This window comes from Phascolarctos cinereus, unplaced genomic scaffold, assembly GCF_003287225.1.
Source record: "Phascolarctos cinereus isolate Bilbo 61053 unplaced genomic scaffold, phaCin_HiC Scaffold_3;HRSCAF=262, whole genome shotgun sequence".
In the NCBI taxonomy this organism is placed as follows: domain Eukaryota; kingdom Metazoa; phylum Chordata; class Mammalia; order Diprotodontia; family Phascolarctidae; genus Phascolarctos; species Phascolarctos cinereus.
This window is the reverse complement of record NW_027555736.1, coordinates 79,766,959-79,902,995: the sequence shown is the minus strand read 5'-3', so window position 1 is coordinate 79,902,995 and position 136,037 is coordinate 79,766,959. Positions and strand designations below refer to the sequence as shown.

The 136,037-nt window shown below is 39.2% G+C and overlaps 2 protein-coding genes across 2 annotated transcripts; both read left to right on the top strand.

Moving 5' to 3' along the window:
• The first annotated feature begins 14,615 nt into the window (after positions 1-14,615).
• Positions 14,616-75,502, top strand: KIF11 (kinesin family member 11). Its single transcript, XM_020964149.2, has 23 exons — positions 14,616-14,772; positions 14,963-15,059; positions 28,887-29,019; positions 29,315-29,412; positions 29,499-29,577; positions 32,554-32,739; positions 32,845-32,969; positions 34,552-34,642; positions 34,812-35,054; positions 37,165-37,260; positions 39,731-39,819; positions 43,041-43,128; positions 45,710-45,898; positions 52,717-52,924; positions 54,880-55,052; positions 61,670-61,795; positions 61,872-62,030; positions 64,486-64,592; positions 69,033-69,312; positions 70,123-70,345; positions 72,153-72,298; positions 72,585-72,701; positions 74,863-75,502. Exons 2-23 carry the CDS (start codon positions 14,983-14,985, stop codon positions 74,992-74,994), a joined length of 3,165 nt encoding a protein of 1,054 aa, XP_020819808.1. The 5' UTR covers positions 14,616-14,772; positions 14,963-14,982; the 3' UTR covers positions 74,995-75,502.
• An 18,567-nt stretch (positions 75,503-94,069) lies between these two features.
• On the top strand, positions 94,070-101,618 carry HHEX (hematopoietically expressed homeobox). Its single transcript, XM_020964166.2, has 4 exons — positions 94,070-94,532; positions 97,511-97,689; positions 98,372-98,422; positions 100,470-101,618. The coding sequence occupies exons 1-4, from the start codon at positions 94,154-94,156 to the stop codon at positions 100,692-100,694; spliced, it is 834 nt and encodes a 277-aa protein (XP_020819825.1). The 5' UTR covers positions 94,070-94,153; the 3' UTR covers positions 100,695-101,618.
• The last annotated feature ends 34,419 nt before the right edge of the window (positions 101,619-136,037 follow it).

Genomic DNA, 136,037 nt, shown 5'->3' with positions numbered 1-136,037 from the left:
GTTTGTCCTTCATTCTTGACCCAAATTACTCTGGTCCCAGCCCAAGCCTCACTCTGTCCTTATTTGGGCCCTGATGGCTCAGAATGAGTGTAAATGGTAATTGTTTCTCTTTTGGCCAGAAACCCTGAGGGTCTTCACCTCCCAGAATGATTTTTTTTTTTGGACTAGATAAAACAGGCCATTCTTTGCCTCATTTTTTATCTAACCTTGATCACAGAATCGACGTTGTCTCAGTCACACTGAGACCTAGGAAAGAACTTAGCTTGAAAAGGTCAAGGTCTCGCACTCCATCTGGGCCACCTTCAGTTGTCCTGATCTAGACCTGGCTGTTTCCCTGGGTAAAGAAGGGAGCTCCTTGAAGGGAGAGTCAGATGGTTCCAGAGGAGAGAGTGAGGCTAGTGACTTTGCGCAGCCTTTACTCACTTAAATCCAGTTCACTTACAAGTTATGGCATCAACCTTCTTAATATTATGGTCCTCTTTGAGAAAGAAGGACAGACAACAGCAACAATATTAAATGCCTACTGTGTGTGCATGTGCATATGCCAGGCACAGTGCTGGGAGAGGAGGGAGATTAAAAGTTTAACTAAGACAGTTTTAGCCTTCATGAAATTTACAATTCATTAAGAAGGTAAAAGGGGCAGGTGGTGCAGTAGATAGAGTGCCAGGCCAGGAGTCAGGAAGAGTCCTATTTCCCAATTGAAATCTGGCCTTAGACACTTACTAGCTACATGACTTTGGACAAGTCATTTAACCCTGTTTGCCTCAGTTTCCTCATCTGTAAGGAAATGGCAAACCACTTCACTATCTTTGTCAAGAAAACCCCAAATGGGGTTACCAAGAGTTGGAGACTATTGAACAACAATGAAATAAAATGCACATTCAAGTATAAAACACAAAATAACATAAATGCATCATAGAATTAACCTCCCAAATCCTACAGTATTACATATGTGTACTGTAGAATTAACAAAAACCAGAAAAAGTGAAGTCCAAGGAGAAAGGTCCTTATCAATCAGGAAAGGCTTCATGAAAAAGGTAGCATTTCAGTTAGGTTTACAAGATGGTTAAGAATTCAACAGTCAAGAGAGGGAGGGAGGACATTTCAGAAATGGAACAAGAGGAGTAAAAAGGCAGGTTTTTAACCGCTGAAGCTCCACTGGAAACCAGCCATTATAGCCATTATGTTCTTCACTATAGATCTGATTTCATAGTAAGGTAGAGCCATCCTGGACTCTGTCCAAGGGAATTTCATTACTGAAGTGCCAAAAGGACTTTATTATAATGCAGTTTCACTTATAAGGCAGTCTCATGGCATGGATCCTGAGGCTAGAGTTATAGGCAGGCTCCAGGGCTAGAGCATACACCCTTGCAAATGTAAAAACACTTTCAGCTCAGCACCCCACATTATATAGAATAAGCATTTTAGAGCAAGATTGCATTAGGATACTTTCCTGCAACCTTTCTGAATATTTTAAGTAAGGAAGTGATTTAATATAAATATATTGGAATATATTAGTAAAAAATATCTTCAAACTGATATTCTGCATGATTTCAATTGACTAATTATCCAGATGAAAAAATGATGATAGTAATTTATTAGTTCACTTTCAAGTAAATGCTTGTTTTCAATATCAATAGAAAAATCCTCATAGCTCTTACTAGCCTTGTTGGTTTTCTCACCAATTATGTTGTCTTCCAGTAGTAACTAAAAAGAAGGGAAGTTCTGAGGTTTCTATCTTCTTCCTCGAATCTCATCATCATTCACCAAGATTTTTTTAGCCAAGATTTCTTTCTGCTCAGAAGTTCTGGTCCAGAGGACAGTGATGCTCAGCCCAAAATAACTGGAAGGGTAATATAATCTATCCTCATCATAGTGTAGGGAGGTCAGATAGATAGATAGATAGATAGATAGATAGATAGATAGATAGATAATCTGAGCGTAAATACCAAATGCATCCCAAATACTTTTATGGATCTCTGATTTAATTCACATGAGTTTACTCCCTCCTTTCATGTCAATTGCAATTATTCCCTGCCTGTATGATTATCTATAGCTCTACATAAATACTCCTCACACAATCCACCTAATTCCCTGAGGAATCCCCTCATTCCCTCATATTTCAGAGTAACTAATATCATTTGAGCTGTCTATCTGTTTCTCACTCATAACATGACCAAACTACAATATTATAAATTAAAAGAATACTAAAATGAAGGTGTTTACAGTGTAATTGTAATGACTTACTTTAGCTCTAGAAAAAATATGAAAAATACATCTCCCTCTCTTCCTTGGGAAGGTAGGAGATTGAGTGTAGAATGTTGCATATGCTATTGGAAGTGGTTGCAGTGTTATTTGGTTTTGTTTAACTGTTTTTCTTTGTTACCAGGGAAGACTCGCTGATTTGGAAGAGGTGGGGTTTGTATATAGGGAATTTACTGTGGTCATAAAAAAGAAATGGCATCAATAAAACTAATTGTAAAGACAGTTGTTGAGTTCGGTTCTTTTGAAAAACATTCTGTAATTCTGACTTTCAATCTTAATGAATGAAATTTCACTTTCATTCAATTCATATGATCAAAGCATTTCCTAAATGGTTGCTATGTGAAAATTTTACTATAACTGGGATATTATTAGCTCTATTAATAAAATTGAACTACATAGTAAATGAATACGTGAATAGATGGGAAAATTCAATCACCTAAACAAGCAAGTACAATGCAGGAAGGGGCTGTGAGGGGCTACCCCTCATATACTATAAATAGAGCTGTGAATTTTTCTACCATTCTGAAAAGCAATCTGTAACTATACTCCAAAAGTGATTAAATTGTGAATATTGACCCGGATTAACCACTACTGTTTATACCTTAAAAAAGGTCAGAGGAGAAAGGAACCATATACACAAAAATATTTGTGGCAACCCTTCTGTGATAACAAACTACTGGAAACAAAATGTTTCATCAGTTGTAGGATGACTGAATAAATGATATGCAAATGTAATGGAATATTATTGAGTTATAAGAAGTGGTGAATATGATGGATTCAGAGAACTTGAGAAGACATGCATGAAATGATGTAAAGTGAGCAGAATCAGAAGAACAATGTCTATAATGTAAAGGAAAACAACTTTGAAAGACTTCAGACCTCCGATTAAAGCAATGATCAAATATGCCTTCAAAAAAATGATAATGAGGCATGCTTCCCACCTGTTGGAAGAGGTAGACTAGAGTTGCAAATTGAGACATTTTCAGACAGGATCCTATGTGGATTTGTTTTGCTTGACTATACTTATTTATTATAAGAGAGGACTTTTTCTTGGGTGGTTTTGGGGGGGGGTTGGTAGGTAGTGATGGTAATGAAAAAAAGAAAAGAAAGTAAAGCATAACAAAAATGTTTTTAGAAATACACAAAAGAAAACAAAGTTTAGGAGGGGACACAGACAAGCAAGGCAACTTTGTTTCTAAATTAAATTTAATATATGCTCTTTTAAAAAAAACCAATATAACAAATTCATAATTTCACATACTATTCTGGTCTTTATATATTAAAAATGCATGTTAAGTTCGTAATATAAAAGGAAATTTTTTTTTTAAAAAGGAGAGGCAGGTGAAAAATTGAGAAAGTAAAGCAACTTATTCTAGGAGTTCATGAAAGATATGACATTAGCTTGAAGGAATGAATAGCAGGTTCAAGTTAAAAGTTATTTAAGTATGAAAGAGGTCTAGGCATATTTGTAGACAGTAGAGAAAGTGCCAGTAGATAGGAAGAAATTGCTGATCAGAGAAATCTGGGATGACCAAAGAGGCAAGCTTCCAGGAAAGATAGGAGGGACTGAATCAATTGCATAACTGCAGGTGTTAGTCTTGGCAAAGAGAAAGACCAGCAAAAGAGAGATGTAAGGAGAGGAGTTTTGAGGTGTAGAAAAAAGGAAAAGAAAGCTCATGATTGATGGCCTTCATTTATCTCAAGAGGGAGGAAGGAAGGAGTAAATTAAAAGCCTATAAGGGAGAAGAGTTTTCAGCAGCCACTTTGAGGTATGCAATAGGGAGCTAATTAAGGAAGAATTAAAAGGATGATTTTGCAGCAATGAGGGCCCAGTTGGGGTTGGATGAAATAAATTCATAGGCAAGCCAACAAATATGATTGATTATATAACTCCAATTGTGTTGGGGGTAGGGAGGGAGAAGGAGAAGTAGTGCAGATATAGTGATGGTAACCTAATGCTGCTGAACAAGACATAAGCAATGAAAGGAAAAGGGGACAAGGAATTCAATGGTGAGGAACTCCAGTGAACATTGTGGGAAAAAAAAGGAAAGAAAGTGAAGCCAGAACCTGGGTGATGGACTTGGAAAAAGGTAGGAGATGATGGATAGGTCACACACACAATGAAGAATATATTTAGAACTAAGGCATTGGGAAAGATGAAAGTACAGGATGTTATATTAAGAATTTCAGAGTTCTGGATCATGGTTATAGAACAATTATGGGTAGTAGTGATATCCAAAATATGCACATTCCTGTATGTTGATGAGGTAGAGTAAAAGGTCACAGCAGGTGTTGAAGCTGATGAACTAAAAGGCCAAGGTTTTTGAGAGATCAACTATATCACTTCCTATGTATAAGGGCAGGGGTCAATGGAAGAGGAAGACAGTGAATCAAGTACTGAACTCACTGAGACAGAAAGGAGAATAACCTAGAGACTGAAAGATGACTGCAGCCAGGATCTGGACAGGGGGATACTGGCAGATGGAGTGAACTTCACATGAGGCATGGTTACTGACTGATAACTACAGGAGAGTGTCTGGAAGCGGCAGAATAAGGACTATTCCTTATGACGAATAAGCTTACTTATCCTCCTGACTCAAGGTGGTGGGAGCTATTTAAAAAAAAAAGTGCATCCAGTACTGGAGAAGGTGGACAAAAATAGTGGTTGTGGTGGGGGTGAGGGGAAAAGAAAGGGAAGAGCTGGGTTTTCCCGAAGATGGGAGTGTGAAAGAGGTGTGAAAAAAGGAGAGAAGCTTGATAACTAGGAGAATAATCGTTTCAAAGGACACAACAGAAAAGTAGTTTAAAGTTCACATTCTTTAAAAAAAATCATATAAGCAGCTTGTCTCTGTTTAGTTTATACACATGTGCTGATGCTGTATGCACTGACACAAGGTGACAGATCCTAACATGACACTAGCAGTAAAGGAAAAAGATATTTGGAAGAACTTGCTCCTCTGTCATTAACTAAAGAAGTGAACAGTTGAAGAAGGAAACCTAAAAAGGCTAAAAATATTGTGTAATCATTTATATGGTAAGCTTGCAAGCTCTTAAAGTCTGTGAAAAACACACAGTCCACAATGAAGTAATCCTATAATCGCAATGAAAAAGGTAGATTTACTCTTATGAAAGTAATATCAGCACCAAGAGTTGAGACAGAGGGGCAGCTAGATGGTGCAGTGGATGGAGCACCAGCTCTGGATTCAGGAAGATCTGAGTTCAAATCTTGCCTCTGACTCTTCACACTTACTAGTAGCTGTGTGACCCTGGGCAAGTCACTTCACCCCATTGCCTCATCCCCCCTCCCAGCAAAAAAAAGAGTTGAGACAGTACCTCAAGCTAGAATTGTAGGTAAAACTGAATAAATTGAACGTTGAATATGCAACATTAAAGACAGTCAACTAGCCTGTTCAAGAAATGAAGGCTGTCGTCTTGCATATTCTTCACTAAAGTTCCACTCTTAATGCTATACAAGCTCTATCAAGTCCAACTAGGCTGGAAAGGTTTCAGAGACAAGGTAAGGGTAGATCCAGCAATGAATGACATAGCCATCATCCAAGGATCAGCCTTGCTGATTTGGAGAGGTTTATCATCACAATGTTGGCCATTGGGTGATAAATTACTTTTGGTCACAGTACTCAGGAAGACCATCCATTTAGATATTGAGAAATTATGATCTATAACCCCAATTCACTTCACTGAATATTAGTTGAGTGCCTACTACATTCCAGCCAGGTACTGTGCTAGGGGGAGGGGATACAAAGGCAAAAAAAAAATAGTCCTTGACATTCAGGGGGTCTACAATGGGAAAACAACATCTACATAGACAAGTCAACACAAAATGCATACAAGATAATTGGGAGGGATGTGAGGGAAGCACTAAACTGGGCGAAAGAGAATTAGGAAATGCCTTTTGTAGAAAATACAGATATGAGACAATAGCTTGAGGGTTAAAGGAAATGTTTTTTAAATTTAAAAAATTTTTTCTTTTCAAATAAAGACCCAACTCTCCTTCCTACTCCCATACCATTGAGAAATTAAGGGGAAAAAACCATTACAAGCATGTATAGTAAATTAAAACAAATTCTAAGTCAAAAACCCCAAAACAAAACAAGTATCAATCTGCTGAGTCCATCACCTCTGTATCAGGAGGTGGGTTGCACATTTCATCATGAATATGGTGGAAATGGGGGCACCTAGGTGGAGCAGTGAATAGAGCCCCGGCCTCGGAGTCAGGAGGACCTGCGTTCAAATCCGACCTCAGACACTTGACACTTATTAGCTGTGTGACCCTGAGCAAGTCACCTAACTCCAATTGCCTTACCAAAAAGCAAAACAAAAAGAGAGAGAGAACGTTGTGGAAATGTAGTTGGTCAGTGAATTGATTAGAGTTCTCATGTCTTTCAGAATTTTTTTGTCTTTATAATATCATTGTTATTGTATAAATTACCTTCCTGGTTCTGCACACATTATTCTGTATTGGTTCATACAAGTTTTTCCATGCTTCTCTGAAACCATCCCCTTCATCATTTCTTACAGAAAAATACTATTCTGTCCCTTTCATATAAAATAACTTGTTCAGCCATTCTCCAATTGATGGGCACTCAATCAGTTTCCAATTCTTTGCCACCACAGAAAGAGCTGCCATAAATATTTTTGTACATGTGAGTCCTTTTTCCTCTTTCTTTTATCTCTTTAGAGATCTGGTAGGGATATTGCTTAGTTTATGTGTACACACAACTTAATAACATTTTGGAAATAGTTCCAGATTGCTTACCACTTGGCAGCTGTACCAACAGTGAGGGAATGTACCTGTTTTCCTATAACCCCTCCATCTTCTGTCATTCTCTCTTTTTGGTCAATCTGATGGGTGAAAGGTAGAATTTCTCTAAATAGTAGTGTTTTTTTCATGTTGTTGATAACCTGGTTTTCTTCTTCTAAAAACTGCTTATTCATATCCCTTGACCATTTATAAATTGGGGAATGACTCACATATTTGAAATGGTTCACTATCCATCTTGAAAATGAGACCTTTGTCAGAGAAACTTGCAACAAAGATTTTTCCCATTTACCTGCTTCCAAGGGAAGGTTTTTTTTTTAATGGGTGAGATCTAGTTGGTCGTTCAGTACGTCAATAAACATTTCTTAAGCAAGTATCTGCTAGGAACTGTGTTAAGCACAGGAGATACAAAAAGAGTCAAAAGACAGTTCCTATCCTCAAGGAGCTCCCAATTTAAGGCATGTTTGCAAATATTAGGGAGGAACCAGTGGCTTAGGGAGAGACTGAAAATTAGGGAGGTAGAAAGAAGATATTTTAAATAGACAACAGAGAATAGGATCAAGAGCACAAAGAATAGATTACCCTATCCTTGGATCCCCAGAAGGAGTTCTGAGCCTTCAGAGAGTATTCTATGCTGGTGGAATGGGTAGGAAATGATCACAGTGATAAAAACATAGATCCTTAAAGTACCAAAGTTTTTTTTTTACAAATGCCCATATCTCACATCACCTTATATTCTCATATTCTATTTTGCATTATAGTTATAATATTTTTTGTTTGGAATTGTGATTTCATCAGTGTAGGGAGCTCCCAGTAAGGTAATTACCTCCTACTAATGCAGATTGGCATTGGTTCTGAAAGTTAGAGTCTTAGAGAGTTGCCTATGGTAGATTAAGAGGTTAAATTGACTTGTCTCAGGTCCCTCAGACATATGGGTCACAGGCAGGAATTGAATGTCTTTTTGATCATGCTGTCTCTCCCGTTATTGTTGTACTATTATATATTTCAGGGCAGGGATTATGATGTCAATTATTATTTTCTATTTCTCTCTCTGGCAGCATATAGCAGGTGAACTCATTTATATAGCTCTGTACTTTCATCATAATTCCCCTAAGGGCAGTAATACAAATATTATTTCTATTTTACAGATAATGAGTCAAGTAGAGGCAGATCAAAAAGCATTACTTTGTGCTAGGCACTGTCCTAAGTGCTGGAGATATGAGGGGAAGGAGAAGGGAACAAACATTTATTAAATGCTTACTATGTGCCAGGCATTATGCTAAGTGCTTTACAATTATTAGCTCATTTGATCCTTTCAATACCCTTGAGAGGTAGGTGCTATTGTTATCCCCATTTTATAGTTGAGGAAGCTAAGGTAGGCAAAAGTTTAGTGACTTGCCCACAGTCACACAGCTAGTAAATGTCTGAGGCCAGGTCTGAACTAAAATCTTCCTGTTTCTAGGTTCAGTGCTCTATCCACTGTATCACAAAGACAGGTAAAAATAGTCCCTGCCCTCAAGGACTGCACATTCTAATGGGGGAAACAGCATGCAAACAACTATATACACACAAGCTATATACAGGACAAAGTGAAGGTATTCTCACAGGAAAGGCATTAAAATTAAGTGGAATCAGGAAAGGCATCTTGCAGAAGACAAGATTTTAGTGGGACCTGAAGGAATCTAGGAGGTGGAGATGAGGAGGGAGAGAATTCCAGGCATGAGCAATAGCCAATGAAATTGCCAGGAGTTTGGAGATTGAGTGTCTTGTGTCTTGGATCAAAGAGTAGATGGAAGGGAACAAGGTATTTTTAAAAAATCTGGAAAGATAGGAAGGGGCCAGGTTCTAAAGGGCTTTAAATGCTAAAGGAAGAATTTCATATTTGACTTATTGAATAGGAGGATGACACAATCAGACTTGCGCTTAAGGAAGATCAATTTGGCAGCATAATAGAGGGTGGAATTGCAAAAGGAAATGACAAACCAGTATCTTTGCCAAGATAGCCCCATGGACATTATGATCCCTAAGTAGGACATGAAGAGTTGGACACAACTGAATGGCTGAACAACAACATCAGAGGATAGACCAGAGCAGGGTGAAACCTGAGGCAGGGAGACCAACCAGCAGGCTATTGTAATAGTCCAGGAGTGAAGTGATAAAGGCCTACACCAGAAAGAAGGAGCCTATATGAGAAATTCTACAAAGTGGAATCAATAGGACTTGGCAAATAATCAGATATGGGGAAGGGGGAGAAGTGAGAGAAAGAAGTACAGAATGACACCTAGGTTGCAAGCCTGGGTGACTGGGCAGATGAGGGTGCCTTCCATATTAATAGGGAAGTTAGGAAAAGGGGAGCAATTAGGGAGAGAAATGAGTTCCATTTTGGACATGTTGTGTTTAAGATGTCTATTGGACATCTAGTTTAAGATGTAGAAAAGAAAGTTGGAGATCTGAGACTAAAGATCAGAAGAGAGCTTAGGGCTGGATAAGTAGATCTGAGAGTTGTCAGCACAGAGATGATAATTGAAACCATGGGAGCTGATGACATCACCAAGTGAAATACATCAAGGGAGAAGAGAAGAGGACCCAGGACAGAGCTCTGGGGGACACCAATTTTTAATGAGTTTGACCTGGAGGTAGATCCAGAAAAGAAAACTGAAAAGGTATGGTCAGATAGGAGGGGAACCAGGAGAAAACCTTGGCTAAAAATACCTAGAGAGGAGAGAGTATGGGAAGAGGATAATCAGCTGTGTCAAAGGCTGCATAGAAGTTAAGAACAATGAGGATTTTTAAAAAGCAATTTGATTTGGCAATTAAGAGATCACTGATAACAATGAGGAAGCTAAGGCTCAAGTCACTTGCCCATGGACACACAACTTTTGTCATTGTTCAGTCATGTCTGACTCTTCATGACCCTATTTGGAGTTTTCTTGGCAAAGATTCTGAAATGGTTTGTGGTTTCCTTCTCCAATTCATTTTACAGATGAGAAAACTGAGGCAAACAGGATTGAGTGATTTGCCAAGACTCAGACAGTAAGTGTCTGAGGAGGGATTTGTATTCAGTTCTTCCTGAGTCCAGGCCAGGCACCGTTTCCACTTTGCCACCTAGCTGCCCAGGGACACACAGCTATTAAGGATTAAAGAAGGATTTTGAAACTATATCAATGTATGGTAGGCATTGTGCTAAGTGCTAGGGATAGAGAGACCAAAAAACAAAACAAAACAGTCCTTGCCCTCAAGGAGCTGACATTTTATTGGGGAAAAACAACATGTACACAGAAAATTAAATATCAGATGTATGTGGAGTGGATACAAAGTAATTTGGGGAACAGGAAGGAACACTAACAACTGGGAGAATCAGGAAAGGAGGAGATGAATTTTGAAAGCAGCTAGGTATTACAAGAGACAAGAGAGTGAGGAGGAGAGAATTCTAGACATAAGGCCTAGGATGGATAAAGGCGTACGAGAGAGGCTATGGAATGTCATGTAAGGGGAACTACAAATAAGCCAGTTTGGTTAGAACACAGTTTGTGAATACAAGTGTGATAGTAATCTGAAATAAGGCAAAGTAAACTGGAGCTAGGTTAATTATAGATTTCATAAAACCAAAAAGGACTTTGTATTTTATCCTAGAGAGAAGGAACCCCTGGAGCTTTTGGAGCAGGGCAGTGACATGGTTAGATCTGTGCTTTAAGAATATTGACTTAAGGGGCAGCTAGGTGGCACAGTGGATAGCGCTCTGACCTGGGAGTCAGGAGGACCTGAGTTCAAACCCGCCTCAGACCAAACACTTGACACTTACTAGCTGTGTGACCCTGGGCAAGTCACTAACCCCAATTGCCAAAAAAAAAAAAAGAATATTGATTTAAGACCATCAACTATGTAGAGTATGAATTAGAAAGCCAAGAAGCTGGTTGCAGGAAGACTAAGTAGAAGGCTATTGCAGTAGTCTAGTCAAGAAGTAATGAGGAACTGAACTAGGGTGTTATCTATGTGAATGGGGAGAAGGAAAGATATCCTAGAGTTATGGAAAGAGAAATGGCACTATCCGGTAACTTATTGGTTTTATGAGATGAATGAGAGTATGAAGTCAAGGATGACACTGAGATTATGATTCTGGGTAATTTTTCAGATGGTGGAGCCCTCAACAGAAACAGGAAAGTTTTAAAAATAGATGGTTTGGGGAGGAAAAATAATAATTTAAGTTTGGGGCTTGTTGAATTTGACATGTTTCTCAAATAGCCAGTTCAAAATATCCAATAGGCAAATGGTGAAGTAGGACTGGAGCTCAGGGAAGAGACTGTGGCTGCACATAAATATGTGAGTCATTTGCATAGATTTTAATTGAACCCACAGGAACTGGTAAGTCACCAAGTGAGAGAGTATAAAGAGAAATGAAAAGGTCCAGCACAGAGTCTTGAAGATCTAACATGAACAAAGACCCAGCCAAGGAAATGGAGAAGGAATGGTCAGACTAATAGGAGGGGAACCAAGAGAAGTCAGTCAGTCAATAAGCATTTGTTAAGCACCTACTATGTGCCTGGGATACAAAGAAAGGTAAAAGAAATTCCCTGCTCTCAAAGAGTTCATAGTCTAATCGAGGTGACAACATGTAATTATGTATTATATACATATATTATAGTTGAGTGATGAAGTTGGCTACCATATTGCAGTTTAGAAGAGATGAGAAAAGGGGCAGCTAGGTGGTGCAGTGGATAGAGCACCACCCTGAAGTCAGGAGGACCTGAGTTCAAATCCAGCCTTAGACCAAACACTTGACATTAGCTGTGTGACCTTAGGCAAATCACTTAACCCCAATCCCCTTAAAAAAAAAGATGAGAAAAGAAGGTAATGAATGTAGATAGATTTTTCAAATATTTTGGCTAAAAAAGAAAGAAGAGATAGGATCATAGCTAGGAGGGATGGTAGAATATAGTGAGGGTTTTCTTTTTTAAGGTTTAGGAAGATGCTGCCTGTGGGCAGCAAGGAAGAAGCTAATTTTTGTTGTTGTTCAGTTGTGTCTGAGTCTTTGTGACCCCATTTGGGGTTTTCTTGGCAAAAATACTGGAGGGGTTTGCCAATTTCTTCTTTACCTCATTTTACAGATTTTGAGGAAAATTAGGCAGTTAAGTGACTTGCTCAAGTTCACACAGCTAGTAAGTGTCTGAGGTCACATTTGAAATCAGGTCTTCCTGACTCTGGGCTGGCTGCTCGATTTACTGTACCACCTAGCTGTCCCAAGAAACTAATAGACAGAATTTTATCTCTTTTTAAAAAATTTTTAGGCAATTGAGATTAAATGACTTGCCCAGGGTCACACAGCTAGTAAGTGTCAGGTCTGAGGCCGTATTTGAACTCAGGTCCTCCTGACTCCCAGGTCAGAGCTCTATCCATTGCGCCACCTAGCTGCCCCTAATAGACAGAATTTTAAAAAATGTTTTTCTCACTTAGTAGTATTTTATTTTATAAATATTTGTAAAGATAGTTTTCAACATTCATTTCTGTAAGATTTTGAGTTCCAATTTTTTCCCCTCCCTCCCTTCCCTACCCCCTCCCCAAGACAGCAATCTGATATAGATTATACATGTACAATCATGTTAAACATATTTCCACATCAGTTATGTTGTGAAAGAAGAATCAAAACAAAAAGGAAAAACCACTAGAAAGAAAAAACAAAACAAAAAAAGAGAAACTAATAGGGAGATACTGAAAATTAAAGACATAATAGTGGGGGCAATCTGCTGTAGAAGATGGGGAGGTGATGGGATCAAGGGACACGTTTTAGCCAAAGATTAGCCTTGGCAAGGACCACTTCTCCAATAGAGCCTAGAGTGAAGGCAGAAAGAATGGGGGATGTCAGGGGTTATAAGATAAAGAGGATGGAAGATAGAGTCAAATTGTATGGCCTCGATTTTTTTTTCTTTGTAACTGTATGGGTAAGGTCCTCAGCTGAGGAGGTGGGAGAAAGCGAATTCTGCAGTAGTCTTGAGGAGAGATCTGGAATATCTGCTACAGAGTGGGTAGAGAATAAAAGAGTAAAAGGATTGCCTTGCTGCAGTGAGAGTCTATTGAGGATTAGTTAACATAAATGTTATTTTATTTTCATCTACTGCAAAATTGGGGTTTGGCAGGAATATCTCTAGGACAGGGAATTTCAGCGTAGAGAATAAAGTAGAGCTGAATGGGTAAAGTAGGGGTAAATATGGGGGAGGGAGGAGAGTATATCTTGGGTTAGAGAGTTGCCATGAGTTGGGATAGGTCTAGGAGGAAAAAGGTTACTCTCAGAAAGATTTCAGAATTCTTGATCATGGAATTGAAACGTGTGGGTGATAAGCAAGATCTTTCCTGTGACCACTCCTTTGTTTACTTGAGACAGAATGGAGGAGTAGGTCATGGAAAGTTGAGAAGACTGAAATACTGGGAGGTTAGTGTGTACGAGGTAACATTACAACCTACAGTTCCCTGGAATAAAGGCAGAAGTTGGGGTGGAAAGGTAGACTATGAGATAGGTACTGGACTCGCCAAGAAACGAGCAGATAGGTAACAGCTACCAGAATTTCAATCAGATGAAAAACTTGAATAAAGTGAACCTCAAATGGAGAGACATTGCTGAGGGATGGTTAAAGAGAGAGGGTCTACAAGTGGCATTGAGGGGCAAGGAGTATTCTGACTGTTAACTCACTGGGGAAGAAGGCTGAAGAGAGGAATCGTCAAGAAGGACCCTGAAGTTGCAAACCTAGGAGACGGGAAGATGGTCCCAATCAGAAACAAGAAGTCGGAGCGGTGGGGGAAATGCTGAGTTGGAGACGCCTATTGGGCATTCAGTTGGAAATAGCCACTAGATAGTGGGCGATGCAGGACTGAGCTCGAAGAAACTGAGGCTGAATACAGATCACAGATCTACAGATCACCAGAGTGCTTTTCCCGCAATTACAGCCAAGTGAAGGAAGGCACTTGCCGGACAGGCAGGAATTTTAGATTAATGAGGCTGAGAAAAAGGGCGCGGGATAAGGAGATTCTCCAGGAAGCCCGAACGTCTTTTGGGACCTTCTTCGGAGAATTTGCAAAGGGACAGACACTAGATCCGCGGCGCAAACGAAAGCACTCTGATTAGGAATGTGGTTTCCAGAAACCAAGCGCTGCCCCGCAGCTTCAAGAGAAGCCACCTCAGCATTTGCTTCGAGGCTGCCCACACCACAATTCCAAAACGCAGCCCCAGGACCCGGAAGACGAGACAAAGAAAGAGGAAATCCGGGGGCGCGCAGTGCAGGCCGGTATCTGTAGGTAGAGGGAGAAAGCTCCAGTATTGCTCAACTTCCCGCTAGTTGCCGCACTGATCTCTGGGGCTTGTAGTAAAAAGAGAAAAATGTTTGGCGCCTGGGCGGGAGGTCTGGCTCCTTTGGATTTCTCTTCGCTTCCAGGAGTCTCTCACAGTAAGCGTCGCAAAGCACAACGATGCAGTTGGCTTACATTGCCTTAAAAAAAAAATTCCTCTCCCACTACCGTTTGTCTTCACGGCTACCGTCTGTAACCTGTGTCGGTCCCTTTAATTTAAATCAGTTTCCCATGGCGCATTGAGCGCGGGGCCATCGTGATTGGTCCGGAGAAATCCCACATCCAAGATTCAAATCGTGGCGCGTGAACGTTTATTTTGCTCCGGGGAGGAGGAAGCTGGTCAGGAGCGGCGTTAACGAGCGGCTGTGCCGAGCCCGAGGACCCTGAGCGAGGTGAGAGCCCCGCTGGGGTCTTGGGTGGGTGGCGGTGTCCTCGGCCTCGCCGGTCGCGGGATGGTTGTGGTGGGTGTTGGGCGCTGCCGGCCTCTCCCCTCCCCGGACTGGCCCGGGCCGAGCGGAAGAGCCGGACACGCCTCGAGGTTCGTCCGTGACCTGCCCTTGCCTTTTCTCGGCCTGGTTTTAGGTTTCTCAGCGAGGCACGTCATGGCTTTCCAGCCGAGTTCCGTTGGCAAGAAGAAGGATGAGAAAGGAAAGAACATCCAGGTGGTGGTGAGATGCAGGTAGGACGCACGAGATTCCACCCCCCCCCCCCCGCCGCGGGTTCGTGTCCGTAGGTGGGGCTGGAGGGGAAGGTGACTGGAGGGCCCCCCTTCTGTGCTGGAGCCTGTCAGGGTCGGGGGGGACAGACGAGTGTTGACATGTGCGTTTGATCTCATGCATCTTGTTATTGGACCCCGGAAAACCCCCGTGGTGTTCAACCGTCTACACTTGCTCGGGTGCCTCTGCTGCGTCTGTCATCCGAAACTGATCTGGCTTTCAAGTGAGCAGCGGTGGACGCGCAAAACTAATAGTGTTTGTTGTGGTAATCGGATTGCCTTCCTGCCTGTCACTCTTGTTACATATGGGGCTTTGGCTGAGGGGGCAAAATCCCCTTCCCAATCCAGATCTGCGCTGCTGGATTTATCCGTGAATCTGGTCATAATGTGCTATTGAAAAGTGGTGTTATTGGATGTTTTTTGTTAGTTTTGTTGTTGTTGTCTGTTTTAAAGAACAGTTTGTCTTGAGCTGAAGCTGGAGTTTTTGTCCCAACGCTTAGCCTGGGACATAGTAGTCACTTAATAAATGTTTATTGATTGATTGTCTAATCTTTGAATTTCTATTAGTATTTGTGTGTGTGTGTGTGTGTGTGTGTCTGTGTGTTTAATTATTATTTTAAGGGCAGCTAGGTAGTGAAGTGCATAAAGTGCCCTGCCTGGAGTCTGGTGCACTCATTTTCCTGAGCTCAAATCTGGCCTCAGACACTTACATAGCTGTGTGACTTGGGCAAGTTACTTAACCCTGTTTGCCTCAGTTCCTCATCTGAAAATGGGCTGGAGAAGGAAAGTGCAAACCACTCTTTGCCAAATGGAGTCAGGAAGAGCCAGACAAAACTGAACTATGACAAAAGACTTGTGTCCATAGGCAAGTCGCTTGAACCTCAATTTCCTCCTTATCATCAGTGTTCTCTTAATTGACTGAAAAACAACTAGTTTTACAGTTAAGGAAGCTGCAGCTCTGGCAGGTTACATGACCCCAGAGTCACACATGGGAGTGAACCTCAGGTGCCTGACTCCCAAGTCAGTGCTCCTTCTACTATGCCAGGATGACATAGTAGGACCAGTTTATTTTGTATGAAGGGAATGGAGAGGCGTTGATTGTACCTATTTTGATTTAAAATACGAGGTGAGTAGGTGGCCCATAGTAGCTAGAGTGCCAGAATGAAGAAGACTTGTCGTTCAAATCCAGCGTCAGACACTTAGTAGTTGTGTGATCCTGGACAAATCACTTACCTTCTGTTTGCCTTGGTTTCCTTTACTGTGAAATGGAAATAATAATAGCCCCTGCCTCCCAGTGTTGTCACTGAGGATCAGAGACAATTTTTGTAAAGCACCTGGAGCTGTATAAATGTTAGCTATTATTCCTTTTGAAGTATGTAATAAGTTGCACACATTACTCATGAAACTAATCACCCTTTTTCAGTTACCGTCTTGTTATACCACGTAAGACCAAAAGCCAAGGACAAAAGATAGTGATTGGAGAGAATGTTAGAGTCTCGTGAGTGTTTATAGATATAAGGGATAGAATCTCAAAAAAATAGATTGAAGATTGGATAGAGAAGGGATGCTACTAAGAGCTGTCTGTTTAAGAATAAAAGAAGGAATGATATCAGGAGGATATCTGATATCAGATACTGGAGTAGAGAAACAATAACACATGGTTTCAAGGTATAGTGATGTAGAAAAGCTGAAAAGAGGAAGCTCATAGTGCATGATTTCTGTTTTCTCAGTAAAGTATGATGCAAGATTCTCAGCTATAACAGTTGAGAAAGGGATGATGGGGGAGGCTTGAATAAAAAGTAGGTTTGGGAAATCCTCACTGATAGAGAATTGATTAGACAGAAGTAAAAGGACTGACTTATTATGGTGGTTTTGCACTATGGTTCATGCACATTGAACTGCTCTGTCCCCACAATGCACCCAGTACCTCCCACGTTTGTACCTTTGTTTAGGTTGTTTCCTAGGTTAGAAACTGTTTCCTTTTCTTTCTTTACTTGTTAAATTCCAACTCATCCTTTATTTAATATTTTTTCCCAATTATATGTAAAAACAATTTTAACTTTTCTTTTCAAAGTTTGAGTTCCAAATTCTCTCCTTCCCTCCCCCCATTGAAAAGGCAAGCAATTTGACATGTTATGCATGTGTAGTCATGCAAAGCACATTTCTATGTAACTCATTTTGTGAAAGAAAACACAGACCAAAAAAACCTGAGAGAAATAAAGAAAATAAAGAAAAAATATCTTTGATCCACATTCAGGCTCTACCAGTTCTTTCTCTGGAGATGGACAGCATCTTTCATCATAAGTACTACAGAATTGTCTTGGATCATTGTATTACTGAGTAATAGTAGATCATCATATGATATTGCTGTTACTGTGTCAGTGTTCTATTTCTGTTCATTTCGCTTTGCATTGATTCATGTAAGGCTTTCATATTTTTCTGAGAGTATCCTGCTCATCATTTCTTAAAGCGCAATAATATTCCATCGCAGTCATGTACAACAACTTGTTCAACCGTTCCCCAGTTGATGAACATTCCCTAAATCTTCAATTTTTTGCCATCACTAAAAGAGCTGCTATAAATATTTTTGTACATGTGGGGCTTTTTTTTGTTTTTTATCTCTTTGGGATACAGACCTAGTAGTGCTATTGCTTGGTCAAACAGTATGTATGCATGGTTTTATAGCCTTTTGGGCATAGTTCCAATTGCTCTCCATAATGGTTGAATCAGTATACAACTTTACCAATAGTAAATTAGTGTTTTAATTTTCCCACATCCCCTCCAACATTTGTCATTTTCCTTTTTTGTCATATTAGCTTATCTGACAGGTGTGAGTTAGTACCTCAGAGTTGCTTTAATTTGCATTTCTCTCATTAATAGTGATTTAGAGCATTTTTTTATATGACTATAGATAGCTTTGATTACTTTGTCTGAAAACTGCCTGTTCATATCCTTTGACCATTTATCGATTGAGGAATGGCTCTTATTTCTATAAATTTGATTCAGTTTTTATATGTTCAAGAAATGAAGTCTTTATCAGAGAAACTCACTATAAAAATATTTTTTTCACAGTAATAATTACCAACCATTTGTTTCCCTCCATTTCCCCCCTTTTTATCCTAGGCTATCTCTCCTTTTACCCTGTCCATTCTCAAAAATGTTTTCCTTCTGACATTTACCTCCCCAAAACTGCCCTCCCTCTTGTGAGCTCTCCCTCCCCTCCTCTTATCCTCTTCCCTTCCTACTTTCCTGTATGGTAAGATAGATTTCTACACCCAACTGAGTTTGTATATTATTCCCTCTTTGAGCTAATTATAATGAGAATAAGGTTCATGTGCTCCCCTTCCCAATTCCCCCATTTTCCCCTCTACTGTAAAATCTTTTTCAACCTTCTTTTATGTCAGATAATTTATCCCATTCTACCTTTCCACTTCACCTTCTCCCAGTGCATTCTTCTTTCTCATCCCTTCATTTTATTTTTTTAGATAATCATACCATCACATTCAACTAAGACCTCTGTTTTCTGTCTATGTATACTCCTTCTGATTGCCCTATTAGTGAGAAAATTTTTAGGAGTTATACATACCATTTTCCCGTGTAGGAATATACAGTTTAAACTTATCGAATCTCTTATGATTTCTCTTTGCTGTTTACTTTTTTATGCTTCTTTTGCATCTTGTATTTGAAATTCAAATTTTCTATTCAGCTCTTGTCTTTTCATCAGGAATGTCCATTTTCCCCTTGAAGAGTTATACTCAGTTTTGCTGGGTAGGTGATTCTTGGTTGTAATCCTAGCGCTTTTGGCCTCTGGAATATCATATTTCAAGCCCTCTGATCCTTTAATGTAGAAGCTGCTAAATCTTGTGTTATCCTGACTGTGATATTTAAATTGTTTATTTTTAGCTGATTGCAGTATTTTCTCCTTGATCTAGGAAGTCTGGAATTTGTCATAATATTCCTGGAAGTTTTCATTTTGCATTGAGATCTCTTTCAGGAGGTGATCAGTGGATTCTTTCAATTTCACTTTTACCCTCTGATTCTAGAATATCAGGACAGTTTTCCTTGATAATTTCTTTAAAGATGATGTCCAGGCTCTGTTTTTGATCATGACTTTTTGGTAGTCCGGTAGTTCTTAAATTATCTTTTCTGAGTCTATTGTCCAGGTCAGTTGTTTTTTTTTTCTAATAAGATATTTCATGTTTTCTTCACTTTTTTCATTCTTTTGATTTTAATTTGGTTGTTTCTTGATTTCTTATAAAGTCATTAGCTTCCACTTGCCCAATTCTTGCTTTTAAGGAATTATTTTCTTCAGGGAGCTTTTGTGCCTCCTTTTCCATTTGGCCAGTTCTGCTTTTCAAGGCATTCTTCTCTTCACCAGATTTTTGTGTTTGTGACTTTGCATAGTCCTCCCTCACTTAAATTGAATTCACTTCCAAGTCATGGCATCACCTTCCTTATGTCATGGTCTTCTTTGAGAATGAAGAACAAACAAGCTATGAGTAGTAGTAGCTGCCCCACCTCGGACCCAACTGTCCAGTGCCATTTGAGCAGTGTAGCTCTTTCCTTCCTTCCCTACCCCCCTCCTTTCTCTCCATCCTTTCCCACTGTCCACATAGGGAATCCTATCCTTACTTGTGGGTGCTCTGCCCAAAGGAATATAAATTTTGATTGCTGAAACCTAGCAAGATATCTGGGGGCTTATGGGCTAGATTTCTTTCTTAAGAACCATGCCTTAAGCCCAAATCTCTCTAGTTGTCATTGAATGGCCAATAATAGGTCCCAGCACAAGCCTCACTTGCTCGTTGTTTGGGCCCTGATGGCTCAGAATGAGCGTAAATAACAGTTGTTTCTCTTTTGGCCAGAAACCCTGAGAGTCTTCCCCTCCCAGACTGATTTTTTTTTCTGGACTAGGTAAAAAGTACCTGATGCTTGGGACAGTGTCAACTCCTAGGTAACCCCTAGGTGAAAGAGGCCATTTTTGCCTCATTTTTTTTTAGTTAATTTATTTTGATTTATCAACAATCATTTCCATATGCTTTTGAGTTAAAAATTTTTCTCCCCCTCCCTCCCCATGACAGCACACAATCTGATATAGGCTATGCATATACATTCCTATTAAACATATTTTCACATTAGTGATGTTGTAAGTAAGAATTAGAACCAATAGGAGGAACCACCAGAAAGAGGAAACAAAACTCAACAGAAAAAAAAAATAGCAAATAATATGCTTCGATCTGCATTCAAATTTGCCTCATTTCTTACCTATCCTTAATTACTGGATGGGTGTTGCCTCAGTCAAACTGAGACTTGGGAAAGACCTTATCTTAAAAAGACCACCATCTCCCACCGCATCTGGGGCCATCTCCAGTGTCTTGATCTATATCTTGCCACTGGACCCAAATGGCTGTGAAGGAGAGAGTGAGGCTGGTGACTTTGCACAACCCTCCCTCACTTGAATCCAATTCATTTGCATGGCATGGAATCACCTTCCTGATGGCATGGTCCTCTTTGAGAACGAAGGACAAAACCAACAAGGATTTTTGTGCCTCTTTTACCATTTGAACTATTTTGTTTTTTAGGTGGTAATTTCTTCATTTTTTTGTGCCTCCTTTATCAAACTGTTGACTCTTTTTTTCATGATTTTCTTGCATTACTCTCATTTCTCTTTCCAGTTTTTCCTCTACCTCTCTTACTTGATTTTAAATCCTTTTTAACCTCTTCACCATTGCAACTTTTTATGGTCATTTTTTTTTCTGTTTGCTCATATTACAGCCTATTTCTTGACTTTTAACTCTATGCTAAGGTGGGACGCAGCTTCCCAAGTGGAGGGGTCACTGTCCCAGGCATCGGGTTTTTTGTGCATCTGTTTTCAGAGGTAATTCTGGGGATCTGTAAGTTTTTGGCTCCTCCAAGGTGCTATGATCTAGGGAGAGGTGTGTTTACTACTCTTCTGTACTATGCACTGGTTTATGAGTGACCACAAGCACTCTTCAGTGCTGGTGTTGTGACCAGGATCCCTGCTCTGTTGAGGCACCAAGCTTTACTTGGCTAGCGCTAGTGTTCCTCCTCCCGCGGGGACTGAGACCCAGGATTGGGACCCAGATCCAGGCGTAAGCAGTGCAACAGAGTCCTGCCCCTGGTGCCAACGAGGGGACCCCTGTAAATCTTCTGACCCTTATCATCCGTGGGTTGAAAGGTCTACTGATTCAGTTGCCCTGAGGCCTGCTTCTTGTTTGCTGGGGCCCGACTGTGCTCCTCTCTCACGGTGGTACAACAGACCTTTCCTGGCAACCTTGTAAGTTGTCATGTGCTGGAAAATTGTTTCACTTTGTCTTTTTGTGAGTTCTGCTGTTATGGAATTTGTTTGGAGTCTTTTTTTTAAGTCATTATTTAAAAGTGTTTGGAGAGGTTTAAGGTGAGAGCTCAGGAGAGTCCCTGCCTTTACTCAGCCATCTTGGCTGTCTCGATCCAACTCTTCCTTTTAAAAACATGGTATACTACCTCTTAATTAAAGCCTTCCCTTAACCTCCAGTGTCCTTGACCAGAGTCAGTGGATTCAAGAGTACATCTGGGGAATAAGGTGCAAGAAGACTGGAAAGGTAGGACGGAGATAGATTATGGTTGAACTTGTGCTTTAGGAAAATCATTTAGTGGCTGATGCCAAGGCTTATCAATTTCACCTTTGTAAAATCTCTCCTATACACATAACTACAAATTTATTGTCTATAATGGTTAGAACAGTTCAAAGCTCTATTAGTGTATCTGTCTTCCCTCAGTGCTGATTGTCTTTATCACTTTTGTGAACCATCTCTTATCTTCACCAATTTAGGTGTAAAATGAAATCTGAAAAGTAATTTTCTCTTATTAATGCTTTGGGGAATTTTTTCAACGATTGACAGTTTGCATTATTCTTTTGAAAATACTTTGCTCATCTCGTTTGACTACTCACCTTTTAAGGCTTGGCTTTTAGTCTTCTATTTTTGCCTATTTCCTTTCCACTACCTTGACTTTTTAGCTTTTATTGGAGATATTCCATGCAAAGATGTTCTTGTCAATCTAGTTTCTCTAGTCATCTTGGCTGGCTTTGTATAAATACCTTTTAATTTTATGTAATCAGAATTGTCTTTTATGGCCTCTTCTAACAACCCCTCACCCCTACCCTCAACATGGACCTGAAAGATTTCTCTTTCCATTTTCCTCTAGTTTTTTAATGATGCAATCTTTTACATTCGAGTTCTTATCCATTTGATGATTATTCTGGTAAACCTAAATTCTGTCAAATTGCTCTTTAGCTTTTCCACCAAGAGTTGAATAGGAATTTTTCCCCAAGTAGTTTTGTTTTGTAAATTTTATCAAACACTGAATTAATATGTTGCTTATCCAATCTATTCCTACCATCTACTTTTCTATTGTTTGACTTGTACCGAGTTTTTATAATTGCTACTATGATATTTTAGTTTGATATCTGATATTGCTGTACCCCCTTCATTTTAGGTTTTTTCCAGATCATTCCTCATTTTTTGTTCCACTAAACACATTTTATTATGTTATTTAGTTCTATAAAGCACCCCATTAATAGTTTAGTTGAAATAGCGCTGTCTCCAAATTCGTTTAGCTATCATTCAGCTAACGCTAAAAGTATAGCTGTATAAAAATTTAACTATCATTGTTGGCCTAGCCCAACTATGAACAGTCTTTGTTTATTTCCATAAGTAACGTTTTGTAGTAGTATTTATGTAATGCCCTAGTGTCTTGGGATGGTTAACTTCAAGACTTTTTAATGTGTTTCATAGCTATTGTGGGAGGAATTTCTTCCATTTCCTTCCTTTCTTTGTTATTGCTGTATAAAAATGTTGATCTGTGGATTTATTTTAAATCATGCTACTTTATTGAAACTTAATCACCTTGAATAGTTTCTTTGATTCAGTGGGTTTGTAATTTAATTTTAAAGTTTCCCCGCTATCTTCTTATTTACCAATGAATTTATAAATATTGTATAGCTGTCAGAGTAGTTTTCTACCACTTTTCCCTATCACCAGGAGAAGAAAATAGTTCTTGTATAACTATTTATTTATCAACATTTTTTCTTTAAAACTTTCTTTTTTCTACTACCGCAAACACTTTAAGATTGAGCAGTGGACATCTGGTATTTTGAAGTCATTAAATTCCTGATTTCTGCCATAGCTGTAGAAAATTTCCCATAGAGAATGTATCTATTTATGAATTGAACAACAAACAAAAAAAACCCCATACAAAACAAAATTGGGGGTGGGGTGGGGTGGGAGAATCTTGGTTAGAATTAGCCCATCAAATAGGTTAATAAGTTGCAATTTTATAATAAAGTCTTAAACTCTATAAAGACTCCTAATTGGCCCAGAGACCCAGGGTGTAGACTCCTAAGGAAACCAAAGATTGAAAGAAAGGCCTGATGTAGGCTAGAACATTCATAGCAATACTTGTAATGGTAGCAAAGAACTAGAAACAAAGTGGGTGCCTGTCTTGTAAAATGGCTGAATAAACTGTGATACACGAGTATAATTGAATATTTTTGTGGTGTAAGAAAAGCATGGTAAGAGCTGTATGAAGTGAAGACAAGATAAATGAAACTATGACTAAAAGGACACAACCAAGCAACCAATAATGGTTCTGGAGAACAAATAAAGATTCCTTCTTCCCTTCCACTTCTGGTAGAGGTAAAATACGATTGGAATATAATTTGTGTATACATCATCAAAAAACATTACTAAGTGATTTTCCTTAATTCTTTTCTTTGGTACAAAGGAGGATTCAGTTTTGGTGGTTGTAGGAAAAAAAGGTGTGTGCACTAGAAATGACTGGTACAAAAACAAAAGCATCAGTTTTTAAAGACTGCTAAATAGAAAAGTAGTGCTTATAACATGGTATAATGATTAGAGTCAGGGAAGGTAGGAGCCAAGTAATATCCACACATTTTACTCTCTTCCCTTTGCTTCATTTCTTGTTGGGAATTTTTATTTTTTGCTTCACTGGTTTAAATATGACTTTGTGTTTTGTTAGTACTTTGAAAACATATTTGTTCATTTTGTGTACAATGTACATATGCGTATATATTGGCAAACTAGGCAAACAGTTCTTGTTGGATTAGTTTCCCTGAGTGGCTATCTTAGGCCCTTTGACCAGTTCTCTGTCCTCCCCCACCCTCCAGAAAGATCACAACCTATCTATGCGTGCCCTGTCTAGACAGTTCTTGTCCGTGTCCTTCCCCAAATCTACTTGAGGACTACCTACCTCAGCCCTCCTTGAGTTCTCTTGACATTAGTAGGGTACTGATGAGGTGCAAAAGGCAGACCTTGATGTAGCCTTAAAGGTATGTGCTGTCTATCTTTATTTTTTCTAGTCATATATTTCTATGATGTATTTTAGGATATTCATCATCATTCTTCATGTGTTGCCACCATTTCACACCCAACTTGTACCTCCTCATCCAATCAACCAACTAGAATTTATTAAGTGCCTACTGTGTGCCAGGGTCTATACTAGGTCTTAGGGATACAAAAACAAGGAAGGAAGTAATCATGGTTCTGTCAGGGGAGATGAAATGCAAATACATACATACATACATATACACATACATACATACGTACACACCCATATATATGTAGAATAAATACAAAATAAACACAAGTCAATCAGTAAGCATTTATTATGTGCCAGGAACATGCTAAGCCTTAGGGATAAAAAGAATAGCAAAAGCCTCCTTGAAGAGTTCACTCTAAAGGGGGAGATGCCATGAGAAAAGGACTATGTACAAACAAATTATAGAGGGGATAAATTGGAGATAGTAGAGGGAAGGCACTAACATAAGAGGAATCAGGAAAGGCTTCTTGTAGAAGATGGGATTTTAGTTGAGACTTGACGAGATGTCAGGAGGTAGAAATATGGTTCCAGGAATGTGGAACAGTCAGTCAAAATGCCTGGAGTTACAAGATGGAATTGTTTTTGTGGGAGCAAGGAGGCTCCTGTGTCACTAGATCAAAGATTACGTGGAAAGGAGTAAAATCTGGAAAGGTAAGAGGGTTATAGTTTGTTAAGGGCTCTGAATGCCAAAAAAAATTTTTAAAGGATTTTATATTTGATTCTGTAGGTAATAGGGAACCACTAGAGTTTACTGAATAGGGTGATGAAAATAATTTTGACGGTTGAATAGAGGATGTACTGAAGTGGGGAGATTTGAGGCAAAGAAACCATCAGGTTAATACTGTAGTCCAATAGTGAGGTGATAAGGGGTGGTGGGAGGGTTAGAGGAGAGAAGAGATATCATGGAGGTAACATCATCAGGACCTGGCCACTGATTGGATATAGATATGTTGAGGGGTGAGAGAGTATAGAGTCCAGGATGACACCTAGTTCAGTAAACTTGGGTGACTGAGAGGATTGTCATTGTCAGTAATTGGAAAGTTTGGAAGGACAAAAGGTTTGGGAGTAAAGATAATGAGTTCAGTTTGGGGTATATTGAGTTTATAATTTCTAAAGGACATCTAGTTTGAAATGTCTAATAGACAGTTGGAGATGTGAGTCTAGAGGTTCAGCAGAGGTTAGGGCTGTGAATAAGTCGATCTGAGAGACATCAGCGTAGAGATGATAAGGAAATCATGATGATGTCATGAAATAAATAGAAGAGGAGAAAAGAGGACCCGGAATAGAGCCCCTGAGGGATACCTGCCTTTACTGAGTGTGACCTGGAATAAAATCTAACGAAGAAGACTGAGAAGGAGCAGGGAGGCAGGTGGTAGGAGAATCAAGATAAACTAGTATCATGGAAACCTAGAGAAAAGAGGGTGATTAGTGAGTAGTAGTGTCAGATATTACAGAAAGGCCAAGAAGGATGAGGTTTGAGAAAAGGGCTTTGGGCAAATTAAAACAAGCCTGAGGTACCAACTCATGCCCGTCATGTTGGCTAAGATAACAAAAATGGAATATGACATATTGAAGGGAATGTGTGAAAATATATATACTGATGCACTGTTGGATAAATTGTTCTGGTTCTGCTCACTTTAGTTCATATTAATTCACAGAAGTATCCTCAAGTTTTTCTGAAACCATCCTGCTCATCCTCTTACTGCACAATGGTATTTCATCACATTCATATACCATAAGTTGTTCAGCCATTCCCCAACTGATGCTCATCCCTCTCAGTTTCCAATTCTTTGCTGGAACTGGGAACTAGTAGAACCATTCTGGAAAGTAATTTGAAACTACACCCCAAAAAGTTACTAAACTTGACCTAGTAATACCATTACTAGGTCTGTACTCCTAAAGAGATCAGATAAGAAGCAGCTCTTTTTGTGGTAGCAAAGAATTGGAAACTGAGAGGGATGAGCATCAGTTGGGGAATGGCTGAACAACTTATGGTATATGAATGTGATGAAATACCATTGTGCAGTAAGAGGATGAGCAGGATGGTTTCAGAAAAACTTGAGGATACTTCTGTGAATTAATATGAACTAAAGTGAGCAGAACCAGAGCAATTTATCCAATAACAGCAATATTGTGAAAATAATCAACTCTAAAATACTTAGTAACTCTGACCCAAACACAGTGTTCCAAAGGATTCACGATGAAACATGCTTTCCACCTCCAGATAGAAAGTGGAAGGACTCAGTGCAAACTGAAGCATATTTTCTTACCTCCCTTCCTTCTTTCCCTTCTTTCTTTGACAAGGCTAATGTGAGAATTTGTTTTGCATGATTATGAATATTTGTAGTGGGTTTTATTTTTCTTGCCTTTGCAGTGGATGAGGGCATGGAAATAATTTGGAATTGAAAATAAAATAGTTTAATTTTTTAAAATAGGCATTAGATTTGGTAGTTATGATATCATTATTAACTTTAGAAAGAGCAGTTTCATAAAATTGGAAGTTAAACTATAAAGTTAGAAGAGTGAGAGGAAAGGAAGTGGAGGTGCCTATTGTAGATGGCCTTCTCAAGGAGTTTAGCAATCTCTATTACAAGGGATGGCTCATGGAAAGGACATATTTAGAAATGAAAGTGATTTAAAAACAAAAGATCAAAATAGAATATCTGAAGTGGTAAAGTTTAGCAATCCAAGGCTGGTGAGAAAGAAAGGAAAGCTAAGAATAATAAAGCAGAGGTGTTTTGTTTGGGGGTTTTAAAAATAGCAATACTTTGGAAAAGAGAAACTCAAAGAAAGCACAGAACCATTGCTTGGAGGCTAGATGGAATAATGATAATGAATGATTGGGGGGCAGGGGGGTCAGAGTTATCTTATTTTGTTTTTTCTCCTCTGACAAGGAGAATGATCTTTGAACTGGAAAGTACAGAACTAATATAGCTAATAGGGAATTGATAACCAAGGCAATGAAGGAGATTTTAAGTGAGCACCTTATTGCCTTTTTAGGTGAATTTAGATAGGGTGTCCCAAAAGTCTTAATGCTGTCTTAAGCTACCAGACTTTAAAAGCATTTTTAAAGTACTTACTATGTTCTGGGGCATAAAGAAAAGACAAAACAGTTTTGGGTACTTAGGTTTTAAACGTGAAGAAAACATGTATCTTATAGATGTAGGTGAGATACATGTAAAGTAAATAGAAGGTAACCTTAGAGGAGAAGGCTGTAGTAATTGGGGGCGCCTAGAGAGGCCTGTAAGTGGTATTTAAATTGAGACTTGAAAGAAGCCTGAGATTCTAAGAAGTGGAGGAAGAATGAAAGAATATTCCAGGCATGGGGGACAGCCAATGCAAAGACACTGGAATGAATGGAGTAGAGTAATGTATAAGAAGACTGGAGAAATAGATAGGGGTCAGATTGTAAAGGCATTAAACACCAAGCAATTGATACTTGATAATAGGAAACCACGAGAGTTTGGGCAGGGAGAATGATGTGATCAGACCTGTGTTAGAAAATCAACTTGATAATTGTATGGATTATCTTCAGTTCTGGGCGTCAAATTTTCAGAAAGAAAATGATCATTGAGAGAGTGTTCAGAGGAGGGTAGCCAAAATGGCGAAGGCCTTCCTACCAAATGAGAACCAGTTAGCTGAACATGACAAGAAATGATAAAGGCTAATGTAGGTTTGACATAAGGAAAAAATGGTCTAACATTTGGAGCTGCCCAAAAGTGTTTCAAGAGGGAAGGATTGGCTTCCCCTTGTGGCAAATTTTTAAGCAAAGATTAGATGTCTGCTTAGCTGGTTTGTTGTGAAATGTCCCAACTCTGAAATATTATGTGATTCTCAATAAGCACACCAATGCTTGGGTCTTTCAAACCCAAACCAGGTCAAACATGGAATTTAGGAGATCAGTGAAACTGGGGCTTTAAAAGGTGAAGGTTGCAGGGCAGCTAGGTGGTACAGTGGATAGAGCACCGGCCCTGGATTCAGGAGGACCTGAGTTCAAATCCGCCCTCAGACATGTAACACTTACTAGCTGTGTGACCCTGGGCAAGTCACTTAACCCCATTGCCTAGTCAAAAATTAAAAAAAAAAGTGAAGGTTATTAAGAATGTGATGAGATAATAATCATATCTGCTGCCAGTGGGTATTTTGAAAGGTGAAGAGATTTGTCTGCAGATAGTAAAAGGTGGTTTTCGACAAACTTCCTGAAGCATTTGTGAGATTGGGGATGGGTGGGGGGAGGGAGCTTTGATGAGCTTGTCTTACTCCCCATCTGACCTTGAACCACAAGATAATAATTGAAATAATTTACACGTTGACATTTACTTACAAAGAAGTAATGGGTTTATCTGACACCTATGACTTATCAACTTCTGAATTAATTTTGTTGTTCCTCTTTAGGCCATTTAATTTGTCAGAGCGAAAAGCAAATGCCCATTCTGTGGTGGATTGTGATTCTTTTAGAAAAGAAATCAGCGTACGTACTGGAGGAATGACTGACAAGTCTACAAGAAAAACCTATACTTTTGATATGGTATTTATTTTTATATAATGCTTTTTCTTAGATATAGTAATCAAAATTTTCACTAGTGCACAAGTCTCACTCTTGGTAATATAGTCAATTGATTAGCTCATTAAACTTTTGGGGAATTAATTGATCCCTTATTATCTAGAAGAATTTATGTAACTCCCCAAATTCCAAGCTATAGGAGTGATTTGCCACTGGAATAATTAAATTGATATTGTGTTGTTATTATTTGAGGTTGCTACTAATAATATGAAGTACAGTTAAGTAGGTTTTTGTCTCTTCTGGATATTTTTGTTCCTAGGTTTTTGGAGCATCCACAAAACAAATTGATGTTTACCGAAGTGTTGTGTGTCCAATTTTAGATGAAGTTATCATGGGATACAATTGCACTGTTTTTGCGTAAGTAGAGTATTTATTTGGATCTCACAAAATAATTAAAATGCGTATTTAAATAATTTAAGTATACTTAATGTTTATATTGACAGATATGGCCAAACTGGCACTGGAAAGACTTTTACAATGGAAGGCGAAAGGTCACCCAATGAAGAATATACCTGGGAAGAGGTACTGATTATTTGTATATCAGCAGTTTAGAAATGTTTACCTCTGATGTTCATCTGAGCTGTGACTAAGCTACTAAGGGCTTTAATACAGAGATAAGCTCTTGTCATAGGTGCTTTAATATTAACTCCTATAATAGTGAACTGGATTCCTGAACATTCCACAAAAAAAACCATAGAAGTTATATGTGCTCGTAGTTTCCAGCTTGTTAGAGACTTTCCCAGTGTCTTTGACAGGGGCATCCATGACTGCAGTAGCCACTCTTTTCTGGTAGTGCTTGGGGAGCATGTCCTTTGTTTCTGAGTTTCTGCTTTTAGTTGCCTTTCCCCCCTGCCTGCCACTCTCTTTCAGCAACTACTGTGTCATCTCTTAATTCCTAAAGTTACCTATCCCTGTTTTCATCCCTGGTTGTGGAAATTTGCACCTGTGCTCTTTGTTTCTCAACCCAGCACCTGCACTGTCTAGACCCCAGTCCTCTGGATGGATGGAGTGGCTTTTGGGAGTAAGGAATAGAAGCCTGAATCCTGTCCTTGGACTGAGCTTTTTATTCTTCTTAGTACCTCTCCCAATTTTAGGATCAGGATCTGGATTTCCCATTTGTTCCTCCCACTAGATCCTGGGTCCCAGTGACATAGGCTGTACTGAAACCCAGATCTTCCTGACTCCAAAGCCAATCTACACCATTCATTGGAGCATTCTATATCTATTTTAAATGTTTTTATGAGTTAAAATATTAAATACATAAGATTTCAGCTATGATAAGTCAGCTTTTGTGCACTTGCTTGAGGATCTAATCACCATTTAAAACATTATTTCTATTGGCAAATGCATCCTACTTTCTAAATACACAAAATTTAGGACAAAAGGAAACTTAACAACTACTGTTGGACTTCTGGTGCCATCAACCATCAACCTTCTGCTGCACAGCTGTATATCTCCAAGTGAACAGAGCAGAAAATGGCGATCAAAATCCTTAAATTCTACTTTTTAGGAGCAGTTTCTAGAGCTACAGTTAATTTAGCATTGTCTGACATTAAGCTGACCGATTTAATAGATTTGGTTATCTCTTTTCTGGCGACCTTTAATTTATCACAGCTGCTAGAGAGGGGAAGGATCTAGATATTGACAATTGGCAAGTACAAATGAAAGAGTCAGCAAAATCAACACACTAGAAGTCCCGGGGCTGCCCTGCTTTTCCTGTACATTTAGGATGCGTAAGTTCAAGGACTGTGATGAAATGAAGAGCGATCATTGTATTTCTGCTGACTATGATGTGTCGTTAATAGGTTTCACTACTTTTCAATATGTTTTCTTTGGTAAAGTTGCAGTGTATATTTTTGAAAGATTTGCATTAAAAATTATCTAAATAAAAAGATAGGTTTGGGCACTTAAAAGCCTCAGTTATTTTAAAAGTTCACTTGGTTGACTGACCATCTTTTTACCTCAATACTGTCAGTTATATAAAGGTTACTGGATGATTTCACATGCAGACAACTTGTCAGAAGGAGGTGTGGGCCAAAAATATAGCATCAAAATTGTAGATAAATTCATATGTGATGAATGATCTAAAGGAAACTAGGACTTTGGGAGTGCACATGTAGCTTTTGTCCTAAGCTTTTGAGGCAAAACATCCCTTGGAATCACTGGGAAACAAAAAACTAGGCTGTATAGGGAGTTGGTCAGATTAACTTCAGTAAAAGTGAGCTTGATTTCTCAGATTTGGGCTTGTAATTGCTTAATGAGTGTGAATGGAAAGAATAGCCTACTGAGTTTGTCTTGGGGATAACTACAGTGTGGTCTCATAAGTTATAATATTCCTAAGTTATCTAAGAGCTAGAAACCCAGGAATTCTGAATTTAGTATCTCTTGAAAGATTGTAGAAGAAAAGAGATTTTGACAACTACTAAATCAAAGCACTTCCACTTCTCAAAAAATGAGAGCTTGTTGTAGCAGATAGATAGGTGGTTAAAGGTACTATCTTTAAGTCCTGCCTTTGACATATACTGACTTTGTGACTCCCTGGCACATCTCAGTGCACCCAACAAAATCTCTAAGACAATAAGTTGCAAAGAAGGTTTGAAGTCTGCATAGTAGAGGGAATTCCTCCTCAGAGTCCTCTGCTAATAAAATCCCAGGTCCAGCCTCATCTTACCCATTGCCTCAAATATAATTAGACCAGAATTAGAGTATAAGGAGGGTATTATATATAAATGTGCTGCTTTTGAGGCTTAGAAAAGCTTTAACAATATTTTAAAATTAGTGTTTTATTTTGGGAGGCACTTCAGTTCATCTTAAATTAATGTCATTCTCCATTTCCTAGGAATCTACCCTTTTTAATTAGCCATGGCTTCTTAGCTTTTTCTAGGCTTAAGGAGAGTATATGTCAGAAAAGTATCCCTTCAATTAAAGGGAGAAGCAGGAGATTGGGTTGTTTTTCATTTAAGAAAAGGTGTAAGGAGTTAGCCTCTTTGAGGGCAGGGACTGCTGGGTTTTGGCTTGATCTCCCAAGCACCCAGGACAGTGAATTGTACATTATGGATGCATGTTGTTTGTTCTGTTGACTAGATTACCTCTCTAGAACTTGTTTAGTGACCCAATATTAGCCTTACCTGAGGAAATGGGAAGTACTAATTGTAAATACCTTAGTTTCTCTCTAAGTGAGGCAGTAAGTGACATTGTGATATTCTTTACTTGAGAAGTAGCTTAGTATACAAGAAAAAGCATTGAACTTGGGGCCACAAAGATGAGTCTAAATATAGCCTTTGATGCTAGTTATGTCCTTTAACCTTTCTGGACTTTAGTTTCCTCACATGTAAAATAGACATAAAAGGACTTGTCCATATTTCATAGAATTGTTAGAAGTGTGTGAAAATTTTAAGTGCTTTGTAAACTTGAAAACACTACTTGAATGTTGACTATTATTATACTTTGACTTTACCATTGACCATTAGGCTAATTCACCCAATATTATAATTTCAGGATCCTTTAGCTGGCATAATTCCACGTACACTCCATCAGATATTTGAGAAACTTACTGACAATGGGACAGAATTCTCAGTAAAAGTGTCATTGCTGGAAATCTATAATGAAGAACTCTTTGATCTACTTAATCCGTCTACCGATGCTTCTGAGAGACTACAAATGTTTGATGATCCTCGTAACAAGGTAACTTTTTGTTTTCAGACAGAGACTTCTCTAAAACTTCCTGTGATTGTTCGATTAATTTGTCATATTTACTTTTTTTGATCTTTGCTTTTTGTATTTGGTCAGAGAGGAGTAATCATCAAGGGTCTGGAAGAAGTTACAGTACACAACAAGGATGAAGTCTATCAAATTTTGGAGAGGGGGGCAGCAAAAAGGACAACAGCAGCAACTTTAATGAATGCGTATTCTAGGTAAGAATTCTCTTGTTAAGGACAGTTAGAAACATAGCATAGGTAGGGGACAAGCATTTATTAAGCACTTACTGTGTACTAGGCACTGTGCTGAGTGCTATACAAGAAAAAGCAAAAATAGATTCCCTGCCTTAAGAAGCTCATTCTAACGAGGGAGATGACATACAAACCACTGTGTATATAGATGTATATGGGGTAAATGGAGGATAATCTCAGAGGAAAGGCATCAGCTGAGAGGAGGGGGGGGTTGCCAAGAAGAGCTTTGTGCAGCAGGCAGAATTTGAGCTGAACCTGGAAAGAAGCCAGGGAAGCCATGGAGCGGAGATGAAGAGTGAGTTATTTATTGCCCTGGCGTTAGCCATACGTCTCTGGGGTGCGTGCCAAGACTCCAGGTTTGTGATTCACCTACTTATAAAAAAAAATCATTGATCATCATCCACAAATACAAATGCTCCAGAGTGCAAACACTTCAATATGAAAAATAGGATTGCGTATAAAACTGGACTTCTGTCACATAGTTTATTTTGGAAAATGTCAGTGTTTAACAAAGTAGTAACAAAAATGCTCAGTTTGTGTCCCCTTTCTGAACTTGTTTCTTCTGTGTGTATTTTCAATATTTTATTGACTTTTTCCCTTTTTTTCACTGTCTTCTTTTCCTCCACCCCAATAGAAGCCTTCTCTTGTATTATAACAAATATAGCCAAGCAAAAATATGAACACATTGCCCATGTCTAAAAATGTACATCCTCAGTTTTCTCCTCACTCCCCTGGTACTGCCCCCCACCCCCCTCATTTTGCCAGTTCCCCAAGCTCCCTGGTATTGGGAGGTTATTGAGTCCCAAGCTGTCCTTCAAAGGCTAGTTGTGTCCACTATCCTAGCTGCGCTGCCATATTGTGGTCTTCCTTTGAATTGCAACTGTCATTAGGGAAAGGTTTCAGCCGTTTTTCAGTCTGGCCTACTCTGTGTGTGACTCAGTTAGAAACAAGTCTTGAACTCCTTTGTGCTTCAGTCTCCTGATCTATGTACTCGATAGGCTAATTTGGATTGTCTGGGTAAAATAGCTCAAGGGAGGAAGGAAGAGGCAGAGTTGAGCTAATTAATGTTGGTTCTGCCTTCTTGCTAGCATGAACATCATTACTTCTCTCAGAATGAAATTTGATGAACTTAGTGGACGTATTGCTCTGGGGGAAATAAGGTTAAATCTAGACATCCTTTCTATTTCTGATGTCTAAGCTAGAGACTAAAGTCTCAAATAGTTCCCAAGCATCTTACCTTTCAGATACAATTCTGCTAAATTTAAATAGTTATCAGTGCCAGTTGAAATTCTGATTAGTCAGAGTTCTGAAAGAATTACTAGTCAAGTTGGGGGCTGAAGTGCAAGATTAAAAATATGCTTTAGCAATTAAGATCAGCTAGAAAATTGTCACTGAATAATCCTTTCCTATTTCTTTGACACAACTTTCAGATTAAGATTAATGTAGTTCATACAGTCTAGGTTTATGTTTTCATAATTCAAATCATAATTACCTTCCCATCTTGTAAACATTTTAATCAACAGTGTCGTAATGCTTAACTTTTTAGCCGATCCCATTCTGTATTTGCTGTAACAATACATATGAAAGAAACTACAGTTGATGGAGAAGAACTTGTTAAAATTGGAAAGCTGAATTTGGTAAGTATCTCCTTTTGAACCAGGATGCTTTGCCTCATGTTGGTAATGAGCTATTAACTGTTAAGTATTAAACACCTAGCTAACAATTTTAATATGAAGTCTGAAAGCTTTGAGTTAAAACCTCATAGATTATCTGGTTGAAATCATTATGATTTTTTATCCTTTTCAGGTGGATCTTGCAGGAAGTGAGAATATTGGTCGTTCTGGGGCCGTTGACAGAAGAGCTCGCGAAGCTGGAAATATCAATCAATCTCTTTTAACCCTGGGAAGGGTTATTACTGCCCTTGTTGAAAGAGCACCACATATTCCTTATCGAGAATCCAAACTAACCAGGATCCTACAAGATTCTCTTGGGGGACGTACAAAAACATCTATAATTGCCACAGTTTCCCCTGCATCAGTCAATCTAGAGGTAAAAACAAACAACACTTTGAACGACTTGAGAAAATATTGTATCTATAATTTTTTTCAGATTATGGAAAAATATTGCTCCCCGAATAACTAACCCATTTATTTTCACCTACCTATAAGAAAATTGGGTAAAGTAGCAGCCCACTACTTCTTGGATGGTTTGTATTGGCATATATATGTGCAAAAGGAGAATGTGAAGATTTTATAAATGATCCTATAAAATGTAACCTCTTTGAGAATAAAAACTGTTTCACTTTCTGTATTTTTTTTTCTCCAGCACCTGGTACCTAGTGGTGCTTAATTACTGATCTAATTGTTGATTGATCTTAATCTAGTATCTGTATGTAACCCATGAGAAAACTGAGGTTCAGAGAGGTTTTAATGACTCACTCAAGGACACATAGTGGCAGTGTCAGGTCTTCAGACTTCCAGCCACTGTTTTGTTTTTTTTTTAACAAGCCTATATTGTTTTTAATCGGTGACTGGGATAAAGGTATAGCCTGTATCCTTATCAAAGTCACACAGGACACAAAGCTAGTTTGTCTACAGAATTCATCAGGTGGCCGAGCTGGGATTAAGAAATCCATTCCATAGTGCTAAGATGAGGGAGGCACAATTGACACCACTATGTCGATAACAGATCTGGGGGGTTGAGGCCACGGTTTGGGAAAGCGGGCTAAGCAGCCAATGTGGTCTTGAGCTTCATTAGGACAGACAGTTTTCAAGAAACATATGGTTGCTGGAATCTTGTACTCCTTTGCTCAACAGCATCATGTGTAAGATCAAGAGACTGGAATAGATGGATCTAAGTCTCAGTGTTCTAACTCTAAGTAATTTAGTGTTCAGTAGTTTATTCCTGTCTGGATGAAAACATTCCCACATTCATTCCATCCAAAGTGTTCCTGTATAGGTAAATAAAGGACATCTTGTGCCTGACGTATGTTTCATTATGAGAATTTCTCTCCAGTTTTAATTCTTTTAAATACAGAAGTATTCCCTCTTTCTCAAGGCTTTTCCACATTCATGTCATTTATAGGATTTCTCTCCAGGATGAATTTTCTGGTGTATATTAAGGTCTCCTTTCTCAGCCACTGCTCTTTACAACATGCCTTGATATCTCAAACGTAGGAGAATTTTCTTAGCCTCAAACTACCAACTACTTTTCTGCTGTTTCCACTTAATGTATGTGGTGGGGGGGGAGGGATTGTTTTGGTCATAATTAACAATGAGTTAAATGGGAGTGAGGGTTAAGAATGTGCAAGTGCATTACCATATGGCTTTGGATATTGCTGAGCCCAAAAGAAAAACATCTGGTTATAGAAAAAAGAGAAGCAAAATGGGGTTTACACCTTTGTTGTCACCATTTTTTTTAAGAGAACAAAACAAGGCTTATAGAATATTTCCAAATCATCTCTTCTTAGAAAACAAAAAATAAGTTCATTCTCTAGGTTCTGTTGTTCAGTCATTTTTCAGTTGTGTCCGACTCTTTGTGTGACCGCATTTGGTGTTTTCTTGGCAAAGATACTGGAGTGGTTTGCCATTTCCTTCTCCAGCTCTTTTTACAGATAAGGAAATTGAGACAAACAGGATTAAGTGACTTGCCCAGGGTCACACAGTAAGTGTCTGAGGCCAGATTTGAACTTTGGAAGATGAGTCTTCCTCACTTCAGGCCCAGGATGGAATCTGCTCATGTTGGGTATGATACAATTTTTTTTAATGGATTTCCCTGTATTATTTGAGCCTTTTTATGCTCATCATCAAAAGATTTTTGGGCACCCTATAAAAGTACCAAATAGGTAGAATCTGTTGTTTTCTAAGACTATTTGAATTAAAGGTTATATCAATGTCAGTTGAATTAGAACATCCAGGACTCTGAGAATTGAAAGCAAGGGAGAGTAAACAAATATTCAAATGCTACAGTGCAGTGCTCTGTGTCTCTTTTGTCCCCTTTCTGCTTTGGGATAGTGCCTCAGGTAATTGAGTTTATATTAAAAGTCTCCTTGTGAGTTATGGATGAGTATAAGCTATAATATGTATCATGTAATGGTTGGTAGTAAAGCATGCTACTGTATAAATAATAATAGTAAATTCATTTGTTTTTTGCACAACAGGAAACATTGAGTACTTTGGAATACGCTCATAGAGCAAAAAATATAATGAATAAGCCTGAGGTCAACCAGAAGCTCACCAAAAGAGCTCTCATTAAGGTAATTGTGATTTCTCAGCTAAATAGGGGTCTTTAGGTGACAGTTGTCAGAAGAAGGTATTTGAAAATAAATACATTATTGTTCCTTAAGTTTTTTGGCTATAATATGGTAATGTCTTTAACCCCAAGTTGACATCATTAAACAACTTGTATGAGTTTATTTTCTAAATAAGCATCTTTCATTTCTACAGCTCATGACTTTCTTTTTAAAAATCTTTCTCAATAAACAAATATGTGATTTTTTCTTTTCTATCGTCATAATACCATTGAACAAGAAAAAAGAAAATTCTTGTAACAGATATGCATAGTCAAGCAAAACAAACTTCTATATTAGTCATCTTCAATATGTCTCATTTCACACCCTGAGTTCATTATCTCCCAGGAGATGGACGTGATGCTTTATCATCAAGTCCTCTAGAAATCATGGTTTACTTTACATTGACCAGAGTTCCTAAGTCTTTGAAAATAGTTTGTCTTTACACTGTTGTTATTGTATACATTGTTTTCCTCATTCTGTTCACTTCATCTACATTAGTTCATACAAGTCTTGCCATGTTTCTCTGTAACTGTAGCATACATTATTTCTTATGGTGCAGTATTCAATTACATTCACATACCACAATTTGTCCAACCATTCACCAGTTGGTAGGTACTCTGTAAGTTTCTAGTTCGATGCTATCACAAAAAGAGCTTCAGCATTATTTCTGAAGACCTAATAATAACTAATTTGCTAGTCTTAATGTAAACTATGTAAAACAAACATATAAAAAATCCTTTTACTGAATGCCATTACAGGATAATCAACTTATTTCCCTAAGTTTATACTTAGACTATTTTGTTGATTTGACAAATTGTTTCAACAGTCCATGATGCTCTGTTATAATAATACCTTATACTTATATGGCATTTTAGAGTTAGTGAAGTACTTTTACATTTATCATCTTATTTGTTCTCATGTACACTTTACACTTGCTCACTTTGACAGAATCATAGAACTTTGAGTTTGGAAGAAGCTTTTACAGATATATCTAACCCCAGCTCATAGTTGAAGATTCCTATAGCACTCCTTTGAAAATGTATCTGATTTTAATTGATAGTTTTTGTTTTTATATCACATTCATCTTCAGTTATATCCCTCCCTCTTTTTTATTCAGCAAGCCATTCCTTTTAATGAAGATTTTTAAAAGAAAGGGGGGAGGGGTAGAAGGAAGAAGCTGTTGAACAAAATGCACCAGCAGACCTACATCCAACATGTCTGACAGTACGCATCATCATCTATCTCCAAGGTTCTCCACCTCTGCCATGAAGACAGGGAGATTCTTCTTCTCAATTCTCCTCTCATCCCTAAATTAAGGACCTGTTCCCAAATTACCCCTGATTTTAGACTGAGATCATTTGAAGTAGAAGTAATGATTCTTTAGCTGGTCATGCTATACAGTTATGGGGCTATTATTCTGGCTGAGGTACAAGTCTTTTTTTCTGTGCATCTGGCATGGGCATTTCACCCAAAGATAGCAAGTAGGCTTAGGAGAAAGCAGCTTCCAGCTTTGTGGCTCCTTAACCCTCCTTTATTTCTTTCTAATACAAATAGGAGGCAGTGTTAAATGGACCCATTATCTCTATCAGCATCTTCCTCCATAGCTCATAATGTTCCTGTTCCAAATGTATGTATATACTCAGTACATACAGATTCCTTATCTTATTGGAATAAATCTATAAAGGGTTTTTTTTTCTCAACTCATCTAGGATTTATTGAGTCCTCATTTGAATCACGTAGACCAGAATTTATAAATTAATTAGGGTCTTTATAGCAGCTCTAAAATTGAACATTTGTATTCCAGTAGAGTGGTTTGTTGGGGACTTTTTTGAATACCAAAGCTCCCATAATGAGGTTTTTTAAGCGAAGGACTTTTGTTTTCCAATCTGCCATCCAGAGATCTGGATTTGGATCTCTTACTGCACATGATGTTTCAGGTGTATGAGTTTTTAAGATTTGATAATAACTACACATTTGCTTTCACTTAGACTATAAAATAAATTAATAGATTATCTAATATTTAAGTCATCAACAAATACAATATCTGAAGGAAAACAGTTTGCAGATTTACAAGTAAAGAGATTTCAGATGATGTAATAATGAAGGAGTCTCACTTTGTATTATGCTGTATACCGATAAGAGCATGATAAATATTTCAAGAAGGTGAAAAACACTCATACATTTAATTTGCTAGAGTTCTATGGAAGGTAATTTTGAAAGCTGTTGTAGGTCTGTATTTTTTTTTCTTGAATTCTACTTTTTTGAGATTGTTTGCTTTACTGGTTGAATAATGTGATAACAATGAACAACAGAGTTGTAGATAATGATTTTTCTTTATCTGATCTTTGTAGTAACTCATGCTGTGCATTTTGAAAGGTGAACATAAAATTAAAATAGATAATAAATTGATTCCTATAAAACATTTTTATTGCAGGAGTACACAGAAGAGATAGAGCGATTGAAACGAGATCTAGCTGCAGCCCGAGAGAAAAACGGAGTCTACATTTCTGATGAAAACTATAAGTGAGTCCTCATCTTCAAAACTGATGAAGCCCGAACTATGATGCACTTAGATGTGACATTTTCTTGTATTTTCAATACAAGACAGCTTAAATTAAGCATTTTTTTAATATAGTACAGGGATTATTAGATTTGTTTTGCTTGAGCCCAGGTTACATAACTAGTAACAAAGGGTGGACATTTCCAGAAAAACTGATTTCTGTTTGATAAATGATAACAGAGCCTTCCAAAAATAAAATGGGCTGCTTTCAGGTGATGAGTTCCCCAACCCTTAGAGGGTTTCATTTAGGGGCCAGCTGACTATTTCCTAGAGATGGCTAAAGGGTAATGTTAGTCAGGTATGGATTGGACTCTCCCCAGAAGCTCTTCCAAAAATGAAATGATTTATGTACAATTTAAAATAGTAAATAAATGTGCTGCTGCCAAAAGGGAAATTTTTTTAATCGGATAATAGAGATGAAAAGTATTTCAAGTCATCATATAGGACATTCCTGTGCCTCTAGCCAGATATCAGCCTGTCATGAAAACTAGTAATGGTCTAAGATGAGAATTACATGGTTAAGTTGTCAAATGTTAGTAACACTTCAAAATAATGCTCTATAGCAAGGTCATGCGTCAACCCTTATGCACTTTATGCCCATTTCTGTTAGCTATATTATTACAATTCTACAAATTGACAGGTGTTATATAAATCTTCTGGCCTTGCTCACTTAATTCTTGCATTACTTTATACTAGTCTTCCCCTCTTTCTTTCAAACTATCTCTTGCATCATTTCTTTTAGCACAGTAATGTTACATTCATAGATCATAATTTAACCATTCCACAATTGCTGGACACCCCCCTTAGTTTCTAGTTCTTAGCTACCATATAAAGAAAGAACTGTTGATAAGCATACATGAGTATACATGAGTCTTTCCTCTTTTGTATCTTTAGTGCACAGGAAAAGCTCATTTTTTAAAGGTTAACTTTCCACCAATATTGCTATATGGTATTGAGATGTAAAATATAGTTGTCTCTGGAGAATAAAAAGGAATAGCCCACAGAGGGCAATGGAGGGGTGCCTACTGGGTGTGAGCACGCTGCAACACATGACTAGTGAGAAACTATGAAAAATAACAGTAGTAAGGGGGCAGCTAGGTGGTGCAGTGGATAAAGCTCTGGCCTTGGAGTCAAGTGGACCTGAGTTCAAATCTGGCCTCAGACACTTGACACTTACTAGCTGTGTAACCCTTGGCAAGTCACTTAACCCCAATTACTTTACCCCCTTCCCCCCAAAAAAAGAATAAATTATAAATAAATATAATAACAGGAGTAAAAGATATCAAGAAATAGTATGATAAGAGAAGGTAGGCTGGACAAATAGTGAGAGCAGGAGACAGGAGGTTGATATCCACTTTTCTTAACAATTTTTGTAGTGAAAATTAGCCCTTTTAATTCTTGTGATCATCTCTGTCTCTTTTGGTCATGAATTCTTCTGCTGTTCATAAATCTGACAAGTAGTTTCATTGCATGCTCCACATTAATTTGCTTATGATACCACCTTTTATGTCTATATCATATATTCATTTTGACTTTATCTTGGTATACATTGTGAGATGTTGGTCTATGCCTGGTTTCTGCCAGACTTCTTTCCAGTTTTCCCAATAGTTTTTGTAATCGAAATTATCTACTTTACTTCCTGTGATCTTTATAACATGCTTGTTTATGAACTAGATTGATAGCCAGAGTATTCCCTGATAACATTTCAGTGACAGCAGAGAGGCCTGCCCAGCATGTTGCACGTACCCTCTGTGGCAAACTTATGTTGGGAGTGTTTCACAGGATTGGCGAGCACAAATGAGTTTCAGTATGCTTGGGTTGGAAGGAATTACGGAAACAATGAAAATCTAAGATCTGTTTGAGAGCTTTTTAAGTCTATGATAGAAGCCTATAAAATACTATTTCATATCCCAAAGTCAGAATTGAAGGACCACTCTCAAGTAAACTCAACCAATTTTATATTTATTGAAAATGTTTTATAAAAGTGTAATTTAAATGAGTGTGAGCTCTTAGTAGACAATTTTCTTTTTGCTAAGGTTAATGTTTTGTTTTTTAAGATGTTTAAAATGGAAACTGTTGTTTAAATCAACTAGTATAGATTTCTGCATTGACAAAAATTACTAGTTATGGAAAGGATTCTGATATCTGATTCTTACCATAAATAATTCACAAGTGATATAAAGAACTCACCAACAGAATTAGTCTCCTTATCTGTAAAATAAAGGATTGTATCAGATGATCTTTAAGATTCCCTTCTAGTTCCAAATTTGTCTAATTACTAGTAGGTAGTTCTTTTTAATAAACAAGAGATGTCACCTTAAAAGTAGCTCTTACACTAGAGCTTGTAAATTTGGAATACAAAATGTCAAAACTAAACTAAGTTTAAAGTGCCAGACAACACATACAGTATCTTCTTTGGTATGTCTCTTATGTAAATCTTATACCTGGGGAATTCACTACCTGGCATATAGTTTTAAGCTTTGTTATGGTATTTTACTTGTTTTGGTATTGATTTTTTTGTATAATTGAGTGATAATTTTCCGTAGTAAGTATGGCTTTTATTATGTCTGTGAATTAAACTTTTTAAGTAGGTGGGCATGTTCAGTTTCATAATAGAGCTTAATGATTTGGTTTTCAGAAATTAGCTTCATAGCTAGTGCAAAGAACACTTATTTCATAAAGAGAGGTATAACTGTACAACTATTTAGTGCTAGTAATTGCATTTTTATGACCATATAGGTTCTAATATTGCCATCATATATATTGGTGCTGTTATATAATTGGAGCTAATGATAAGTTGCTAGCTGAGTTAAAAAAAAAATTATGGGTACATTCTCTTCTAAACATGTATGTCATATAGGATCTCATTTACTTATTTTTATTTTTAGGCAATTGGGGTTAAGTGACTTGCCCATGGTCACCCAGCTAGTAAGTGTCAAGTGTTTGGTCTGAGGTCAGATTTGAACTCAGGTCCTCCCAACTTCAAGGCCAGTGCTCTATTCACTGTGCCACCTAGCAGCTCCCCCCCCCTTTTTTTAACATATACGATCTTAATTAAAATTGAGCCTTGATTCTGTATCCCTTTGTAATGCCAATAACAGGCTAATAGAGTAAATTTACTTGTATCTTTCCAAGCTTCCATAAACACTACTTTTAAATTATGTTTATTTTTAACTTTATTTAGGGCTATGAATGGCAAAATAATTTTCCAAGAGGAGCAGATTGCAGAATATATTGAAAAAATTAGTATTTTGGAAGAGGAGCTTAATAGGGTAAGTATAAATACATGGAAAACAATGTGCATTTTTCCAGGAAGAAGTTGCCAATATTTTAAAGGAAAAAATTCTAAATCCAAGTGGTGACTGTTTGCACAATCAGTATTTTTTGAGAAAATAAATTGAAAAAAGGAAAATAAGAGACAAAAAAATCTTTTGATCAAGTATAGAGGCATTAAACTTTAAAAAAAACCCTTAAACTGCCATATTATGTTGTTGTTATTACTTGTTATCATATCCTGTTTTTCAGTGCAGATATTTGGGCCAATCTTGCGTATTCTACTGTTTTCTACTTTGTGACAAGGAAGACTTTTTGATTGCTTCAGTGTCCTCCATGTTGTTCCCAGGGATGCCTCTTCATTACATTCTATACTTAGAAAGCATTTATAAAATGGTCTTTGAAGACCATGTTAATCTTGTCTTCACTAGAACAATATATTTTAAAATTTTTTAAATAAAAATCAACATTTTTGTCCTTGAAATATTTTGTGGAGTGTTCAAAGATAATTATGAGACTTCAGTGATTTTTCTTTAGGAAAAATCGAGTTTCATGTATTTGTTGGTGTGCTGAGCTTGAAATCTGGAACCAAGTCTCATGGAAAAAGAGTATGTTAACCAATGTGCAGTAGAAATAGAGCTCAGGATGGATTTCAAAGACATTGTAGTGGAAAATTGAAATGGATGTGGGGAAAAGGGAAAGAGTTAAATGAGTATTTCTAAGATTTTAATGCTGTAAAAACTATGGTACCATTGTCTTAGAAAAAGGGAAGCCTAGAAGAGCTCTGGTTTGAGGAAGAGTTTGACTTTATACATTTTTAATTTAGAGTAACATCAGGACATCAAAGTGGAGATGTCTTCGGAGATGTGGAGTTAGAACGGGAGGAAAACAGCGTTGGAAATGTAAACATTCTTAATAGCAGTGATAATTGCAGCCAAGAAAGTACAATCTTCTAGATGAATTTATAGAGAGAAGAGCAGAGGGCCAGGGACTTAACCTTTATTTATGATCATATTAGTGAGGCAGGAAGAAGAAATGGTACCAGTGAATGCAACAAAAGGAGGAGTCAAAGCAGGAGGAATAGATCCAGTGCAGTATTTAAGTAAGCCCCATAGTTACCCTGTCGTGATTTTGAACCATGTTTACTGTCATCTGGTTGGAATAACTTTTCCAGATACTTAAATCTATAAAAGTCAGACTTTATTCTTTTGTTTTACAGTCCTTTCAGGTATATCTTAAAATATGTAACTACTGCTTATTTTTCACTAATTTTCACAAATCAAGTTTCTTTAAAAGAGTGTGTATTCTACTAGCAGTTCAAGAATTATTTTATTGGTCTCCCTTTCTGGGGACAGGGGGACCTTTCTTACTTTCAGGGTAGCTGATAGAATTATAACTCTTAAAATTCATGATTTTGAAGAATAGGACCATGTAACTCTTTGTGAGAGGAAAAATGATGAAATCACTAATACTGTCATTGATCAATCAACAAATATTTATTAAATGTTTGTGCTGGGCATTGGGGGTACAAGCACAAAAGAAATAATCTACCTGCAAGGAGATTGTTAGCATTGCCTGCTAATGGGGGAATCAACAAATAAAGGAAAATATGTGCAGCATAAACACAAAGTTAATAAATTCAAACATGTGCATAAGGTAGTTTGGGAGGGAGGACACCAGCAGTCAGGGTGATCAGGAAAAGCTCCATGTAGAAGAGGGGGCCTAAGCTATGTCAAGGGGAAAGAGGCATTCTCTGAGGCAGTTAGTTTTAGTTGGGGAGGACAGTCAATGCTAAGGCACAGACTACTGCGGTCAGAATGTGGGGCAGAAAGAAGGCTGATATAGCTGAATTGCTGAGTGCAGAGGTGGGGGGTATGTCCAGTGAAACTGGAAAGATTTGAGTTAGGGCCAGGTTGTAAAGGTCTTTAAACTCCAAACAGACGCCTAGAGACAACAGGCGGCTACTGCGGTTGATTGAATTAGAGTAGTGATATGTTCAGTTCTGCACTTTATGAAATTTATTTTGGCATTTTTCTGGAAGATGGATAGAAGTGGGGAAAGACTTGAGAAAGGGGACCAATATGTCTGACTAACCAATTAGCTTTGATATTAGCTGCTCCAACTTTTTAGAAGTACAACTATTAAAATTTTAGTATGAGAAGCATCATGGTATAGTGGATGGATAACTGGCCTCAGGGAACCTGGGTTGAACTTAAATTACTTGCCATGTAATCTCAGTCCAGTTAGATAGCATTGCAATGTTCCAGGCAACCAAGGTATAAATCTGCATTGGTAGAGGAAATTTCTTCACTTGGGAGTTCACTATAACAACTAAATCATGGATGCCTTAAAAAAAGTTAGTCTGTCAAATAAGTTTATAGTTTAATATTTCTAATATTTAATTACAATGTGAACTGATAAATAATTTGTTTTTAAATGCTAGAGAATCTAGGTGATTCCCATTTTCTGTCTTGATTTAATGTGTAGTTGATAAAAAAATATATCCTTGTTAATTAGCTGTCCAAAATTTTTATGTAAATGAAAAAATATGTTACTTGATGGTCTGGTTGGCACTTTCAGGTCACAGATTTGTTTGTGGATAACAAAAATGAACTTGAGCAATGTAAATCTGACCTCCAATGTAAGGAGAAAGAACTTGAAGATTCTCAAAAAAATTTACAAGAAACCAAATTACAGCTTGTTGAAGAAGAGTATGTCACATCGGTTTTGGAAATCACTGAAGAGAAACTTCATGATGCTGCCAGCCAGGTTTGTCATTTTCTTTTACAAAGTTGTAGAGTTTCGATTAATCAGCTTCATTGTCTATTCAAAAAAATCCACGTAAAAAAAGTATGTAACTTCTGTTTATGCACAAAAAAACTGAGATACCATTTACTCTGTCCATCAAAGAAACCATTTAAGAAAGCTGCCTTGCAGATTTGTCTGTATTCTGATTTTACCATTGATTGCAGATTTCTAAAATTGTTTTGAATTTAATACCAAAAAAGAGCAAGCCTATATAAAAGTAGAATGAAAGAAGAGCATTGCATATGATACCATGAATCTCTATTCCATATATCTTGCTTTTTCAAGCATATGACAAAGTAACCATGTTTTTTTGTTCTGAATTTAATACCAAAAAAGAGCAAGTCTGTATCAAAGTAGAATGAAAGAAAGCATTGTATATGATGCCATGAATCTCTTTTCCATATATCTTGCTTTTTCAAGCATATGACAAATTAACCATGTTGCTTTCTTTTTTAAAACATTTTATAAATTTGTTTTTACCTCACCTAGATTTCCCCTTTATCTCTCTTCTTACCTCCTCCAAGAGAGCCGCTACCTTTGTTACAAGACAAAGAATTTTTTTAAAAAGGAAAAAGAAAAAAATCAGTAAAACCAATCAAAACAATCTAACTACCAAAGTGGGGGGAAACTTTCTTGTCCTGATAGATTCACAAGAGAATTCTATCAAAATTTTAAAGAACAGTTAATACCTATACTATACAAATTATTCTCAAAAATCAAGAAAGAAAAGCACTCTACCAAACTCTCTTTGTGAAACGAATATTGACATAATGCCTAAAATTTTAAGTGAAAGACTATGAAAGAGACTATGTGTGACCAAGTTGGATTTGCATTGGGGTGCAAACATAGTTTATCATTAGGAAAACAATACAATCGTTAAAAACCATCTCAAACCAAATAATTATCTTTAGATGTGGAAAAAATTGATACATTATAACATTCATTTATGCTAAAATTCCTACAAAGTATGAACATGGAAGAATTATTTTTTAGTATCATGAAAATGTAGACCAAAAGTAAACATTATATGCAATGGGAACATAATGTACTAGTAACTTTCCTAATAAATAGGAGTAAAGCAAGGTTACCACTTTCCCTACCATTATTTGATATAGTTCTAGAAATATTAATAACAAATAAGGCAAGAGAAAGCGATTTAAATATGGGCAAAGTAGAGATAAAACTATCCCTATTTGGTAACGACATGATGCTTTTATTAGAAAATCCTGAAGAATGAAAAAAGAAAAACTGAGATAGTAGTTTCAACAAAATTGTAGGCTACAAAATCCACAAAAATCAAATCTTATATAAAAGCAAAATCCAAGAAGCAATCATGGGAGTTATTCTAAATTATTCTAAATCAACACATTACTTCCAAAAAGGTCCTGTTTGTTTCTTTTTGTACTTCCTTCTGTTCCTTTCTGTGTGTTTTTAAGTTTGAATGGCCCTATTTTAAAATTTTTTATTTATTGCATCACTGTTGCTACCCCCTCTTCCATTTTAACTCCTCCTTCATCTAAGTCAAAACAAAACCTTGTAAGAAGCATGAATTAAGCAAAATAAATTCACACAGTGTCCATGTGCTGGTGTGAATGTCTCTTTTTCTACCTTGAGTCTAATAATTACTCTTTTGTTGGGACATGTGGGTAACATTTTTCATCATAGGTTCTTTGGAGTCAGGGTTGGTCATTGGACTGATCAAAGTTCAAAGTTGTTTAACTTTACAATGCTATTGTTACTGAGTAAATTCTTCCCATTGTTCTGCTCACTTCACTTTGCATTAAGTCATACAGGTCTTTTCAGGAATCTCTGTAATTCTCTTTCATTATTTCTTATAGCAAAATGATGTTCCATTTATATTCCATTATTTGTCAGCCATTTCCAATTGATGAGTACCCCCTTAGTTTTGTGTTTGTTTGTTTGCTATGACAAAAAGTGTTTCGTAAATAATTTTTAAAGTAGTGGTCCTTTTCTTATTTCTTTGATCTCTTATACATGATTCTAATGATATGCCTATTCTAGTGACTTTTTAGGTATACATCCAAATGGCTTTTCAGAATAGTTGGAACAAGGGCAGCTAGGTGGCTGAAGTCAGGAGGACCAGAGTTCAAATCTGTCCTCAGACCAAACACCTGACACTTACTAGCTGTGTGACGCTGGGCAAGTCACTTAACCCCAATTGCCTTTAAAAAAAAAAAAGAATAGTTGAAACAGTTCACAGCTCCACTAACAGTACATTAGGTTGCCTGTTGTCCCACTTCACCTGCAACAATTGTTATGTTCTTTTTGTGGTTGTTGTCATCTTTGACAATCAGATTATGAAGTGAAACTTCAGAATTCCTTTGAATTATATTTATCTAATAGTGATTTTGGAGCTTTTTTTTGATATAAAAAATTTCATATGCTAATAACTTAGATGTCATCCTTTGACCATTTACCTGTTGGAGAATGCTTTTGGTTTTATATATTTGAATCAATTCTTTACATCTCTTGAATGTCACACTTTTATCAAAGAAACATGTTGCAAGGATTTTATCCCAGTTATTTTTCCTCTTTTGGCTCTCCAACTTCCCTTTTACAAAGAAGAAGATGGTGAAAGAGAATATATGTAATCAACACCAGTGGTTTGTAATTGAGTTTATTTCCATTCCACTACTCCTTTTCTGTTCCCCTTGCCCAGACCACTATCACTGGTTTACTTTTTTTCTCTCTTAATCCCCACTTCGGGATCTCTTCTCTGAGTTAAGGCTGTTTTACTTATGACTCTTCCTTTCCTGGTATTAATTATGTTTCCCTCCATATTCCTGGCAGAGTGTGTGTGTGTGTGTGTGTGTGTGTGTGTGTGAGAAATTCTACGTCGTCCATTTGAAATGAGTGTGGTTCATCTGATGCCTGTTCCCCCTTTCCCTTTCTTCCATATTTATATGCTCTTCTTCTAATGTACCCAAATTATGAGAAATAGTAAGTTCATCTCTTTTTTTCCTCTTTTCTATGCTAAAATATTTCTCTTACCTTTCCCACCCCTCTTAAACCATCAGAACAGAGAGCCCATCCTAGGTTCTCTGTTAATCTTATGTAACTCCTTTAAACACCCTTTGAAACCATTAAATTTCTGAAAGGGAACTTCTTCTTTCCTTACTAGAATGTTAGTGTAAATTGTATGTATAGCCCTTTCCAGTTGTTGAAATAAATGTATCCTTCTAGGTTTCCCTTGATTTTTGTGTTTGTATTTCAAAGTTTCTACTCTTTCTATTTTATTAGGAATGGTTGAAAATCCTCATTTTTATTTTAATATGTTACACACAGTCACACACTCTCTTTTCTTCCCCCCCCAAACACACACACACACACACACACACACACACACACACATATACATACCTAGAACCTCTAGATTTTGGCCATGACATTCCTGAGATTTTTACTTTGGGATGATTTTTGGGTTTTTTTGGTGGTGGTGGGTTTTTTTTTTTCCTGTTTTTCACTTTGCCCTCTAGTTCTAATAGATCTAAATAGTTCTCTCTCTCTCTCTCTCTCTCTCTCTCTCTCTCAGATTTTTAAAATTATGGTTTTTAGGGAGCTTGATTCCTTTTTTGTTTGGTTTTGTTATGTTTTTTGGCTAGGCAGTGGGGTTAAGGGACTTGCCCAGGGTTACACAGCTAGTAAGTGTTATGTGTCTGAGGCTGAATTTGAACCCAGGTCCTCTTGAATGCAGGGCCAATGCTCTATCCACTGTGCCACCTAGCGACCCCTGAGCTTTGTTCTTTTTAAAAATCCTCTTCTGCGTTTATCTTATTTTTGAACTTTAATTTTTAAAAATTAGTCATCTGTTTTCTCTCCTTGATTCTCCTACCTCCATTGCGGGGGAAAAACACCCCTCTATCAAATATGCAATCTAGAAAAACATATTCAATGGCCGTGTCCAAAAATGTAAGACTCATTCTGCATATTTAGTCTGTCACTCTCTGTCAGGGTGTTGTGTAACATGCTTCATCATTGATCCTCTGGAATCATGGTTGGTTATTTTGTTAATCAGTTCTTAAGTCTTTGTTGTTATTATTATTCTCTTGGTTCTGTGCACTTCACTCTTCATCAGTTCACACAAGTCTTCCCAGATTACTTTGAAACCATCCCTTCCTCTTTTTTTCTTATAGAGCAATAGTATTCCATTACATTCATATACCATAATTTGTTCAGCCATTCCTCAATAGTTGTGCAGCCTCTTAGTTTCCAGCTCTTTGCTATTATAAAAAGAGCTGCTGCAAATATTTTCATACATGTGGATCCTTTTCTTTTTAAGAAATATCTCTTTGGGATATAGTCTTTGTAGGGATATCACCAGTTCAAAGTATCTTCTTGAGCATAGCTCCAAATTGCTTCCCAAAATGGCCAAAATGATTCACTGCTCCACTAACAGTACAGTAACCTGTCTGTTTTCCTATGCTCCTTTCTAAATTGATCATTTTCCTTTTCTGTCAGCTTCATGAAGTGGAACTTCAGGTTGCTCTAATTTGCGTTTCTCTAATAAGTGATTTGTATGATTTTCCCCCCCAAAGGTAAGCACCTCCTTTAGTTTCCAGTTTTTTTGTAACTATGAAAAGAGCTGCTATAAATACTCTTGTATATAGGTCTCAAAAGTCTTAATTTCAGAAATATAAATGCTATAAACTTACAAAAGACATAATTTGAAAGTTTAATTAATTTTATACTCATTTAGATTTGTGAATTTTGAATAATGTTTCATTTTATTAATTCTTTGTTTCAGTTCCTCTTAAGGCTAGGGTTACAAACAAATGCAATCCTTTCAGTCACTGAGCAGTAGCCAGTGAAAGTTTTTACAAAGTTCAAAAATCAATTAGAGCAATGTAGCATAAGATGATGAATATGTTGAATTTTAAGAACCATCAATATTTTAACATTTTAAGTAATTAACCTTTCATTGCTTATTGTAAATTTGTAGCATTTAAATATACTTCTGAAGTTATAAAAGCTTAAAACTGCACTAAGACTTTTTGAAAATATATTAAATAGTATTTTATTTTTTTTCCAGTTACAGGTCAAGAAAATTTCTAGCATTCATTTTAACAAGATTCTGAGTTCCAAATTTTTCTCCCTCCCCTCCCCTCTTCTGCTCATTTCACTTTGCATCAGTTCATATAGATCTTTCCAGGTTTTTCTGAAATCTGCCTGTTCATCATTTCTTATTTGCAGTAGTATTCCATTACATTCATATACTACAGCTTGTTCAGCCATTTCCCAGTTGATGGACATTCCCTCCATTTCCAATATTTTGCCACCACAAAAAGGGCTGCTATAAATATTTTTGCAAATGTAGGTCCTTTTCCCTTTTTTGTGATCTCTTTGGGATACAGACCTAGAAGTGCTATTCCTAGGTCAAAGGCTATGCACAGTTTGGTTACCCTTAGGGCATAAAACTGCACTAAGACTTTTTTGGGCTGTATATGAGTTTTTTTTTTTTAATTTAGATTTTTTTTTTATTCTTTGGTTTCTTCAGGATATAGGCTTTGTAAGTGATATTGATGAGTCTGAAGGTATACATAGCTTAATAACTTTCTAGGGTTTGGGCACAGTTTTGAATTGCTTTTCAAAATGGTTGTACCTTTCATGTTGTAGAGTTTGATTCTTAGATTATCTGTCCTTGGCCTGTTTTCCAGGACATTTGTTTTTGAAAGCAGTATTTATTATATCAGAATTTCTTTTCTGCTTTTTGATTTTTGTTCTAAGACTTATTTCATGAAGTCATTGATTTCTCTTTGGTCTATTCTAATTTTCAGGGTATTTGGGTAAATTGGTAAATTTTACCACCTTTCTATTCTAAACTATTTCTCCTTCCAGTTCTTTCTGAAACTGACTTCATTTTTTTAATCTCTTCATTTCTTCCAGGCATTGAGATAGTTATTGTGGAAAATGAATTTTTTTTTCTTTTGAGATTCTGCTTTTGGTTGTTATAGATTTTTGAATTATCTAGATGTACAATAGTTCTTAAAAGTGGTTGATATCGTCACTATCTCTCCAGCCTTAGTTCCTGAATTGGGGCTTTGCCCCCTGCTGTGTTTTGGGTAATGTGGTTAGCCTTGCTTGGTCTTGATCTGGGTTATTTGGATTCCTTCCCTGACCTCCACCTTCTGGGAGTTTCTGTATTAAGCATGCTGGTAGATTCTAGGCTCCTGAATCTTTGAGATTCTGGGCACTGGCTTTGTGTGTTTGATCTATACAAGAATAATTGCGTCTTGGACAGCTAGGTGGTACAGTGGATAGAGAGCACCGGCCCTGGAGTCAGGAGAACCTGAGTTCAAGTCTGGCTTCAGACACATAACACTCACTAGCTGTGTGATTCTGGACAAGTCACTTAACCCCAATTGCCTTGCCAAAAAAAAAGGAAGAAGAGGAAGAAGAATTGTGTCAACTTTAATTATCATTTTAGAATAATTACAAAATCCTGGAGTATGCAGACTCACTTCAGTAAATGATTAATTTGAGAGCAAATTGTATAAAGACATTGGTACTAATAGCATCTTTTTAATATTTAACTGGAAGTGGTAATAGGTATGAAATCTAATCTATAGGGTGAAAAGAATATTTCTCTGTGGAGAGACAGGGAGTATAACTTCACATTTGCTTAGCATCAGTATCTTTCACCATCATTTTTCACTTAAGTCCCTCCTTCATACTCTAAATTCTGACTATCTTAACTATATAATACTTATGTCACATCCATCTTACCAATGCTACTGTTTTTCTTTTTGCTTTTAAAATAGTTACTTACTACTGTTGAAGAGACAACAAAAGATGTGTTTGGTCTACATTCAAAACTGGATCGTAAACAAGCAGTTGATAAGCATAATGCCGAAGCCCAAGAGATGTTTGGCAAAGACCTGAACAGCTTATTTAATAAAATGGAATTTTTGATAAAAGATGGCACCAAAAAACAAAAAGCCATGTTAGACTCGTACAGTACTTTATTTGGTAAGCTCAAGTTCAGTGTTCAAATATATTTTTAATGTCTTAATTTATTTTAGCTTTTAATTTATATGTTGGTCTCAAACTTAGTAAAATGTCATCTATGTGTCAATTTGTTTTAGCGTAGACCAGGGTTCAAATTCTTCTGCCCCTTGATTCAGTGTTTAATCAGTCTTGTAGGGCAGAGCTTCTAATAGAGATGATACTGTCTTCATTATGGTCATAGGCATAGATAGTATCATTCTCTGCCATTATTATGTCATATTATGGCCATCACTGGCCAGATTCTCTTCTACCAATTGATTGAGAGAGAGAGAACCAACTTGGTTGAGTCCTTTCTCTGACATAAACTAGCTCTGTGACTATGAGTAAATCACATAACTTCTCAGTGCCCCGGGGAAGCCAGCTCTAACAATATAAGTTGTAGATGAGAATGGAGTCTCCATACTGTGTGTTCCTTACACTCACGAAATCACATATGCACAAAGGATCTAGGGTTTATATATTGCCCTGAGGCTTTTAAAGCACATTTATTTAGGTTTTCCCATTTGATTCTTACAACTCTTTGGGGTAGGTACTTGTCTTTATTACGTGTAAGTAATTTTTTGCAGATGAGAAAACTGAGTCTCAGAGAGGCTACGTGACTCTCCCTTGTCCCACAGCCAATGTGACATTCAAACCCAGTGATTTCCTGACCTCAAGCCCAACACACTTTCCGAATATCCCAGTACCTCATGAAGTTGTTGAATGAGCACTGGATTAGAGGTGTAGAAACCCAGATTTTACTCTTGATTTTCACTAGTTTTGTGACCTTAAGTCACACTTTTTCTGGGTGTCAGTGTCTTCTTTTCTAAGTGGGATGGACTAGATTTACTAGATCCAGTCCAATTGCAAAATTACAGTTAAGTAGCTAATTTTATAATACTATAACATTTCAGTGTAAGTTTCAGTGTAATAGATTTCTCAGTTCCATTCAGTGGTGCCTGTGCTTGGTGTGGGTGTGTATTTGATACTGCAGATTCTAATAAATTATTGGCCAACTCCACAGGTTCAGCAAACTCTTAATTACTGTGTATCAAGAGCGAGCCAGTTTGGCCAGAGCATAGAATACATACAGATGACTAGTATAATGAAAGCCTAAACAGATAGAGAGGCCTTGAATGCCAGACCAAAGAGTTTGAACTGTTTTTTTCCTGTTTTTTGATAAGCTAAGGGATACCCCTGATGGATTTTGAGCAAAAGGAATAATAAGGCCAGATAACTACATAAAGAAAGATTGATATTAATAATAGTGAGAATAATAGGTTTGAGGGTTAGATAATGTAAGTAAAAAAGTCATTAGGAAGCTATTATAATCCAGGTGGTTGTGAATGGAAGTCTATACTAGAGTGATAATCTTGGTTTTGAACCTGTTAAGTTTGAAGTACTTCTGAGTCATTCAAGTAGACATGTCCAAAAAGCAGTCGGAGTCACAAGTCTAGATTTAAAGAAAGATGGAAAAAAGCACTGGAAATTTAAATTTGAAAGTCATCTGTGTAGAACTCATAGTTAAAACAATTGGCATTAATGATATTGCCAAGTAAGCAAATGAAAAAAGAAGAAAAGAAAACCTTTAGAAATACTTAACCTTCAGGAAACAGAACAGTAGCCATGAAAGGAGGCAGAGAAGGAGTAGTTAAGAGAGATAAGAAGAAAACAAGCAAAGTACGATGTCTAAGAAACCAAGGGTGGACAAAGTATTGAGTCTAGAAGGAGGCTTGGTCGATAGTAAACATGTGAACAGTATGTAGGTCAAGGAGGGTGAGGATTGAGACAAGGGCACTGGATTTGGCAATAGGGAGGGCATTAGATGTTGGAGAAGCATTTTCGGTAGAGTGATATTGAGGGAATGGGGGACTGGATGCTCAAACTTGTCAACTTTGAGGATGGTACCGATTTTAAATAACAGTTTCTTTTCCTAGGTCATCTATTATCTACTAGTTCCTCTGCACTAGACAGTATTACAACAACTGCACTTGGATCTCTTACCTCAGTTTTAGAAAAAGTATCTACCAATGTTTCTCAGATTTCAGATGAGATATTAAAAGAAGAATCTATAACAACTGAAAGTAAAACTATTCTTCAGAAATTGATGGTAAGTAAATAATGTATCCTATTATGAAACAGTGTTAATGATCAGCATTCCAATTTAAGCTGTATAGTCACAGTAGAGACTATATCATGATAGCAGTCACATAGAAAAATGTGAGGCAAGGACTTGCAAATTTTGAAGCACTTTATAAATGTGAACTGCAATAATAAATATTGTTATAATACAATAATGATAATGAGATATTACTAACATGATATTTCAGATATACGTGTTTTTTTTTCTTTTAAAAAACTTGACATCAAATGGATAAACCTGCTATGGAAACAGCCTCCTCTTACTCCATGTCCCCCATCCTTGACCTCCTACATACACATTCACACATTTTCTTTTGATTTATAAAATTGAAGGTACAGAGATAATAATAATTTAATACTCTAGAAATGAGGGCCAGATGTCTTCTGGGAATTAGCATCCATTTGCAGGGTTCACATATTGGTTAAATAACCATATCTTTGATTCCTATTCAGATGGGTACAACCTAAAAGAACTCCTTTGGAGCCAGCGGACATTAGGATTGCAGATCTCCCTTCTCTGGCAGAAGCCAGTATTAGTTATTGACTTTCTCTAGCCTGTGATTCTGTGGTGGTTTTTTTATTTTCTTTCCATTGTTTTTCCAAGTATAGCTACCTTGCAAACCTATGATTTCCAGGGTTGCCTTTTTTGTTTCTTACCAGAATATTAGGTCCCTTTCCAGCCTTTATGTAACTCCTTCCCCCATTTTTGTACATGTGATTCTGAAAAAAAACAGATGAATGCACACTAATGACTTTCATATTTGCTATGTTTCCTTGAGTAAGTCACTAAACTTTCCTGGGTCACATTTTCCTTACCTATAAAATGAAGAAATTGAACTAAATCTCAACATCTCTTTCAGCTGTAACGTTTGGTGATTTTTTTAGTACTCTGGGATATGTAGGGTACTGTTGCTGTTCAGTTGTGTCTGATTCTTTGTGAACCCATGAACCGTAGCATGCCATGCCCTTCCATCCTCCATTATCCCCCAAAGTCTGTCCAACCTCATGTTCATTGCTTCCATGACACTATCTGTCCACTTCATCCTCTGCCATCCCCTTCTCCTTTTGCCTTCAGTTTTTCCCAGCATCAAAATCTTGTCCTGTCTTCTCATCATGTGGCCAAAATACTTAAGCTTCAGTGTCAGTATTTGTCCTTCCAGTGAATTGTCAAAGTTAATTTCTTTCAGTATTGACTAATTTGATCTTGATTTTCAAGGAACTCTCAAGTCTTCACAGCATCACAATTCAAAAGCATTGATTCTGTAGTGCTCAGCTTTCCTTATAGTCCAACTCTCACAGCCATACATTGCTACTGGAAAAAAACATAGCTTTGACTATACAGACCTTTGTCAGCAAGGTGATGTCTCTGCTTTTTAGTATCCTGTTCAGATTTGCCATAGTTTTCCTTCCAAGGAGCAAGTGTCTTTTAATTTCATGCTGGCAGTCACCATGTGCAGTGATAGTGATCTTTGAGCCCAAGAATAGAAAATATGGCACTGCTTCTATTTCTTCTTCCTCTTTTTGCCAGGAAATGATCACACCAATTGCCAAGATCTAAGTTTTTTTATGTTAAACTTCAAGCCAGCATTTACACTCTCGTCTTTCACCCTCAATCAAGAGGCTTCTTCATTTTTCTTCACTTTCTGACATCAAAGTGATATTGTTGTGGTTTCATGTTGTGTTGTGACGGAACCCTCTCAAAAAATTCAGAGTCAGACCATCTCTAATCCAGTACAGACGTTTATTGAGGATTGACATGCCTCAGAAGCGGGTTGGGTTCCAAGAGCAACCAGCAGCTTAGTAAGGCAACACAGGCAAACTTATAGTCTATTGATGCTGATTACACAATGGAAATTATGAATATTAAAAAGGCAGGACAGATTTGTTAAGGGATTAGATAATGGGGAGGGGTCCCTTCTATGGTTCGGTGGTCAAACACCCTAGTCGTGCTTCCTTCTGACTGGCTAGCTATTGTGGTCCTGTCTGGTCAAGATGGATAGTTAGGTATTGTGGTCCTGTCTTGAGCTAAATGGAAGGTGTGATTGTGGTTGAGTACAAGGACATACCTGTTCAAATATGTGAATTGGATCTGCAGGCAGTGGCTTACTGAGGGGCAATGGCTGTCTCAAGACTGGGGGCCATCAGGACATTTGTGCTATTCAGTGGGGCCCATGAGGAAGTTAGAATATTGGGGCTAGGGGCAGCTTTGTTAGGATTACATCAGTATCATCTGTGTATCTGAGATCGTTGAGATTTCTCCTGACAACCTTAATTCTAGCTTTTGATTCATCCAGACTAGCGTTTTGCATGATGCATTCTGCATGTAAGTTAAATAACATGATAATATACAACCTAGTCATGCTCCTTTTCCAATCTTAAAGCAGCCATTTACTCCATGTTCAGTTCTAACTATTGTGTCTTGGCCTGCATACAGATTCCACAATCCAGCAGAAGTGGGCACTTTGGGTAAAGGGCCTCTTTGAAAACAAGTGCACTCTTATGCTAATTCTTAGTCCACATATTGCTGAAGCCTAGCTTGCAGAATCTTACACATAACCTTGCTGGCATGTGAAATGAGCACAGTTGTTCAGGAATTTGAACATTCTTTGGCCTTGACCTTCTCTGGGATTAGGATGTAAAGTGGTCTTTTCTAATCCAGTGCCCACTGTTGAGTTTTCTAAATTTGCTGGCATATTGAGTGCAGCACTTTAACAGCATCATCAGTAGATAGAGTTCCAGCCTTGGAGTCAGGAGGACCTGAGTTCAAATCTGGCCTCAGACACTTGACACTTACTAGCTGTGTGGCTCTGGGCAAGTCACAACCCCGATCGCCTCACCAAAAATCAAACAACAACAGCAACGACAAAACAGCATCATCTTTTTTTTGAGTTTTAAATAGCTCAGTTGGAATTCCATCACCTCCACTAGCCTTATTGTTAGTCATGCTTCCTAAGGTCCACTTGACTTCATTCTCCAGGATGTCTGGCTCTGGCTCAGTAACCACGTTATTGTGGTTCTTGGTGATGTTAGGATCTTTCTTGTATAGTTCTTCTGTATATTCTTCTTAATCTCTTCTGTTTCTGTTAAGTCCTTACCATTTTTATCTCTTACCATGCCGCTCATTCTTTTGCATAAAATGTTCCCTTGATAACTCTTGTTTTCCTTGAGATCTCTTGTCTTTCCCATTCTGTTGTTTTCTTCTGTTTCTTTACATGGCTCACTTAAGAAAACCTTATCTGTCCTTGCTGTTCTCTGGAATTGTACATTCAGTTGGGTACATCTTTGCCTTTCTCCCTTACCTTTTGCTTTCCTTCTTTCCTCGGCTATCTGTAAAAGCCTCATCAAACAGCCATTTTGCTTTCTTGCTCTTTTTCTTTGGAATTTTTTTGTTGCTCCCTCTGGTACAACATTGTAAACTTAATCTAACTCTGTCTAACATTCTATCAGATCTAATCCCTTAAATCATCACTTCTGCTTCATAAAGAATGTTATTTAGGTCATACCTCTATAGTCTGATGATTTTCCCTACTTTCTTCAAGTTATGTCTGAATTTTGCAATGAGAAGCTTATTATCGGAGCCACAGCGAGCTCCAGGTCTTGTTTTAACTGACTGTGTAGAGCTTCTCCCCCTTTGGCTGCAAAGTATATAATTGATCTGATTTTTATGTTGACCATCTGGTGACATGTGTGTGTAGAGTCACCTTTTGGGTTGTTGAAAAGAGTGTTTGCTATGACCAGGGAGTTATCTTGACAAAGCTCTAATAGTCTCTGCCCTGCTTCATTTTGTACTCCAAGGCCAATCATGTCTGTTACTCCAATTACCTTTTGATTTCCTACCTTAGCTTTCTAATCCCCATGATGAATGTGACATCATTTTTGGTGTTATTTCTAGAAGATGTTGCAGGTCTTCACAGAACTGATTAACTTTGGCCTCTTCATCATCAGTGTTTGGAGCATAGTCTTATTACCATGTGGTTGAATGTTTTGCCTTAGATTTGAACAGATATCATTCAGTCATTTTTTGAGATCATACTCTGGTACTGCTTTTCTCACTCTTTTATTGATTGTAAGGGCTACTCCATTTCTTCTAAGGAATTCTTGCCTACAGCAGTATATGTAATGATCACCTGAATTAAATTCACCTATTCCTATCCATTTGAGTACACTGCTACCCAAGATGTCGATGTTTAATCTTTCCATCTCCCATTTGGCCATCCAGCTTACTTGGTTCACATATCTTACGTTCTGGGTTCCTATACAATACTAATCTTTACAGCGTCAGATTTTCCTTTTTTTACCAGACGTATCCATAGCTGAGCTTCCTTTCAGCTTTCGCCCATCTGCTTCATTAGTACTTCATTAGTACCAGAGCTACTTTTAGTTACCCTGTGCTCTTCCCCAGTAACATGTTGGACACATTCTTACCCGAGGGGCTCATTTTCCAGTGTCCTATCTTTTATCATTTTAATATCACCCATGGAGTTTTCTTGGCAAAGATACTGGAGTAGTTTGCCGTTTCCTTCTCCAGCAGATCACCTTTTATCAGAACTCTTTACTATGACCTACATGTCTGTGTTGGGTAACCCTGCACATCAGAGCTCATGGTTTCACTGAATTACTTAAGTCCTTTTGCCACAAAAAGGCAGTGATCTAGGAGGGGATATAGGGTACTAGGACATACAGATTTAAATACATCTATCCCTAGTCCTATTCTCAGATGCTGCGTCCCAGTTTTCAACTAATAACTTATACCTACTTGAGTCTAATACTTAAAATTAATGTTTATTATTTTACTGGTCTTTTCCTTTATTATGAATAGCTCAACTCTTACAGTTTAGTCATCACTTTGCTTAAAGTCATCTCCCATCATGTCCAGCCCTAATTTTTCTCAAAACCAGTGTCATATTAACAAATTTTCCCCTGGATGACTAATGCTAAGACATCCTTTGGATAGCCTATAGAATGTATAAAATGTAATGTCACCCCAAACTTATCCCTCTTCCAAACTTCCCCTTGTCGTTGAGGCGTCATCGTTCTAGTCATGAGGTTTGCATCTTTGACTCTTCTCTCTCAGCTCTTATGTATAAGGAGTTACCACATCTTTCCTATCCTACTTCCACAACATCTCTCATTTTCCCCCTCTCCTTTATTCTCATTCCAGCCCTCTTCACCTTTCACCTAGACTTTTGTAATGTCTCTAAATTGTTCTCCCTGCTTCTAGTCCTTTCCTGTTCCAAAGCATTTTCCACCCAGCTGCCAAAGTGATATTTTAAAAATGTAAATCTGGGGGGCAGCTAGGTGGCGCAGAGGATAGAGCACCGGCCCTGAAGTCAGGAGGACCTGAGTTCAAATCTGGCCTCAGACCAAACACTTGACACTTACTAGCTGTGTGACCCTGGCAAGTCACTTAACCCCAATTGCCTTAAAAAAAAAGTAAATCTGACCTTTGGGATAAACTCCTGTATTTAAAGCCCTTCTCAAGCTGGCTCTCACCACCTTTCTAATATTAGATAGCACAGTGGATAGAGCACTGGTCCTGGAATTAGGAAGACCTGAGTTCAAATGTGACCTCAGAAACTTAGCTGTGTGACCCTGGACAAGTCACTTTACTTTTATCTGCCTCAGTTTCCTCCACTGTAAAACAGGGACAATATTAGCACCTACCTCCTAAGGTGATTGTGTGGATCAAATGAGATATTATTTGTAAAGCGCTTAGCACAGTGCCATAGTAGGTGCTTAAATAAATACTTATTCCTTTCCTTTCATATGCTTTTTGTCCCAGTCAAATTAGCCTGTTTATTTTTGCCCATATGTGACATTCCATTTCCCTTGTCTTTGTACAAGTGATTTCCCATGTCTGGGATATACTTCTTCCTTACATCTGCCTACTTGAAGCTTCTTTCGTAGAGCAGTTGAGATATGTAGCAAGGCCTTTTGTGACTACCACCATCGTTGTCTCCTCCCCCCCCCCAGTTATTAACTTTCCCTCTTGAAATTTTGTAGTTATATAATTTGTATTTATTTATATTCCTCCCCCACTTCCACACAACCCCACCTCCCCATAGAACACAAGCTCCTCAAAGGCAGGGACCATGTAGTTTTGTCTTTGTGTCCTTTGCATCCAGCCCCAGAACCATGTGTCTAATCCACATTTAAATGGCTGTTGAATTGAATTTATTCCCCAGGTACACACAGGTAGTTGAATACCAGCCCAAGTTAATTCCACTACTTTTTACCCCCAGAAAACTGCCTTTAAAGTCCAGTAACTTCTCAGAGTTAAATTCAGGATAAGTTGCACAGACAAAACTGGTCTGTCTTAGAGAGCTTTACTAAGTGTCAGCTCCCACACTGACTGCTTCTCCTTTGGGATCATTGAGAGAATGATGGTCACGTTTTATGCAGTTAATAAGAATTTAGCCCAATTATTTCTAGAATTTCTTAGCTAGTTTAATTTAATGGTCCTAGTTTTAAGCATTAAGAAGATTAATGCGTGCGTGTGTGTGTGTGTGTGTGTGTGTGTGTGTGTGTGCGTGCGTGTGTGTGTGTGTGTGTGTGTGCTTTGTTTTGTTTTTTAAATTACCCTAGGAAGAGCATAAAACTCAGCTTGATAAATCACTGGAAATGACTCTTTCCCCTCTGGTGGTATCTCTATTGGAACTCAATTTTCAAATGAATTGTAAATTCAAGAGTCTTCTGTCAGTAACCAATAAGGTAACAAATGTTTCATTTTTAATATTTGAAAGTGAACCTCAATTTAAGAAGGAAACTAAATCCTTTTTCTTCAAAGATAGAAGATCAAAAAAAGGAAATGGATGATTTTCTCAGAATACTGTGTAAAAGTCTGCATGAACTACAGGAAAATACTGATGCGTCCTTGGCTGAATCTCAGAAGCACTGTGAAACCTTAATGAATGAACTGAAGACAGTGAAGCAAACCCAGTCCCAGGTATCAAATGAACAGCTGGTTTTATGAGGGCGAGGGTAATTTGATCGCTTTTGCTGGAAGAAATGTAAGCATTCTAAAACTAGCATTTTAACACGTTTGGAAGTTAATAACGCCCTTCAAACTCTTTAATGTAGCTGGATATGATGGCACATGGTAGTTATCCCTGCCACCAGGGAAGGTGAAGTTGCCATGTCTCTTGAGCTCCAGAGTTCTGCGCTGTAACATCCCATGCTGATCTGGTGTCCTCACCGAGTCCCACATCAATGTCATAAGCCCCCAAAAGTGGAGGGTCATCAAATTGCCTAAGGAAGAATAAACCAGGCAAAAAAATAAATAAATAAACCAGCTCAGGTTGAAAATTGAACAAGTCAAAGTGCTGGATAAGGCTTATGAATTAGCCACTGTATTTTCAGCCTTGGTGAAATAGAGAGATCTAGTCTTTAAAAAAATTAAAAAGGGAAAAAAATTCTTTAATCTCTAGCGATTGGAAATAGCCTACTCAAAGTCAGCGTGTTTACTGTATGCAGAACACTAACCCCAGTATTATTGATAAAAGAAAGTATTGTTTATATCTGACTAAACGATGAGGTCAAAAGGGAAAGATCAGCAGTATGATAATAAAAAGGAAGAATATAACAGCTCTTGAAAATGGAAAGTATAACCAAAATAGAATTTTGGAAACTATCTTTTTTTAAATTACCTTATTTTTATCAATACTTTTCATTTAACTTCATATTGATTTTTTAAATGGCCTTCCTACCCTCCCTTATCCAACAAGGTTTCCCTTGTAACAAAGATTTTAAAGAAGGGAAGCAGTTTAGCAAAATTAACCAACACTTCAACCATGTATGTGAGTATGTGAAATATTCCACACCCTTAATTCCCCAGCTCTGTAATGAAGGGAGAGAGACTTATTTTCTACTTTGTCTTTCTTCTCAGAATTATAACTAAGGTGGGGTGACTGAGTCTTTGCCTTAGGGCTCCAGAAATGTAGAGGGCACTGACAGTACTTGTACTTCCTCAGCAGATAGAAGACAGCTGAGCTTAGCAAGAATAGTTAGTTAATAAGAAGCCTTCTCCTAGAGCCAGACCTACTTCTTTCCCTGGCAGTGACCTTCTCAGTGGGGGGTAGGCCCTTGTGGTATCTTGAAATCTTTCTGGCTGGACCATCTGTCCAGTCTCTCCTGATACCTCCCCTAGTCACCTAAATCTGTCTTTAAAAGTTAATTAGAGGGTAACTTTCCTACAACTTGTCCTGGCTACATTTTAATAATTACTGATTACTAGTGATTGTTCGATCTTCCTGGGGTGATCTGAATAGTCTCTTATAAAGTGAACTTGATGTTTCTTAGTCCCTTCTTGCTTCACATAACTGGTGAATTATTTAAACCATACGGTCAAATAAATATTGCTTTTGAGTTCTTATTATATTTAGACCAAGTTGATGATAAAAAATTTCTGGGTAGACACAATTTTCTAGCTCTTTGGCTTATTCCATGAGTTCTCCAACCCCCAATATATGACTTTATCATAGCACTTTATGGCCTCTTTCAAATCAGAGAAATTTTGAACCATAAATGTAGAGAAAGAACCACTTAATCAAAACCCATTTATCCAAGTAGATGTGTATGTTATATATCCCATTAGGCTTTTAGCAACAAATGCCTAAAAATCCCAGCAGGTGGGGATGTTGCTCTATGAACAAAATCTGACAGAGGAGCCTTGTGACAACTTTTTTCTCCAGTGCAAGTTACCTTGGGTGGAAAATGAGGCCCAGAGGACAGCAGGAGCTCCCTAGCCCCAGAACTTCTGCCTCTGTTCTTCTGAGGGCAGGCTTTAAAGCACTTTAAAGAAATTGTAGGGGCAGCTAGGTGGCGCAGTGGATAGAGTACCGCCCTGGATTCAGGAGAACCTGAGTTCAAATCTGGCCTCAGACCAAACACTTGACACTTAACTAGCTTTGTGGCTATGGGCAAGTCACTTAACCCTGATTGCCTTTCAAAAAAGAAAAAGAAATTGTGCCAAATCTTAGTTTTGTCCTAATCTTGAGAAGAAACTATGGCAAGGGAGCTACAGTCATGCTGTTAACCCAGCCTGATTCCGTTTGGTCCCAGCCTTTGGTATGAAAATTTTAGAGAGTCATTTTATCATTGGCATTTGTAGAATTCCTGACACATTCATTCCAGATTGATAGCTCTTCGTGTGGTTGGAAGGGCACTTGACTTTGGGAGTCAGGAGAGCCAAGTTCAGGTTCTATCTCTACCACTTACTGATTGCATGAGGACCTTAGATGAGTCACTTCACTCCTTGGGCCTCAGATTTCCCACATGGTCTTTGGATTACTTGTCCTCTTTTGATATCAGCATCATTGCTTTACTCTGTTATTCTAATTAGTTGCTGAGAAGTATAATTGTGGGGTTTAATTGTATAATTTGTGGGGGGTTTTCACCTACAGGAACTTTGCCAGTTAATGAATCTTTGGGAACAAAGATTTTGTGCCTTGGAGGAAACATGTGGAAATATCAAGAATCCACTCAGAAATATTCAAGAAAATACGCAACAGTAAGATGTTTTTCATTCCTGCTTATAGCTATTTTTTAGTAACATCTATAAGCTAATATATTTGATTCAACATAAATTTCATGTAGGCCCCTGAAAAGAATTTCTTTAGAAATTTAGAAGATAAGGTTAATGTAAAAGGACAACATGGATCATTAAACTTTCATTTAATGAAAAAGTATTTATTAAGAGTTTACTAGTGCCAGGTGCTATGCTAAGTATTAGGAATATAAGTAAAAGCAAGTCACATAGTCTTTGCTATCACACACTTTCTGGCCAGAGCCCAGGTTTAAATGCTAAACAGAGGAGTTTGTGTTTGATCCTAGGTACAAAGAAGGAATTTAGAATAGATGCATAGGTTCTGTAGATTGTTGGGAGACATGGTGCTGGTCACACAACCTTGTTATTCATTGAGGTGATGGGCATCAGACATTTATCATTGCTCTTTAAAAGGCTAGTGATTATTTTCTTTAGCATCTCTACCTATCTAAACTGATAAAATAGCTTTTAAAAATGTATTTTATTTTTAAGTTCTCAGTGCATTTTTTATAATGTGTTTGTTTTCCCATGGAATTGAGTGCTTTGTACACATGAAACAATAAGACAGGTGAAAGTCAATTGATTAGTCATCCTTGCAGATCTTTGGTATTCAAAAGCTTCTTACTTTATTGACACTACTTCATCCAGCAATTCCTGAGAACACCATTGAGCCTCTTTACCCCAGAGTTCCCCATTTGCAGGCAGTCTCATCCTTCTGTTAGTAATATATCCTGGAAACAAAGAAATAAGATCCTGTAATAAATGGGTTAATTTATAATGGGGTATGTGTGCTTATTTCAAGAACCACTTTTTTCATGGTGAATGTATTCAATCATGAAAACCACATCATATAGCAAAAGATTCTTGGTCATTGTTAAAAACTCAATCAGAGCCAAGGGAGTTAGTTGTTGTTAAGTATTTCTGTTATCTCTGCTAATGCTGTGAGTTACTCTTCTCTACTCTTAAAGATATTTCTTTCTAAGAAAATGGGCATGGCTTTCTAGATCCCAAGCCCCCCCTTCCATCCTACATCATTTTGGAGATGATGATCAATGATCATCTTTCAGCTCTCCCTTTTCTAGATTATGTGATGACCATTGCCCTTCTGTTTTCACTTGTTAGAGCATACCTTTGTAACATTTTACACTGCTAAATGTTTATACTATATTATTATAATATACTGATGACATTTTTAGTTGGCTTTTTCCAGGAGATTTCTAGGAAGAGGTACCTTACTCTCACTATTATACACTGAATTGCTTCTAAGAAGATTTCTAATACTTAATTCCCTTCACAATTGGACTATAGAGTAGTGTTTGAATTTATTGTGCTGCCTCAACATTTTGACAGACATGGATAATGCTTTTTTAAAATAGTTTTATATATACATTTTTGATACTTAAAATGGAACTTTTCAGTATTTTCCTTATGATCCTTTGATTTGAAATTATTTGAGCATGGGTATATATAGTACAAGGTAAAGGGCTCACTAGTAGTAGCTGACATATAGCACTTTAAAATTTACAAAGCTCTTTCCATGCATTTTCTGTTGTGAGATTCAACAATATCCCTAAGAGGTCATTTTACAGATGAGGAAATTAAGGTTCACAGAGAGCTGATTTGTCCTTGATACCATGGCTCATAAGTACCAGAGTCAAGATTTGAACCCAAGCCTTCATGACTCCAGGTGTGACCTCTACTAAAAGATAAATAATATATAATCCCTGCCCTGAAAAAACCTATAATCTTATAGAGGTGAGAAGAGAGGGAAGCAAATAAAGCACAAATTTAGAATAAGTATAAAGTGCTACAAGATCAGGTGAGGGATAGCCAATGTGTTGATTTATTTGATTTGGTGGTAAGGGAGGGTTTGAGGGACTTCATTGGGAAGTGACAGTGGTGACTTTTTAAGTACATCAATAAAACATCTTTGAAAGGGGGAAAAAAAACCATAACAGAGAAACTTCCAGCTTGGGAAATTAGAAAAGGCTTTATAGAGGTTCTGAATTTGAGCTGGGTCTTGAAAGATGGGATAGAATTCTATCAATGGGCAGATATTGGGATAGAGGGAATATTGCAAGTATAAGGAGCAACACTGGCGAAAGTGTAGTTGTAAGAAAATGTGGGATGTTAAGGGACAGTAAATATTCAAGAATATGTGGGATGTTAAGAAACTCGGTGTATGAGAGGAAGTCATTTGAGAGAAGGCTGGGTTTGTTTAGGCCAGATTGTGGAGGTACTTGGATGGCAGGTCAAAGAGTTAAGATTTTGTTTAGTAGTCTATGGTAAGCCATTAAAAGTATGTCAACAGCAGCAATTTGATCAGATCTGTGCATTAAAATGATTAGTCTGGCACTAGTGTGTTAAACAGATCAGAGGGTAAGAGAATAGTGTAGGGTAAGATCTTACACCACAGTAGTTCAAGTGAAAGATAATGATGATCTGAAGTAGAATGATGATAGCATAGAAAAATTGTGGAAGTAAAAAATTAGCAGAACTTGTCAATTGCTGGAAGAGGAATAAGGAATAGTCAAAGATGGCTAATGTCCTCAGCCTGGGTGACTAGGAGAATGGTGCTGCCATTGGCAGAGAAAAGGAACTGAGAAAGAAAAAACGCATTAGCAGTAAAAGAGGATCTCAGTTTGACTTGTTGCACTTGAGGTGCAAGTGAAAATTCAAGTTGTAAATGTGCAGCTGGCAGCTGGCAATGTAAACCTGAGGCTTAGGAGAGAAGTCAGGGCATGGGATAAAGATTTGAAAACCTGTATAGAAGTGAAGATTACCTATGGGATGATGGGGGAGACAGGGAATAGAAGAACACCGAGAAATAAGGTTAACATTAACGGGATATGAGGAAGGAAAGACCTATGGAAGGAGAAAATCAATATGGAACAGATGGAGGCTGGAGGAGAATCATGGTGGAGATGCGGTCTTGTAGAATCCAGTGGAAGAGAATGTTAAGAAGATGAGGAAGGTTGTTATTTGTTGTTCAGTTGTTTCAGTCTTGTCTGGCTCTTAGTGGCCTCATTTGGGGTTCTCTTGGCCAAGATACTGGAGTGGTTTGTCATTACCCTCTCCAGCTCATTTTACAGATGAAGAAACTGAGGCAAATGGGGTTAAGTGATCTGCCCAGGGTCACTCAGCAAGTAAGTGTCTGAGGCCAGATTTGAACTCAGGAAGATGAGTCTTGGCGCTCCATCTATTGTGCCACCCATCTGCCCAGAGGAAGGTTAGCAGTGCCAAATTCTGCAGATGTCAAGGAAGATGAGGGCTGAGAAAAGCCCATTGGATTTGACATTCTGGTATTTCATAAAATGGGCATGTTAATACTGTAGTACCTCCTTCACCAGATTGATGCAAGGCTTAACAATATACCTTCTGTAAAGCACTTTGAAAATTTGAATGCATTCTTTGAAAGTTAGTTATTATAATTATGGTTTGGCAGAATTTGGGGGCTATTTCAATAAGACGGTCAAAGTGGAAGCCATATTACAAAGAATTGAGCGGATGGTGAAAAAGTAGAAGCAACAAATACAGGCTGCTTGTTCAAGAAGTGTGGCAGGGGAAAACACAAGAGGGACATGGTGACAGCAAAGGCAGAGTTTTGTTTTGTTTTGAAAAGCACAGGAGGCCTGAGTGTAGATGTGAAAGAGCATCCTAAAAGAGGGGTCTGTGGGCTCTTTAGGGCATAGCTAGGTAAAAGGAGTGATTGAAGGGGTCGGAGATGTAGAAAAATTATGTTTATAACAGAGCAGTGAATTCCAGAGAACACAGTAGAGGGGGCAAGTAAGTATGATTTTGATTTGATTTAGAGGTAAGACTGAGAGTTTTAGAGACTGTCTGAAGGTAGCAAGGGCTCAAGATAAGAAAGATTGGGAAAATGGACTGGAGGAGCGTTTTTAGCCATGGGGGACGGGAAGTGATCAGATGTCAAAGTTTCAATAAGAATTTGATGAAGTGGAGTGTTGTTGAAGCATTCTGTACCTTGAAAGGAAAATCTAATCTGCTCTGGTTATCATGAAGCTCTGTTTATGGTGTATGCAACTTCACTCAGAGGAGTTGTACAGCCAGGGGTCTCCATAGGTGACCTACAGGTTAGGCAAGCCTTGAAGTGGGGAAAGAGAATTGTGGCCGTGGGAGAAGGAACAGGAAACAGAAATGGTAATCTGCTTATAGAGGAAACCTCAAGACAGGTGCATATCAAAAAGTGGGCAAAGATTCCCTGATTCATAAAGAAATAGTCATAACCTCTTAGATTCATCTCCCTACTCAAGTCATGAATCTCATCTCCAGCCAGTAAAAAAGTTGTAAATAAAATGTGCTCATTTATGAACCATGCAAAAATCACATTTCATACTTTATCAGGGATCCATAATTGTAGCTGTGCCCTTTTTTTTCTCACAGGCATTCCAAGGACATCATAAGCAGTACAGCTTCTCACAACAAAAAATTCCTTGCTGTTTCCAATGATTTGTCACAAGAGCTCAGACATCTTAACCATCAAAGTACTGAGTTGGTTGAAGAGTCTATAAGACATTGTGAGAAGCTCAGTTGCAGCATTAAAACAGTGTCACAAGAGAGCCAACAATGGTATAATGATATGAACACAAGTACTGTCCACTTTTCAAATCAATGGATATCTGGCTTACACAAAAGGAAAGCAGAACTTGATAACTTACTGAAGGTAACATTTTTAACTAGAATCTACTTTGAGGAAAAAATTATTGGTCAGAAAATTGAATATTTTTATATAAGACTTTACATTAAAAGTACATTTCTTTCTGAAGTGGTTTAACCATATCCTTTTAAGCTCACCTTTAATGCATAACCGTGACAGTAAGTGAGCCTGATTTCATGCTTTGATTAATTACCCTTTTGTCTGAAGTCTAGTGATTAAGAAGCTTAGACAGTCATCTAGGTTCTACACCTACCTACCTACCTTTGGATTATTTTTTTTTTTGCTTATTAGCATCTTAAGAGAGAATGATCCCACCCACTGATGTCTAATACCTTGGTTGTATGTGCTTTTTACTTTTCCAATATACTTTCAAGTTTTTTGCCTCAATATTGTGCCAGGTGTCCAGTGTCAGGGGTAGGGAACCTGGAGCCTCAAGGTCACATGTGGCTCTCTAAGTTCCCAAATGAGGCCCTTTGACTGAATCCAAACTTTACTGAACAAATCCCATCCCTGGTAGTCTGCTACCATGTACTTCGTGGCCACTCAAAAGACAATTGGTAACCGGCTTGTGGCCTGACTTACCTGCTTGAACATAACACTTGCTTAAGTCCTTTGTGCCTTCTTTTCTCCTTTTGCAGTATTCCCATAAAGGAGAATCAAAAAAAGTTCACATCATTTCAGCTTGTCAGAAAAAAAATGCCATTTTAAAGAACTGGCGACTTACTAGCTGTGTGACCCTGGGCAAGTCACTTCACCTCATTGCCTTGCCAAAAAAAACCTAATTGTTTTGCAAATTTTCACTTATATCTTCTTCAGGTTGTAAAGCAAGGTTGTATTGCATCCAATTCAGAGATCACGGAAAAAGTTAATGCACAAAAGGCAGTGCAAGACAGCCAGCTGACTGCCTTTCATGATGAGATAACTAATGACAAGGAAAAGCTGGTGGAACAGAGCCAAGAACTTAATGATATCATGAAAAGTGGCTGGAATAAACTTAATTGCTTCTTGCATCAGGACCTGAAACTGGATATTCCAACAGGTAGTTTAGGAGGGAAACCAAGTTATGTTGTTACAGTACTGTATGAGGTTGAATTAAATTTCTTATTAAATTGCTGTCTTGGTTGTCTTTGGAATAACTAACGTTATGCCACGTGTGACGAGAACATAAAGTATAAAATATCACTAGCCTTGAGCAGCTTAGCCCAGTTGAGGAGACAAGACTGGCAAATGTATAGGGAAAATAGGGAACGATAGGACTGTATTTATTGTAGTATTAGATTGGGGGTGGGGTAGGGGGAGGTGCACATAACAGCTGTGGGACATCTGAGAAGCAAAACATCATTATGGATTGGAGTAATTAGTAAAAGCTTCATAGGGCCACTGAATGTCAGAAATGTAAGGGAGTTTGGAAAGCATCCGGGGCCATCCTCTCGTTTTATAGAAGTAGAAGCAGCCTTAGAGAGGTTCAATGTCATCATGAAGGCCACACAGACCCCAAGTGCAGCACAGCTAGTGTCCTTCGGCTCGCAGTCCAGAGTTCCTGCCACTTTACATAATATATTCTAGGAAGTATAACTTGAAGTGGATAGGACAAAACCAGATAGGAATCATATGTGCAAAACTGATCAGAGACAAGCCTGAGAAGGGGCCATTTGGAGGACATTGAAGAGCAGGCGTGACTGAGATAGAGAAAGGGCTTGTGGTAGTGTGACATAAGGTTGACAGATAGCCAGAAGAGGAGACATCACTGATTTAGGGGAAGGGACCACTGAGCTCATCTGGTCCAGCCCCTGAAACTGAGACCCGAAGAGAGGAAGTAACTGGCCCACGGTGAGAGAGGTAGTGTATGACCCAGCTCCTCTGACTCCACATCCAGCATCTCTAGGACTGTCATATAAGAATTTGAGTTTGCACAGTGAGGGCCACTGAAGGTTTTCAGATTCTGTTGGAATGTGCTTTTTATTTTATTTTTCTAAAGAGCTGATAGAATTTACTGTTGACTTTCTAAACAAGTGAAAAATAGGTGGTGAAGGGCAGAAAAGCTTTTGAAAATAAAAGAAAAGATTGGATGAAATTTAAGGTGAAAAAAAAATTTTTTTAAACCAAAAATACGAGAACTTATAAACATTTCAAGTGGTTCCCTTTAAAAGGATAAAAGCTTATTCCATCAGTTTCGTCATTTGCTCAAAATGTTTTTTGAAACTCCTTTGGGAATTGCCTTCAGAATTGATGGTATGTTCTTTTGAATATCTTCAGCGATGACAAATCTTTGTGCATTGAAGATATCTGCAGTTCTTGTAAATAATTTAAAGTAATTCAGAGCCAAAGATGATGAAAAGGTTAGTGGTCAAGTTGCAGTGTGTCAGAATGAATAAAAAACCTTTTGTGTATGAATTGTAAATTAGTTCTGACCCCAGTGTTAAAAGTGTTCTAAACTGTTTCAAGCAATGGCAACATTATTAGAATAAATACCTGGTTTCCAGACCTGACTTCCTTGAAGAACAACATTCGTTTGGGTCTATAAATTCTGGTGTGTTTGTTTAAAAATCATTCTCATTACCACATCACAGGGTTGGAAGACTCAAATGGGGTAGTGTATGTAAAGCTCTCAGTGTCAGCTGTTGAGATGATGGTCACACTGCCACTCTGTAATAAGAGCCAGGAGGGACCTTAGAAAGCATCTCACCCAGTCTGTTACTTTAAATGTGAGGAAATTAGGGCCTTGCATGAGGAACAGCGACTAGCAGAGATAGGACTAGAAGCAAGGTCTCTAGACTTACAGCTCAGTTCTTTGTACTACACAATGGTGCTTGAATTCATTTATTTGTTGGCAATGTCCATTAAAGGTTCAACCCCACAGAGGAAAACATATTCCTACCCATCCACATTGCTGAGAACTGAACCTCGGGAGCAGCTCCTCAATCAGCTAAGAGAGAAACAACCTGAACTACTGACAACAGCCATTATTAAAGCCGGAGAAGACCCTGCTCAGGTAACATGAAGTGTCAGAATCTCCGTTTCCTGTTCCTCCTTCACCATGATCCTTTTATGGCTGTGTGAGTCTTCGCTTCCTTTCTTCATCCTCGGCTCCTTAGCCTCCTCTCCTACAATGTATTTTGTGTACCTGGCTCTTCGGTTTTCCTATGCATCTTTACACATCAGAGTCCCTTGTGTCCACACTGCACGTAAAGCTTACGTGTATTTATGGCGTGTGTCTGCAAGTGTAGAATGGCTGCTGCGTGGATGCTTGTTGGATTGAGTCCATCTTTCTCTTTTAGGACTTAGATGAAGAGAAGCCTGTTCTGGAGCTCACTAATGAAAACATCATAAGTGAAGAGCCAACAGTGGACACAAGCGTGTGTGATCCTATAAATGGGGGTGTTCCTTTTTTCCAGGTAACTAATGGTGACACTTCTGAGAGAATGTTGCTATGTCTGATGTACCTAATATAATTGCTATTCAATTTAAAGAATTTTGGGAGGGACCTTAGATATTGAGTCCAATACCTTAATTTTACAGAAAGGGAAACTGAGATCTAGAGATATGACCTAAGGTCATACAAGTAGGATTGTGGATTAAGAACTGTCAGTGACCATTAGTGGTCATCTAAGCCCTGATTTGCGTAAGGTCACCCTAGTGGTAGATGGCAGAGCGAGGCTTTGAACCCAAGTCTGCTGACTCCTAACCCTGCTATTCTTCTATTCCATTGCTGGGCAGTAGCAAATGGAGGGCTGGCCTTTGGAGTAAGGCAGAGCTCAGGGCAAGTCATTTAACCTCAGGCCCTGGCAGCTCTGTAGGTTAGGACTGTAAGTTACCTATGAGATGCACTTCTGCATTGGTGGAGGGAGATTCCCCTGGTGAAACCACAAGTACTAAATAATTAAGTAACCTAGATTTTAAAATCCTATCTTGTTTACAAGAATAAAACTTCTTAATAGGTTTCCATTAAAAATTGTTAACTTTTTAAAAAAGTATATTTTGGGGACATGGGATGGAGAAAGGACGACTACCTTAGCTGTACATACTGTGCCATGCCTCCTACTTCTCAGTTCTGACCTGCTATCTACCTAATGGTGTATCCCTTCTTCCACCTCCACTAATCAGAATCTCCATTGGACAGCTCGGTGTGGAGAACTAGTATCCCTAAAAATCTCTGAGTTCCTCACCTGCCCTCACCTACAGTGGCTTGAATCTAAACGTCAGTCACTGCTGTTAGTTCCCTTTTGCGATTCCATTGACCTGTGTGTTCACGGAGCCCAGCCTCATCTCCTAGCTCTGAGGGCATTGGATCGTGGTAAAATTTTGAAGGCGAAGATGTACAGGGCATTGGAGCCTGCATTTTACTCTCTTCCATGTATGTGGAGCTATATTTATTGATCTTATTATTAGAAAGAAGCAGAAACCTTTTAGAAAACTCATGGGTTTGATGAAATTAAGCTGAAAGCCTGATCTAATACAGAGGCTAGAAGTTTTCCATCTTTGTTTCTGTCTCAGGTAGGTAGTCTTAATCTCCATTTTCTATGCAGAGAGAAGCAAGTCTAGAAATAGGAGGTAGAAACCTGAGCAGGAGACCTCTAGCCTAATTTAGAAAGGGAACAGAGCATAATGGAGAGTGATGGTGATAGTTGGGGATGCCTCTACTAGTGGGAGTTAAGAGTCCCACCTTTGAGACTTGTACTCAATTCAATAAATATTTACTTACTAGTTTGATGACTAGTTTAATGTCTCTGAGGCTCAGTTTTCTCATATAAAGTGGACATGATATCTACTTCAGGGTTGTTGAAGCCCAAAGGAGATATTGTATGTAAAGTATTTGTACTTTACATACATGGGGGTGGGGCAGAGCAGAGGTTGGGAGAGAGATAAGAAATGCCTGCATAAATAAATAATAAAGAGAATGAAGGCTCCCAAAAATTTTTTGAAAAGCCTGGGCTTCATGCTTGGGTGTGGGTTGGAAGGAAATAGGAGAGTGACAAAAACAAAAACTTTGGGGCATTCATGTGGCTGAACATCCTGGCAAAGTAACCGACTCAAACCCAAAGGAGAACTAAGTGAGCAGAGGGGTTCACTGGACACTGCTCTCCACCCCCACCCCCTCCCCTCCTGTTCCTGCAGTGGTTTATTTAGGCTGCCGTGAGATGTCTGTTGGAGCGTTGACCAAAGGCCTACGTTTGTCTCCTCCGCTTCACTCAGTGAGCGTATGTGGGCACAGGACAGGGCTGTGCCTTGGTCACTGCCTCACTTGGAAGCCTCAGCTTACCTCCAAGATGGTAGTCTACAACTTGCTTCAGTAGACATGTTTGAATACCACAATAAAGATTTTTTAGCAGCCTCTTAGAGACATCTGTGGAAGGATGAGGATCCTGACAAAATAAAATTCATTGATGAGAAATTTTTTATAAAAAATGTAAATGCTCATTGTTTTTAAAAATAAGAGAGGGGGGAAAGATCAGCACAATTGATGGATACATTGAGAGAGTCTCTAAAGTGACATTTTATATGTTACTATATTTGTTACATTTGTGTTTAATTTTTTTCTTTCCTTGCTATCTACAGCGTAAAAAGTCCTCCAGAAAGGATAAAGAAAACAGAATTGTAAACATTGTGGAGAAGTCAAAAGTGGAAGAAAATCTGGAACATTCTGCTGTTAAGTCTAAACTACCGTTAAAAGCTCAGATAAATAATTAGCTTTTTTTTTTAATCTCTCTTTTGTAACTTCTGAACTTGGTTGTTATTTAGGAATTTGACAAGTATAGACTGTCTTGAGTTTTTTTGTTGTTTTGTTGATTTAGTCAGTAGGTTTGATCACTTATAATATTGTCAAGGATTTCATTTGGTGCTTACTAATTTGAGCTTCAAATTAGTGATTTGGGGTTTGCATTAAATAAAATTGTATTTCCACCTTTTGTTTGAGACAGCCCAACAAATGAAAAAGTTAAGGTAGTTATTTTCTTAGAGTCTTTATTATATTTTGTACTTCCTAAACAAATAAGAAACTGCATTGTTCTTCTAGGCTTGAACTTATATTGGAAAATATCACCAGCAAATTGTTCCTAGAATTAGGATGCCCCCTGTGGGGGCGCTCTCCTTATATTTTATTACATGTAAATATTGGCTATCTTACTCTCTGCTTTTTCCCCTCCTTCTTCGCATTGCAAACTCACTTGGTAGGATAATAAAAAGCATATATACCTCCTATTGTCTATTTAGATTAATAGATAATACTCCATTTCTAGGTATGAGATACTTGGACACATATAACACTTTATATTGAGTGTGTCCGAGGGAATTATGTATAGGGAAAAAAAGGGAGAAAATTATTCAGTCAGAGGAAATATGGATATCAAAGTACCCATTGCAGGAGGTCTGCAGGAGGTGACTGTATTATGAAGCATTTCTTTTATAATTATACATATATTCTATGTACTTCCTGGGAAAAAAATAGAGGCATTGTAGTGTAGTGGATAGAGAGCTGGTTTCTGAGCCAGCAAGACCTGTGTATAAGTCTTGTCTCTGCCATTTGCTAACTGTATTACCTGGAAAAGTCACTTAATCTCTCAGTGAAACTCTCTAAGGCTGTTAGTTTTAGAGAAGGTGATGGATGTCCCACATTGGTAAAGGGAGTATCCTGTAACAGTGAGCTCATAGTCCTCACACCTTCTGAAAACAGGAACCGAATTATTGCCCCACTACCAGAGCCCTTGCTTTATCTCCCTCTGGGAGATAGAGCACAAGGTAGGAGGGTGGGAAGGAGAATGGACAGGACTAAGCAGGAGATGTTGGGACCAGGGAAAAGAAAGATACATTTCTCTTTTCCTGTTTTCCAAAACTGTTCCCTTGTTTCTCCCACAGTTTGGAAGGGTGTAGGATTGCATAGTATGTGACCAATGAAATTTTAACACTTGTGTATATATTTTTTGTGTGCGTGTATATCTGTATAGATAGACAGTAATCTTACACACACATAAATTTGAAGATTCCTGTGGGGAAACTTCCATAGGGAATGAATCTAGTTTATAAATCACAGTTATCTTTGCCCTCCCATATTTTGCTAACCAGTTTATCAACTGAGTATTAAATGCCACATATTTAAAAAATGGAAGGCCTCTGCTGTAGTAAAATGTTTGGTCAAGTTAAGACGTAATAAAAAGCATCTGAGAGCTGGCATTTATGCACAGGAAAACTGTGGCCAAATATTTGTCCCACAAAAAGAGAAGACTGGCCTGGAATGGAAGCATCTCATCAGAAAATGTGCTTGTTCTCATCCTGATACTAAAACAGTGTCACAAAGACATGTTTTGTTTTCTCCCATCTTTGTGTTGTTGGAGGGTCCCCATTGTTCGTGGTGGGTCTGTGCGATCTGTTCACATCCAAGTTCCTTTGAATTGTAGCCTTTTGGGAGTCAGAAGTGCTAGCTAAAGCTATAATTTTTCTATATTCAGTTCAAAAATTTATTAAGTGCCTGCTCTTTGCAGAGAATTATGCTAAATACTGGCCAGAATGCACTGTTTTTCAGACATGCCTCTACCCTCATAAGTCTATAATTTTGTGGTGATGATGGTAATGAACCACAAAATAACCATAACATTTATTAAAAGTATCAGAAAGTGGTTTAAAGGAAGGATAGGAATTGAGCAGGCAATTGGGTGAGGCATGCATTGAAAAATGAAGTGAGGCCAGATTATGAAAGACCTTGAATAACAAATAGGCTTAGGAGTTTGACCTTTATTCAGCACAGTATTGAGCAAAGGACTATGAGATGCTAACCTATTTGGAGACCAAATTTTCTTCACAAAGTACCACATTCCAACCCAACCATGGATCCAATCCAACATAGATCGAAAGAACCTCAGATTGGAAGGTGTTTTTTTTTTCTGCTGCCTTTGTATGCTGGCAGATGGTACACTGATAGAAGGAAACAGCATTTTGACAAAGTGATTTATACAACCTGTTCATGTGGCTTTGACATTCATATTTACCTCGGGTGCCTTGTCCTTCTTAGCTAGTTTTATCAGCATTGTCTATGTTCCACATAGAAGATTCGAAATCTGTAAAGGATCACCAGGGCCAAGGATGTAGTCAGATACCTAACATTTAAGGTCGTCTTGTGCCAGTGTAATTCTGCAGGTGTGAAGACATGGATAATAGCTGACCAGTGGGTTCCCAGGGGGTGGCTATACACAGAAAATTAATTGTCAAACCAAATCCTGGCTTACACCCTGCCCAGTGCTTTGTGGGCTCTGAAGAGGTACACTAGGTGGAGTAGGTTAGTGGTATAGGTATAAAGCTCACTGAGCAGGTCCCCTCTTTTAATCTTGTTCATAACCTTACCACTCCAGACAAGGTGCTTGGTATGTGTGTCAAGGATTCATAATTTCACTCTTGTGGATAACCCCTCCACTGACACAGGCTTCAACCTTTCTCCACCTTTGTGGACAGCCTTGTGACCAACCTTCCCGGGACAAGCCTCTGTACTTCTTCATCCAGGCCCGTGGTCTGTCCAGCTTGATAGGGCCTGCCAGAATTTGTTTTCCACTGGCATAGTGTGCAAGAACCCATAGTCACCTGCATGCCACAGCAAGAAGCTGGAGGAGTTTATTGAGAGGCATCAATAAGTGCTTGTCAAATGAATAAGCTTAAAACGTGAATGCTGCCCTCGAAGAGCTTATAATCTAGTCACAGGGATAAGATATTTCTACATAGAAACATAGCTTATAAAATCAAGCTTTTATGTAAGTGCCAATGAGTGACAAGGCCAATAAATGTTATAGGAATAGAAAAACTAGTTTGAGAGGTTAAGCGAAGACTTCTTGAATGAGGTGGGATTTGAGCATGGGCACCTAGTGATTGGAAATAGCTCTGGCACATCAACATGATGGACAGAAGTCAGAAATGATTTTTTTTTCCTAGCAAAGACAAGGCAGTAATATAGAAATAGAATGTCAAATAGCAGCACTTCCTTTTTTTTAAACCAGCTGGTTTGCAGGTCAGCAGGAGAGCAGAATGTGGAAGGAATTGCAGGGCATTGCCTACAATGAAAAGGAAAACATTTGGCATCAGAAATAAAGGACGAACAACTTCAAATTTTTGGTTTTCTCACATAGACGCTTGATGAATATCTTTTGTTTTACTTCATTTTGAGAACTAGATTAGGACTTTACAACACCAGCAGGCCATATGGTACCTGCAAACCAGACTTTGAAAAACCTCCTTAATATACTTACTGCATATGCCTAAGTCTTCCAACTTAGAACATTGAGTAATAGCTGCTGGGTGAATGAACCTTGGAAGTTTAAGTGGGACAATCAAGCTACAGTATAAATGTTATGCACCCCTTTATTCTAGGGACTCTTTCTTGAGCAGGGGACGAGGCACAATGATCCACAATGACAATCTTTTCCCCCTCAAAATCTTACAATTATGACTAATGACCAATTTATCCTTTATATTCTTTTTCTCAAATTTATAAAATAATTTCTTCTTGTACATTAAAATCTTTTTTTACTGAAATCTTCCCTTTTATCTTGTTCTCTTCTATTTTGGCCATACTATAATTCAATTTCCTAAGGCCTAGTACCTGAAAATTGAGGTGGCTCAGCAGCTGAGCAAGACCAGAAGGAGTAGGTAGTTCAGAATAGGTTCATAGTTCAAAGGCTTAGAAACAGTTGACCATGGTGGCAAAAAACCCCAAGTCTATTATTTGTAAATATGCACTATTCACATACCTTACAAAGTATGTGCAATGGTAAAGTCGATTTAATTAATCTCATAAGCTCATAGGGAGTCATCTTTATCTTATTTATTTAGATTGCTAATAATAAAGTTTGTTGCTCTGAAATGAAAATCGATTGTCAATATAAGCTACAGATAAACTCAGTAGAACTGCCTTTAGCAAGTCTATGATTAATAAGATTAGTTTCAACATTATCTTATATTCCTTATGGTATTTCCTTTGCAGACTGAATCTGTGTTTTCAGGGTTAAGCAAGCAATTGAATTTTCTAAAATAAACTTCTATGGCAAATGGAAAAGATTTGGCACCTTGTAATATCACATAGTTATTAGGACACTCCACTCCAAAAAAATTCAATGCATATTTTCTTTCAATTAAGGCACTAATGTGAAATATGATCTTTTATTTTCTCTATTTGATGCAGAGCATAGTAGTGATTGTTCACTTTTCACAAAACCTGGTTAATAGGATATATGTGAAAGAACAAATATTCTTGAAGGGAATATTTAGCTAAGATGCTCATTATAATAATAATAATTCTCTGAGTGTATCAGTTGCAGACTTTTATGACTGAGCAAAGTTTTTCATAGTCAAACTAAAAGTGAACTTCTGTTAAAAATTCTAAATATAAAAATGGGGAATTGAATTCTCTATAAGACAGTGGACAGATGATTTGTACAAATTTTCCTTAACTTCTGAAATGGTTTCTTCTGTTAAGTTCAAGGTCTCCTCTCAAATACTTAGTAACTTAGTAGACAAAGCATAAAAATATTTCCAAGAGCAATTTCCTGCCCCAGTTCTCATTCTGTTGCTCTTTTAATGTCCTAACCCCAAATTCTTTTCAAAGAAACCAGATACTCTACCTTATGCTAGCCAACAGTATCTTTTCCTCCAACCAATAAGCCCGTCTCAAAAAGACACCTCCACATATCCAGGAAAAGTCGACCAGATTCTAACTTACTGAAGCTATTTCAAACTAAATGTTGCAGCACAGTTTATGTATAAACTGTTTCAGCTGTATTAGTAGGTGATCTATCTCACTTGAGACTTCCCAGTCTTAGAAGAAGCTGATTTAACTTGAAATATGTATTATTATGCATGTTGGTTCAGCAGTTCAAAGTAAATGTTTTATGCAGCAAAATCAACCTACTTCTTAGCTTACTTGTCAATCGGAAGGAGTAAAATTATAAACCCAATTACTTAATATGTTGAATAACTCAAACACTTTAAATTCAAAGGGTTTGGGGAGGGGGAAGGGAACACCTGGAGTTCTTTACCAGTTATGCTGTATTTTATCTTCAGCAAAAAAATTGATAAAAATTGAATTTAAGTTTGCAAGATACTAACCAGTTAGTCATTTCACATATATCTGTTTATATTATGCCTGTATATGTTATCATAAATTTAGATTGAATAAAATAAGTTCACTGTGATTAAAATTGTCACTTTGCTTTTTTCCTTTAGCATAAAGCACACACAATCCAACTAGTTGGCTTTTATGAAAAAAAAACCCTTTTTTTGAATTTACATAAATTTTTATATAATTAATATATAATATAAATGTATATATATAATTTTTAGAAATCTCTAGTCACCACCCTTTTTTCTAATTAGCTTAAATTATCATATATTATCCATTTAGATATAAACACCTAGGGTGTAACCTAAGTAACTTTTTCTCTTTAATTTTACTGATCTATCAGTGGTTATAATTCCAATTCTCATAGACTCTCTTAGTGATTCCTACAAGATAAGTAATGTCAATACCAGAAAGTACAATTAACATTATCTGGTAATGGCCAACAGATAACATAGATTTTGTCAGAGGAAAAAGAGCTACACCTAAAATGTTTCTCCCCCTAAAACCTTGGCTTCTATTACAGTGGTTAATTTTAGGAAATTTTTATACAGCTGTATGTTTGTACACAATCTACACTGCCACTAACAAATAGAAGGTCTGAAGGTTGCTTGACACCCAAGTAAGGGTACTTGTTATCTTAGTCATTTTGACTTCTGCACATGTAATCTGACAGACTGATACACTGATGGGGCTGTGTTCTCACAGATCGCCTAGCCTCTCCAGCAATGTAATCCACAGCCTAGGCCCTGTCCACAACTCCCCATCCTGTGGGCCTCGTGGCCCTGTCTACCCACCAGGAGGGAGATCTTCCTCTAGATTTCTAGAACAGTGGAGTGCACAGTTTGGCCGTTAGCGCTTTCTTGCTCTCTCCCTGTAACTGGCTCACCTTTTCCAGTCACACATCTCTGAGGAGAGCCTTTATGCGACTCACACACCCTTCTTTGTTGGTAATGTATTACAATTCACATCTCTCATGCATGTCTCCATTGCTCATCAGACAACCCTTAACTTTAATTGTTCTCGATTCTGTAACTTGTGTCTACATTGTGTCACTAGAAAAATAGCATTCCCTATGAAATGCCATCCCAAATAACAAAAGAGAAATACAAATTAAAACAACTCTGAAGTTTCACTTCACACCCAGATTGGCAAAGACAAGAAATAGAAATGAACAATATTGGAAATATTGCTGGAAGATGCTGACACTTAATACACCATTGATGGACCTGTGAATCAGTCTAACTATTCTGGAAAGCAATTTAGGTGAAAACTGGAAAAGTGACTAAAAATTCATGCCCTTTGACCCAATGGAATATCTGCTAGGATTCAGGGGTGAGGAACCTGTGGCCTTCTAGGTCCTCGGGTATGGCCTTTTCCTATTATTAAGGGGATGCTCCCCTCAGACTCTGTCCTAAATTCTTCTCTATCTACATTTTCTGGTCATCTCATCAGCTCCCATGGGTTCAATTCTCACCTCTATGAAAGTGGCTCCAAAATCTGGATAATCATCTTTCATCTCTTTCCTGAACACCCACAGCACCAACTGCTTGACATCACCTGGAGAGATATCTCAAATTCACTGTGTCCAAAACTGGGACTCTGGATCTTGCTGCCTAAGCTACTTCTCCACTGTGTTCCCTGTTTTTATTGAAGGCATTATCTTTCCAGTCACTCAAATACATACCTTAAGTGTTATCCTTGATGCCATTTCTAATTATTTGCCAAGTCTTGTCAATTATACCTTCACAATCTCCTTCACATCAGAACCTTATCACCTCTATCCTGAAATGAAATATTGCAATAATAACCTTCAAATTGATCTCCCTGTTTCCAGTCTGTCTTGTCTGCAATCCCTTCTCTGAATTGCTGCCAAAATTGTTTTGTTTTGTTTTGTTTTTTAAAGCACAAACCTGCTCATGCTACTTTCTAGTTCAAATGCTTCAGTGGGAACTGCAAATTGGCACAGCCATTCTGGAAAGCAATTTGGAACTCTGCCCACACTCACTACCAAGGGTGGGAAACCTGCAGCCTCGAGGCCATATGTGGCCCTCTAGGTCCTCAAGTGCAGCTCTTTGACTGAATTCAGGTTCCCCACCCAACTAAACTGTAAGAGATACCATTTATGAGATTTATAATCCCCAAAGACATTTTTTAAAGGAAAAGGACCAATACATACAAAAATATTAATGGAATCTTTTTTTGTTATGGCAGAGAACTGGAAATGAGGGGAATGCCTATCAATTATTGGTAAAAGGCTGAACAAGCTGGGTAGGTGAATATAATGGACAATACTGGGCTGTAAGAAATTACAAAAGGAATAGTTTCAGAGAAACCTGGGAAGATTTCTATGAACTGATGCAGTGCAAAGTGATCAGAAACTAGAGAGTAATTTATACAATAACATTGTAAAGAAAAATAACTAAGAATAAAGTAAAAGCTCTGATCAATGCAATGACCAACCACAATTCCAGGAATACACTGATAAAAAACATGTTGCCCCACCGCCTCACACAGATGATCATTTCAAGGTGCAGAATGAGACACATTTTTTAACACAGCCAAACATTTGTTTCAAGAAAAGGATTTTGTTCTTTTTTTTTCTTTTTTCAAAAGTAGAGTAGGGTTGGCCATGGAGCACTAGTCTATTGATAAGGTTACCACAATGAAAAAAAGAAACGTAAGAAGAGAGTCATTGAAGTATCTTTTAAAAGTTACAGCAGAGAATAGGAAGAAAGTAAGAATAGACGAGGATAATGTTAATGGTAAAAGTGTTACTGAAGAAAATGTGTTATAGCAATATGTCCTTTTTAAAATTACTGTTATCTAGTCCTTTCATTATAGAGTGCAAACAGGGTAGTGGATTTTTTTAATCAAGTTTTTTCCCCCTGTGATTCCTTGTTTTAAAAAAATTAATTTTGGGGCAGCTAGGTGGTGCAGTGGATAGAGCACGGGCCCTGGATTCAGGAAGACCTGAGTTCAAATGCAACCTCAGACACATAACACTTACTAGCTGTGTGACCCTGGGCAAGTCACTTAACCCCATTGCCTAACCAAAAACAAAACAGACCAAACAAAATTAATTTTTAAAATTCTGAACTTGAAAAATATCTGAAAATATGGCATTTCCATACATAAAGCTGGTCAGAAAAAAGAGGACTGCTCATGCAGTCATGAGTCCTGTACCACATGCAGTTTGCTTCTCCCTCTAAGAATACTGTACAATGAATTAAAAATGTTATTTTCAAAAAGACCCACTAGACTGCAAGGCCCATGAGGACAGGGACCTTGTCCTAGACAAAACTTTGTACCTACCCTAATGTCGAGCATGGTAGGTGCACATAAATGATGTGTTTATTCATTTGTAAAATTAGGAAACAGGGTGGCTAGGCGGCACAGTGGATACAGCACTGGCCCTGGATTCAGGAGAACCTGAGTTCAAATCCAGCCTCAGACACATAACACTTAACTAGCTGTGTGACCCTGGGCAAGTCACTTAACCCCCATTGCCCAACCAAAAAAACAAAAATAAAATAAAATTAGGAGGCAGAAGAGGGGTACAAGTCCTGGCTGCTCCATTTCTTAGTTTTTGACCTTAAATGAATACTTTAATCTTTCTGAGATTCAGCATCCTCATTTACTAATGGGGATAATAATACTGGATCTAAAAATCTCAGACAGTATGGAAATCCTTAACAGAACATAAGCTTATTGACGGCAGGAAGCCCTTAATGATTCTGTCTTATTTGGACTCTGTATTATCAGTGTCTTGTAAAGTGCCTTGAATATAGCAGACATTTAATAATGTTTGTTGAATAATAAAGCATTTTGCAAACAACAAAGCTCTGTATAAAGTCTACTGTTCACTTGTGTCCAACTCTACATGAGCCCATTTGGGGTTTTCTTGGCAAAGATACTGGAGTGGTTTGCCATTTCCTTCTTAAGTTCATTTTACAGATGAGGAAACTGAGACAAAAGGGATTAAGTGACTTCCCTGGGGTCACACAACTAGTAAGTGTCTGAAGCTGGATTTGAACTGAAGTCTTCTTGACTCCAGACCTGGCACTCCATCTACTTTGCCACCTAGCTGCCTAACCTATTACATGTTAACATAAATAACATATTTTTGTGAAAAATAATATTTTCAAAAAACTTTAGTGAAAAGTGACAGTTTTAATATTTTTGCATATCTTCTTAAATACCTGATCTAAATGAAGACATCTATAATATTCCCATATTTACTTCTGCAATTGATATGTTGGGATGTTTTTTTGGTTGAAGCACATGAAGAAAATCTGACCTTACTCAAATATTTCATAGGAGTATTTCAGTAGAACAATAATGTCTTAGTATTATTAGTATTATTTTGAAAACAGTTTTGATCTCCCTTGAAAGGATAGGGAGGCCCCCAAGAAGTTCTAGAATACACTTTGAGAACTGTTAGGTTAGAACAAGGTTGTGAAGGCCAAACTGAGGAGTCTGTATTTGGTTCTAGTTGCACTAGGGAGCCACTGGTTTGGGTTTGGGGAAGTCACATGATCACACTCGTGTTTAGGAATATCACTGTGGTGGCTTATGTGGAGGAGAGACTTGAGGCACAGAAACCACATATATGTACAATATTGCAGGATCATAGGTTTTAGGTCCAAAAGGGCCCTTTTTAAAATTCATCTGGTCTCATCCCTTCCTTTTATAGAAGAGGAAATGAAATCCCAAGGGTTTAAGAGACTTGCTCAACTTCCTACAGCTGGTGACAGACACCATTGGAAATGCTTTGAAGTAAGGGACAGCAAATAGAGGGCAGAGCTGAGCTGTTCTCAGATGAAAACGTTTTCTGCAGTCACAGGAAGAAATCTCTCTTAACCCTCAGCTTCCCTCATCCCTCCCTGCCTCAAATATCCACAAACCTTCACAAAGCACCCAATAAAAGAGGCCATGGTAAAGAAGAAAGAAAGGGAGGGGATGGATTAGAAAGCACTTTTGTTTTTTGACTGGACCCAAAGCTCTTCCTTACACTTGCTAATTCACTAGCTGGATATTAGCTTTAGTTCACCTCCAACTCTTACAGACTGGGAGTGAGATTCCTGGGAATGTCCTAATAATTGAGCTCTATTATAAAACATCAACCATCCTGTAGAGTTTGTTTTAATAGGCTCACCATTCTCCAGGCTTATAACTGAAGAGTCATCCTCAACTCCTCACTATATCCAATCAATGCCAAGTCCTGTTGATTCCCCCTGTACAGACCTAGGTAGTACAATGGTTGGAGCACTGGGCCTAGAGTCAGGGAGACCCAAGTTCAAATCCATTCTCAGACATTAACTAGCAGTGTGACCCTAGGTGAGTCACATAACCTCTGTTTGGTTCCATTCCCTCAGCTGTAAAATGCAGATAACATAGCACTTACCTCCTAGGGTTGTTGTAAGGATCAAATAAGATAATAATTGTAAATTGTTTATCACAGTGCCTGGCACGTGTTGTTCAGTCATTTTCAGTCATACTTTGTGACCCCATTTGGGGTTTTCTTGGCAAAAATACTAGAATGGTTTGTCTTTTTCTTCTTCAGCTCATTTTACAGATGAGGAAACTGAGGCAAACAGGGTGAAGTGACTTGCCTAGGGTTACACAGCTAGTAAGTATCTGAAGCTAAATTTGAACTCAGAAAGAGGAGTCTTCCTGATTCCAAACCACTACCTAGCTGCCCTGGCACATAGCAGGTACTATTTAAATAATAGTTATTACTATTCTCTAGTATGTACCACCTTCTCTCCTCTGACCCTATCTAACACTCTGGTGTGGGTCCTTATCACCTCGACCCTGAACTATTGAAGTAGCCTCCTGGTTGGTCTCCTTGCCTCAAATCTCTCCCCACTCCAGTCCATCCTTCCCTCACCTGTCAAATCAATCTTCCTAAAGCATACTTCAGACCATGTCAAACCCTGCTCCCCACTCAGCTTAAATCCCACCTTCTGCTAGAATCCTTTCCTAATCCCCCATCATGATAAGAGATCATCTCCAATTTGTTCTATCTATATCTTGTTTGTACAAGTCATTGGCATGTTATCTCCACCATTAGATTGTGGGCTCCTTGAGGGCTGGGGACTATTTTCCTTTGTATCCCTGATGCTTAGCACAGTATCCAGAACCCTGTGGGTGCTTAATAAATGCTTTTTGATTTAATTTAGAATCTATTTTAATAGGATCTTACCTGTACAACAACAAACCCAAACCTTTGGAGCAAACAATTTTTCAAACTGGTGGCCCACTGAACTCAAGCAATAGTGTAGACCATAGTGGTTTTCTGGCCAATAAAAGAATAAGGTGGGGCAGCTAGGTGGTGCAATGGATAGAGCACTGGCTCTGGATTCAGGAGGAGCTGAGTTCAAATCCAGCTTCAGACCAAACACTTGACACTTACTAGCTGTGTGACCCTGGGCAAATCACTTAACCCCAATTGCCTAAAAAGGAAAAAAAAGAATAAGGATATTTTCTTGGATTCAGTCCTAATTTCAGGCAGTCTTTTTCTTCTCAAGTCAGTAGTATTGCAGGATTAACACTGTTCTCTCTCCTGCAAAATGGCCCAGACTTCACAGATTGGTCCTGTCCTAAGAAACCCTTCCTGTATCTTTGCCAAGAAAATGCCAAATGAAGAATTGGACATGACTAAACAACAAAAGAATTCAGGATATTTAGTATTCTCATTTTACAGGTGAGCAAAAAGATGTCGCATAGGCTAGGCTATTTTTAAAAAGTTGTTTAAAAGTTAGTTTAAAAAATATTTTTAGAAAGTTATTTTAAGCAAAGCAGTTAACAAGCTAAAAAGGATGCCTAGAAGAATGATCAGGCTCTTAGCAGCTTTCTGAGTTTCCCTGATGGGTGATTGAATAAGCTTTCCTTCCACGTTAGTTGGAAATGGTTCAACCTATGTCTTGTCCAGAGCCTAGAACCTCTACGTTTTTGTGGTGGTTGTTGTTTGTTTGTTTTTTGAAGGACAGCTCTCTTTATCACACAAACAGCCCTGACTGAATGCTAGCTGGTTTTGTATTCTCTCCTTTATATTCTGATATCTCTGCATTTCTGCTTCTTCTCTAGGGCAAGTCCCTTATTTGATCAACTGGACTTGAAAAGGTAGAGGCTCTGGCTCCGTCTACAAAATGCCAGACATCAGGATGAAGATGAATAGATTTAATCCCTTAGAGGCAGCAAGGGGTGCAATAGAGCCATGGGCCTAAAGTCAAGAAGTTCTTGTTGTTCAGTCGTGTCTGACTTTTTGTGACCCCATGGACCACCAGACCCTTCTATCCTCCACTATCTCTTGAAGTCTGTCCAGGTTCATGTTCATTATTTCCATGACATTATCTATTCATCTCAACCTCTGCCATCCCCTTTTCTTTTTGTCTTCAACCTTTCACAAAATCAGGGTGTTGTCCAGTCAGGAAGTCAGAAAGACCTGAGCCTTAGATTCTTACTAGCTGGGTGACTCTAAACAAGTCACTTAATTTCTGTCTGCTTCAGTTTCCTCAACTGTAAAGTGGGGATAATAAATAACACCTACCTCCCATGATTGTCATGAGGATCAAGTGAGATAAAATTTGTCAAGTGCTTTACATAGCACCTAGAACAGAGTAGGTATTTAATAAATGCTTGTGTCCTTCCTTCCATCCTTTCAAAAGTCTGGTTAATGAAATGATTTTTTTTTCATTCAGATGTTTGGCATCCTTGTGATAAATTTTCTTTGAAAACATAATAGAAGGCTGCATCAGAAAATGATAGATGCTCAGACCAAAAGTGTTAAATGCCACCAAAACCAGATCAAAATGTAATTGAGATATAATTAACAAAATTAAGATACATTAGAACACAGACAATGTTAATACATGGCTTTCTAAGGCTATACTCAACTAGTAGGGATCCTTCTGTACGGCTCAGTGACCCTCATTGCTGTTTGAGTTTGATACCACTGGTCTAAGGGATAGACCCTATTAAGGAAGAAAGATCTCATGGGTACCCAGATCTTTATAGCTGCCCTTTTTGTAAAAGGAAAGAGCTGGAAACAAAGTAGATGCCTATGGATTAGGGAATGCCTAAAAAAATTTTGGTAAATGAATATAATGGAATATTACTGTACTATGAAAAATGATGAGCAAGATGAATTCAGAAACTCAAAATCTAAAAAAGAATGTTAAAATTGTTTTTACTTGTAATTGGGGGGGAATAAAATATTGTTTTCTTAAAAAGGATGAATTCAGAGAAGCATGAGAAAATGTATATGAATGAATGGAATTGAATTAAGCAAAACCAGAAAAACAGTGCTGCAACCATGTAAATGGGAAGAAGAAAACCAACACAACAATTAAACTAAATGCTCTGAGGTTATAACGACTAAGTCTGGCCCCAAAGAAGAGGTGTGAGGAGGTACCTCCTTCTCTTCTTTGAGGAGGTGGGAGGACAATGGCTTTGGAACACTGCAGATAATGTCAAACCCTTTTGGTGTGGTGAGTTTTGTTGAATTTTTTCCTTTCTTTTCTTCTTTATTATAAAGAATGGCTTTCTGGGAGTGGGGGGGGGAACTGGGTGTTGCACTGGAAAGCATAACATAAGAATTTAATTAAGGGGGAAAAAAACCTCGTGGAAAGAAGGTTGGATTTGAAGTCAGAGGACCTGAATTCATATCTTGAATCATCCACTAATAACCCATGTGACCTTGGGCAAGTCACTTAAGTTCTCAGAATTCCTTCATCTGTTGGTCTAGAACCCTAGATAACATCTTAGATCCCTTCCAGCTGCAAATCCATGACCTTATGAATCCAAGGATCTAGGGAAAAGAAATGAGACTGAAAGAACCAAACATTAAGAACTACTATTGGCTAGATTTGGACCACATCCCAAAGAGAAAGCTCTATTTTAGTGCTTTTTGGTTCTCCTATTGAAGTTTACTGGTAGCTAGTTGTTATATGATAATGATGTCAGTGGGTAGGAAGTGGATATGTGATTTCATTGGTATAGGGAATCGAATGGAATAAGCATTTATTAAACATCTCCTATGCGCTAGGCACTTTACAAATATAATCTCATTTGATCCTCACAACAACCCTGGGAAGTAGGTGCTATGATTATCCCCATTTTACAGCTATTATTATTTTCAGGCAGCTGCTAATGCTGAATCTCACGTGCACACATTTTTCGTCATCAGAAATAAACCAAATTCCCAAATTTATCTTAGTCCCCAATGGAAGAAATCGTAGGTAAGAACCACCTTACTATACAGCTTAGCCTTCTGCACAACAGGAGTGATAAAAATAAATGCTGCCAAAATTTTGGAAAAGAGTCTTGTTTAATTCAGAATATAATTAAAATCTCATGTAGTTTTTATTGGTTTTAGTATCCAGCAGAGAAGAAATATTGAAACTGCAAGACCTTTTGTATTAAATAGCCACAACAGTTCTGTTTTTATTAGTTCTGACTGTGTGAAAAAAATCATAAGGACTCTGTTGAAAAAACCCGGTTTTTTTTTTAAAGCCCCGAATGACTTTTAAAACAATAAAATAAACTATAAAACCTACACTAGTGATATTAAAAAATTATGTTGTTCAATAAATGTGACATTCACGAATGTGAGTGTAATAGTGTTCTAGCTTTAGCAAAGTGGACCCAGGTCTAACAATTGAATTTGAAAGAAGTGGTGTTATATAACTTAGGAGAATTAAGTGTTTCAATGTCCCTGTCAAGATTATGCAGTTCGGCTGGAATGTCAAAGCTGGCTACTAAGCTTCTCATTTCAACTAGAATCAATTACTTAACTAAAAGGCAAGAAAAGCCTTTCTCTCCTCAGTGTTGGTCTCTATTTTCCCAATGTTTCAATACATATATTTTCTGAACATTTACTTCACTTCAGATAATTCCCAACAACGGGTTGTGTCACCTTAGAGAATAAAGAGTGTGTGCACATGTTTGGGTGGGGGGGAAAGTAGGGTGAGTTCACGTCATAAACTCTATTCATTGGACAATTTATTGAATGGCTACAGTGTTTACCCAGTTCTTAGGGAAGAGAGCAAAGAAGATGGTCATGAAGTTACTGTAAACAGGCTAATAAGAGATGATATGTAAGTACATACTGTGTGCATATGTTGTGTGTAAGTGTGTATGCATGTATATGTATGTGTGCATAATTTTCATACTCAAGTACTTTGCAAAGTACTTTATCTTCTTTGGTTTTCAGGAGAATGCCCATAATTCAATTTAGCATATTTCCTCCCATGTATACAACATTGTAGTAGTCAAGAGAGATACCAGTATGGAAGGAGATGGCTGTTCCCTGCCCTAAATGATACATAGGTAGAATGGAGGGGGTGGGGGGAGGGAGAGAGGGGAGAAAGAAGAGGGAGGGGGAGGAAGAGAGAAAGGGAGAGAGATTTAGACAAAGGCTTTCTAGGAAAATTTGAGAAGACAGCACTTTCAAGAGGGGGATCAGCAGAGTATGGAAAAAGATGTCATCTATAGTGAGCCTTTAGGGGGAAAAAAAGACCTTTGAATAGCCACTTTGTCCAATTTCACACATGGTCGTATAGATAGCAAGAACCAGAGGCAGAATTTGAGCCTAAGTTCTTTTCTAACTCCAACCAGTATTCCAGTCATCCAATGTGTCTACCAGTGCTTCACAATTTACAAAACACTTTCCCTCCAAATCCCCTGGGGGTGGGAGGGTGGGTAATAAAAATATCGCCCCCGTTTTACAGATAAGGCCACTGCTATTAAGTATATGGCAAAATGAAGAACGTAGGCTTGAGATCTGGCAGCGATCTTAGAGATCGTCTGGTCCAACCACTTTATTTTACAGCTGAGGAAACTGAGGTGAAGTGACTTACCTGAAATTGTGTGCCTCATCTGTAAAAAGGTGTGATATTTGTGGTAGTTATCTCACAAATCAGCTGAGGAACAAACGACAAATGTATGTAAATCGACTTGCCAATCTTAAAGTCCTACATAAATAACAGCCACTACTCCGCCTCTCGCAGGCGCTACTACTGAGTAGCACAGGTGAGATTAGAATCTAGGTTCAGCCCACCCTCTTTCCACGACGTTAAAAACAAAATAAATAAAAAAAACTTTCTTCAAATCTAGAGGAAGGGATTTTCTCAAGGGCTGGAATTAAATTCTAGTACTATCTGAGGAACAAGCTGGTGGCGTTTTTTGTTTAATTCATTAATTGATTTCCAAAACACCTTCACCCATCGTTTGAAGGTGTGTTTCTGCTTTAGGTTCATAATTTGAAAAACATCTTGGCTACACACACACACACACACACACACACACACACACACGTGCGTGTGTATACATCTACATCTATTTATCCTGTCTCCAATTCTCGCCTCTGTCTCAGGAGTGAGGGTTTCAGGATGGGCAGAAGGATACCCACTTTTCTTCTTCCTTGCCACAGGTGAGGGAACCTCAGTGAGTCAGTTTCGTAGATAGGGAGTTTTGAATCCAGACAGCCCCGGATGAAATAGCGGGACAGCGTTATTTCAAGGCCGATGAATAGCCACCAGGGCCCTCCCGGGAATGTGGCCAAGGACCATCAAATCCCTGCAGAAGGGCGTTGGTCAGGAAAGCGCCTCCTTGTTCTAAAGGCGAGGGGGACCCTGAGTATTTTTTCCAAACTGCCTCCCTTCCAAGCATTTCCGTGGAAGAGATTTCAATAAAAAACATCTGGAAAGAGAGAGGACCGAGTTCCGGAGAGCTGTGAGGGATTAAAAAAAAAAATGGAAAATGGGATCCTGCAAAGAAGGCTGAACGAAATGTAAAGAACCCTGGATTTGAAGTCCAAAAACTTAGCTCTGCTAATTGGTAGTTGTGTGATCTTGGATTAGTCATGAACTTCCTTTCCAAAGTTTCCAACTTTGTAAAGTGAGATAGTTGGACTAGATGTTTTAAAATACGTGAAGCTCATGATTTCTACTATTCTAGTGAAATGTCTTCCTCTCACATTTATTTGCAGATATGAAAAATGAAGACCTAGGGTCCAGGATCGATGGATAGATTTCAGGGAGTCAATGAACTTGGTTGGCTGGAGGGGAAAATCACACCTTTGTTTTCACTAACTTCTAACTGAAATTTAGCATTTCTTTCAATTAAGAATTCTGAGGAGTCCTGAAGTTTTACCAGACACCAAAGGGTTAAGTACTGTTGGACTAGATGGTCTTTATGCCCTCTTCCAGCTCTAAATCTTATGATCCTTTCGGCCTCGTTTAAAGCTAAGGATTTGGTAAGACATTCTCTCTCTCTCTCTCTCTCTCTCTCTCTCTCTCTCTCTCTCTCTCTCTCTCTCTCTCTCTCGTTATTATTATTAATAACAATAACAACTAACAACTATGGAGCGCTTTCAGCTTGTAAAATCCTTTGCCTGTATTGCCATCTAATTAGGTCACAACAACGAGTTGTTGTTATTGCAACAGGTGCTATTATTATCCCCATTTTATGGATGAGGAAATTGGGATTGAAAGAGTTTGGTAACTTGCCCAGGGTCCCATGGCTAGTTCAGAGTAAGAGACTGGAGCTGAATGAAGGTCTCCCAGTTTCTCAGCCTAGCTCTCTATCCATATATTTTATTCCACTTCGCCTCGTCCGGACGGTTGACTTTATAATCGCTTATAATTTAAAAAACAACCACCACCACTTTTTAAAGGTAATTTTAGAATCTTAAATCTCCTTTGCAAGAGCTGAGCACTTTCAGTCCCCTAGTTAAGAAGTCCAGATTTCCCCCCGAAGACTCAATGAAATGATTGAGGACCAGGAATCTAGCCCGTTAATGGCATTAGGTAGTAGTAGCAAAGCGGTTGGACCCTAAAGGTGTTCTAGGCGTTTGTGACTCTGTTTTAGTGTTTCTCATTTAAACTGTTCCCCCTTCACCCTCCCTTCCACCCCACTCCTCCAGCCAAGTCTTGATTGGGAAAAGTCGAGGCAAGGCGCTACCTGAGCCCCGCCTGCCCAGGACCGTTGCCCGCACCCCTGCCCCGACCAAGAGCCCAACGGAGCCCCTTCCCCTTCCAGGAGCTCTGGGCTGCGGAAACTTCAGCTGAGGAGGGTGGCTTGTGCCCCTCCAGGCAGAGGTCCCATAGAGTGGGCCCAAGACATTTGGAGGTTTTGGAAGCATCTTCTCCCACTCCCGCTCCTGCTCCACAATCAAAACTTCAACAGCCGACTGCTCAGGTCCCGGCCCTGAAAGGGTCGGGGTAAAAATGGTTCACCCCAGGCCCCGAGGTAAATGGCTCCGCCCGGGCCGCAGGGCTCGGAGCTAAGCTGGGCGCTTCCCCACCCAGCCCTTCCCTTTTACCGCTCGCGCTCCTGGGCTCTCCCTTCAGGGCACGACACGGGCTCGGGATGAGGACTGGGAGAGCCTGGGGCCGCCTCTTCTCGGGCGCCCGGGGAGGACAGTACGTAGCCCCGTACCTAGCCCGGAGGCCCCGAGCTGCCAGGAGCTAGGGACGAAGCACTCGGGCACCCCTCGGCTCCCAGGGGGCGGAGAGCCGCGGGAGGTAGCGGGGGTGGGGGGGGGCGGTCCAGGGTTAGGGGCGGGAGGCGGCTCTCCGGGCCCAGCCCCATTGGCCATCGGGCCCTGCAGCAGGAAGGGGACAGGGACTAGGCGGCCCCACCCCGAAGCCAGACGAGCCTATCGCCTGGAGCGCGAAGCCCGGATAAATGTAGCGCCGGGAGGCGGGAGGGCTGCTCACAGAGGGGCTGCCAGCCAGCCAAGCGGCAGCCATGCAGTACCCGCACCCCGGACCCGGGGCTGCCGTGGGGGTCCCCCTGTACGCGCCTACCCCGCTGCTACAGCCCGTGCACCCGACGCCCTTCTACATCGAGGACATCCTGGGTAGGGGGGCCGGGGCCCCGATACCGCCCGCCGCTCCCACCCCAACCCCCACTCCCACCCTACCTTCCCCCAACTCCTCCTTCACCAGCCTCGTGTCCTCCTACCGGACCCCCATCTACGAGCCCACGCCGATCCACCCCGCCTTCTCACATCACCCGGCCGCGCTGGCCGCCACCTACGCGGCGGGCACCTTCGCGAGCCCTCTCTACCCCTTCCCCCGGACCGTGAACGACTACACGCACGCACTGCTCCGGCACGACCCCCTGGGTAAGGTGGCCGAGGGCAGCGTGGGGGGAGTGTGAAACTCCGCTGGCGGCAGCGCTGGGGCGTTGGCGCTGGTCCCTGGCGAGGGCGTGGGCGGGCAGGAGCAAGCAATTGAAAGTTATAGAAAAAGCCATAGAAAACGCCGGCCTCGGCCTCTTTCAGTGCGCGCGCGGCCCAGGGAAGGGAGCAGGGGCTGGCCCGGCTCGGACCACCCTCCCTCTTGTCTTGCTAGCTCTCAGTCGGGATGCTGACCACATTGTTGACTCAGATTGGTTTTCCTGCACCTCGCCCACTGACCCTACGATAAATAACTTTGTGGCAATGTGTGGTCAGAACCAGGCTGGGCCCACAGGGGACCCCCTTGGGATAGCCGCTGGACTCGGGCATAGCTGCGCGCTTTCGGTGCCGAAAGCTTAACATTTTCTCCCATTCGCTGTAGAGTCAGTTCTCCATGGGGGAAGGGATATAGGGAGGCGGCGGGGCCGGTTTGTGAGGAGGGCTCAGGGAGAGCGGAAGGGGCGCATGAAATTAAGTGGGTTCAGGGGAGCCCCGATCCCCTTGTGGCACTGATAGCCTCAGGCAGTCCTGATGCTTACAAGGCTGGACTTGGTTCAACAAGTTTGTGCAGCGAAAAGAGCCTGACCCTTTCCGTTCATACAGGAAATCTTGAGTTCTCGATAGGAGTAAATCTGGTTTCAGAAGCTGTTAAGTGTTTTCCTGGCTGCATGGAGCAGCCCCTTCCCCGGGAGTCGTGCACACTGCTGATTATTTTATCGACATCCTCAATACAGACAAATTCAGGAAACACTCGACTTCTGATAGCCGGGATCCGTTTTTCTGATATTGTTCATTTCCTCTGTGTGGGATGTGACTTTATGGCAGCTAAAATAACCAGTTGCTTCCTATTTTTTTTTTTTGAGGCTGTTTTGCACCAGTCTGTAGGCTGACGCAAGCAAAATCTCGAAAAACAATACTAGATTTTCAAAGGTTTCAGACGCAGACCGACGGGACGGACAGACTTTCAAAGAGCGCAGGAATCCCTGGACTTGAGAGGGGCCGGAGCCCAGTACCCAGCGCGCTACATTTGATTTGGCCTGGTTATTGGGGCCGTGCCCTTTGCTGGCCAGTTGGGCAGTGATTGCAACTGAGTCCTACCTCAGGCCATAGTCTCAGGAAATTTGCTTTAGTTTTGCCCGTCTGTGTAAATTTTCGAGGATACGTTGTTAAAACGCAGAATCAGGCCGCAGGCAAAGACAGACTAACATTTCACAAATGAAGTGAGAGGTGGTGAAGCCCTTCCCAGTAAAAGGAAGATTAAAGGAGTGGATCCATAAATAGCTGCCTCAAGTGACCCGCACCCCTTCCTATTTCAGCAGCTGCAGCGAAAGCTTCTGGGTTACAGCAGGTTGGGTTAGTTAGGTTACGTGGTGTCTCCAGCCTCTCTGGAGCTGACTCCCTAGAATCTCTGAGGCTGGCACTCGGAGAGGACGTTTGCACAGAGAATGCAGTGAGTTTCCTTGGGTTACGACTGTGAAAGAGCAGAAGGAAGCATGGGGTTTTTCGAGATAGACCAACAGGAAACACATTGACGGAAATGTTGCCATAGCCCTAGGGGTGGCTTTAACTGGCCTCCTCAGAGAGCCTGGTGTGAAATCAGAGGAGCCAGAAGAATCACACTTAAAGAAGATTGAAAATTCTTGGTGCACCCTGGAACGTAGGCGAGCCAAATCTGAATCGCCGAGGGACCTTAACGGGAGAAGCTTTTTTCCTTCCCCACGAAAGCTTTCGTTAGCCCCACGTAAAGAAATAGTATAAGTGGCCATTTCTGTGGTTTTTGGTGTGAGATTCAATGCTGCCAGAGTATTTGAACTCTCCCCAGTCTAGGGGTCTTTGACAGCTGAATGGTGGTGTGGGCCTGGGGAGGAGTAAGAATAACATCTCGTACTTAACCGCGTTCCTTAAAATATCTTTGAAAGTAGGTACTGCAAATACAAACTCATTCCCTCTTTACAGATGTGGAAACTGAGGCTTGGAGAGAAGTTCGATGCTTTTGTAATTGAGTTCTAGTAATATTGCCAAACAAGGATTATCCAGTCAGTCAATAAACATTTACTAAGCACCTACAAGTGTTAGTTAGGCCCTGTGCTAATCACTGAGGATACCAAAAAAAAAAAAAAAGCAAAAGCAAAAGGTAGTCCCGGCCCTCGTACCTCACAGTTTAATGGAGGAGACGGCGTGCAAACAAATAAAATATATACAAGCAAGATACAGACATGATAGATAGGAAATAATTAAAAGACAGAAGGCACTAAAATTAAGAGTGATAGAGAAAGATTTCCTGCAGAAGATGAGATCTTATTTGGAACACAAAAAGAAATCAGGTTTGTTACTGACATTAGTTAGTAAGTGACATTGTCAGGACCCCAACCCAACTTTTTTGACTCCAAGACTCAAATTAGATAACAGATATAGAATTTCTATATAATCCATATGATTAATCATCCTCTGTGTATAGTCAAGAATGGTACTAAATTGCAACTTAGGGTCTGAATAACTTGTCAATCAAAATCCGCAAAATTTGCTTGAATAAGGAGAAAAATGTGTGTGTGCACCCTGCTTGTCAACTGAAAGAGCCCTGATTTGGAGCCGGTAGACCCTTAAGCTGAAAGTTCTAGCCACACTTAACTGTGTGACAATAGGCAAGTTACTGTAGTTTTCTGAAACTCAGATTTCTCCTTAATATGATGGTAATATTGCTCAAATGAATTACCTACTTCATGAGATTGTTGTGAGGAAATAATTCAGTACAAATTAAAGTACTGTGTAGATGTATTGTAGTTATAATTTTTCCTTATGACTACCGAAGAAATGGGCCAGTGAGGAGTCCACCATCCCAGTTTAAAGATAGGAAGAACTGGAGTCTTGATGATTTGGGTAGTCAAGGTCTCTCTGACCCTATCTTTTCCCCTCCTCACCAACAGGCAAACCCCTTCTCTGGGGCCCCTTCATGCAGAGGCCACTACACAAAAGAAAGGGAGGACAAGTAAGGTTCTCCAATGACCAAACCATCGAATTGGAAAAGAAGTTTGAGACCCAGAAATACCTTTCCCCACCTGAGAGGAAGCGCCTTGCCAAGATGCTACAACTCAGTGAGAGGCAGGTGAGCTGGGAAACATAATTCCTTGGAACTTCTGGGGAAACAGTGGTTCTGAGTGGGGTAGATGAGGGAGCAGGAAAGGATGGGCCAGGCTGGGAGCACGTGATCTAAGATTCTTGGGCCCCATTTAGGTGAACGTTGGAGAATCTTTAGATTATTTTGACACTTTCAAGATAACTTTCATGACTAGGGAGCCATTATGGTATGGTGGAAGATCTTAGGGACCACCTGTGGCTTTGTCCCTTGCTATCTTAAATGGCAAGTCACTTAAGCCTCATTTTATTTGTTAAACAATTGTTTCCTTAGATGACATATAAATCAATTAGCTTGACTTCCTACATATAAACCATGAAATACATTAGTCGGCAGATGTGAAGGACAAAGAGGAAACCACCTGGGTACAGCTTGTACCCTGTCATTAATTGAACTTATCTGAAGCTCTGTAGAAACTTCTTAAGCCTCATTTTTCATCTGTTAAATGGAGATAATAATGCTGGCACTAGCTGTTGTAAGTACGGTGCCTTAAACACTTGTTCCCCGCCGCCCCCCATCTTGCAGCCCCCAGTTGTGTCCTCGGATCCAAATGTCCTACAGCTCCCCCTTCCAGATGCCCCTTTAAAGGGCCTTCTTGAAGGTCTGCATCCCGAACACGTGACAACGGGTCACTTTCTTTCGCTCTCTTTAGGTCAAAACCTGGTTTCAGAATCGGCGAGCCAAATGGAGAAGGCTGAAGCAGGTACGAAGCGCGATCTTGTTACTATAGCAATAACTCTTTTAATGATCTTATCTTCTAACGGGATACCTATTCTAGGTTGTATGCAAAAGTCATCCCCGAGGCTATTTAGCCTCTTCACCTTGATTAAAAAGGCAAATAGTCTTTTTGGAATCCAGTAAGACTCGGCCAGGCGGCACTAACGCTAAAAGCACCTAATGCAGTCAGTTCCGATGGCCATTACCGTGGGGGTTTCACACACTGGCTATTAAAGGACCACGCTAATTGTTTTATAAACCCATATGTTGTTTATCTAATTAACGCAGGAAAGATAAAGTAATTGCCAGTAAATGACTTAAGCAGTTATCTTTGGGGAGAATATTGTTTCTTCTATTGACACAATTATAATAAAACCAGGCTGGACTGGTAAGTAAATAGAAGGAAACAAACACCTCAGAGTCTATTTGATCGGCTGCATACACAATGAAAATATCAACTATTTTTAACTCCTGTCCCCTAGCCCGGCTTAAATCCAGGCTATAAATGAAGAGGAGGTTCTGAAATAGGAGAAAATATCCTATCCGGTTTGCAAATGTAATCGAAGCTTTTCCTCAGGAGAATAAAGCTCGGTTCTGCACGAAGTGGGGGAGCGGAGGAAAGGGGTTGGTCTCTTTGTCTCCAGCCCGTGCCAAGCTTGACATATAATTGTTGCTTAATTAACGTTTGTTGAATTGGAATGGAGTTGTTGTACTGAGCTAAAAGGCAATTATTCCTCTAATTCGGTTACAAAGTTTGTTAAAGCTTTCCTGGAGTTAAGAATCGGGAATTCGATTTGTGGCAATCTGCACTGATCAAAGTTACCCGATTAATTGCTGAGCTCTCCAGTCTACTTTATTGTGTGTATGTGGCCTCCCTCTTAGCAGAAAATGGAAAATTTCAAAACTAAAATATTAAAAGCTATGTTTCATGTATACATGATTACAAAATTAATTCACTTATCATTTAGTTCCAAGTTGGGAGGGGGAAACCTTGATCCCCCGGTTTTTACTCTGGGTTTGTTTTTATTTTTGCCTTAGTAGTACCTAAGTAATTTGGACTTATTATTATTATTATTATTATTATTATTACTTCTCTGGATTTTAAATAAACAGAGACTACTTCTTCTCAGTTAGGTGCAAGTTACCAGATCTGTATTTACTTTAATAATTGATTGGCTCTCGTTGGTGTGGGCGGGCACTGCCTCTCCTCCTCAGAGAATCTTCCTATAATGCTGAAGGCCTTCTTCTGAGACTGCTAGCACTACAGCTGGGCTGTCTTTCCCACCCCACCCCCACCTTCCCTGTGTCCATAACTTCTCAGCTCAAACCTCCAGCTTGCTTAAACTTCACTCCATAGAAGAGATCATAAATTGGAACCTCTCTAATCATTTTGAAAGTATTCTTCAATTAATTTTACAGTGCTGATATAGTTTTTAAGTCTAGAAAATTTTATTAGTATATAAATCATGTTACTGCATCTAGTGAATGCAAAAGGGGGAAACCCCACAGTGATCTGTATTGTTAAAAAATAATTTCTTCAGACAATCTTGAAACCACTGGATTGGGCTGGAGGTAAATATTGAATTAGTATAATTCCATCATGGAGGTGTATTCCTAGTGGCTTCTTTAGCTTTTGGGGGATTTTTAATCTCAGTTTGGTGTTGGCAGAATTATTTCTTCCTCTAAAATTCATTCATTCATTCATTCAAAAAGCACTAATTAAGCAACTATATGTGGTGATGGGGTGGAGGGTGGAGAATGGTCCCAATCCACAAGGGGAACAAAAAATGTAAATAGATGAGGAGAGCAGGAGCTACCAGGGAGAGATGAATGTGTTGAATACAACCTTTTCACCCCAAAATTGAGACTTTAAGCTTTTGGCAATCTGCCTCAGTAAGCTATCAATAACTGAACACTTCTTAATAAGACCTGGTAGTATTAAAGACCAGACATGAGTTATAAAGCCAAAATTATAGACAGCTCATTTTTCATTACTCCATATCCTACCCCCATTTTTATTCCTTTTTATGTAGGAGAACCCTCAAAACAAAAAAGAAGAATTGGAAAATCCAGACCGACACTGTGATCAAAGACAAGATAACTGTTTGCCCATCAACCAGACAAAAGACCTTTCTCTGGATAGCTCACAGTGTTCTCCCTCCCCTGCCTCCCAGGAAGACCTGGACTCAGAGATTTCAGAGGATTCTGATCAGGAAGTGGACATTGAGGGGGATAAAGGCTATTACCAGGCAGGATGATGATGAGTGGACACTTGGAACCTGAGCAATACTGGACATGGGAATAATAACCTTTATTTTCTTTTAATTGGAAGATTTCAATGGAAGAGCTGAGGGAAAAAATGAACCAAAGGGAATTCACTTTCTCTCCTATCAAAAAAACTAAACAATTTGGTGCTTTGGCTAGTTAACAAATATACATGTTAACCATGATTTTTTAATTAAAGAAATAAGTTTTGATTTTAAGTTGTTATGCTAAAATTGATTTTGAAATGATTAAGCATACTTCCCCAAGTAAATTGCCACAGCCAGCTTACCAAATTCTTGATTTAATTTAAAAAAAAACCCCAATATGTAGCTTTAAAGTTTTGATTAGACCCTGTATTTTTCCTAATCCAGATCTATGATCTATTTAATACCTTGAGAGATTCCTTTTTCATGAAGTCTCCCAGGGTGGACCAGGTCCCGAATCCAGGTTACCTGGATGTCACTTTTTAAAAAGTGAACTTTTTTTAACTTTTATTTAAAAGTCTCACAGCACTCATCTTAAACCTGGTTAAACTTGGAATCATTTCAGAGATTTGCCTGTAAATCCTGTTCTTTTGTCGGTAAAATACTCTGAGTAAGATGCTGCCTTCTTCGCTGTTGTTTATCTTCCAGTAACTATTTGACAAGAAACTGTGATAAAAGGTGACAGGCCATTGAGGAGAAACTGACATGTCAGTTACCAAAACTAATCTCAAATATACTCAAAGTAGCAGGTTGGATTATATATGTATGTATGTAGATTGTAGATAATTCTTTGTGGTTTTGTATTGTTCATTGTTTATATCATGTACATATTTGTTGACTGTCAAAAAAACAAACAAACCCGTGACAACCTGACAAGCCAGTGTCTTTTTTTTTTAAAGAGAAACGTATCTATAAAACAAATTTATTGATGAATCCATCAGCTGGAAGCTTCCAGGGCGTTCTGTTTCATTCTGTCATAATTTGCAAAATCTGTAGAATTCTCTGACTCTATTTGACCAGGCTGAACTGAGCTCTGACTAAAAATTGAATTTTTACCAGTATTGGGGTGTTGGTTGCAATGGGAAATTTGTATTTGCTCAATCCTAGTCCTTCCTGTCACTTTATGCAAATGTGTCAGAATAAGTTTAGACTAGCACCTTTCCAGGATAATGTTAATTGGTATTGGGGGAGTTTTTACCTGGGCAAGGTTAACAGTTATGATTGAGAAAGTGAGCCTTGGGGAAAATGAGAGCTACATTTCTGGGAACCATCTGATAAGTAAATGGTCAGTCTGTTTAGAAAGAGAAAGTCGAAGAACAGAACTGAAAGTAAGTGGGCCTGCCCTTAGGCGTCCCCCACCCCCACCCCTTTCCCCAGCAGCTACCCAGGGTGTATTGATTGATTTGCAGTAGGAGCCTTTGGCTGGTCTCTGGTTGCCCTTGACCTGCCTGAGTCAACAGTGCCCCCTTTCTACCCCCCCATCACAATTTTCAGTTAGAGGCTTCTGGAAACAGGCTTCTATAAGACAGAAAGAAAGACTAATGAGGAAGAAAGGTTAGCCATAAACTGGCTCTATAATCCTGAGCAAGTCACTGAACCTCCCTAGGTCCCAGTTTCTTCCTCAGTAAAATAAAGGGGCTGGGCTAGTGATGATCCTTAAATGCTAAATCCTAGTACCTCTCTGATAGTTGATCCCTAAGTTCCATATGTCTAAGATGAGTTACCTGGGATTTGGCTGGAGAAAAATGGGCTAGACCCAGGTACAGACAGGCCAGATCACCTGATCCTGAGTGAGTGGCTGAACAAGCAGGGATCTTTAGGAGGGCCAGTGGCCTCAGTTCACAGAATCACAGAATTTGAGAGTTGGAAGGAACCTTAGCAGCCGTATAGCACTACCTGAAAGGAAGACCATCTTAAAGAGGTCCTCCAGCCTCTGCTCCAGTTAAGGGGGAGCCCAGCCCATTCCATTTTGGGGCACTTGTTATTAGGAAGTTTTTTCCTGAAGTCAAGAATAAATTTGCCTCTTTGCAACTTCCATTGCCCCAAACAGAACAAGTCGATCCTTCTTCCCCATGAAGATGCTTTAGATACTTGAAGATAACCATCATGTCTCCTCTCCCTGTCTTCTCCAAGCTAAATATCCCTGGTTTCTTCAGCTAGTCATCACAGGACAAGATCTAAAGGCCCTTCACCATTCTGGTTGGCCTGCCTAGATGGACACTACAGCTTATCGATGCCTCGCAGTGCCCAGATCTAAACATAATACTCCAACTGTGGTGTGACCAGGTCAGAGTACACAGGGAACTGCCTCATTCCTGGAAGCTGTGCTTCTGTGAATATAGTCCAAGATCATAACAGCTTCTCTGACCATTACATAGTTTCCCCTCTGCCCCTCTCCTAAGCTGGGCACTGGACAGAGAAACTCAGTAGCAGGGGTATTGGTCTGTATCTAGAGGCACCTAGTTGATGCACTGGGTAAGGTGATGCAGCCTGGAGTCAGGAAGACCTAAGTTCAAATCTAGTCTCAGCTGTGTGACCTTGGGCAAGTCACTTAACCTCTTCCTCAGTTTCCTCAACTGTAAAATTAGGTAATAATAGCACCTACCTCCCAGAGTTGTTGTGAGGATTAAATGAGATATTTGTAAAGTGCTTGGCCCTTGTAAATGTGACAGGCATATAGTAGGCGCTGTTCCTTCCCTCTCTCCTCTGAGTCTGTGGGTGGGAGACAGGATACTAGCCCAGGGAGTAGAAATGAGGATCTTGGCATTGGAAGCTTTCAGTTAAAATGAACAGCTTTGCTTTTTAGTTGAATGATCGGTCATAGAGGCTAAGAAAATGAATGGGTAAAAGTACATATAGATTAAAGGGAGGAATGAATATGTGGGTGAGATAGCTGAGCATGAATGAGCTGAATTCTGCATGCTGATGAGGGCTGAAGCGATTTTAGAGGAGGAAGCAGGTACTGATGAGCAGTAAGTGAGAAAGCTCTGGAATCAGTGCCGTGACTGAGAGTAGTAGCCTTGGGAGAACTGACTGGCTCTGGGTCAAGAAGAATTTTTAAAAGGTCCAATTTATTCCCTTCAATCTAATCCACTTAGTCTTAGACAAGAGGCAGCCAAATTTCCATTTGATTGACTGTAATTGTTCAGGCACTGACTGGGAGGGTGCACTTCAAGAGAGGGGAAGGGAGAAATTCCCTCTTTCTCCCACCTCATGGTGCATCTCAACATTGGGAACCAAGGAGAGGGAACGTTAAGATCCCTCTGGCTTTACTGAGACTCCTATAGGGAATAGGTGGGCAACTTGGATTATGGTAATAGGTCTGCTCAGAATTGTTAGGTCTTATCTCCTTAGGTTTCCTCATGGGAGTCAGACTTTGAAATCTAAAGCAGCATTCTAGTTTAGCACAGAGTGTTTTTAGGGCTAGAAATTACTTTAAGGCTCAGTCGCATTTGACAGATGAGGAAACCAGGGGTCAGAGAGATGTAATGATTTGTCTAGTGCCATCCAATTCTTAATGGCAGAGCTAATACTAGATCCCAAGCCTCCCAACCCCTTCAAATGCACTTCCAAATTTCTTTCCTGTTTGCCCAGCCCCAGCCTCCCAGATGCACTGGCTAACCCTTTGAGTGGAGTTGTATCACCGATTTCAAAGGTCATAATTGGTTTGGGGCTGAAAATAAAATCTGTATATGATTTTAGGGAACAAGAAGCTTGTGGGCTGATTACTGAATTAAAGCAATTCCGAAATCTGTATGTGCGTGTTGCTCCTGGAGATAACCCCTGGTTAATGTTTATGGTTCGCAAATAGCTTCAGCATGAGAATTGGAGGTGGAGGGGGAGAGAGAGGAGAGAAAGGCTGTGGGACTCTCAATTGTCAACAGAAACTCAGCCGAGTGAATCTGGGTTTTAATGAAGGCTATTCTGTCACACAAGGACATTTCCCTATTTCAGCATATCCAAAACCAGGCAAGACCCACAGGGTAGTGGAGTGTAAGCTCACTGAGGGCAGGGACTATTTTTCATTTTGTGTGTGTATTCCCGGTGTTCTGCACAATTCTTTGCATATGGTAGACAATAAATGTTTGCTACTTTGGGTTGGATGGGATCTTAAAGATTTCCTAGACCTAGTCTAATGCTGGGGAAGGAGGGGGGGGAGTGGGTGTGATATGGCATAAGAGTAGTCCTGCTGTTATTACAGGTCACAGGTTTGAATCCCTTCTCTGGCACTTATTACCTCTCTGCTACTAGGTGACCTTATTCATTTATAATCTTTATGACTTAATTTTTAGAAGTAAGGAAATTGAAGCCAATTGAGAGGTAGCCACTAGCTCAAGGTTACCACAGAGCTGGAGTCTGGAACACACATTTTGTGGAACTTCAGGCGAGGTATGAGGAAGATTCCAGCATCCCACTTAGTTCTCCATCAGGTCCATAAGCATTTGTGTTGAAAGCAAATGAAGGACCCAGACCTGATTTTGGTTTTTCCAACTTGGGTGGGGAAGATACTGACCATCATCCATTTTCATGCCCACATTTCAGCTGCGTTATTAATAACGTATGAATCCTGACTGCAATTCAAGCATTTTTTGTTTGTTTGCCTCCTGGCTATTTAATGTTGAATCAGCATGTATGACCTTTACAACACAGCTCCGGTCTTGTTTTTAACTCTTTTATCAGGAGATCCAACTTGAAAACGGTTATCATTTAGCAGAAAGACAAACAGCAGAGCACATTTCTGTAAGCAGCACGTTAATGATTGGGAGAATTGCCCCAATTTCTACATGACAGTGTGTGATTAATCCTCTGGGTCATGTTCTTATAGCCCAAACGATCCAGTCCATCGTTCTTTGATATTCAAAGCCCTCGCTCACTTAATAGGATATTGATTTCAGTGCACCATGTACTTTGACTCTATAAACAGCCTCACTTTCAGGGACTGCGAGCTCTGTGGGGAGGATTTTTGATGAAGAATAATTGCCTAAGACCTCTTTTGGTTAGTTTTTATGGTCTGTTCAACTTAGGGAAGGTGATAAGGTACCATTTCTGGTGGGAAAAGAGGAAATAATTTCTGAAAGACTAGGTTATTGATAGAATGAGTCCAAAAGGATCTATTCACTTTCAGACCCATCACCCTGTGCTTTCCAGGCTTCACAGCTGTGAATATTCATTTCAATTAATGGAGGGGAGGGACTTGTATTCAAGGAAATGGATTTAGATTGGAGGAAATCAACTCAGATTCTGAAGCAAACTTCAGAGCTTGAAGGGCCCCTAAAGATGGGAGAGACCATTGGGTCTCTCTTCATTTTATAGATGGGAAAACTGAAACTCAGGAAGGAGAGTTAACTTGCTTAAGTTTGCAAAGCCAGAAATAGAAGGAATTCTTCTGCCTCCAAGGTCAATGCTTTTCTTTTTCTTTCTAAGCTGCTTCTCTCTCTCTCTCTCAGGGACAAGAACCTTCGGTCAGGCGCAGGTTTCAACTGGGCTGTCACATGTCAACATGCCAAGAGTGTAACTTTCCTATAAAATTGAATAGTGATAGGCAGCTAGGTGGCACAGTAGATAGAGCACTGGCCCTGAAGTCAGGAGGACCTGAGTTCAAATCTGGCCTCAGACCAAACACTTGACACTTGCTAGCTGTGTGACCCTGGGCAAGTCACTTAACGCCAATTGCCTAAAATAAACAAATTTTTTAAAAATTGGATAGTGAGACTTCTAATATAATGCACAGACACCATGGATCTGGGCCTGGATGGGGATGACATTGGATGGGGAAATGGGGAAAACAGTCATCCAGATGCTTGGAATCTTACAATTAAAATATACAGATGTTTGATCAGGTTTTCTTACAAGTTTGTTGTTGTGGAGTCATAACTTCTGCTCCCTTCTATTCAAAGATTTTTCTTTTGGCTTTCCCTCTCCCCCTTGCTTATAACATGATCATTTCTGAAATGCTTCAAGTGTGTCCCTTCACTCATCCATTCATTCAGCCCACAAGCATTTAGTGCTTGTGCTGGGCCCTGTGCAAAGACAAAAAAAGTGGGGTGAGAGCTTATACTCTGTTGTGTAAAATATACAGATGTTTGGGAGGAGGCTTTTGGTGGGAAATGGGCCTTGAAGGAAGCTAGAAATCATGAGTTAGAAACAAGGAGGGAATGAATTCCTGGCATGGGGAAGATAGACAGTGTTCAAAGGCAAGGAAGTAGAAGAGGAAAGGTCAAATATGGCAAGTCTGGCTGCATATGGGAAGGAGAATAATGTGCAATGAACCTGAAAGGATAGCCTAGAGCCATATTGAAAAGGATTTAAAATATCAGAAGAATTTTTACTTTACCCTATGAGAAACTGGAAGCCCTTGGAGCTTCTCCAGAATGTATGTGACACAACTAGATATGCTTTAGGAATATCAATTTGGATAGAAGTGGGGAGGGTGGGTTGGAAGGGGGAAAGGCCAGAGTAAGGTAGACCAAATTATAAAGCTATCACAATAGTGCAGGGGAGACATGCTGAGGGCTTGAATTAGGATGATGACGTAACTGGAGAGTTTTAGTGGAGAGATGGGTGCAGGTATGAATGAAGTTGTGGAGATTTGGCAAGTGTCCTCTCCTAAAGATTTAACTCGAGTGAATGAAAATTACAAGCCAGCTTTATTGATGACAGTTTTGAATAGGAAGTCTTCTGGGAGAGACATTGTTGACTTGCTTTCTTAGCATGCTTTGATTGAAGTCAGAAAAAAATGAGGAGCAAATACTGCCTCTGACCTTGGGAGGTTCAGGTTCAAATACTCTCTTCCATAAAATGGGAGTGATAATAATTGCTACTTCACAGGATTGTTGAGAGGATCAAATAGTGTGTATGAAGGGCTTTGCAAATTTAAAAGACATAGATCTGTATGTAAATTTAATGATATTTGTATAAATTTATATATAAGATGTATGACATAAGATATAACATCTATAGTGTTTATAAGATCTATCTCTATAGATATATCTCTCTCTGTCTCTGTGTCTTTCTCAGAGAGGTAACATGGCATATTGTAGACGGCTGGTTTAGGATCCAGAAGACCTGTATTTTAAGTGCTGACTCTGACACATGCTAGCTGCCTAACCAGGAAGGAGTCACTAAGTCATATAACACCTCAATGAAATAGACAATTCTTTAAGATAATAAAAAACAGGCAAGCTGTTAATCTGCATTGAAGGAAGGAGTTGCCCTACACCAATGAAATCAAGGATCCTGGCCCAAAGAAAACCAAAGCCAAAGCATCTAACAGATTTGGGACCTAGAAGCTACTTCTTATTGAAAAGCCGGTATTAGTGGAAAGTGCCCAGGACTAGGAGTTTGAAAGCGGAAGAGTTCAACAGATGTGTGACCAAGGGCTATCAAATGAGCCAGATACATAATACCTGTTCTGTCTCGAGCACAGGTTTGAAGTGAGGAGCCAATGACAATGGATTTAAAATTAAGTGAGGCCATTATTATTGTTATTTGTTCCTTTGATCTCGATGCACACTTAAATGGCCGAGTTTTAATGTTTGCAAAGACCTCTGAAGACTAAGGGTCAGAGGGGACGGGCCGGGGAAATCTAGTAGAAAACTAAGTCTACACAGGAGCAGAAAAGATTTTGTTTGGAAACAAACCTTGTGATGGATGTGAACGAAAGCGTTTCCGTGGCCCCGACTGTTAGATTCTTTGGGGGCTGCTTTTTTTAATTTAATTCAGTCTAATTCCAGACATTAACGGATCGCCTTTCTGTGGAAGGCAGACGCACCCAGGAAGCCACGTTATTAGGAAAGGTTAGTGTCCCTCTGACTAGAAGGCAGATGTGGGAAGGGCATCCCTTAAACGTCTTCCTAAAAGGACCTGAGGTTATCAGGACAAAAGTGGGCAGGGATAAGACCTTGGAAGTGACGGAGGCATTTCCCCACGGCTGAGCGACCTCTAGGTTCTTTTCTTTCCTTTGTGGGAGTGGGGCGGAAAAAGTTTTGCCTATTCGAAGCGAGGTCTTTCTGACCAAAGGCTCTATCTTGTCAGTGATTTCCCCACACAAATTTTTACTACCCTCTCTATCTCCACACAGACTCATAACCCAGAAACGAGTTAAAGAATGATGGAGCTGGGAGAGGAAGAACGGCTCTTTTTTGGAAATCTGAAGTTTTAAGAACCCTAATTTAAGTCTAAAGCCCTTATCTGAGCTCTATTCAGTCAGTATTCGTATAGCTTGGCCCAAATGTTATTTGAAAACACCTTAGCCTACTACATAATAGGCTCTATATAAATGCTAGCCATTATTTAACATTTTAATTTTTTAAAGAATTAAATAATGCCCTTCTTTCCTCCCTTCTTTCCTCCTTTCCTCTTTGTGTTTTCTTCCTTTCTTCTTTTTTCTTCTCTCCCTCTCTTCATTCCTCCTCCCTTCAGTCAATATGTGAAATTTCTTGCTTCTCTTTCTTTTCTTCCTTCCCCTTCTTGCCTTCCTTCTTTCTCTTATTTTTCCATTTCCTTTCTCATTCTCTCTTTCTCTTTTTGTCACAACATTCTTTATCCAATATTTTTGTTTTGTTTTAAGGATAGAAATGACTAACCTTAGATATTCATACATCGCTCAAGATCAAATTTTGTCTCTTGGAGTTATAGAATCCTCTGAGTCAGATATTTCCATTTTTAAAAATCCATTCATGTTTTATTTATTTTGTAATCCCTCCTGCAAATTTTATTTTTACTTCCATCAGCAAGTGCTGTATTCAAATATACTAACAAGGGAGTGGTTCTGGACCTGTGATGTCATCAGAGCAGAGAACTTGAGGTGTAGAAAGTCTCTCCACAGATACAGATTAGCAAATTGTTTGAAATTTAAGACAGTTTTCTGAGGTATTGAGAGGTCAAGTGACCTGCAGTTGGATACTCGGCCAGAATGTATCAGCAGTAACTCCAAAGGGAGCTGTTATCCACTGCATGATGCTTCCTTTCAACAAAAGAATAAGAACATAAGAAAATAATCACCATGCAAACTGAAACAAACCAACAAAATATTGCAAATCATTTTGTAGGTCTTGATTTTCCATTATTTATTCATTAACTCCTCCACTTCCAATACTGTGTTTATGACCAGAATAGTACCTAAGATGTCCTTATTTTCCTAATCCTTTCTGACTTTCTTTACCATGTGTATAACATTAACTGTTTGTTGTTGTCATTGTTTTTATTATGTTGTTGTAATTATTGTATGTATTTGCTCATTTGGTCTTGATTTCTTTTGCTTACATCACTTTGTATAAGTTTGGAAATGTAATGATATTTCATTATATTCATATACCATGATATATTCTTGCCCTTCTCTATTTGAGGGAAATGTAATTTATTGTCAGGATTTTGCTATTATAAACAGTATTGCTAGGAATATTTTGGTACAAATACAAGTTTTTTATTTAGGGACTAGCTTTGGAAGCAATAGGTAGGTCAGATTAAAGAATATGCATATTTTTGTAATGTGGCATAGATCCGTATTTATTTCCATAGATTTAAAAATGTGCTAAATAATATATATTTTTAATATGACACCAGGGATGTCTCTATCAGACTACTTTTTTCCCCCTCTTGTACAGGAGCACTAATATTATTTCTTACAATGATAAATATTTCATTTTTTTATGATCATCACACTCTTTTGGCATCCCCAAGCCCCTAATATAAATTAGTTTGCATTAATAGAGGTGCAATGTTCAGGACTGTGTAGGTGATAATCCTACTGAATTCTTCCCTGGTCAGAAAACACATAGAATAGTGTGTTCAGTTCTGGGTATCACATATTAGGAAGGACTTTGACAAGCTGGAAAGCATTTTGATTAGGATCGGCTGGATGATTAAGGGCCTTGAGACCATCAGTGGAAAGAAGGGAGGGTGTTTGGCCTAAGAGAAGTCTGGGGGTAAGAGTAGGGATGTGATCATTATCTTTGATGTTTAAAGGGTTGTCAAGTTCAAGAAGAATTCTATCTATTGGGATTGGCTCTAGAGGGCAGAATTAGAAGGAGTGGGTGGAATTTGCAGAAAGGCAGAGTTAATCTGTTGTCAGGAAAAAAAATACCTAGAGATTAGTGTTTTAAAAGTGGAATGTGTTGCCTCAGGAGATAGTTGGTTTTCCTCACTAATGGTCTTCAAGCAGAAATTGGTTGTCCACTTATTTGTTGGGTACAGGCAGAAAGGTGTTTTGGTTTTTTTTAGTTGTTTAAAAATGTATTTCTAATGTTATTTATTTCTTTTTGGTTTTTATATCAAAACCTTTTCCAGATATTCTCCTCCCCTTTTTCCTTCCTGCTCAATACACATGATGAGCCTTCTTGGAACAAAGAAAAAACATTTAATAAAACCAACACAGCAATTGCATTTGACCACATCTGACAGAGTATGCAATATTCCAAACCCATAGTTCTCCACCTGTCCAGCAAAAGATATGTTTCATTATCTCTTTTCTGGGGCCAAGACTTGACCTTGGGTTTATGAAGACCATTTCAGCTGAGTGGAAGGGCCTATCAAGCTGGAAAAGCTTCAAGGATGGGCCTGGCAACAGAATGTCTGTCTGTTGCTCTAACATCTTAAACTAATTCAGGAAGAGTCATCACCTTGTTGGCTAAAGGCTAATGAATTTGTTTTGGTCACAGCAACTCCTGAAGACTATTAAGTCACAGCGAAATTGTAATTCATACCAGTGAAGGGAGTGTACATCCTAACCCAGTCATAGAGCCTTGAAATAGTGAGATGAAGTATAAGCATAAATGGACTTTAAGGCTGAGAAAACTTTGGTAAAAATTTCCACCACTAACCCACAGAATATATTAAGCTCTACACACAAAAAAGTGAATTTAGAGAAAAAATTGTTTAAAAAGTGAAATGAAGTATCAGTGAGAAGCATCATGGAGTGGAAGATGGGAAATAGGCTTCAGTCAGGAAGGCTTGAATTCAAATCCTGCCCCGGCACATACTGACTATGAGACCACAGACAAGACATTATTTAACCTCTCCTTGTCCCAGGAGAGACATTAGTTAATGTCTGAAGAGACATTTTAAAAAGTCTTTAAAAAATAATTCATTCATTTATTTTTAGTTTTCAACATTCACTTTTATAAATTTTTGAGTTCTAAATCCCCCAACCCAAGACAGCATGCAATCTGATATAGGCTATATATGTACAATCGTATTACACATATTTCTACATTAGTCATGTTATAAAAAAAGAATAAGAACAAAAGAGAAAAACCACAAGAAAGAAAAAAACAACAAAAAAGTGAAAATAGTATGCTTTGATCTGCATTTAGACTCAATAGTTCTTTCTCTGGATATGGATAGCATTTTCCATCACGAATCTTTTGGAATTGTCTTAGATATTGCTGAGAAGAGCTAAGTCTTTCAAAGTTGGTCATCACACAACGTTGCTGCTATTGTGTACAAACTTTTCCTGGTGCTGCTCACTTCACTCTTCACCAGATAACTCTCAAAGACTGATCTGAATGATTACCACGCTAGAAATTCTTGGACCTATAAAATTCCCAGTCTGAACCACCTTCCCCCCACTCCCCCAGGTCAACATACTGAACATTCTGTTAGACTCTGGGGCTAATGAATTGATAGTGTACAAAATATTGAGGAAATGAATATTGGAAAATTTTTCTGTCCTGGAGAAAAGGTTTGTCTGAGGAGTGTGTGTGTATACATTTTTTTAGTGAGGCTATTGGGGTTAAGTGACTTGCTCAGATATATATATATATATATATATATATATATATATATATATATATATATATATATATATGTTAGTGAGGCTATTGGGGTTCAATGACTTGCCCAGAGTCACATAGCTAGTGAGTGTTATGTATCTGAGGCTGGATTTGAACTCAGGTCCTCCTGACCTCAGGGCCGGTGTTCTATCCACTTCACCACCTAACTGCCCACGGAGTATATTTTAAAATGATAACAACAACAACAAACCTAACAAACCTGTATGGAGAAGCATTATGGGATACCATAGACTTAGAGGGGTAATATAATAATTGCAATACAATAAATTTTTATGAAGCATAAAAAGGGGCAAAAGATCACAAGAAGAAGAAATCACTTCTAGCTAGAGGAATCAGAAAAGGCTTCATAGAGAGTATGGCATTTGAGCCAGTTCTCGAATCAGCTAGGTGCTGCAGCTGATAGAAGTAGAGTGGGCCTGGATTCAGGAAGACTAAGTTCAAATCCAACCTCAGACATTTACTAGCTGTCTGACTAGCAAGTGACTAGCAAGTCACTTAACCTCTGACTGCCTCAGTTTCCTCAACTGTAAAAACAAGGATAACAATAGTACCTTCCTCCCAGGGTTATTGTGAAGATTGAATGAGATGATATTTGTAAATATGTGACTGGCACATATTAGGTGTTTAATAAGTGCTTATTCCCTTCCCTTGAAGGATGAGCAAGGTGTCAACTAATCAAGATGGGGAGGGCACTTCAGGTACAAGGATCACCATTAAGCAAAGACTCAGAAGACAGCATCATACAGTGGACAGTGAATGGCAGACATCAGGAGTCAGGAAACCAGAGATCTAATTCCAGTTCTGTCTCTTAACTAGCTGTATGAGCTTATAAATAATGTTTCCTTTCTCTTGAGTCTCAGATTCCTTATCTGTGAACTGGCCTTAGTACCTTTGAGCTCTTGCATTTTCTGTATGACGTGAATGCATTGCTATTCTTCATCAATAGGTAGAGACAACCCTGCTAAGGAAATAATAATAATAATAACTGACCTTCATATGGAGCTATAACATTTTAAAATTACATACATCTTATCTCATGTAAACATCATGATGGTCTTTGAGGTAGGTAGCACAGCTATTATCCCCATTTTACAGATGAAGAAACTGAGGCTTAAAGAAGCTAAAAGCTTTGTCCATGCTCACACAGCTAGTAAGTGCCAGAGGTGAAATCTGAACAGCTATCTTCCTGACCTTTCAGTCTGGCATCTGCCCACATACAGAACTACCTCTTAATAACTTTAAGATTGTTGTTATTATTATTGCTCTTATCATCATCCACTCTGGCAAATGGAAGCTAAAAATTAAATACTTTAAAACATTTGTTGAAGTTTTTGTTAAGAGTGCGGACTCAAACTTATGGGAAGGAGGACCTTCCCAACAGGAGGCTAAAATTGTGTTTATTTAACACAGTGACTGAAGGTCTTATTTTTCCTTAGCTGCCTACGGAATCTGCATTGCTACAGACTTGCCATTATTTGCAAATTATACTGGACTAATTGAATAAATGTTTAAAAAATGGACACTGAGTGCTAGTTTAAAGGGACAGAGGAAATGGTTTCTTAGACAACTGCCAGCCACATATTGATTTGATAGTAGGTAGGTACAGAGAGCGAGAGAATTATGGTGATGCATGGAGCTGTTGATTATTTAATTGAAGGTAAAATTTTTAGCTTCACTAGTCAATTACCTGATCTCCTTATGTTCTTCAGAATCACCCATGTACCATTTCTACTGAAGCAGCTGCCCCTTGTTATCATATTATTTCAGGCAGCAGGAAAAACATCTTGCTAATGGTGATTAGCCTTTGTCAACCTGTGCTTTTCAAAATATATGTTCCACTTTTTTATGATATTCTATTGGGGTTTATCTTGCCTTTGTGACTCTGAACTTGTCTTATTGGGCTTATCAAGTCCAAATTGCATTTACAAAATGTATATTTTTTGTACTAAATAAAATTATTTTCAAATTTTAGTCAGTTTTAGCTGAAATTTTATTACATGTATACATATTATTCCCAAGTTTCATTTTGATCAGGAGGTGACCCAAGATCTTTGATAGCTATGACAGTGGAGCACAAACATGTTCTTCCAAGATGGAAAGCCTTCCTTTTACAGTAGAAAAGAAATGGGGGAAGGTAAGAGGGAACGAGTGAATCTTATTCTCATAGGATTTGGCTTAAGGAGGGAATAACATACACACTCAATTGGGTATAGAAATCTATCTTACCTTACAGGAAAATAGGGGGGGAAGGGGACAAGAGAGGAGAGGGATGATAGAGGGGAGGGCAAATTAGAGGAGGGGGTAACCAGAAGCAAACACTTCTGAGGAGGGACAGGGTCAAAAGAGAGAATAGAACAGGGGGTGGGATAAGATGAAGGGAAATATATTTAGTTTTTCAGAACATGACTACTATGAAAGTGTTTTGCATGACTACACGTGTATAACCTGTATTGAGTTGCTTGCCTTTTCGATGAGGGTGGATGGGGAAGGAGGAAGGGAGAAAATTTGCAACCCAAAGTTTTAAAAACACATGTTAAAAAAATTATTTTCACATGCAACTGGGAAATAAGAAATACAGGAAATGGGGTATGGAAATCTATCCTGCCCTATAGGAAAATAGAAGGGGAAGGGGATAAGAGAAGAGGAGTGTCCTGTCCTAGTGTCCTATTCTGCTCCCTCTATTTCTTATTTCTTTGGCCTAGCACCAGCAATTCAGAGTTTTGCAGTACTGGGGCAATGGGGTTGAATAGCTGTCACAGCCAGGGCAAATTTCTGCAGCTTGGAGCCTGTGTCTCTCAGGCGCCGGAAAGAAGGAGGGAGGACTAGGGTGAAGGAATGAGTTTTGTTGTAAACCTGTGTCACCTCCTTGGTTCTACTAGTGAAGTGGATAGCACAGGAAACAGGAGAGGGATACAGAGTGAGCTTAAGGTCAGTGGATGTCAGTTCATAGATTTTGGGTTTGTTTTTTTAAACCTTCGGATTCTAGATATCCACCTAGACCATTGAGACAGCTAAAGTTGGCTGCATCTTTAATGCATAATTTCTGTTTTAGAGAGGTTTGAGAGGTCATGGGAATCAGAAAAAATATCCAGTCCTCCATCTTGTTGCTCACATGATCCTAACCTTTATATCTAAGATAGCTTGATATCTGAAGAGGGAAAATAAGAATAAAGCTTTCTTGTTACATGGTGGAGAAGGTCTGGAGTCAGAAGATCCAAGTCTGAACCATTCTTCTGCTAGGGAGGCTTTAGGGTTGATTGTAAGGAAGCTGGTGATGCACTGGATAGATTGCTGGTCCTGGAGTTCAGAACACCAGAATTCAAATCCAACTTCCTAGCTCTGTGATGCTGGACAAGTCACTTAATCTCTGTCTACCTTGGTCTCCTCAATTGCAAAGGGGAGAAAATAATAGCACCTACCTCTCAGGGTTGTCATGAAGATCAAATGAGATAAACATTTATGAAGCACTTAGCACAATGCCTGGCACATAGTAGGTGCTATATAAATTGTTATTCCATTTCCCATCCACCCCCTTCCTTCCCCTTATTATCTGTAAATTATATTAACATGTGATCTCAACAGTGTTGGAACTCTCTTTTCTCACACAAATGTGATCTATTTACAACTTGGCTGATAAGTCTTAGAGGGTTGTTTGAGTTTCATAGAGGTTATGACTTGCCTAGGGTGATGTAACTAGGAAATGCTAGAGCTCAGACTTGCAGCTAAGGTCTTCCTATATCTAGGTCTAGGATTCATACCATCCATGGCACCAACCTTCACCTATAATTATGTTGACATTATAGTGTATCAGCTGCTAAGTGACACAAAGGATAAAACATAGAACTTGAGAATCTGAAAGACCTGAGTTGAAATTGCTGCCCCCAGACACTTACCCTGTGACCTTAGGCAAGTCATTTAACCTTTCTGTGTCTCAGTTTCCCAGTTTCCTCATCTATAAAATGGGGATAATAATAGTACCCACCTCCTAGGGTTATTATGGGGATCAAATGACTTAAAATATCTAAAGTGCTTCACAAACCTTAAAACACTGTATGCAGCCAACCCTCAACATTCATGCATTTAACTTCTGTGACTTCAAGCATTCCTTCCTTTTATTAGTAACCTCATTTTCACTTTTGCACTGACAACCTCAGGGCTATGGGCAGTAGAGAAAAAAAATGAGAGAAGTGATATGTGCAAGTTTGTGGAGCGGCTGGTGTCCTAGGTGCTTTACTGGTCTTGTTCATCCTACCGTAGTAGAGTAGGGAGCACCCCATGCATTCCTTGAATATTTTTATAGTTTATAGTTTAAAACTTGTTTTGTGTTACAATTATTCCCGCCCCCCCCCCAAAAAAAAAGCTTAGTAGAAGTGTTTTGGCCTCTTAAGGCCAAGTGTGCAAAGTCAGTGATGCAGCTTAGTGAGAAAATAAGGATATTACATAAACTTACATGAATATAGAATGCCGAGTCAGGAGTCAGGAACACCTGAGTTCAAATCTGGCCTCAGATACTTACTAGCTTTGTGACCCTGGGCAAGTCACTTAACCCTGTTTACCTCAGTTTCCTCATCTGTAAAATGAAGTGGAGAAGGAAATGGCAAACTACTGTAGTATTTTTGCCAAGAAAACTCCAAATGGGGTCACAAAAAGTCAGACATAACTGAAACAACTAAATGACAACAGCAATTTCATTTTCTGCCAAGGAGGAATGAAGTCAATGCAATTTTTTCCAATATAAAATTTTCCAAAAGTAATTTTCCTATTATATAACTTAACAGATTTGTTCAGACTAGCTGTGTGACCCTACAAAAATCACTTAACTTCTCTCAGCCTCAGTTTCCCTCTCTGTAAAAATGGGAATAATAATAATAGCACCTATCTCTCAGCATTGTTGGGAAGATCCAAGGATCCAATGAGTTAACATATGTACAGTACTTTATAAACCTTAAGCCATATAAATGCTAGCTGATATTATTATGTAAGAAGTGTCATTGACAACAGTCCCTATTGCTTTTAGGACAAAATAAAAACCCCTCCATTTGGCATTTAAAGCCCTCACAGTATGGCGCCTATCTAGCTTTCCAAGCTGATTACGCACTACTCCTCATTTATTATTTTGGCTAACCTGGCGTATTTACTGTTTCTCATACATTCGTCTTATCTGCCTCTGTCACCCAGTCTTTCCCCCATTGCTAGACTGCTCCCCTTCCTCACACTTTAATCTTTTCTGAATGTTAGCTCCCTTCAAGTCTCAGTTTACCGCGGCACGTTTGGCACGTCTTTGGAAGGCATCTTCTGATTCTCTCAGGTGCTAAAGTCACGTTTCCAATTACTTTGTGTTTGTTTTGTAGATATCTTTGTATTTACTCGTCCTGAAACCGGTCGATCTCCTCAAAAGAATATAAGTTCCTTGAGGGCAAGGATTGCTCCATTTTTTGTCTTTGCATCCTCTTTTCCCTTCTCCACCCCCAAAGGCCAAAACTTTTTTGTTGTTCAGTACTTTCAGTCATGTCTGACTCTTCGTGACCTCATTTGGGGTTTTCTTGGCCGCGATAATTGAGTGGTTTGCCATTTCTTTCTGCAGCTCATTCTACAGATGAGGAAACCGAGACAAACAGGGTTAACTGATTTGTCCAAGATCACGAAGCCTGTAAATGTCTGAGGCCGAATTTGAACTGGAAAATGATTTTTCCTGACTTCAGGCCCTGCATTCTATCCATGGCACCACCTAGCTGCCCTACCCAATATTTAGTAGGTGCTTTAAAATGCCAGTTGATTGTTGGATCCACTCCCAGGACTGATAGATTCTTTTCTTTCTGGTTCCTCAGAGAAAATTTTAATTTCAATGGGAATTCTTTTAGGTGGAAAGAAACAAAGATATTTGTTGGTGGTCACCATCCCCAGTCATTACAGGCCATTAACAACCTCCCTACTCCACTAAACCAAAAATCTCCAGGGAAGTTTAAAATGCCTGAATTTCGCATTCAGAGTAAGACCAGCAGATCATTCTTTCTTTTTGGATTTGTGTCTGGAGCCCTAAGAGCTCTTTAAAATGAGGGTATTATTATTATTTTTCGGTTTGCTCATTCTTCGAGCCTCCTTCTCCATTCTAGGCTTTCTGTTAGTACTGGGCTCTGCACATTTGATGGGGGGAAAAGAAAGGGGATGTTTGGCCTGAACACCTGTCCTCTTACATCCTTCAACAGAAGGATGGGCCTTCATAGAAGAATCTCTTCAAGAAGAGCCTTCATAGCTCACAGTGGAAGTGGAGGTAGGAAGTGGGGTTAGCCTGGAAGATTTCAGTGCCCCCAAAATGGTGGGATTCCCAGTGATGTGGGCTCATTGCCCTTCTGGTCCAAGCTCTCCAAGTTCTTGACCCAGGTATAGCTTTTGTGGCTTATTTGTGACTGAGTTTCAAACACTGTTATTGGACTCAACCACTATTAGCCTGCTGGGAAGTTCTGCTGGTCCAGAGCCACTTTGGTAGGCCCTGGTTATTCTGCATCCTGGAGGCTGGAAATGAGTCTCTGATTTGTCCCTGGGATCTGAGCAATGCAAGGACTGTTTGTTTCTGGGACTGCTTCTCTATGCCCTAGAATTGTGACTTGGAACTGAGTAGTGTTACGTGTCTGAGGCCAGATTTGAACTCAGGTCTTCCTGAATCCAGGGCCAGTGCTCTATCCACTGCACCACCTAGCTGCCCCAAAGAGTGAGTCTTTAAGGAAGAGAATTTGAGCTGAATCTTGTAGGTAAGGAGGGGTTTTGATAGCTCAGACTGAGTGAAGACAGCAAGTGTTTCTGCTCTGGCCAGAAACTCTGAGGGTCTTCCCATCCCAAAGAATTCTTTTTGTTTGTTTGTTTTTTGGTAAGGCAATTGGCCCAGAGTCACACAGTTAGTGTCTGAGGCCACCTTTGAACTCAGGTCCTCCTGACTTCAGCGCTGGTGCTCTATCTACTGCGCCACCTAGGTGCCCCCAAAATTTTATTTCATTAGGCAATTGGGGTTAAGTGACTTGTCCAGGGTCACACAGCTAATAAGTGACAAGTGTTTGGTCTGAGGCCGGATTTGAACTCATGTCATCATGACCTCCGGGCAGGTGCTCTATCCACTGCACCACCTAGCTTCCCCCCCAAAATGGATTCTTTTGTGAAGTCAAAGAGGTCATCTTTTGCCTCAGTTCTTGCCTAGCCTTTAATCATTGAATGGGTGTTGCCTCTGAAAAGCTGAATGCTGGAAAAGATAGCTTAAAAAGGCCAACGTCTCCCACTGTATCCGGGCTGTTGCTACTCATCCTGTCCTATATCTTGCCACTGGACTCCATTGACCCTGGAGGAGAAAGTGAGGCTGATGACTTTGCTCTGCCTCACTTAAATCCAATTCACTAGTAAGTCAAGACATCACCCTCTTGATGTCATTGATCCTCTGGGAAAACAAAGGACAAACAACAACAACAATGTAGGTAAGGAAGGGTGTAATAAGAACGGGGAGTAACCAAGGTTTAGAGGAGAGAGAAAATAATAATAATAGTTAACATTTACATAACACTTGAAGATTTACCAAGTGCTGTACTTGTGGTGTCCCAAAAGTCTTAGTGCACTTGGCACTTACTAGCTGTGTGACCCTGGGCAAGTCACTTAACCCCAACTGCCCCTCCCAAAAAAAAGGCTTAGCGCGGTTTTAAATTATTAGTAGCTATTAGTATTACTATGCCACTACTATTACTAAAAGCTATTAAGGTATTATTAGCTTAATAGCTTAAAATAACACTAAAACTCTTTGGGACAAATTTGTATTATTTCATTTGATGAAATACAACAACTCTGTGAGATAGATGCTGTTTTTATTTTCATTTTACAAATGCAGAAACTGAGACACAGAGTAAATGACTTTTCCAGGGTTATATGGACAGTGTCTCACACAGGATTCAAACTCAGGTCTTAAAGCACAGAGTGTGCTTGAAATATGGCAAATAACCTGCCTGAAGGCAGGTCTGGAGGGTAGAGTATATGACAGGGAATAGTGGGGGATCATGCTGAAAAGCCATGTTGGAGCCAGATTTTGAAAGGTCTTGAATGTCAGACTGTGAGGTTCCAACTTTATTTGGTAGGAAATGGCAAACCACTCCGGTATCTTTGCCAAGAAAACCCCATGGTCAGCACTGGGGCGTCATGGTCCACAGGGTCATAAAGAGTGAGACTCAACTGAACAAGGACAAGAGAACCCCTGAAAGTTTGCTGAAGTGTTAAGTGACATGACTAGAAATAAATATTTAAAAGATTAATAGGGGACGAAGGGTAAATATTATATATCAATTTACAAAGTGCTTTCATAACAACCCCAAGAGGTAGGTAGGGCAAGTATTTTCCTTACTTTATAGGTGAGGAAACTGAGGCTGAGATGATGAGTGACTTGCCCATGGCCACAGGGCTAGTAAGCATCTTCGCCCAGTCTTTTGAATGCAAATCCAGAATATTTCCATAATACCACACTGACTCTAAAGGAATTTACTCTCCTCACTTGTCTCCAGGAATCTCTGTCTTCATAGCACAGCTTATGTGCCATCTCAGATACTAGGCCTTCCCTGAGCTCTCCTCTCCCCAGTCTTCCAGGTTATTAGCACTCTATAAATATTGAAATGACTTTATACTAATTTGCATGTACTTTACATTCACCTATTTCTGTGCATGATATGACTATCATCTGGGTAGAATGTAAGCTACCTGAGGTCAGGGGTGGTTTCATTTCTGTTTTTGTCTCCCAAGGGTGGGCCTAGCTTTGCGCATAGTAGGTCCTAATAAATGTTTTTTGAATATATAGGGAGCAGATGAATGTGTGTCCAAAGGCCACTAGTCATTGGGCATTAATTTTTAGTGACATCAGGGGTAAATCTCTTCAAGGCCAGGTTTTGAGACTGCTCTTAACACAGAGGGGACACTGCTTTTCCTGGCAACAAACAATCCACCTCCCTGGTGAAGTTGTAGTCAACCCTACAAGCAAAAAACTTCCAGAGAAGTTTAAAAAGTTAGACACAAGCCTCTCCTTCTGGCCTAGAAATATAGCTTCTGATTTTCTGGCTCCTTACTTTCTAGGTCAGCCTGGTTTCAAAAAGCAACCCTGGGGATTGAGAGTGGGCTAGCCCTAAAGGAAGGGACAGAGCATATAGGAGCTCACCAATTACCAAGATCATTCTCAACTTGACTGCTCTTGTGACCTAATTTACTGTTTGGCCCAGACTTGTGATTTCATCAGTGTTGGGGACCTTCCCTTATGAAAACGTCCACCTCTCATGCAAATCAGCAAGTGGGCTGTAATTTATGGCTTCAGAGCAAGGATCCTAACTCTTTTTGCATCATGGATCCCTTTGGTGGCCTGGTGAAGCCTAAGGAGCCCCTTCTCAGAATAATATTTTTAAATGCATAAAACAAAATAGATAGGGTTGCAAGGGAAAACAATTATATTGAAATAGTTATCAAAATGTTTTAAAAAAAGTTCACGGGCTCTAAGCTAAGAACTCCTGCCTTAGGGAATTTTCTGAGGAACTGAGAAGTGACTTATCCATAGTTAGGTAGTCAGCATGAATCTGAGGCATGATTTGAACCCGGGTTTGGGACTTAAACTTTTTCCACTCTCGACCCCTTCAGCACTTCTTAAAACTGTGGGTCGAGATTCCGTGGGATCTAAGACATCTGAATGGGCCCATTATCCATTATGCCATACTGCCTTTCCTTCTTGTTATACTAGCTTGCGTTTTCATAAAAACTTCATCTTTTATCTGGAGGAAGTTCTCCATGGGGAAATTTTATAAATAGGAAATCTGACCCACAGAATGATTAAGGAGTTTGATCCAAGGCCACACAGTTAATTAGTGTCAAAATCAGTATTACAGTCCAAGCAGGGTGCATGTGTATTAAGCATTTACCTACATATGATTTGAGAGGTGTCAAAAAGCCTAAGTGCTCCCTAAATATTCCCCCTATCTTCCTGTCTCTGGAATTAAAAGGTATAGTCTTGAGGAGACTCTTGTAAGAATGTAAACGTGAGTGGGAGAGGTGTAATGCCTTAAACCATGGACATTTGCTAACGCATTGGTTAACTCATTAATCTGTGGGATTAACCAGCTGACACTTTAGAAAATAGAGAGTATAACTGCGAGGGAAGGGGTCAAGAATCGGCAAGGTTTGATTGCCAGTGGGAATGGGGGAGGAATCATTAAAGGAAGAATAACCTAGGGAGGGGACCTGAGCGGTCAGAGTCTTGGTACGCTTTGAGTCAGAGGGTAGGGTAGGGAGACTGAGAAACAATTTGTTTATTTAACACTTTGTCTAGGACTGGCTGTGAGTCCAGATCTTTGATGGTCAAGTTTTACATACTTGACGCCAAAACCAGGCTGTGCCGGAGCCAGCTTAGGCCAGCTCCAGAAAGCTAATTGTTAAATTTTCAATGTGAGCATTTATACTTCAGAAATCAGCAAATGCTATAAAATAGGGCTTGACTTATTGCTTCATTGATTGTCTAGACTTAAGAAAGCCACGGAGAAAATGTTAATAAATACAGATTAAACTTAAAAGTATGTCCTGCCTACGTTGTTTTTCCTTGGAAAAGCTGTTGTGGAATATTTGCCAGGACACTGCTGCATCAAAAAAAAAAAAAAGAAAAGGGAAAAGTCAGCCAATTGACTGGGTTATTTTATCTACTTGATGCCAAACAACTGGTTTCACGGAATTTTTTTTCCAATGAAAGTTGTCTAGCTATTTCATTTTTTCAGTCAAACCAGTTAGTTCATTCATTCAACACATTAATCACATTTTCTGTGTAAAGAATGCTGGGGAAGATACAACAATGGGATATGGTCCCTATCCTCAAAGAGTTTACTGGAGGAAATTCCCTCCACCAGCATTAGTTTTATAACTCATCTATAATTTGTAGTTTAAGAGAATTGTCTGAGGGAACTCATATAATAAATCATATAATATAAAAAATCATATAATAAAAAACTAGAGGGCTTATGAGAAAAATGAAGTTAGGGGCATGACACCCAAAAACTTTGTCAGTGACATATAAAAAGAAATAGGCACCTAATAAAAATGGTAGCACAGTTTAATACATGTTGAATGGTTAAGAAATGTGTAAATACAGGGGCAGCTAGGTAGCGCAGTGCATAGAACACTGGCCCTGAACAGGAGGACCTGAGTTCAAATTCCTCCTCAGACCAAACGCTTGACACTTACTAGCTGTGTGACCCTGGGCAAGTCACCTAACCCCAATTGCTTAAAAACAACAAAATAATAATACACTCCTACAGGGCAGCTAGGTGGCACAGTGAATAGAGAGCTCTGGCCTTGTAGTCAGGAGGACCTGAGTTCAAATCCAGCCTCAGACACTGAACACTTGCTAGCTGTGTGACCCTGGGCAAGTCACTTAACCCTGATTGCCTCACCAAAAAAAAATTAAGAAATGGGTAAATACAGTAACAAATAGTGGCTGTGTCTATGACTTTAGTCTGCTGCTCAATCTATACCTTGGTTCCTACCTGGTTGGTACTTATAAAGTCTACCAGAGATTTAGTCAAATCAGCTTGTTGAAATGACCCATCAATTCAGTCAAAGGAATAGACCTGGTAGCTTCACATAGACATGGCCTTAACCTTTGAATATAATTTTTTAAACATGAGAACAAGGATGGAATCCAACCCTACATCTAAAATGAGAGATTTAATTTTGAGTCATAAATCTAAGATCAAATAGCCTCACATCAGTTCGCACTCAGAATTCATCAGTTTCCTTTCTCTGGAAGTGGATAGCATTTTTCATCATGAAGCCTCTGGAATAGTCTTGGATCACTGTAGTGATCAGAGTAGCTAAGCTATTCACAGTTGATCATCATACAATATTGTTATTACTGTGTACTGTTTTCCTGGTTCTTCTCACATCACTCTGCATCAATTCATACCATTCTTCCCAGGTTTTTCTAAAACCATCCTGGTCATAATTTTTTTACAGTGCAATAGTATTCTATCACAATCACATACTAGAATTTGTTCAGCCATCCCCCAATTGATGGGCATCCTCTCAATTTCTAATTCTTTGCCACCACTAAAAGAGCAGCTATAAATGTTTTTGTACACGTATGTCCTTTTCCTTTGATCTCTTTGGGATATAGATCTCAAACAAATATTTATTAAGAGCCTACTATGTTCCAAACACTGTGCTATGAGCTGCGGCTACAAAAAGAGGCAAAAGACCATCCCTGCCCTCAAGGAGCTTCCAATTTAATGGGGGAGACAACATGCAAACAAATATATAAAAGCAAGCTATATATAGGATAAATAAATAATTAACAGAGGAAAGGCAGTAGAGTTAAGAGGGGCTGGGGAAGGTTAGTGGTTTATTTTCACATGGTTTTGTCAGACATAGAGAGATGAGATTTTAGTTGGGATTTAAAGGAAGCCGTGTGTGTATGCGTGTGTGTGTATGTGTGTGTGTGTGCATGTGTGTGTGTGTGTGATGGTGTACATATAGCATTACACACATATACATTACATTACACACACTGTATTTTAAATACTATACTATACTATACTATACTATATACTATACTATACTATACTATACTATACTATACTATACTATACTACATTATTTCCTTCTGTTTATATGTCCAGTAGCCGTTTTCTTGGTCAAAGAACATGTACAATTTTGTGACTTATCTAGTAATTCCAAACCTTTTCCAGAACAGTCAGACCAATGCACACCTCTACTAATTAAGTACATCAATGTGCCTATCTTTCCACAGCCCTTCCAACATTTGCCATTGTCACTTTTTGTCATTTTCATCTTTACTAATCTGAAAGGTATAAGATGAAATCTCATTTTTCTTATCACTAGAGATTTGGAGCGTTCTTTTATATGTTGAAAGTCTTTCCCAAAGGCACACACATCTAATTACCCTGCAAATGTCAACTATGAATCCAGAAGCATAGAACTATTTTATTGTTAATTACACTAAAATGATATGGTACCCCTTTCTTACAAGTCCACTACCTTCCTGCCGGAAAGAGTATTTATCTAAACAATCAGGGATATTAGTCATTCACTGGCAAGCCAAGTGTGGGCAAATAAGCTTTGCAATCCCATATTGGCACCTCTTAGAAATGCTGGGTTATGAATAAGCACACTTCTCTAAGCATGGATTTTCTCATGTGTTTGCTGATACATTTGCAACATCATGTACAGTTTTGAATGTTAGGCATTAATTTGAGCTGAGCAGTGGAGCATCAATAAAAGCTACATTTTGTTCCTTTTAATGAAGCCATCAGATACCGATTTAATGCAAAACTAAACATTTGGCTTGATGTGCTTAGTTGCAGTAAATGAGCCATTGTTTGTCATTTTGGGAGTAAAAAACAACTAGTGGCTTAATGGCTCATTTCACATGGTTTTGTCAGACACAGATAGAAAGCTGATAAACAGTCCATTTGTTCTATTATCGAGGTGCCCAGTCACACTGTCAGAGTTAAGGATCAGTCGCCATTTCCTTTATAAACCTTGTGGTGAGTTTTGGACATTTGACGGAGGCAGCAGTGCGTGTAACTTTCAGTAATAACAAGAGTTCCCTCTTGAAAAAGAGGCACCATGCAGTTCCAAGACAGTCTGTGGACCAGGGCAGAAAGGACAGGATTTTTGCACCTTGTAGATTCAGTTAGTGAAAGTCCTCAGAGAAAAAAAATTGAGTGGTTCCAAAGACCTGTGTTCAAATCCTACTACCTCTGATGCTTACTGGCTAGGCTTTGTTCTTGCCCCTAGACTTAAAATGTCTCAGGAAGGAAGAGTGAGGCTGACAACTTTGTGCAATTCTGCCTTACTTAAATCCAGTTGTCACACATGTCAAGACTCTCCCTGCCCCCATGTCACTGGTCCTCTTTGAAAACAAAAGACAAACAACAATGACATAACTAACTAGTAAATTAAGTGTCAAGTCACTTACTCTGAATCTCACTTTCCTTTTTTTTTTTCCGCGAAGCTATTGGGGTTAAGTGACTTGCCCAGGGTCACACAGCTACTAAGTGTCAAATATCTGGTCTGAGATCGGACTTGAACTCAGGTCCTCCTGACTCCAGCACTGGTGCTCTACCCACTGCACCACCCAGCTGCCCCCTCACTTTCCTTTTCTAATGTGGCTTTTTGACTGATCTTGTTCTGGGGTAAACCAGAAAAAAAATCACTTCTTTTTAAGTGCTAGGAGAAACTGTCTAACCTGGCAGGAAAGATCATAGAAGGAGTGGTTATTAAGGAGTGAAGTGTCTGAGTAAGGTACAGGCATCTTTCCCCACTCCCTCCTCCTCCCCTCCAATGTGTTGTCCTTAAAGACACACTTACTGGATAGTGTCCCATCTTCAGTGCTAGACACAGTCATGAGCTTTTAAAAAATAAAAAGGGTGGGGCAGCTAGATGGCACAGTGGATAGAGAGCCAGTTCTGGAGTTAGGAAGACCTGAGTTCAAATTTGGCTTCAGACATTTACTAGCTGTGTGACCCTGGATAAGTGACTTAAGCCTGATAGCCTCCAAAAAATAAAAATAAAAAGAGTTAGGGCAGGATAAGTCTCTCTTTGGAGATTGGTTCTGAAACTACTAGCAGACCACATTGTCCAAACCTAGACCAGGACAGACTAAATGGAGAACATAAAGTTTGGGGTCACAGAGCATGGATTTATATCCTATCACTGACATTACTTTTGTGACTTTGGGCAAATCACTTAACTTCTCTGGCCTCAGTTTCTCCTCTCTAAAATGTAGGGGTGGAGGGGCAGCTAGGTGGTGCAGTGGACAGAGCACCAGCCCTGAAGTCAGGAGGACTTGAGTTCAAATCTGACCTCAGACACATAACACTTACTAGCTTTGTGACTCTGGGCAAGTCACTTAACTTCTCTGGCCTCCGTTTCTCCTCTCTAAATATAAGGGTGGGACTAGATGACCTTTAAGGTTCCTTGTAGCTCTAAATGTGTGGGCCATGATCTTTATCACTATTTAAGTGTCTACTGACAGGATCTGCCTGGACTTGATTCTGTAGCTAACTGACCCTATAATGAGAGTAAGTAGCTTAACTGGTGTGTGCCTCAGTTTTCCCATCTATAAAATAAGGATCATAAAACTTATGCTTTTCCTCCAATCTTGTGATGCTATGAGGTGAAATCAGTAACACTGATTTACCACAAGTGAACTTTCATAGCACACATAGCCTAGAAATGTGCTGAGAAGAATTTAGGATGACAATTATTTCTGTGGGTAGCAGAGCAGGAGCATTGCTCCATTTGGGGGTGACATCTCAGCTGATTCTCAGAAAGGGAGGGGGCTGAGATGGTGGCAAGTTTTTTTTTTTTCTTTTTTTCTTTCCCTCCCGTCATCTGGGCTGTTGGTTTCTTGGGATAATTCATTCTTCATCCTCATGCCTGATCTTAGCTGAAGGGAATCAATGGTGGAATTCCATGAAAGGTATAGGTGAGTTCTTATCAATTATTCAAAGAACTAACATTTATTGGGCATCTGTTCTGGAAAAGTCTGGTCCCTACCTTCAAGGAGTTTATAATCTTTTTTTTTTTTGGCAATTGGGGTTAAATGACTTGCCCAGGGTCACACAGCTAGTAAGTGTCAAGTGTTTGGTCTGAGGCTGCATTTGAACTCAGGTCCTCCTGACTTCAGGGCCAGTGCTCTATCCACTGCGCCACCTAGCTGCCCCTCAAGGAGTTTATAATCTTGTAGGGCAGACAGAATATAATAACAGTAGGTATGAGAAACCCCAAATCCTAACAATACTTAGTAGCATATATTAATTTCTTTGTGAGTGGTTCAGACAGGAAGTGCACCAGGAGTTCAAAGGAGGTAAAGATAACTGTGGCCAGGGTTGGCGGGGGAAGGCTCCTTGAAGAATGGGTAGGAGGTATAAAGGCAAGAAGACTGGGGAGGACGTTCAAGGCAAATGATATTAGCAAGGCAAGAAGGCCAGAATACACATGATATCAGGGAAGGTCAATATAGCTGGAATAGAATGTTTGTGTGGGGAGTGTGGGAGGTAAGTCTAGGAAGAGTGGCAGGGACCAACTTGGAATATCTTGCACAGCAAATTAAATGGGATGTCATTTACAATTTTTGAGTGAGGGTTTTGAAGGTACTTGAGTGAGAGCATTGCCTTTGGAATCAGAGGTGCTGGGTTCACCTATTACCTCTGACACTTTTGCTTGTGTGACCTTGGGCGAATCACTCAATTGCCTTGAGGCTTCAGTTTCTTCATTTGCAAAATAAGGGTGTCAAACGAGATGCCCTCAGAAGTCTCTACCAGCTATATCACCCTATCACGAGGAGACAGTGGTCAGTGGTCTTTTAGAAATCTGTGTTCTGGATGGCTGTCTATGGGGGAGAATGAACAGAGTGTGATTGGAGGCAGAGAGAAAAGTTAGGAAGCTATAAGAATACACCAAACAAAAGGTGGTAAGAGTCTGGACTCATCATTAATCCTTTCTAGTTTTATTTTTTAAAGATATGTTTCATTGAGCCTTCTTATCTTTAGATCACAATCATTTCTTTTCCACCCCCCCCCCCAAGGAGATTGAATTTTCCCTTGTAACAAAGAAAACAATTAGGCAAAAGCATCCACTTCTGTATTTGACAATGTTTATACATATCTTATTTTGGTAGGATGCTTCTCTGCTGTGAAAGAGGAAGTATGTAATCTCTTCTCTGATACCTTCATTCGTTTTTTCCCCATTCTTCTTCTTCTTCTTCTTCTTCTTCTTCTTCTTCTTTTTTTGGTTAGGCAATGGGGTTAAGTCACTTGCCTAGGGTCACACAGCTATTAAGTGTTATGTGTCTGAGGCCACATTTGAACTCAGGTCCTTCTGAATCCAGGGCCGGTGTTCTATCCATTGCGCCACTTAGCTGCCCCATTTTTTCCCATTCTTATACCTTAAGTCTTTCAACACCTCATTCTCCAGTTGATGAGCGTTCATTTTGTTTCCAGTTCTTTACTACCACGAAAGGTGTTACTATGAATGTTGTGTTTATATTGAATCTTTATTTCTGTTTTTGACTTCCTTGGGGGTAAAAACCGGTAGTGGGCCATGTGATATGGATAGGGTGCTCACTTTCATTGCATGATTCCACATTGAAATTGTTTGCCCTCTCCAGAGCTCCATCACCAGTGTGCCTTTCTTTGGACAGTCTCTTCAACATTGACTCTTCATATCTTTTTTTCATCTTTGTCAATTTGCATGAAGCCAAGTGAGATCTCAGTGTTGTTTTAACGTGCAAGTCTCTTCCTCTTAGTGATGTTTTCAAGTTGTCACTGATCTCTTTTAGCCCCGAATTAGCTCATCCTTGTTTGTTTCTTTGATCTTGTTTCCAACTTCCCTCAAATGTCTTACCTGCATTTGTTTTTTAAAGTAAGAATATTGTTTTTTATTCTGTTCCGGTGTAAATTTCTCTTGAGATAATAATAGCTTATTTTTATTTATATGGTACCTTATGACTTAAATAGCACTTTACCTACATTATTCGGCAATTTACAACAACTACTTGTCTATGTTACAGTCTGCTATCTACTCACCACCTACTTATTAATTACTTATTGTCTACTATCTACATTATCTCACAGCAACCCTGATAGGTAGGTTGTACAAGTATTTCTGCACCCATTTTATCAATAGGGAAAACTGAAGCTCAGAGAGGTTCTGTGATTTGCCCATGGCTACTAAGCTCTTAAATGACAGACAGGACTTGAACCCTGATCTACTGATAGCTTGTGCCGGTCTCTTTCTGACTTTATAATTGGAAACAGAGTCATAGAAGGACTGTTCTTTAACCAGTTTCCAGACATAAGGACCCAGGAAGCACACTATGATAGACTATCTTCCCCCCTTTGCCTTTTGCCCCTTCCCCTTACCCCCGATGAAAAGGGAATCTTTGTTCTACTGAGCCTAGTTCCCATAGCTACACCCAGGTAAGTGTTAGTAATGTGCTTTCCTGGGAATGGAGTGCTCAAGAGACTCTTGTCCCCATCCTTGCCCCTTTAACAGAGGGAGTAGACTTTGACTACGTGACGATCAATTACATTGAATTCAACATACGTTTATTAAGCACCTATTAAGGATAGCTACAGTGTGCTAGGCACTGAGGATACAAAGACAAAATAATAAAATATTCCCTGTCCTCAAGAAGCTTATATTTCGCTGTTAGGTAGGGAAGGTCACCATCTTCGCCTCAAAATAACTTTAGCTATGGTTCTTGTAGAAGGCGATAGATAAGCAGGTTGTATGACTGGAAGAACCATTCTCTATGTACACTCTCTGGCTCTTCCCTCTCCTGACCTGTTTTTCCTGAAAATTGCTCAAGGGTGCAGGATAGTACTTGGTAGCAAGAACTAAGTCATGGCTCAGCTACTAGGAGTCATGTGATGTTGAACTACCTTGGAAACTTTAAAGTCCTATATAAGTGTGAGCTGTTATTATAATACTTATTCCAATACTTCCAGTAGGTATGGTTCACCAGCTCCACTAATGAAGATGGTGACCCTTTTATGTGTTAATACAATGGCCATGTTGCAATAAATAATTACTTGTGCCTTGGCTTGTTAATTTCAATTTAGGCTTCTGATTTAGAAAGCAGTGAGTGGATTGGCCATCCAAAATATTAATTAAGAACTCAAAAAGATAGCTAGATAGAGGTAGAGATTTATTTATTTATTTTTGGATGGAAAGAGAGTCTGGACCTGTGGAAGGAAACTGTCTCTACTGCATATCAGCAACTGGTCATTCTTAGAGACTTGCCTGGGGCAATGAGAGAGGTTAATAAGCTTATCCAAGATCCCAAAGCTACACATCAATATTTGTTTTGAAAACACATTTTTTTCTGATGCTATTGTTGTATTAAGGAACAATCTGAGCATAATGCACAAACATTTGCCTATGCATGACTTCACCCCAGAGACAAGAAGACAATGAACCACACCCATCCACATCTGTGCTATAACTTTACATCTGCTTTCAGACAACCTTCCTTCCATCACTTTACAATGACTCCCAAGGTGCAACCTTTCCAACATCTACCTTTTTTTTTAATTTAAAAAAATTTCTTTTCAACACCTACTTCTACCAGCAGACTTCAGGTCTTTTTCAAGGTAGAGGATGATCTAGTGGATTAGGAATTGCAGAAGGGCTAGTCTGCTCCTTGTACTTCTCCCTCCCTCCCCTCCTTAGGCCATGGTCACAAGTGCCCATCCCCACCTGGTCCCAGAGTGGCTCTTATGCGGGAGCCAGGATGCAGGCTGAGCAGTAGGCCAAGGCTGTGGACTTATCATTATTTATTATGGCATTTATGTATATCTTAACCATTTAACACGTATCAAATTGCATTCACAGTTTTATTATGTTCTTATTTTTTTTAACGTGTCCCTGATAAAGTTCTTGAATTTTGTGCCTCTAACCCTATTTTCCCCATAAGATGTGTGGTTTTTATTGTGTGATTCTGTATGGCACAGGTGAGTTTTAGGAATGCATATGTCTTGGGGCAGTTGGGTGGTGTCGTGGATAGAGCGCCTGGTCTGAAGTCAGAAAAGACTCATCTTCCAGAGTTCAAATCCAGCCTCAGACACTGCATTAGCTATGTCACCCTGGGCAAATCACTTAACCCTGTTTGCCTCAGTTTCCTCATGTGTAAAATGAGCTGGAGAAGGAAATGGCAAACCACTCCAGTATCTCTGCCAAGAAAACCTCAAATGGGGTGGTGAAGAGTGACTGAAAAATGACAAAACAAGTGTCTCTTTATAGCAGAACTGACTGTATCTTGTATTTCTTTTGGATATACTTATCAAAACATTCTCTCTGTTAATAGAGCAGGGACAATTTCATTCCTGGGTTTGTATCTTCAGTGGCTTGCACTGTGCCTGGCTCTTAAATGCTTGTTGATTGGTTCTAAGAGGCTGTACTTAACTTCCTGACTTTAAGGCATTTGTTGTAACAATAAGCAGAGTAGCAGGAGAATGTATGTGATAAGAGTTAAATACTTCACCTGAGGTCTTTGGCACTGCATGCCTATTCATGGGTAAGTTTTTTGTTTTTTGTTTTTTCCTCCCAGTGAGGAGGACTCTGAGTCCCAGATCAGTGGCATTTGTGCCCTTTATAACACCTTCTGAGCCCGTCTCTGTTCCCTGGGGTGTCTCTGGGTCAGAGGTTGTGGGACCTTGGCAGTCCGTCGATATAGGACATTGAACACAAGTACAAAGGAGGAGGATGATTTAGGGATGATGTCCTTTAGAATCTAATAGATGTTGCTACTGCTTGCCTTCCTTTTGGTGTTTATTTTCCAGAGAAATTTCTGGGCTAATAAACTCAGAGTGGGTTGAATTGGGGGTATTACATTGTGTGCTCCTTGAGGACAGCGACAGTTTTTTGCCTTTCTTTGTGTCCAGTGCTTAGCATAATGGCTAGCACGCAATAGGCAATTCACTTGTACATGTACGCTAATTGACTGGTAAAGCAGGTGAGGAAGCTAGGAAGACAGGGTACTAGGGAGGGGGTTATTTTATTATTCAAAATAAAAGTGTTTCAAAGTACTAATTATGCACTTCTTTCAATCCACTCATCACTTGGGCATTCCCCTTTTCTAGTGCAGATTGTCACCCATCTATTCTTCCCAGCTCTCCCACATTTCCCCCCAGGTGATTCAATAGGCCACAATAAATAGGTGAATAGGCAACTTTTAAGCAGCAAAGAGAGGCAACCTGGCTGAGCGGATAGAGAGCCCACTTCAAGATCAGAAAGACTGAGGCTCAGGTCCAACCTCTGATTCCTATTAGCTGTGTGATCCTGAGCAAATCCTTTAACTCCTTCTTGCACCAAGCTGTAAACTGCAAAACAATTGCCTATCTTTGTCAGGTAGAGCGAGTTTCCTTTGGTGAGCTTCTCTTACCGATAAAATCTCAGGTCTGAACCCAAAAAACCCCAACAAAGACAGATGATAGACTTATTACCAAAATTATTAGCCCTTGAGAGCTGAAAATTGCACTGATCTGTACTGGTAGAAGAAGTACTTACTAGGGAGAGGGGTGGCCCTACGCCAAACACAGTCCCTGTCTTTTTACTAGAGAAAAGAAATAAATTAAGATACTTTTAGTATATTCAGTCTGAAATCTCGGTGGCCTCATTAGATGTACCCTGCACCCAACATTCTGTTTCTCATTTCCATACATTTGTACAAGCTGCATCTGACTTCCCCTGGGCTACAACTCAGATGTCACCTGCTCCAGAAGGCCTTTCTGACCCCTCCTCCCAGATTGTTAGGTCCTTCCCCCAAATTACTTTGTATTTTCTTACCTTTATATATGTTGCATTGTCTCTTGAAGGAATAATAATAACAATGATAATAACAACACTGAAAACTATCATTTTGTTACCGTTGAGTCATTTTTCAGTCGTGTCCAACTCTTTTGTGACCCTATTTGGAGTTTTCTTAGCAAAGATACTGAAGTGGTTTGCCATTTCCTTCTCCAGCTCATTTTACAGATGAGGAAACTGAGGCAAACTAGGTTGAGTGACTTGCCCAGGGTCACACAGCTAGTAAGTGTCTGAGGCTAGATTTAAATTCAAGAGAATGATAGCCGGATGCTCTCTCCAATGCGCCACCTAGCTGCCACCTTGATGCCCCCCATCATTTATATAGCACTTTAAGGTTATCAGAGGATTTTGCAAATATTTTTCATTTGTTCCTCATAACAACTCTTGGATTATCCCCATTTTACAGATGGGGAAACTAAGGCATTCAGAGATTAAATGACTTGCTTAGAATCATACATCTGGTTGAGTGTCTGAGGCAGGATTTTAATTCAGGGCTTCCTGACACAGCTAGGACACTGTACACTATGGCACCACCTAGCAGTTTTGATTTTTGTCTTTGTATCCCTAGCACCTGGAACATAGAGCATGAACAGGGAGGAGACTGTGATTTAATTGATATAGGCAATTCCCACAGAAGGAAACTCCCTCTATCACTTCATCTTTTCTGTAACTTAGAGCCTCAGACTGCAGGGGCTCTTAACCATTTGTGTTATGGCCCTTAGGCAGCCTGGTAAAGCCTAGGGTGTATGAGGTGTTCAGGAAGAACCAGTTCCTCTGGTGGAAGAGTTACCAAGCCTTTTTCAGGGCTGCTCGTCCACCTTTGGTGTCCACCTGCACTCAATTCTCACCTGCGGCTCCAAGAAGCTGCAGCATGCACAGTGGCCATCCCCCCAGGAAACCATTTCGGGAGATGGGCTAAACAAGGTGAAGGGTAAGTGATAAGCTGCAGACCCAGGCGTGAGTTAGGGGGATGTCTACTCCAAGCACGTGAAGACTTTCCCTGTTGGAATGGGTGGGTGAGAGCATTTTGTTCCAACATCACGAAGGCAGCTGAAGCGGGTGTTATGGATACTTAGAGCTTGGTCAGACATTGAAGATGTCAAGGTCATACACAACATCCCAAGCCATTGCCAGTTGTCCTGACTTTTGTCCTACCACTGGGCTTCCCTAACTCTGGAAGAGGGTGAGGCTGACAACTTTGTGCAATTCTACCTTGCTTAAATCAAATTCACTCTCCAATCAAGATTGCACTCCAGGATATCATTGACCCTCTTTGAAAATAAACAATAACAACAAAACTTAGGGACTCCTAGAATAATATACTTAAATACATAACACAAAACACTTTACAGCTACAAAGAAATCAATTATGTTGATTTAGTCATCAAAAAAATTAAAAAAAACAAACAAACCCAAGTTCATGTACCAAGAGTTAGAACCTTACTTCACAGAGTATGCCAGGTTAAATGACTTGCCTAGGGTCATATAGCCAATACAAATCAGAGGCAATACCTTTTCCTGGCTCAGAGGCCAGCTTTCTATTCACTAAGTCACAAAGTAGACACTTAAATATTTATTGAACTGAAGCTACATTATCTGATTAGGGCAAAGTAGAATGCCCTTCTCTTCCTCTGCCAATCCATGTCTATAAAATTCTTTGAGGCCCAGATCAAAACTTCTCTCTTCTAGGAAGCCTTTCTTAATTCTGTCTAGCCTGGATCTGATAACTCCTTTATCTCTGTCCCCTCAGCACGGGGAGTCAGTCAAGAATTTAAATAAACAGTGGGAGTATGACCCAATTCCAAAAGGTTTCCTTCAGAGAGAAAGGGAGAAGGATTTTAGGAAGTCAATGCTGACTCCCAGCTGTCCCAGGTTTCAGTGAATTTCAGTGACTGGGGCCCATGCAAATCTTCAGGGTACTTGTGGATAATAATAGCTGCCAATTATATAGCACTTTATGGTCCACAAGATTATTTACATAATTTTCTCATTTGAATCTCCCATAGTCCTTTGAGGAGAGTAGTATTAGCTCAACTCTTAAGGCAGAATAGATGCTTTTTTTTTTTGTGAGGCGATCAGGGTTAAGTGACTTGCCCAGAGTCACACAGCTAGTAAGTGTTAAGTGACTGAGGCTGGATTTGAACTCAGGTCCTCCTGACTCCAAGGCCAGAGCTCTATT

Excerpts from the sequence above, each read along its gene's own strand:
- HHEX (XM_020964166.2), top strand. The coding sequence starts at position 94,154 with ATGCAGTACCCGCACCCCGGACCCGGGGCTGCCGTGGGGGTCCCCCTG. Across the intron at positions 94,533-97,510 it reads GCTCCGGCACGACCCCCTGG|GCAAACCCCTTCTCTGGGGC; the intron begins GTAAGGTGGCCG and ends CCTCACCAACAG. Across the intron at positions 98,423-100,469 it reads AATGGAGAAGGCTGAAGCAG|GAGAACCCTCAAAACAAAAA; the intron begins GTACGAAGCGCG and ends CTTTTTATGTAG.
- KIF11 (XM_020964149.2), top strand. The coding sequence starts at position 14,983 with ATGGCTTTCCAGCCGAGTTCCGTTGGCAAGAAGAAGGATGAGAAAGGA. Across the intron at positions 32,740-32,844 it reads TTGATGATCCTCGTAACAAG|AGAGGAGTAATCATCAAGGG; the intron begins GTAACTTTTTGT and ends GTATTTGGTCAG. Across the intron at positions 69,313-70,122 it reads AACTTGATAACTTACTGAAG|GTTGTAAAGCAAGGTTGTAT; the intron begins GTAACATTTTTA and ends TATCTTCTTCAG.